The sequence below is a fragment of the Orbicella franksi genome, chromosome 5 (assembly GCF_964199315.1).
Source record: "Orbicella franksi chromosome 5, jaOrbFran1.1, whole genome shotgun sequence".
NCBI lineage: Eukaryota > Metazoa > Cnidaria > Anthozoa > Scleractinia > Merulinidae > Orbicella > Orbicella franksi.
In genome coordinates, this window is record NC_138149.1 from 3,928,520 (window position 1) to 4,072,698 (window position 144,179).

At 38.6% G+C, this 144,179-nt stretch overlaps 8 protein-coding genes and 1 long non-coding RNA gene across 18 annotated transcripts in view; 6 read left to right on the forward strand and 3 right to left on the reverse strand.

Annotated features, from left to right (window-relative positions):
* Positions 1-28,956: 28,956 nt before the first annotated feature.
* On the forward strand, positions 28,957-49,416 carry LOC145486925 (beta-lactamase-like protein 2). Its single transcript, XM_081465633.1, has 12 exons — positions 28,957-29,276; positions 34,597-34,998; positions 38,492-38,617; positions 39,599-39,742; positions 40,934-41,055; positions 41,360-41,512; positions 41,676-41,804; positions 42,751-42,865; positions 44,014-44,092; positions 45,042-45,179; positions 45,430-45,533; positions 46,543-49,416. The coding sequence occupies exons 1-12, from the start codon at positions 29,196-29,198 to the stop codon at positions 46,885-46,887; spliced, it is 1,938 nt and encodes a 645-aa protein (XP_081321759.1). The 5' UTR covers positions 28,957-29,195; the 3' UTR covers positions 46,888-49,416.
* A 3,312-nt stretch (positions 49,417-52,728) lies between these two features.
* LOC145487598 (beta-lactamase-like protein 4) lies at positions 52,729-68,986 on the forward strand. Its single transcript, XM_081466417.1, has 12 exons — positions 52,729-53,177; positions 56,882-57,234; positions 57,804-57,941; positions 58,389-58,532; positions 59,005-59,126; positions 59,591-59,743; positions 60,747-60,875; positions 62,104-62,206; positions 62,424-62,502; positions 63,112-63,252; positions 63,906-64,018; positions 65,264-68,986. The coding sequence occupies exons 1-12, from the start codon at positions 53,120-53,122 to the stop codon at positions 65,630-65,632; spliced, it is 1,902 nt and encodes a 633-aa protein (XP_081322543.1). The 5' UTR covers positions 52,729-53,119; the 3' UTR covers positions 65,633-68,986.
* A 4,584-nt stretch (positions 68,987-73,570) lies between these two features.
* LOC145487597 (zygotic DNA replication licensing factor mcm6-like) lies at positions 73,571-85,095 on the forward strand. Its single transcript, XM_081466416.1, has 22 exons — positions 73,571-74,811; positions 75,466-75,609; positions 76,256-76,366; positions 76,477-76,639; positions 76,834-76,973; positions 77,176-77,288; positions 77,555-77,618; positions 77,826-77,907; positions 78,018-78,168; positions 78,566-78,707; positions 79,130-79,271; positions 79,504-79,611; positions 79,812-79,892; positions 80,086-80,160; positions 80,888-80,968; positions 81,097-81,144; positions 81,329-81,392; positions 81,495-81,589; positions 81,929-82,040; positions 82,130-82,321; positions 83,408-83,541; positions 84,395-85,095. Exons 1-22 carry the CDS (start codon positions 74,720-74,722, stop codon positions 84,509-84,511), a joined length of 2,451 nt encoding a protein of 816 aa, XP_081322542.1. The 5' UTR covers positions 73,571-74,719; the 3' UTR covers positions 84,512-85,095.
* Positions 85,096-85,102: 7 nt separating this feature from the next.
* On the reverse strand, positions 85,103-88,081 carry LOC145487602 (uncharacterized). The gene is made up of 2 exons (XR_014049426.1): positions 87,863-88,081; positions 85,103-86,313 (listed from the first exon to the last, which is right to left on the reverse strand). It is a non-coding gene; the product is annotated as an uncharacterized LOC145487602 (long non-coding RNA).
* A 221-nt stretch (positions 88,082-88,302) lies between these two features.
* Positions 88,303-91,794, forward strand: LOC145487600 (uncharacterized). Its single transcript, XM_081466421.1, has 2 exons — positions 88,303-89,627; positions 90,336-91,794. Exons 1-2 carry the CDS (start codon positions 88,586-88,588, stop codon positions 90,971-90,973), a joined length of 1,680 nt encoding a protein of 559 aa, XP_081322547.1. The 5' UTR covers positions 88,303-88,585; the 3' UTR covers positions 90,974-91,794.
* Positions 91,795-93,355: 1,561 nt separating this feature from the next.
* LOC145487599 (transcription factor CP2-like) lies at positions 93,356-114,439 on the reverse strand. Of its 3 annotated transcripts, none has more exons than XM_081466420.1 (19): positions 108,000-108,934; positions 106,728-106,820; positions 105,298-105,423; positions 104,823-104,911; positions 104,575-104,645; positions 103,680-103,785; positions 102,857-102,963; positions 102,199-102,238; positions 101,594-101,703; positions 101,159-101,227; positions 100,731-100,772; positions 99,910-99,959; positions 99,205-99,382; positions 98,897-98,990; positions 98,397-98,487; positions 97,837-98,007; positions 96,840-96,879; positions 96,006-96,057; positions 93,356-94,813 (listed from the first exon to the last, which is right to left on the reverse strand). In XM_081466420.1, exons 1-19 carry the CDS (start codon positions 108,125-108,127, stop codon positions 94,779-94,781), a joined length of 1,692 nt encoding a protein of 563 aa, XP_081322546.1. In that variant the 5' UTR covers positions 108,128-108,934; the 3' UTR covers positions 93,356-94,778. The 3 variants fall into 3 exon arrangements, with proteins under 3 accessions (XP_081322546.1, XP_081322545.1, XP_081322544.1); XM_081466419.1 differs by lacking the exon at positions 93,356-94,813 and adding an exon at positions 113,655-114,439 and having other exon boundaries at positions 94,823-96,057; positions 108,000-108,234; XM_081466418.1 differs by lacking the exon at positions 93,356-94,813 and having other exon boundaries at positions 94,823-96,057; positions 108,000-108,935.
* LOC145487601 (uncharacterized) lies at positions 111,012-116,013 on the reverse strand. Its single transcript, XM_081466422.1, has 2 exons — positions 115,306-116,013; positions 111,012-112,624 (listed from the first exon to the last, which is right to left on the reverse strand). The coding sequence occupies exon 2, from the start codon at positions 112,343-112,345 to the stop codon at positions 111,284-111,286; it is 1,062 nt and encodes a 353-aa protein (XP_081322548.1). The 5' UTR covers positions 112,346-112,624; positions 115,306-116,013; the 3' UTR covers positions 111,012-111,283.
* A 9,509-nt stretch (positions 116,014-125,522) lies between these two features.
* The window catches only part of LOC145486656 (aspartyl aminopeptidase-like), a 108,725-nt gene continuing 90,068 nt past the window's right edge, over positions 125,523-144,179 (forward strand). For 2 of the 7 annotated variants that reach the window (XM_081465360.1, XM_081465358.1), the window contains exons 1-16: positions 125,523-125,742; positions 127,488-127,566; positions 128,072-128,160; positions 129,276-129,389; positions 130,164-130,289; positions 131,941-132,065; positions 132,695-132,797; positions 133,804-133,911; positions 134,248-134,325; positions 135,981-136,061; positions 137,134-137,203; positions 137,364-137,451; positions 139,371-139,410; positions 140,163-140,264; positions 140,724-140,805; positions 141,103-141,188. In XM_081465360.1, coding sequence (XP_081321486.1) covers positions 125,731-125,742; positions 127,488-127,566; positions 128,072-128,160; positions 129,276-129,389; positions 130,164-130,289; positions 131,941-132,065; positions 132,695-132,797; positions 133,804-133,911; positions 134,248-134,325; positions 135,981-136,061; positions 137,134-137,203; positions 137,364-137,451; positions 139,371-139,410; positions 140,163-140,264; positions 140,724-140,805; positions 141,103-141,188 — 1,383 coding nt within the window. In that variant the 5' untranslated portion in view covers positions 125,523-125,730. Of the gene's footprint in view, positions 125,743-127,487; positions 127,567-128,071; positions 128,161-129,275; positions 129,390-130,163; positions 130,290-131,940; positions 132,066-132,694; positions 132,798-133,803; positions 133,912-134,247; positions 134,326-135,980; positions 136,062-137,133; positions 137,204-137,363; positions 137,452-139,370; positions 139,411-140,162; positions 140,265-140,723; positions 140,806-141,102; positions 141,189-141,365; positions 142,295-144,179 lie in introns of those variants that run through there. The other 5 variants (XM_081465361.1, XM_081465363.1, XM_081465359.1 and 2 more) reach the window with 4 other exon arrangements.
* Positions 142,836-144,179, forward strand: part of LOC145486649 (uncharacterized) — a 22,471-nt gene continuing 21,127 nt past the window's right edge. For both annotated transcript variants that reach the window (XM_081465350.1, XM_081465351.1), the window contains exon 1: positions 142,836-143,318. The gene's annotated coding sequence lies outside the window, so the exon portion shown is untranslated. The remainder of the gene's footprint in view (positions 143,319-144,179) is intronic.

The following is a 144,179-nucleotide window of genomic DNA, read 5'->3' on the forward strand; positions in this document are numbered from 1 at the left end:
ATCAAGTATATTTTTAACAATACTGTTGTGGTAGGTGGTTAACAAGATTAAAGAAAATTAAGGGATACAGAGTTGATTCAATGCCAAATTCTTACTATCAAAATAAAATCTATCACAGAATAACTTGAGCTAGTAGTAAAAAAATTGTGAAGCTTTATCACTAGTAGAGAAAACTATATGTAAACAAAGGAGTTGATAAAAACCTTGACCGAGCTCACTATTTCTAAAGAAATTTACTTGTTCTTACTCAACTCTTTGACTCATAGATCTAAGAAACTACGCATTTTTGGGTTCAGGTAATTGCGCGTGTGTTTTGGCTCCACTTTAAAATTCTGCGGAAGTCTTGCACCGACGTTCAAGTACTGTTGTGATACAATTTCACTGCCTTTTCAACGTGAATAACGTTTGACTATGAATAATATAAAGTACGAAATACTAAAATGATTTTGAAAATCAAAGCGCTCAGTTACAAAGCCATAACAGGACAGGTTGGTTAGTCATAAGCAAAGGAAATTGTAAGACTGAATCACGGTCGGTTTTGAGGCTTGACGCTCGCACTGAACACTGATTCACCAGTCGAGTTTTATTACTTTATAGTTTTATTATTTGCTATTTTCACAATTTATCTCTACAAATTGCGCGCCGGTTATATAGCAGACTTTACGCCCACGTGGTCGGCCATTTTTCTGACTAAGGAGATACGGACACTCAATCCGGTTATCATATTATATACATGTGGAGTCTTCGGACGGCCTTTCAGCAACTAGCGTTATAACAGTGATGATAACTCACTGGTAGCTTTTTACAGGAAATATAAAATGCAATCCATCTATATTGCATCAGTGAGCTGTATAAGACTTATCCAAGGTTTAGCTAAATTTACCTAACAGACTCAAGCATAAGCATAAGTTTTTAACATGTGGAAGATTACTTAATTCAATGAACGACATCACATACTATTTTTCCTGCTTGACGAACAAGAAGGGGATGCAATTATAAAATAAAGTCAAAACAGCAGTCTTTTATAGTTTGTTAGCATTAAAACGGGGAGCACAAAAATTAAGACTCAGCCTGGGTACCCGTTACCAAAAATGAGGACTGATCTGATATGACTTGGCATATTTTAACGATTTTTTTAGCGGTTTTGAACGACGAGAAAGGCGAAAATACTTTAGTTAGAAATATATAAAAAAAGCATCATTATACGGCAAAAGTGTCAGCTAAATTTTGATAAAAGGAAGTTCGACAAATTAGGAAATACTGCTCTTACGTGCTTCCTGTTACAAATGCGACACATTTTCAGATTAATCTCTGATCGAAAGATATATATAACCTGACTCTGGAAAACAAACATTGTTTTCAATGTTTTAAGACCGGCGGCGCGCAATTAATTTGTCTAGCTATTTCGCATTCTTTTCCTCTGAGGAAGAATTATACTCGTTCAGTGCTAAAACCCTAAGCTCTCCGGTAACCGATTGATTAAAAAGCCATCGCTCCCAAATTATTTTCAATGCATTATATCACTGTAGAAGTAGCTAGAAGTTAATACGGCCATTTAGAATCATAAAGTCTGTAGGCGTCTCTTTTCTCTTGTAATCTTCCTGAAGAAATGGATAATGACAATAATTGAGGATGTTATACTGTATTCATAGCATTACGTTGAGTGGTTAAATCGTTGAACAATCCAATCTCACTTGATCATGATAGGGTCTTTAAGTGCACTTAACTGTACTCTTCTTCCGTTCACTAAGTAAACGAGACTTAACTTGTTAATTTATCTAAAGACAGATACGAAAAATCTCCATTTTTTTTTAATGTAAACTACTAACAGAAACGAAAACGTTGTCATCAAAGAATCTATCATCTTTTCCTCGAGCCATTTCAAGTTATCCTGAAGTTCCGTTCGAACATTTAAATTACCACTAAAAAAAGTTATCTTTCGCAATTTATTCGTAAAGTCTACAGCTGCCTCTTTAGCCAGCAAAAATATTGTTCTTCCTCTGGTTTTGTCCCCATCTGTTCCTCCTTGAACGTCACTCAAAAGCACGTGCCGTAACAATGGTTTCCGAACGGATGGACAAGGCGCGAAAGCGACAAAACATTGAGCGCAGCGAACTGACGAGACAAGGAAACTTCGGCTGGACAACATTCAGGAAGCTGATAGTATAGTACACGTCACTTCCAGGCAACACGTAGGCGGACTCGTTATAAAACTGCGCTGGCAGTTATCGACTCTAAAACAAACACATCAGGAGTGACCGAAGAAGGCCGACGCCAACTATTCGCTCGTAAATCAGCTGACATTCGTCTTAAAAACGCGAGGTAAATTTTCTTTTTGTCCTTCTTTAATTACTGAGATGACTTGCCGACTAGTCAAAGGTTTTACACCAACGACTATCGCCTAGAAAAACTCTTTAATTGTACCTAACTTATTGCATGATTAGAACACAACTCAAGCATTACAATATTTGAACTTGATCCCCGACTGTGCAGTAACAAAGAAATGTTTAATACGATATTTAAATTTGTCTTTGTAAAGCATAAAATTATTCACAGTATAGTACTTAATTCAATCGATTTCCAAACCAAAAGTAATTATCGCACCCATTTTAATTTACAGCCAAGTTTCGCTTGTTTCGCTTGGTACTGAAACAAATTGTGTTAGTTAATCTTGACTGACAAAACTGAATCGCTAGTGTGCTGGGCAGCAATTATATTTGAGGTAAGGATCTTCCATGACCAGAGAAACAAGACTCATTAATTACGAGGCTGCGTTGCAGTTGTTCTATATTGTGAAGTCCATTATATTGCTGTACAATCAAAATTAAAATTCTATATGTTCGTATTCTGCTAAACAACGACTAAACTGAATTTGGTTTTTTTAATTCTCTGTGTAACAGCCAGTATTTTTCGTGCAAAAAACTGATATAAAAGGAATTATTAACGTTTTGAGATAAATTGGCAGTTTTAACAAAAAAAAATTAATACTATTTCCTCCTTAAAAGGTTTAAAGCAAAGGCGCATCAGAGAAATATCTAGAACTTTTCTTAGTTTGTAGCTTCAGTTTTACCATCAATAGAAAAAAAGCATTTTCCATGGAAATAAATGATTTACAAAAAGTTCAGTTTTTGTCCAAAATTTATATTACTACCACGCAAACACATAAACGTGAAAAGTGACTATGGCTAGTTACTCTGATAAGCGCCTTGCGATCCTTGTCTAATTAAATGGCTTTAATATGTATCAATCAGAAAGTCTGAAAACTGTTCGAAAAATAGCCTATTTTTCTTCGCTAAAGATAATTTATTTGGCCAATAATCGTCTTAAAAAAGCTTTTGTCTGTTCGTGATATCGGAAGAACGCGATCAGAGTTAGTAGCGCTAGCATCTTCCGCATTTATTGAATAACACTTATCGAGAGACTAACTAGATCATAGTTCCTTGCACTTATTGATAGGATAACACAGTGTTCTCTGGCTTAATTTATGTAACAGCCTTTACTTTCGAGTCTGTAAAAAGATCGTTTTGTGTTGTAATTGTATTCTTTTTATTTTTTTTCTTAAAAAAAAAACTTTGTCTTCTTGCCCGTGTCAGGAGAAAAATTAGATCAGCCACAATATTCACAGACTGGGATGGAAAGGAAAGCACTTGCTGTATTTGGAATACTAATATTAATCACAGTCGCTGTACTTTTAACGGACGCTCAAAAACGTCGCTCGAAGAGACCGCCATGGTACGCAAGACGGTTTACCCGACGTAAGCCAACAAAAGCTATGCCCGGAGGGAGTAGTGGTGTACAAATCAATCCTGTCAGGCCGGCACAAAATGACAATCCAAACGAACAACAAGATTTTGATAGCCCGGAGGACGCTCAAGAATATTGGAGAGTTATTTATGAAAATGGTAGGTGAAATCAAACGTGGTGTCTTTAGATAACATCGTATCAACGAATCGCAAAGTTTGTCTTCTTTACTAATTGCTTGATGCAGAAAATTTCGTTCTCTCTCCACCGTGTATAAAATTGTCCATTACACACTATTTTGATAACGAAAAGTGAAATTTACGACTAACGGGACAGCAGCGTAAAAATTATGCATAGTGCTATTTTTAAACTGCGGCCCTTTGTGGTTGACGTCACGTCATGTGCTCTGAGTGAGTCACGTGCACCCTCTCGTGTTCAAGTTTTCCAGAGGTTGGAAAATGTATGTAAACGCAAATGTTTAACAATTACTGAGCTCGGTTGTCGCAAAATATCGTGATTTGTCAGTGGCTAGCAGATCAATTGTTTGCCGAAGCCGAAAGCTGAGGCAAATAATTGATCTGCGGGACACTGACAAATCACAATATTCTACGATAACCGAGTTAAATAATTGTTTTATCTTTCGATTACCAAGTTTGTTGTCATATTTAAATCACTCTTTAACAGCTCAGGGTTTTCCCACAAGAACGGGGTTACAATCACAGAATATTAAGAATATTATTTGAATATTATTTGCGACAAAACACGTTTAGACGGTGTTGCGCACGAGCAGACCATTATTTGCCGCGGCTTATTTGCAGGTCACGTGGTGGACTCGCGGCCAATGCAAAGGAAGAAAAAATGCATCGAATGATCCCAGAATGCGGCATGTTTCGCTTCATTCAAGTCTTCCCAGAACGGGCCAGATTTTTATTTAAGACGGGTTTCCATATAAACGCTTCGATCGCTGAAAAAAAAAAATATTCAGTGATTGTTGTGCTCATATGAAAATAACTTTTTAGCGATCGCAGCCACTGTTGAGAAAGAACTCAGTGCTGTCTCGAAGATCGCAGCGATCGTAGCTGTTTTTGCGATCATATAGAAACCACTCCCCAGAGGCGGAAGCGATCGTCACGGCTGATGAAAAATATACCAGAATACAATAAGTCGTTGTGTGATCCAGGAAATTGTTTTATTAATTCTGTACTTATCGTAACGGTCTTTTGGAAACTGGTAGTCATAAGAATCGCTCAACTTTTTCTGTAGCGATCGATCGCAACATCGTTAACCGTGACCGTAAACGTAGGGACACCCCCATGGAAATAATTGTCAAGTATTATATAACCGTCTTTAACTACTAAATGAAGTCTGCATTCGAGCCAAGTGACCCATCAGGCCGGCGCTTATCTCCGGTTTCTGTAGCATGAAGCGATTAGGGGTAATTCTTCTCCACCCTGGATGGGATGCTAGTCCATCGCAGGGTTACCCTCCACATTAAATTAGCCGGAACCGATTTGTACACGGCTTGGGTGGAGAGAGGACTGTGAGAGTAGTGTCTTGCTCAAGAACCCAACACAATGTCCCCGACCAGGACTCGAACCCGGACCGCTCGATCTGGAGTCGAGCGCACTAACCATGAGGCCACTGTGCCTCCCACTAAACAACTAAATACGACCCTGTAAATAATAAAATATAAACTTAAAATTGTACTTATAATACTTTAATTAGCTGTGTAAAGATGCATGCATGGTGTTTTTCGACGTTTTGCTTACAGTGGTTCTTCTATTTCGATTTTTAGGGGATATATCTCAACCTTCGGAGCCTGGATTTTGACGGGAACGGACAACTGTTAAATTATAAGTGGTTATAAATATATTATAGTTTTGTAAAAGTTGTAAATTTATTGCATTAAATTATAATAATAAAAAATTGACTGCTATTGAATTAATTTCTGTTACGTACTTGCCTTCCTTAACTACGGATATTTTTTTCCCAAATTCATTGCATGTAAGGTATTTGGATTCGTGGGCACTTAAGCTAAAATGATATTCAGATTCCTAACCACTCCTTACTGTCAACCGCGTTCAAGGTCCGTGCTGGAAGTTACGGAACTGAATTTTTTCCTTTTCGATTTAGGGCCCGTGCACTAAGCCCGTAGTATTTTGCATTAATGGTCAGTGACCTACAGTACGTACCGAGAACGTAGAGTACTGAAATATTTATTTTTTTCTCCATCTTTTGTATGTTTGACCGGTTTGAAAAACTACTTCAAGTCTTACAGATCGCTTTCAAATGTAAGGGGGCCGTACAGAAGCACACAATTAACGCGCTAAAATGATTTAACGTAAACTGCCCATTCCTTTTTGATTGTTATGTGTTGATTGTTGTTTATTGGTGTTTTCCTACGAGTTTCAGTGAAAGCAATCTTCTTCGGTAAAAAACTGATAACTTGCTTTAGATCGTGACCCCGCTCATTTTGTCTTATCTCTCCATGCCCTCATGCCAGCTTTTACAGTTTGAATTATGTCATTCCAAGTTTATCTTTTTTAGAACTCAGTAGGATTCGAGAAAGAGAGATACTTTTATCATGGGAGTTTCTGCTCTGATTTATAATCTTCCAGGCATCTCTTAAGACAAAGATTTTTCGACTCGGTCTTTCTGCTCTCATATTAGCCTAAACCCAAATTTTACATTCTTAGTAATAACTATGAGAGCATCTAACCGTCCTCCTGGCCGTTAGCCTAATTAAAATTATTGTTTTAAAAAGTATTGTAATGAGGGGGTCTAATATCGCCTCATGGTTCCTTCTGAGACAACCCCTTCGCCACCCTCTGTCACTTTTTTGCTCTTGTATAATTATATATGTAATTTAATTTTTTTCAATGTGTGGTGAATAAATAAAACAAAGAGACAAAACAAACAAACAGTCACGAGAAAACCAAACATTCAAACTATCAAGGAGTAAAAAATTATCGGAGAATCTGCGTTCAAGAATTTTCCAAGCCAGTACTCTTTCTACGATGAATAATCGAACACACGGTGTTTTCTGTTTACACGACGCCATGTTTGTTTCGTGCAACTTTCCCGTCTTGCAATCTTCCCAGAGAAGAAAACCTTAGCTTTTTATGAACTACGAAGTGAAATTAAACCTCTTTTTTCTACAGCAATGTTGCAACGAAGTTGTATGCATTATCTTTGGATATTTGTTTAAAAGCAACTGGCTTCGTACAACTCAGTTTTCTTGGGTAACTGCGCAAGAAATCAACTTACGAGGGGCAGGGTTTTTAAAGTCTTAAAACGTTATACTAGGGGTTAAGGGGTTTGCAAAACAAACTGCCGAGAGCATAAACTTCAAATAGACTAAGGGAGAGAGAACGGTTTAATTCCGAATCTTAAGCTATAGATTGATAGAAATAGTTGGCAAATAAAAACTTTCAACATCAATTTAACATAACCGGTTCTTAAAGCCAAAGTTACAAAGGGATCGAACAGAGAGAGAAAACAGCTCGAAAAACTGTCTTTGTATTGTTATAATCAGTTTCATTGCATTGAATGGCGACTGACTTTCAATACATTACTTGCAGCTTGATATGAATAAAAGTACGTAGAAACCTTCGTATTGTTTTCAAGCTAAATTTGTTTGCGTCTCCACTGAGTGAGCTCAGGTCGCAACCTATTCGACCAGGGGAGTCCCTGTGACTAACTCAATTATTGTATTGAATGCTCTGGTCGTTAGTTTACACTGGTAATATTGACAAACAAAAGAAAGACATCGAACACAAAACTCGGCACAAACGCAAGTGAATTAGAAATGTACCTAACTTCTTTAAGATATAGGTTATTTATTTTATTAGGATCTTAATTGAAAACATCAACTTTCCATTTACCTTTTGCAATTGCACTTTTCTATTCGCGTTATAAACAACTGTAGCTGCATGTAAACTGAACTAAAATCAGGACAAGGAAAGTTCTTGTTGAACTAAAATCTTATAAGAAGCTTTTATGAACCATGTAGGAGAAATGAAATGTACTAGAACCACTCCTGCACAGCCTAAACCCTTTAAAACTCTGCTTTAACACGTGAGAGTAAAACGGGATTTGATTTTAAGAAATATGGTAAATATTTGCCCTCCACTATCCCTCAGTTTATATTTTATACATGTTTCTATAAAAAGTAATATATTTTTTCAGTTCAACTTTATAATGCTTTTACGATCAGGCGCGACAAAGGTACCTTAAAATAGATTTTGGAAGTTTTAGCCGTTCTACGGCAGAAGTACAATCAAGTATGTATATAACTACGTTTTTCACAGCTGTAGAGAATGCCAACAGAGTTTCATATTTACCCCTGAGTTGTCCAACGTAAAATGAATTAGTTATTATGGAATAGATACTCAACATACCTGAAGGCCCGCCTGGTATAGTTCAGATTATCGACCAGTTTACAGCGATGTAAAGCTCAAACAGGTTGATAACCATATAATTTGGTTGATTTTCCGAAGAACTTGCTTATTTTCTGCTTCGGCTGACATAACGGGCTTTTGCCATCATAGAAACCAGCCGTAAACGTCCAATTAGACGATATTTACCCGAAAACATTTGACGCAAGTTATAAAATTTTCATACTGATGTCTTGCTCGGATAAACCCCCAGAGACCATTGTGATAACCTTGAGTTCCTAGCTTGAGATCAGTAGAGAACTATTTCAAAACGACTACTGCATTCTTCGAGATTTTTTTTTAAAGCATTCCTGGTGATTACTAAAAGTTCTTTCAAACGTTCCTGTCAGAAAATAGTTCACGTGAATTAAATTCTACTCACAATAAAACCGTTGATCACATGTTATTCTGTGTTATTTCTAGGGATTATGTTCAGCTATCTGGCGACAAAATAAAACTTTTCCTTTTCTTTTATTGTTAAAACTTATACAATAATATACTTATTATAAATATGCGGTACAACTATAAATCACCGATAAAAGAAAGTAATTTTTCCGGTATATTTGATAGAAAAACATTGTTTTCAGATAAGTTTTTTCTTGACGTTTAGCGATATCTTTGTAATCTTCACGTTATCAAGTAGTGGGTTGTCTTGTTCTAATAGCTCTTTAAAAGTAAACGTTATTTATGTTGCGAAAAAGTTCATTGCTATTTTCGACTCTAACTACACTTACCGCAATGAAAGGTTCAATTGAACTCTAGAACCACCAAGAATAACATGTCAACATTGCTTTCTTCCCATAATATCCAAATATTGCCAAGAAAGGGAATTATCAACTAAAGAAATGTCTTGGTGAATTATCAAATTTTCACAGCACATCTCAGTCGAAAGAAATGTACAACCTTGGACCGGTATTGAGAAATGCTACAATATGGGCCTGGGACCGAGTTACGAATTAAGAAAAATAGACCTCAATATTAAAACTTTACAACTAGTCATAAATGTGTTTGATTTAAATTTGACCGGCTAAAAGCACTTAACTTTTGGTAAAATAAGCCAAATTGTTTGCAAAATATTATTTGACACAGTTCTCTAAAGACATAGACGTAGAACTGAATACAAATCAACTATTTTTTATTAATATTCTTTTATTACATGTACAATTTTTTTTTCCTGAAAAAGAACTCAATTGATCTCTTTATTAATAGAGGCTCCGTGCAAAACATTTTCTCGATAATTTAGGAAATTTAGGATACGAAACTTATCTTTAACATGCTTGTGTCACAAATTGTAACAGATAATTCAAGATTAATGGATCAGTGTAGATTTCATCCTCCACTAACGGCACTCTCCCTGATATGGCCCCTTCTCTGACGTCACGATGCTGGCCACTGCATGCTTGTCGGATGTGCACAACTGAGATTATTTTCTTGTAACTTATTACGCTATTTAGAAGATATTCAAGAAGATATTTCTGACATGTTTGTTTGTTATTTGTTGCAGAAAACAAAACAACATAACATTATTTGCCCTCCGGTTGATGAGGCTGATTAGGCCTTTAGAAATTTACTTCACTAAGAATTTTCTAGAATTTTTATAAAATATAGTTCAAATTTACCTTGTCAGCACATGTAAAATTGTGATTTCTGTTCTGCCAATACGCAATTTGTATTCACAAATTTCTTTCATATATAGTATTTTTACACATGCACTTAAGTTTTTTTTTTTTTTTACTGTATCAGGCGCTGACAACTTGAAAGCTTTGCCGTTGCTTTAGCGGGTGTACGAATTTTTTATACCGTTATTTTTATAAGTATATTTATCTTAGTTTCTATTTTTTTTTTTTTTCTGTATTATCATCTAGTAATACAAATAACCATATGTGGAGTTATTGTATAGTAAGTAAAGAAAAGCCAGTAACGGCCACTAATGGTGAATAGGACTATTCCTGCTTCGTGGCTATGGCTGCAAAGAGAAAATTTTCTCGTGGATAGGATATTTGTGTTTTCTCTCTCTTTCTTATTTTTATGAAGCCATCAATTCACGTGTACACATCGTTGTGTAATAGTGATTGTTCTGTGACCACGATAGATTACAGGCGTTTATGATTGGTGAGATAGCGGTACATTGCAACCTCGTTCCCAGGTCTTTTCTCTTGGCGAATCTAAGGGAAAAGCCCTGGAAACGAGGTTGGGTACATTGCAAGCCGGAGCATTTTAATTCAATCATCTGAATATAAGTTCCATGGCAAACACACAGGATAGAGTTAAAGAAAAAAAAAGACAACCCACAACATCTTGACCAGCATCTAAATATAAACATGACGAAGGACTGTACAAAAAACATTCATACTTTCAGATTTCGTTAAAATCACTCTGGTGAATTAAGTGAATTACTTGAGATTACCTTAATCAGTTTGAAAATGCGGTTTTCACTAATTGACTATCCAATAATTACCATTTGAATGTATGAGTATGACCCACTTACTTAACAGAATGTTTGCATAACAAGCTATCGAGTAAAGCAAGTGCACCAAAGTGAATGGTGGTTCGATTTACCGCGAAGCTCAGTTCAAATGTGAAACTGTAAGATACAAAAGTGTCAATCAAGTTTCCAGTAGTTTAACTCAGTATCAAATTTTTCTTACCGTTTTTAAATAAACTCGTTATAATTCTCTTAATTCTAAATCAGAATGAACTTACACATCAGTCGCTTGTTGAACGAAACTAACATCAGTGTAGTGCACACAAAGGTTGTTTTATTTTTCCAATTAAATTCACTGCTCACAGCGGAGTCATAGATGGCCCAGCTTGTATTTTGGAATTTGCCGTCTCAATATTAACATAACATTTGAAATTTAGCTGGCAGCAGCACTCAAGAATTAAGCCGGTTTAACAGCGCCGGATGCATTTGCTTTATGTTTCTCAGCTGACTTTGTTTTCAGTGATTGTCTGATTTAACTTCCTTGCCGCTAACCTGCTAAAGACTGTAAAATTATCCATGTTTAAGTGAAGAATGTGTATAGGTTGACAATTCCGAATGCCAATTTTTAAATGTAATTGAACGATGACGAATATTTAATTCATTTCGAACAGATATCAGTCTCTGGGCTGGAGACATCGACAATTCTTAGGCCCAGTTCAGACGTCGTGCTTCTGCCGTGCCGAACTAAATTGCAATTAGGTTCGACTGTAGCACGGCAGGAAAACAACTCTGATTCAGACGTCGTGACAGAGTCGAACCAAATTCAGGATATAATGATGCCTCGTAACAATTCTCCTCCTAACTCCCCGTAGGATCGCAATTCCGCCAAAATACATTAATATAATTTATGAATTTTGTTTAGCGCGGCAGAAGCACGACGTTTGAATCGCTGCCGTGTCAGAGTCGTGTAGCACGGCAGAGCTTGTCGAACTTAATTGCTTGCCGAACTTAATTCAAAAGTTTGATTCAGACGCCGTGCTTCTGCCTTGCTTTTGTCGAACTTAATTCCTGAATTTAGTTCGGCACGGCAGAAGCACGACGTCTGAACTGGGCCTTAGAAATCAAAGAAAGGCGAAAACTGAACCGAAGTGTAGAGCAAAGGGCCTCTACTGCAAAAGAAATATCTTTTGAGCTTATTTTTCTCAAAGCATATCAAACCATACGGCTTCCTGATACTGATTAGTATCGTGTTTTAAGTGAATCAATTCGATTAGTTACTCCAAGTGTTATCATGTAGAACTTCTTTTTAAATGACATGCACATCAGAGAAGATTATCCCGTACGTCACCTACCAAATGCTCTTTTCTTCCTGAACAAAATATTTGGACGAAGATATATCAGTGCGATGATAAATGTATGTTATTTTTAATTAAGGAAATTTTACCGCTTGATGTAGTAGGTTTGCGTATTGCCCAGGCTAGGGATTCTCAAGGGCCGGGATATGAAATATGAACACCTAAAATTGAGACCTTGAAGATAATAACAAGTATTTATACAAATAGCCACTATATCTACAGGATTCTCCGAACATTTCAATTTGATCGACTTCGGTGGCTTTCCCCAATAAGTTATCTCTGACTATAGTCAAACATTATCGGATTATACAGACCTCTAACAAGTATTTTATGCTTAGATATACAAATATGTTGAAATGTATTATTTGGTACCTTACGAATATCGTGGATGGCTCCATCCCTTTGAGTAAATGTCGCGACACCATTTTCCTCTAAAGCCTGTCTCTGGTCATTGCTGTATACCTGTTCAATATCGAGTTTTCAGTTTAAGTGATTTTAATAGCGAGACTTCGGTCAATGACTCGCGTTTGCAAAATTTACATAAACGAGTAAGTGAACAAAATTATCTATTTCGAAGAAGACGAAAGTTAAGTTAAAAGCTTTACAGTCCAAAATCAGATTTTTCCAGTTAAAAAATATCATTTAATGTTAAAAGTACGAGTCTTAAACACTATGAAACTTTTTACGAGAGGCGTGGCAAGTCACTTTGACTTAAAATTCGAAAATTTTCTTTGTTTGCCGAAGAAAACACATTATTCCGACACTTTTGCCGCCATTTCAGCTGGTATTTTTCTTTCTGTTGTTTTGCTAGTTATCCTAGGGAGCTATAGCTCAAGAAATACAGTTGAATTTTATATACATATAAGTTTCAACCTGGCGTTTTCTCAGTTAATCAAACCTTAGCTTTCAAAGTTTTTTTTTTTTTCCGCTGACGAGAAGTGTTCCGCTTTGGTAATTCCTAAATTGAACAAAATGCGTCACAAGCCCGTCTTTAGAAATTAGATAACACAAACAATTTGTCGAATCTGCCTGTTCGTGGAGGAGTATTTTTGCAGGACATCACGCAAGATTGCCTTTACCAAATAATTTTATCACCTGAGGGGCTTACAATTCATTCAATTTTTGCACGATTCTGTAACGTAATCAAGTCACAATTTAAAATACAAGCTGAGAAAAAGCAAAAGTGCAGACAGGAACAGAACTGGAATTACCCGAATCTTCATTTGCTCAAGTTTGAGCCAAAGTTTTGCGAAAAACAAAAGCAGTAGCAGAAGCAGCTGTTCGTAGCCGTTGTTTTTATTATTTTTTGACTATTTTATTAATTCCTTGATGTTTTTGAAAGCTTGCGGCGTATTTTGGTAATAAATTGTACGTTAAATCTGAACGTCGTCTATAGCAGCTCATACGAAACTCTCCTCAAGCGACACGAGAGTTGATCAAGTTGAAGTTGTCATATTTTCTCCGCTTACTTCCTTTTCTAAGCTTAGATTCTACGGCTCGACAATGTTGTCTTTCAGATCCGCAAGACTGTTATTAGGTTTAGCTTTCAAGTATGCAATTAAACTTTTTTTTCTATCAAAAGTAGGATTAAAAGCAAAATGAAAAGCCCGAGAAACTGGCTTGAATTGAGCGGTTCTCTTTACCAAGTAAATGAACAAAGACAAGAAGCAACGATTAGTAGAATTCGATTCATTCTCTTACTTTACTTCATTATGAGCTAGAAGCATTCCTGATGTCGGCGTCTTTAAATGTTGGCAAGCTTGCAGTATATTGAATGGAAAATAACATAAACAAAAGTCGTACGAAAAGAGTCTGGTTTATGGACTTCAAATGAATGTATGCAAGAGAGACCAAATTTAAAAAGGGATCCTAAGAGATGTTTTTGATAATCATGAAAACGGTTTAACTTTTTCAAAAAGTTTAAAATATATTATATATGTACTTTTCAAAAATTTCGTGCCTGAAACCCCGCTGTGTTATGACTATTATCTATATTTATATATATATATTCGTCAGTGAAACCCGCCCAACTAAACACTCTCTAGACGGCAATATCTATAACTTAGAAGATTAGCCATCATAGAACCGGTTGTGCAGTTTATTTCCGCCACTGAGTTTCAGGCAAAATATTGAACAACGATGTCCAAAATTTTGGAGAGTTTCTAATTTGTTTAGCATAGGATTTCGGAGACGAAACATGGAATAGTAGAACCCAAAACATCCAATTAAGCTGATACCCTTGGCAATGCTTTTTGAAGTTTATGTATTAGTTTTGGTTCTGTAAAACTTTTGAGTCTGTCGACTTAAGGATCGCGTCCATTAAAAAGATGAAAGCTAGTAAACATTACTTTCATTTAATATTGTTTATACTACTAGTACAAACTGGTTCTAACTTTTAATGGAATGAAACCCTAATGTGTGATCATTCAATTGAAATGCGCTATTTTCAATGCAGTACTTTCATGTGGTACAGTATTGTTTATCATGCTGTCCAAGATGGCTTTAACTTTTAAGCCTCTATGTAAACTCCCAGTATGTAACTATTCAAATAAACCCTATTGAGCAGTACTTTCAAGTGGCAGTCTTTGCTATGCTATACAAGGTGCTTCTAACTTGTGAGTCAGGGGATGAAACCCTAGCGTGTGGCCATTCAAATGAAAGCTATTGAGCAGTTCTTTCATGACACTGTTTATTAAGTTGTGGAAGGTGGTTCCAATTTGTAAGTCTGAGTATGAACCCTAGTGTGTGACCATTCAAATGAGAAGTACTGAGCAGTACCTTTATGTGGTACTGCTAATCATAAACAGTGCTACATGAAAGTGCTGCTGCTTTAATCTTTGCACGAAACCCTAGCATGTGTCCATTCGTGGGAAATCGATTAATTTCAAGATCAATACATTCTCACTGTTCATAACGCTGACCAAGAACGTAAATAAATCAGATGTGAGCGATCATTCAAAAGAAAACTGATGAGAAATCCTTTCATGTCACCCACTCCTGTTTGTCTTTCGATTCGATTTTCACTTAAGCAAAATTCTAAAACACTTTGACCATGTTTTCTCATATTTGGCAGCGACAGGGCTAGATCTGACTCAAATATGTTCCTGGGTTGTGCGTGGAACCCTTTAACAAAGTCAGAATACACGCCGACCTCTTCGTGGTCATGTAACAGAATTGATATGTATTGGAAGACTAGAGACCTGTTTTTTTTTTTAAACATTGGGAAGAAAACATCGAACAAGTATCATATCGCCAACTGCTTTTCTTTCAGAAAGTAAGCCAATCAGTTTTTGACAGCTGTAAAAACTCAAGATAGTAGCCAAAAAGGTTTTGGGAAAAGCGTAAAATTAGTATTTCCCCTGAATGAAATAGTCTCTTTCAATCATTGAGTCAAATTTGCTGTGTTTTTATAGTTAATATATGGCTCAGTTGATAACGAGACGAAGTGCGTGGTGAAGAACAGTGGCCAAATAAGACGCAACTCGTTTTATTGAGTACGGAAAGAATTAATGTAACCCACATTCCCAAATAAATGTTTGTGGGATGCTAGCTGGGAAGAGAGGTGATTTAATCTCAGTTACAATATAACCAAGTTTGTCAGTCTCTATTTTGAATACTGTGAGTTTCTTCACGATTGAAAGTGCTAAGAATTCAAGACTGATTAATTGGCGTTTTTCGTTCTTCTCGTCGATGTTTGCTTTTATGCAGACAGTGTATTAATAACATCACAAGATATTAAACGTTTATTATTCATGGAAATATTATGGATAAACACCAGCCGTGAGGAATTAATCTTAACCTTTGCTTAAATAGGACGTCATGTCTATGGTTATGATGTGTCCGTATCGTATTAGATTAGAGCTGCAACTATCTAATCACCCGATAAACGGAACTAAATAAAATATTTATAACGCCTGAACAAAATATTTGATACACTTGCATAATTGGAGGAAAAATGTATTTTAAGCTTGTTACACATCCCTAACGTCTCGAGAATATAAACTGAAATTTGTTTAAAATCAACTGGATTTGGTCCCAATATTGGTTTTGGCTAACAAAGATTCATTAGTGACACGATGCATTAACCTGCTTATTTTTAGATCCAAAAAATACTTAAAATAGATATGTTTCCAAGAAATGCTAATGAACAGAATAGGCAATGCTGGTTTAAAATTCTAGATACAACAACCAGCAAAACGAAATACTTTGAGTTTAAAATGTATTTAATAGTCAGAAAATTAATCAAACAAGATGAGTAGTTTGTTAAGCTCGATTAGCTGATGAATAAAAAGGTCCATCTTTTCTTTGAACAGCTGTTCAAGTTGACAAAACAAATCCTACAGGGTCGAAATGGATCAAAAACATAATGGTTCCCCTTAAAACCTTTCTCATTAACCACGACAGAAGACAATTATGTTATTTATATATCTTAAAATATCCAGACCTTTTTTTCCGCGTGATCGCAAAAGGGCGGAAATAGCCAACAAATTGATGGTGAATTTTCAAATGATGTATTTTGATATATAGTGTGAATAACGTGGGGATTCATTATAAATAAAAGCTCTTCCTAATATTGACTATTAGGATATTCTGAAGAGCATAGCTTGCTGCAGTGTCGATAGTGCAGATTTGAAAGGTAAGTTGACAAGGAACATAATTTACCTTTTTGCTTGACAGTAAAACTGAAATGCCGATTAAATTATCTAAAACTTAATATATGAATCGAATTGAAAAGCCCTCAAAATATCACTGAATTAGAATCGTTATTAAAATGGGTCCAAATCACTGATTCCTTTGCCTCTAGAAGACATACCAGCTTCAACGAAACTTAATTCAACGCTAACGGTGGAGAGGACGCCATTCTGATTAAATAGGATATTCGAATTTTTGACAGGCGTGCCATTAAGCTCTGTCTAATTCAGAATTGCTAGAAACTGACGTTAACTACATTTGTGGTCATTTCATTTGTCTAGAAGTCCAGCCAAAAATGCTTTCGAGTTTTCCCATACTTCGATTCGTGTTACGTAGTTTTATACTGGATTTTTTGTAATATTTTGTATGATATTTCCTAATTCAGAGTTAATCATGGGCTAAACGAATGTTAAAGCTATTATTTTGATACGAGAGAAATTCAGTTCCTATTTGATCGAAATGCATTTTACCAGTACCGCTGACTCTATAGATTTTCTTTTTGAACTGGTAAATTTTTAGGGTTTTATGGTCAAACTACTGATGTCCACAATATTCGCTTTGAGTTTAAAAATAATTCCTATTTACAAGGCTATAAAAGTTAAAAATATGAAACACCGAACGTTTTCGTCACTAGGTCACCTTCAGGGTAAGTCACTTAACCTGGGTAGGCAACTTACCCTGAAGATGACCTGGTGTCGAAAACCTTCGGCCTTTAATTTTTTACTTTTCAACTTTTTTAGCCTTGTAGATAGAAATTATTTTCAAAAGAAAACTCAGTTTGTAATAGGAATCTAGCCATACCCTTTTACACCAAATCGGACTTTACTTCTATGTTTTGCTTAACTTGAATTTCAAAATAGTACATGTTCACGAATCTTCAGAACAAAAACAGAATAGCTTAAAAAGGGATGACAATTTTCGCGACGTACAATAAGTGCAAATCAACAAACTCCGGCAGAAACCATATTTTACTAAGACGGTGACGTTTAAAATCGCTGATCAGAATATTATTAAAACAATTTCGTTTCATCACCGAAAAGGGTCCTTACCAGACTTTTTTTTTTTTTCCATCTTGCTTGTTTTAACCAAAAATTTCGACAAAGGGTTTAATTGCAGTATACCTTCAAATTCACTTTCGGTACGTTACCACAATCAACATGCTCAAAAACTAACGCCGTTCAAGCTGGCCAGCTCTGTGATTGATCACTTAGTATGCGCGATAGGATTTTATTGCTTTGATTTTGTCAATTATTTCAACTATAAAAATAAAGTACTTTGCAAATCGTTAACGTTTTGAAGGTATCACCTCAACTTGTCACACGAAAAGGCAATACGTGCTAATTATATACCACTTAAAAGTCTTCTTCGTCGTCGTCTTCTTTTATCGTGACCTGTCACACAAAATTTCAAACAAACGGCTAATGGAATCACTTTCGTTTTTGCCAGTATTACAGCCGCTCTTTCCGAAATAAAAAAAAAAAAATCAGGGGAATTTTTTTTATATTTTCTCTACATATGCTGGTCTAAAAGGTCTTCCATTCAGAAATCTGATAAATTTAGCTTGGAATAATTAACTAGATCAGATCTATAGTTAACCAACGAAAGTTAAATTTCTTAATAAAAAAAATTGCGTTATGGTTTTTGAAGAAATGTTTTATTGTTGTGGAGGTCCTATAACACGAGCCGGCAGAAAAGATTCGAATATCATGGAGTCGCTCACAATTTTAACAGAAATACAACAACACAAACAACAACCAAACAACCATTTTATTTTGCACCTTCCCGATTAGGCTATTATAGGGAGTACCCCCGCCCCTCCCTGTACATAGGACAGTACCTCCGAGTTAGTGAGTTTTCCATTCTCCGCACGAATTTGCTCCAAATGAACGAGTTTATTATTGATTTAACTAATTAATTTAGTTTCACTTTTAATTTCTCGCTGGAATCGACTAGAAACAGCCCCAAATCGTCTGAAAAAAGTTACCCATCGCAGAGTCGAAGTAAGTCGTTTTCACTGAATTTTTTTTTTTTTTTTTTTTTTTTTTCATATTTCGACTGTTATATGCGATCGTTACATTCCCATACAAACGTTTATATTTACGCTGTGTTGCGCAAGGCTGAGTATAAATGTTCAGGGATCTCAAGGAGCCTGGGATACCTGTGGTTTATTAAGTGGTATTTCAGTTATATCGAATATCATCGTCATAAGTGCTAGCTGTGCTCCCTATAAACTAGAGGATATCCGTAGAAAGAGTATATCCGCAAAAATGATAACAACTTAGGAAATAATTGAAATGATTGAAACAATTAAATAATTGTTGTCCCTTGCTTGATCACGCCGGTACCTTGTGAGATAAGTTGATTACAAATGATCCTGATTGTGGTTTTTAGTTTCACGGCCCCGCCTGACCGCGTTGAATTACTCTCTGCCCAGCGTCAGCCGAGGGCTGTTAGAGGCCTACTTCGCTCGAAACTGCACGAAAGTATTTGCACTTTCAACACAATTAATCAGGCGTGCTAGCATAGCTTAATTAGAATGAAAAGAAATACAATTTGTCGTCATGTCGGCTTTGAGAATAGGTAGACATGATTTTATTTTAATATTTTCCCGGTCTCTCTATACTGGATTATGGTGTTTCAAAATTGAGATGATGATATACTCCGACATTTTTGTACCACAGTCTTTGCCAATCTCTCGAAGCACTCAAAGAACGGTAAAGCTTCACTGTCGGATTCCTTCCTAACAAACTGAGGACAATGAAAAGAAAAAAGGAAAGACGTTGAAAAAAGTTGTTCGTGGTGGTTGATATTCTCCGTAGCACACTTGAACATCAGTAATCGCTTTATACTTCAGAAATCCTCTTATCCTTCCACATTTCAAAACAACGCAAAACTTGAGTTTTTATTTCCTTCGCCTACCTCTTAAGAATCAAGCCGGCGTTTTCTGAAAGCGTTAAGTCAGACGAGCGACAAAAAAAACCGAAAGCTCCAAGGTAAGCCAGACATGACCAATACAAGTAGGGGTTTACAAATTATAGGGTTCTTGGATATCACATTGACCAATCAACATTTGATATCAGTAAGTACCAGTGATGTGCATGTTGAGACCACCAGTATGCTTCACAGGAAAAACGAGTACAAGCACATGCTTTCAACTGATTCTTTATTATGCTGACTATCACTGCCGGAATATTAAAAGAAATCAGACGATATATAGGCATTTCCTTTCTCGTACTCGTTTGATTTTGATCACAGTATAGTTAGTACACAGAGATCGTTTAGGAAGGAATCTGAGCAGGCCTGTAATTTATTGAAGATTTTTTGCACCTAAAAAGGACCAAAAATGCATGATAACAACATTAACTATATTATAACTGACTAACTTTAGACTAACTTTCGTAAGAGCATAGCAAATGCATGAACTTGAAATCTAGATCTACATGGGCGATAAACGAAGTTGTTACGGCCATATTTTGTTAAGGTCATTTGTTCCGAAATTCGATCAAAATTTTGCTGTGCAGTTTGTAGAAGATATCGCTTAATTATTTTTATTTCTTTTTACTTATGATAATCCACAACCACACATTTCTTCACCGACGAAACACCTTTGATTAGAATTTGCAACGTAAATTGTGTTTTAGGTTCTGAAATAAGCCGGAAACCGGGATATAAATTCTTTATATGGTTTAAACCACGAGGATTAAGAATTCTCTGTTCCGATTCTCCTGCAACGGGTATTAAGTGGATGAGAAGCACAAAGCTGCTGAGTTACTCAAATGCGAACAAATGAGTGAAAAATGTTCACTTAAAAACCGAAAAGAGAATTCCTAAGGGGTAACGTCCTTTTCAGAAAACGTACGTTAAAAAAGCAGCACTTCTATTTGACAATTCGAACACCGAATCAACTATTTAGGCTCATAAATGCATAATAATCTAATTGTTTCAGCAGAATTCTAACTTACATTTCCTTCAAACAACGATCACTGACGATTTCTCTACTGAGTATTAAACAAAATCGCGAATTTTCTTATCCATTTCGAGTTTTTGAAGCCGAGAATCGAGAAACAGCAAATTTTGTACTCAGGAATTTGATTGTTCGTAATAGACCTTTCCCGCATTCCAACTAACAATGGCGCTGAGTGGAGGTCAGGTGGACAAAAATACAGTAAATGATATATGAAAATGTGCACCCCAACCTCGTTCAGGAGCTACTGTTCGTACCCATTGAAGTGGAATGCGGGAAAGGTCTGTTGTCATAATATTTCCATATCGTCCTTCCCCCGAAACGGGGAAAAACAAAAAAGATTTCGCCGTTTATTTCAATTTGCCAACGGATTCCAGCCATTGCACACTAACGGCTGATTTAGTGTATAGCTCAGTCAATCAGATTGCAGCATTTGCATTAGTATACAGGTAAAATTCTACTAAAAATCAATGGTAAATACGAAAACGTTTTCGATTTTTTGGTCTTTTTAAAGTAATGAACAGCATAAAGTAGTTTGTTATCCTGAAATGCTCTCTTGTTGGGAGTAGTCAGTTTGTATACAGTCAAGTTCGATATATTTTGATTTCAGTTTTATGGAATCCAACCAGTCAACCACTTGGCGAACTCTTTATTACTGACTGATGATAAATTGCACGGCTATGACAAACTCTTATATAACTCACTTCTCTCTTGCACCAGTGATAACAAAATACTACAAATTCCCACACTCCATTTAACGTCTGTTAACATTAGGTCAAATATTCCATCATGGAGTGTGGCATATTTTACACAGCACTTCAAAATATTAAAAAATAGCGAGTGTAAAATTCCAGCCAATAATATTCGTAAATGGTAAGAGTCTCGTCAATAACTGAAAATACCAAACAAAATGCGTGCCACTGAATACTAAACAAGGGACTAAACGTATTTTCGTGTATGTCGCCAATCAACTCTCATAAAATACAAAATTTAACTGACCTCCGTTTACCACACGTGGTGGTTTTGATACGGAAAATACTAACTTGATGAGAATTATTTCACGGAGTGTAATTGGAGAGGAAATCTAGTTGTTTAAATTTTTGGTAAAATCTCAACTGTCAACACCTTTTCAAGAAACTTTGAATGACTCAGCTTCAGACGGAGTTCATGAATTTTTGCAAAGTTAAATCGTCTTCGTTCGAAAATCCACATAACACTGAATAGAACTGACCGAAATTTCTAGACTTCGTACTTGGATTGGTGTTCCCGTTTTGAAAGAAACAAAGAAATCGGTATTTAATACTCCCTTTGAGATAAGATCGCAGGGTCAATGCTTGAAAACTTCGTAAGTCCATAAGATGCTTATCTACCGGTCAATACCGTAATAAATCTGTCAGAGCGGAAGATCAGGGGATTTGAAGCCTTGCGGGCCAGACGACACTCAACGAATCTCGAGGAAGTCTTATAATGGGCGAATTTTGGGAGGCTTTTATGTAGCCGATGACTACTCAAGCCTGATGGATAAGTAAAATGCACGATTATATAAAATATAACCTTCGTTCGATGCTCTTCGGTCTCCTCTTCAACATGAAAAATCATTTACTGAGCACAATGAAACTTTTGTGCTATGTATAGATAGACTGTTACACAACATCGCCATGTAGATTGCTGGCGTTCATTTTTAAATCTACTATGTTTTCTTTTTGAAAAATTTCAAACGCTTGCCAAATCCTGACGTGATCATTGGCTTGTGGCTTTATTCGACCTTTGTAAGTAGCACGTCAATCATTGACACCCGTTGAAGTGGGTGATGACTTGAACGCATTTTCCAATTGATTTTTTTTTTTAAAGGAGCGCTGAAAACAGTCAACAGTTGACCCTGGCATTTTAGTTTTTTACTGAAGAATTCGACGTGATCGTGTTGCCAAACTTTTTTCACAACTCCGACAATGCCTTTTTTAAATACCCGCAACTTCCTGGAATTCATAGGTTAGGTAAAAATCCTAGTTTAAAAGGCTCTTAAAGTCTTATTTTTGCTTTGATGAAATTATCTCTTTTATCTCGTGAAAGTCCTTGAGGTAAAATGGGGTCGGATTTAAGCGTAAAGGAATTCAGAGCAGTCAGCGACTACAATTTACGGCGTTTTTCGCAATGAAGAGTTGAATTTTTGAAGAGATTAATGTGTCAAATACCCAGTTTGCATAACTTTTAAGTAAACTTCTATTGTATCACAAAGCGAAATTGCCGACAAATAGTCTGCGTTATAAAAGGTGCCGGAATAAGTATTATGTTTAATTGTTAACAAACTCGTCTCGAGGTTTGAACGCTAAGTCTCCGGCAAACATATACAAGTAAGTTGTCTTGTTTTCGCTATTCGTAAATGTCTGCCGTCTTATAACTAGCTGCTACAGTCTTCATAGACAAGTTAGATAATAATCAAATTATAAAATCAACCAAATAACAATGGGAAATTTAGGACAACTGAATTTTTCTCCACCGAAATTAGATAAAATTTATTGCCTTTTGTAAAAGTTGATTCGTCGACCGATTTCTAGAATTTGTACTGTTTTGATAATCCCAGCCGTCAGTGTCTGAAACTTTCTCTGTTACGGCAAGATAAGCAATGCGATTCGAAACAATTCAGAAGGGAGAAACTCGATGAATATATGAAAGTAAATTTTTAAGTAATTGTTTCAGTCTAGGACAGCCAGAACACTTAAAACGCGAGCACTTGTTAGTTTTTTGCACATTTTTTTAGTGACCATAGAATGCTGGCTTTTCTTTTTAACAAGAATATTTAGTATTTTTACACTTTAAGAACGCTAATATTATACATGATCTGAACAGCCTATTCTACAGTGATCAAAAAAATGTACAAAAAAATATCAAGTGTTCATGGTACTGTAACCGGCTTGTTCCTTTTTTGGGTTCAATTTTTCTAGCTAGTTAAAGCTGAAAGAACACATTGTTTCAATCGGCCTGTTGTAAAGGTGATTGTAACAAGACAGATCATATTCTTGTTGTAACACAGACTATGTTTTAAGAGCCCGTAGATCGGTGGATGGCATGCGTTATAATTCACCAATGAAGAGATAGTATTAAAACTATAGAGAGTTTCTGTCGAGGAACTATCGGTTGATAGTTGCCCCGCGGAAATTTGAAGTTCTTAACTGAACAAATATGCTAGTTTTAAGAGCATCAAGTTTCCAAGGGCAACTATCAGACCGTCAGTTCCGAGACATAAACACTCTATTGTCTTAATTGTTCACCCGCTAAATTTTCCTCCGCGCGCCAGTTGAAATGTCATATTGAATTATTTTCAACTTTTTTAGATGAAAGCCGTGACAGCAAAACGTAAAATTTGAAAAAGAAAACCGACGAAAACCTACTTAATACAATTTCAGTTGTTTATTTTCTATAATCTCGCTTGTTTACAGAAACACTTTCACAGACTAGTACAATCCATCCGGGTATTTTCCTCGGACAGGCACCATGGGAAGATAGTGTCTCTCCACGGAAGAACATTATCGCTTCACGTGATCAATTTAAACCAATAAGAATCGGGGAAAATTTAGTGGTGAACTATAACTGCCCACAGTGCCTGTCCGAGGAGAATATCCTGATGGACAGTATTCTCCGTGAAAATTTTTCTTTAGACAAGCGGGCTTTTAGCAAAAAAAAAATTTGAAAGATTAATTGATCTGCATTTACAGTGGGTTTTGTCTGTTTTCTTTCCAAATTTTACATTTGGCTATCACGCCTTTCATCTAAAAAAGTTAAAAATAATTCAATATGATTTTTGAACTGGCGCGCGGAAGAAAATTTATTGGTGAGCAAAAAAAGAAAATAGTGTGTTTCTGTCGAGGAACTATGATAATCGGTCTGATAGTTGCCCCTTGGAAATTTGATGTTCTTAAGACTAACGTGTTTGCCCTCGAAGCTTCGCTTCTCGTACAAATATTTGTTTTAAGGTGGCCGAACACAGTTTTCAAGAGCCTATGCTTAATTCACCATTACTTTTAAGCTATTTATGCTTTGGCGCTCGTTTTTTGCAAGAGTCAAGGTTAACCACAGAAAAGTTTATTCTCGCATTTTGGCTAAGGTGTGTGCTGTTGCCATGGCAACGGGGCTGATTAAAAACAAGGCTTAAAAAATGGTTTTTGTTTATTTAAAAAAAATCCAGTCGTTAGATTTTTTTCATCTTTTGCCCACTACGAATTGACATTAAATCCCTTCTGTCAACACTATTCTAATAAAATTTTGACATAGGCGATTTTCGTAATTCGCCGTAAATCGTTTTCACCGCATGTTCTGTATTATTAAAAATTCCCTATGTCAAAATTCAGATTTTTTGCGATAGATCATTCACGTGGTTTCTGAACTATTTTTTTTGCCAAATTTCTTGAAATTCTAACGACTGGATCGTCAGAAATCCGCAAGTTTCTGCAAAAGCAATCGGTCTCAATTTTTTGAGCAACTGCGCATGCGCTGCATTTAACTGGGTTCTTTCGGTAACAAAGAGAAAGCTGAGAATTGCTGGTTTCTTTCCGTCGTTACCTTTTCTAACATATCTTTGTAATAAGAGACTAAAGTCATCAATACACTGCGTTCAATAATAGAGAAAAAATAGCACAGATAGTGCGGGTGTTGAGTAAATGAAATGATCGCTCTTTGCAATCCTTGTGCGCGCGCTCAATTGCATCAGCAAAAGCGCGCGCGAAAACTGTGTTCGGCCACCTTAAGAAGATTAAATTTCCCCGAGGCAACTATATAAATAGAAAACTGACTGTTCTTTATGTCTTTGTCGTATATTTTTCTCAGATATAGACCTGTGGGAGTATCATTACTATGAAGACCAGTGCACCAATCTGCCTTCTGCTGTTAGTCCTGTTTCTCTGTTCTCTGTTTCTGAGCAACTCCGACGCCCTGGCTAGATTCACTCAACGTCGCTTTATTCGACAAGGAAAAAAAGGAAAAAGTCATGGTAGAAGATCTTCCAGCAACAACAGATCCTCCGGTAGAGATCCTAGATTCTTTCGCGAGATACACAGTAAGTATAAAGACACTCTTTAAGCGGTTTCATTCAACCCACAGGCTTTTTGCAACAGTTGGTCGCGTGACGCGCTTTTCACGAACACACTGAATTAGTAATCGGCAATGCACAATGCCATCGTAAATGGTAAGAATATTTACGATACAAAATGCAAAATTTCAGGTTTATATCCTTAAAGAAGACGCTTTGCCCTCCAGTCACACTCCAGTGGTTTTCCAGTCACGCGCTAGTGGTAATTTTGCAAGCTGGAGCCGGCAAAACTTCTTCGCTTTCAAACATAGCCTTCGAATTTTTGTAACATACAAATCATCATAAAATCTAAACCTTGAAAGACATTGATCTGAAAATTAGAGTTCGAACGTGTTCTTTCTTGTTCTGAAATTCATTTAGCTGTGGCTAAAAGTTTAGAAAGTATCGGAGGCGGACCAACTGTTGAAAAAGCCTGTTAAAAGAGAAGGTCACTCAGGAAAACCTATATTTTTTGTCAACGCTAATAAAAACCTTGCACCAAGTTTAGCCACTCACCGAAGTTTCAGCCTCTAAAGTGCAAGTTTTCCCTATGAAATTCATCTCCAAAGAAGCCCAAAATTCGAACATCGTTGTCGCCATTTTGAACAGTACTCAGCAGCGACGCCGCGTTTTCTTTACATCATTCCGTCCGAGAGATTTTGTCCAAATGGCTCCCGACAAGCCTTTTTAACTACCACTCTCTCTTGAACCATATTATTTTGAGCCAAACATGCCCCAAACTCCGAAATGATAGCATCGAAGTTAGTAAAGTGGATAATCGCTTGGAAAAAATAGAGTTTGCTGACCTTATGAAGGATGCTAAGTCAGTTGCAGGTTTTTCTTCTTCCCGCCAATTTTCGAGTCGGACGGAATGATGTCACATAAACACGGCCTGGCTGCCAAGACAGTTTCAAAATGGCAGCCTCCGAATTCATTTCCTTCAAGATGAATTTCTTAAGGATAGCGGGCACTTCAGAGGCTGAAACTTCGGTGAGTGGAAAAGCTGAATGTTTACTTCCTATGGGCAAAGACAAAAAAAGTAAGCTTTTTGGAGTGACCTTCTCCTTTAACCTTGTGCTAGAGCGCTTTTCACTCGAGTGTCGAAAATAACTCGCAATTACTTTGGTTTTGCATTACTACGCCTTGTGATTGGTTAAAAAGTCCGCGTCACTTTTCATGCATCCAATCAGAATTAAAACCAAAACCAATCTCTATCTACATACTCCGACACTTTTTTCCCGCCCTTCAATTAAGGTGCCGGCTTCAGGTATTTGGTTCAAGGTTTGATTGTCTCACTAAATTGTTCGTTCCCTTCAGTAATTGGCTCGGGAGGAGGTGACATCATGACCTCATCACGTCTCAACTGACACTAAAGAACATTTGTCACATGAATCACGAAAAGTTTTGGTTTTCCATCTGATTGGTTGAAAGACCAAATGTTTAAGTTGGTTAGACCGTGTTGTGCTAATAAAAATGATTTGCGTTCCACAGATGAGACACCGAGGAAAGAATCAAAGGTTTCTTGGTGGTGATGACGAGAAAACTCAGCCAAGACAAAGGACTATCTGATGGAATATAAAGACAGATTATTTATTTGCAATTCAACAAAAATGATCGAAACATTACAGTTTTAAAATGTTCTGATAAGAAGATTTCTTATATTTGATGATAAGTTCTGAAGACTGGGATTTTTAAATCCGTCTTGAGGTTTAAAACCACGGTGCATTAAAGCGACTTATCTGTGTAATCAACAAATTATGAGAAAAAAGTTCTGTTGGCCTGAAGTAAAATTTTCTGTCTAAAGTTTCAATATATTTTGAAACTATAAATTAACTATCAAATGCGTCATAGAACAATAAAGCGTACAAGTGGTCATGTTACGCCTCTAAAAGTATTTATTCAAAGAATTAAAATAAAGAGTCAAAGATGTGGCAATATACAAACTTTTCTTCTTGTCGATCTCTAGTAGAAATTTAACTTAACTTAACGATCACTGTACTGTCAAACACAACAAAATTTTGGTCATTTATAAGCCTTGGGTTTTACAGCCCTAAAATAATTTTTTTTTTCTGGGACATGAGCTTTTATCGATCCGTTGACAATTGGTAGAAAAAAGTTTCGGAAGGAGCTAAGATGAAATTAATTGTAAGACTGGCCTTAACTTATTGTTCAAGAGGCTCCCCATTAATCGGTCTTTAAGCCGCAGAACTTAGCAAGGAGTCTGCAACTTCAGTAAGTCAGGAGGCAAAAACAAATTTCAGGCAACGATATTAACAAAACTGGAGAAAGAAAATCAATTTGATCTGAATGCTTGCTCGTGCGCATATGTGCGCTTTTGTTTCGCATACTGTATAATCATTTCCTACGAACTTCAGTTGCCGTAAAATTCAGAAAGTAACGCCACCTCCCCCCCCCCCCCCCCCAAATAACGGTTCCCCGAAAGAAGCATTAATTTTATACTTTCCTATTGAACCTCGAAAGTTACGGTCCACCCGAAAGTAACAGCCCACCCGATAGTAGCGACCAGTTTGAAGAAGTCACTATAAGACAAAATCACTGATCTCAAGCGCAATGCGGAAGGATCAGCCTGACTTCAGGACTGAACAACTTGAAGAGTTATTTGTGATTTTATTTCGAACTTAAGTGAATCTTTCTTGTCTTTCTTGAAACTGATTTATAAGCTGTATACCGCCGTATATGCCCTCCGCTGCTCTTCCACGGGGGTGATGCCCACATAAGAAGGAAAGGGGTGCCCTTCGGAAATTTTGAAAAGAACCCCAGAGGTCCCAAGATTCTGTTTTGTGGACGTGTCTTGAAATGTTTTTCACCCCTAAGGGGTACCAATTCAAAAGCAACACATTATCTCCTGTCATATTTTTTCGGCTGGACTTTTTGTGGCTTAACACCCGAAGAAGTACCAAAACATACAGCGTTTTTAACCCCAAAAAGGTACGACCACCCCGGTCCTTTTTATATGGGATTTCAACCCCCTCCCCCCCCCCCCCGGTGCTCTACATCATGCTGGCTAATGAAAATTATCATTAATGAAAAACAATGAAGCTTGCCATTTGATTTTGAATGAAAAATAGTATTTGATTAGTAAATCTTATCAACAACACTTACCTGTCTCTATGTATGTACATACTTTGACGTGTATTCTTAAACGAGTGAAAATCAAATGCCAGCGTCCATACAAAGAGGCCATTAGGATATTTCTTGCTGTCGATCGATGACAGCCAAAAAAAGTGGAATCTCTATATATTACAGTCTGTCAACAGAGATGTCAATCAGTTCCAAATTCGCCCACGCTTGAATATTGGGGCACTGTGAATAAACAACTACTGCTGGCCGAACTGAAAGGAATTTTGCGGAGCGTTTAATACAGTTTTACGCAGTGCACGCTTCTGATATCGATTTCTACGTGAAGCGTGGTCGTGCAGACATCGCAAGATCTCGAAAGATACAGGAATATTCAGTAGGTAATTCTAAAGGGGTCTTGAGGCTTATCACAGGATGTGAAATGTCTGCAGTTGTTCTAGTTCGCGGTTTGAAAAGTCATTTTGTCTCGCAGCAGTTGGAGGAAAACGGCTACCATACAAAGGTTAGTTGTACACTGGGTGCTCGTATTAAGTCAGTTTTTACTTAGTCTGACAGCTTATTGCAACAGTAGAATAGACAAAAGAAACGTTTGTCAAATTGTGGTCGACCGCTTTTATTATAAGATTTGGTACAAATCAATTAAGATTACATACAGTACCAGTTCCGACTATTGCTCAATAGAATCAAAAGCTGCTATAGCGAACCTTTCTTTGAATACGTTTAAAGTTGATTTTCACAGCCGGCTGATCCATTCAGCTCGAAGTCTGGTATCCAGAGGGGCCCTGAAAAATACGTCAACTTCGGTTCGATGTACAAAATGACATAGACAAATGTTTAAGGATGTTTTTAATGTATTCCTGTCACGTCGGTGGACTGCACTAAACAAAACGTTTACCTTTTCTTTTTCTTTTTCTTTTTATATATATATATGTAACTGGGGCACACGCAGATCCTAGAATTTATCTACTGTATATTTGAGATTATAAGACTTATAAAACTCTGTATTATTGTTTTGTTAACTCATTTTCGTTTCTAAAGAAAACCGAAAGACATATAAAAAGTACCTAATTATTCAGTTTTCAAAGGTTTCATTAATATAAATTCATTTACATGTAACGACATCGTGTGATTTCTATATATATTTTTTTTTTTTTCAGGTTATTGCAAAAAGAATGTTTTGTTACTTAATCTTCAACCAGAATACATTCTTATGTAAACGATTCTTAAAAAAAAGAGCGCGATTGCCAGAAAATTGGAATTAAATCATTTTACACAACATACATTCGTCTGACAGCCTTAAAAGCATCAAAGCTAGAAGCTTGTCGCTGATTTATTCGTGCTCTACTGCTCTGACTGGTTTGGTAACGATTCACTTGCTGAGCTACCCGGCTTTTTTAACGTGCTTCAAAACACATGGTATTTGAGGAGACTAGAAAAACTACTCCCCTTGTAACAAATCTTTTATTTGGGTTCACGATAGGATTATATTTCGTCTGTAGAAAAGTTTTTTTTCTGTCTCTTTAAACATTTGGCATAACCCGGGAGACAACCAGCATACAAGCGACAGAAAGGCTTTTCTCGCCTCACTGAAAACGTACGAGTCTAGTAAGAAAAAAGACCACTTCACCTTGTGTCACGATGACATCACATGCCAACATTTCACGAAACAAGCACGTGAAAGAGGTGCCCTGAAACGCAGAAGAGGTACAATGTGCGAGTTTCAATCAACCAATCAATCAATCAATCAATCAATCATTCAACCCATAAGAGTTTGCGTTAGATTCAACTAGCGAGACCTCAGCTATGTGACAATCGGTTTTTAAATGACTTTTATTAAATTACATATTCACATCTAACTATCTTTCACCGTCTACAGATCGCCGAAGAATTTTGTTAACATCCATTACATTGCAAACGCTCTTTCAGTGTAAAATGTCTCCGTATATGTTTGAGGGGTGCTCACGAAGCAAATGTACATCAATATACATTAATTTCGTTAAAATCAAACTTTATACAACTGAGGGTTTCGTCTTGTCATTCTAACCTAATTAACATGATTATATTTTAGCGGATCACCATGTCAATGATTCGTTTGGCGGGAAAATATCAGCGACATCGCCTGTTGTTCGTCAGGTCCGTGAATTGCGGTCATTCTGGAATGCACAGTAAAAAGAAATGCGCCTTTTCTTCAAGGCTTACCTTCAACTTTCAACGTTATGAGAGTCGTTTTTATTTCTTCGATTTTTTTTTTTTAATTTGCTCTGTCAATTCGAATCGTGCACGATATGGAATGTAGATAGTGGGTTTTTGAACAATCTGGAATTTTGCTTTCTCTGTCAAGCCTCCCTCTTCTTTAAATCCCCAGTCAAATAAGTCAATCCCCACCCCCCCCCCCCCCACTCCCCCCGCAACCCCACGCCCTTTTTCTCGGCATAAAGCATAGTAAAAATGACATAATTAACCGGACTCAACTCGCTCAATACCACAGAAATTGAAGCTTTTTGTCTTGATTATATTGTCCTTCAAAATCAATCAGTATTCCATATAAATGTAAAGAATTTTAATTTGAATCGCCATCGTCAAGACCCTCACTCCCTCCACCCAATCACCACCGTGCATTAAGACTTAAAATTAGAAATCTCCAAGATTGTTCTTCGTACCTGTTTGGTTCCAATTCGACACAATAATTTTACTACCTCTCAACAATAAGGGATAGGAACACACCGTTCTGTGAACTCCTTCATTTTTTTTTGTTGTTTACCTAAGGTCTCGTCCACGGCTACGCCGGAGAAATTTAAAAACGCACAATCACCGGTCATCTTGGATTTGTGTTTGAGGAAACCTCAGGCATGGAAATCACATGACTAACGTGACTACATTATTTTCGAAATGCGCCTTTTTCAAAATGTTTTCCGTCCACACGAAAACGCAGAGCCGGCGTTTTCAAATTCCTCCGGTTTGAAAAGCGTTTTCGAAAAGCCCCGTTTTCGTGACGGATTAGAGTGGACGGAAGGCCGAACGGTAGAAATAAAGTTACGTTTTCAAACTCCTTTAACGTAGTGTGGACAAGGTCTGATAATTTTGACTAGAATTTCGTCAAACTGACGGCATTCAGATCATTCTCTTCGAGTTGTAAACACTCCCATGAAAATTCGAAAAACCTTGCCAAAACTCCCCGCCGACTACAGAGCTCACTAACCCACAAACAAACACGTGTTATTTTTCATTCACTTTAGCTAGCATTTCACAAAGCAAGCCGAAAGTAATTATGACCTCAAGCAAGGATGTAATTTTTCTTACATGACTTTAAATGTGTCAGACTTGGTAAGCATTTTGCACATTGTTATTGTAGCGTTTTGTACTGCGAGAGAGGTTCTTTCTATTTCGGCACATGAAATTTCGACAAAAATTGCAAAAATCCCACTGTTTTAATTTGATGTACTGAACAATTCCTGTGGTCTGCGACAAGTCCACATCGCAACAAACAAAGAAGACTAACTGGACAATCTTGTTTTTGCAAACAACTAAACCGGTTTTCATAATTAGTCCAATTAGTCTCGTCATTGTTTTTCAAAATGTTGACGCTTTTATTTGCGCTGACCAAAGTCCGTCATAACGTCGTATAGGACAGATGGAAAACGGTCACGTTAAAACGACTAAAAGCCTTGTAGACAAAAACCTTGAAATGGAAACGAGTCCGCAGCGTGTCTTCATTGAATTACTTGTAAGTAAAAGATTTTTGTTCCTTTTTCCATTGACTGACGGTGATTTGAAATGGTTACTTTAACTAAGACTTTCTTTATTTGTTCTCGCTACTTAAAGTGGCTTTAATCAATATTACTATCATTGGCATCCTGATTTAGATCTTTCATTGCTTACCATTGAACCAATTTTAAAAACATGTACGGAAGAAGAGCAACTATTTTTTGTTAATTCACGGTGACTCTTGCCGTTTTCCATGAATGCAATAATCTCAACTCAAAAACACATCTTCCTGGTGGTGAATGAAATGTTTGTCAAAGATCCAAGAATGACCGAGGATATATTTTTAAACGTGTAAGTATTTTGTCAGGTGTCTAACGTAGCAGAGAATTTACACAATGTCTGAATGGCACACTTGCAGATCGTGCTCATACGCAGGACAAATGTTTGCATCTACAGATATCAGAATAAGAAATTCAGTGTCTGTGGATGCGTGTCACACAGTCGGAATTGAACTAAATTGATTGTTTTAACAGAATATTACTAATGTGGGCGTTAAAATGTCATTATAATTATGCTATCTGATAGTCCTCAATGTATATTTGACCACATTTTTTCCCAACGAAATTTCTAGAAAACCGATTAAAAAACTGTATAATATGCAGGTTTGTTCGCGCTGAGGTAAGCTTTCAATAAATTGATACTTTCAATTATCTACTCAAATATCGGCATTTTCAAATGGAGTGTTTATTTCTGAACTTCACTCTTGTGGTATACCCCATTTAACGCTGACATATAATGTTGTGATAAATGCCGTGAATAGTCAATTGGTATCACTTGAGATAATATGGAAGCACTAATTTAAATTAATTTACGGCGCGGTACAGTAAGCCTGAGGGCTCAAGGTTGATAACCTCATTTGTTAACCTGTGAGCTGGCTCCCTAGGGGGTATTGGGTGAAAAACAAATCAAACCGACTGCCATACACTTTTTTTTAATAAGTATATATACTGTTCTTATAAGAATGTATGCTCTTTCAATGTATTTTAGTCAGAAAAAACGGAAAGAACCAGAAAATAAATTGCATTTGCACGCCATTCTTTTCAGCGGTGAATTATAGTTCATTTAAAAAACATTATGCGATTTTATTGTACGTATACGTAATTTATTTTCTTTCAACACTAAAAACAATATGTTCTTAATAAAATCTCAGCCTTTGGGTATATTCTTAATATTTTCTTAACATTTCGCCAATTTCAGCCGGAATATTCTTATAAAAAAGACTCTTAACTGAAGTCTCCCTTGTAATCTTGTTCGACACCGAGTCACCCGCATCCCATTCGTGGTGACTGTCAGTGTTGAAGTGTAATTCGTTCCCTGATGTTCGTCTTGACGTGTTTCCAGGCCTTCTCCTCTCTCGCTCCGGCAGGGAGGGCAGATAAGAGACCCTAGGAACGAGGTTGGGTTCCAGGTTTCTAGTTCTAGGTTGTCTGGCTACTAGGTAAAGGATCATAATGCTAGAGGAAGAGCTGTGTTTCTGTTCGCGCTCTTTCTCGTTTAAGCTCCACTACCTCTCCTCAGCTAGAAGCGCTTTTCTCACTTTGCATGTTAATTTCGTCACTCCTCGATCTGTCAGTCCGTCAACCTCGTTTCCAAGGTTTCTCATCTCTCCCTCCAGGGGAGCGGGGATATCAGAGACCCTGAGAACGAGGTTGTCAGTCCGTCTGCTCTTCCGCAGACAATGAAATCATCGATTGCTTAAAACTAGGATTACCTTTTTAGGCGTGGAATTTAACTGGTTCGTTCACTTATTTCGATCTTTATTTGTTAATTTATTAAAAATTTATGTTTATTTTATTTTATCCACTGATGGTTTGCAACCAATCCTTGGCGGCCATATTGGATGATACAAGCAAGTTAGTTAGAAATCTTTTGAAAAGGCCATCCAATATGGCGACGATTACGTCACGAAAACTAAAAATTTAACTTCACACTGTCGGATTCATTCCTTTATTCAGACTCAAAGTTTGAGACGTGGTAGTTACTTTTAGATTTAGGACTGTAACGTTTTTGTTGCATCAAATGCAATAATCGCTTTACTCGTATCCTTCTCTTTTAAGTCACCAGATGACAAAAAACCAACCCGACTACACTTGGAACCAGACCCCAACATGAACGCGACCAGCCAGGTGGCAAAATTCGAACCAGAATCACCCCAGTCCCCGGGCGCGGACTCGCAGATGTCGTTTAATGTTTACGAGGCAAGACTTTCCGGTAGTGGAGATTCTTGCCTGGGTGCGCTGCTTCCAAACAGTGCGAGCAAGATAGGCTTCCTTCCAGATCACCTCACCAAGGACGGCGGCAGGATGGTGCCAGGATATTCAAGACGAATCCGGCAACTGTCTGTGTGCTTGGTACTTTTCATTGCGGTGTCTTTGGTAATGGCTGGCTTGTTCGTGTGGAGAGTGATTTATTACGATTCTGAGGACAAAGCTGAAGCAACGACTTTTAATAACAAAGAGGTAGACTGAAATTATAAAACTTACATTTCATCATAAATTATCTTGGTGTAAGCTGGCCGCTTCGTAATTCTTTTTAAGGCGGCACCTTTCAGGGTAGAGAACATTCACTGTTAGGTACTTTCTGAAAAACGTGATATAGATATGAAATATATGATATGTTATAAATTTCATGCAAACAACAATGATAAGGGGTAATATATGCATTATCTTCTACTATTAGTGATTATAAGTACTTTTCACCTCGTATTAGCACAAACGTAATAACTTGAAGAGTTTTTACTCGACTGCGGGTTGATTATTCGCTTTCCTTGGTTGTACATTCGATCTAAATCAGTCTCACAACTTTTCCGTGAATCTCGCGCGATACATTTTTCGACGGTTTGCCATTTGAACGTTTCAACTGTCGTTATAAAACTGGTAATTTACCAAAAATTGAAACATTTGAGTGGGTGGATTTTGCTGTTAAAGTACGCTTTCGTCATTTAATTGGAGAAGACAGCTGGGAGAACATCAATTTATGATAGAACACTAGCAAAACTGTAAAATGAACATCGCTAGCTACAAGAATTGAGACCGAATTTGTATCTGGACACACCCTACGAAATCTACTGCTTTTGGGTTTTATATTCTATTTGCCAATTTTGCCGGCTTTTTTTCGTTATTGTTTCCTGAATAAAAGGCTAAAATGCTGCATTCTTAGTTTTATTATGAAAACATACTATTAACATATTATGGGTTTCCTTTCAAACAATTGCATTATAGAGACGATATGAAAATACACTCTGTATTTCAAGTTGTACCTCAGTACACATCTTCTGCAAATGTTCAGCCTAATACCAGCTGCTTTCTAATGAGAACATTGAGACCAAAAACAGACAGTACTGCGTTCATATAAGCTAAACGCTAGTAAGCCTTGGTCGTGAAAAACTACCTTGGCTAACTTTCCTGAATTTTGTGCGTAGTGTTAATGATCTTTTTAAGGTGTTAAAAGACTTCATGTTTGAATCGTTTTGAAAATTGCATGTAGTCACTAAATAATTGACATTAATTTTCAAAGAGAACTTTTTGCTGCTACCACTCAAAACAGTGGACAGGTTTCTTTTTACGGCAGCTGTCAATTTCCTCTACTTATACTTTGAAGGTTGATTTTCAAAACCATTTAGATCACAAATTTGAAATAAAAGTCCTCATTATTTACACAGGGTAGCCAGACTGCGAGCAAGTCTTTTCAAAAACAAATTGTGTGCGAGGAAGGAAGCGACAATTTTAAATAAAAATTAATTTAATGGACTCGCTTTTCGATAAAGTTTATTTTCCAATAGGTACGGCAAATAATCCATGCTTTTCAGTATATTATTTATTGGTGAAATAAAAAGTATGGTTTTCTATTGACCTTTGAGAATAACTGCACGTTTGAAACTTCATCTTGAAAGCGTTGAAGGTCAATGACAATTTCGTTATTATTTCTAGAACCTGATTAGGGGTTCAATTTCTGTTTGTTTAGAAATCAACATTGTCAAATCCATTGTGTTCTATTGAGATTAAATGTATTTTCTAAGCGGGTGATATTCAAACAATACTTAGGAACATAACTGCATTTATTGCAATACAGTCCGGAAGTAACAAGATCGTGACAAACGCCACCGAAATGAAGTTTGTTTTGTGAATCCCGCTAGGAAACCAATATAGTGCAAGTGGAAAAGCAACGGCAGCTGTCATACACCGAACCTTTTTCAAAACTGACACGAAAACATTTAGTCTAGAAATTTCTACTTGACTAAACTCCTAAGTAAAATCAAGGTGACATTCTCTTAATTATTATACATGTTTTTGGCCAAAAAAACTATTGTGTATTGAAAGCATCAGTTTTTCTTTTATCTTGATGCAATTATCTGCAATTAAATGAAATGTTAGTTTAAGAAACATATCAAACCAGAGCGACCTACACTTTAGAAGAGTTGCAACAAACCAGTTTCGGATATTTTTATGTCTGACAGATATACGAAATCTGTGTTTAAAAATGTGAATCAGACTGTCATTATTGTTAAAAAATATCTGGATAATGGAATAACGTTCATACTTCAATTGAGACATTTGCATATTTTAGAAGCCAAAAGAAATAACACCCTTTTGCCTGGGGCAACTTGAAACGGTAATAAGTGATCGTAAACCTTGTCATGGTAGCGCAGGCGCGCGTTGTTGGAAGCCGCTCACTCCATGACAGCCAAAGCAGCGATTCAGTCCGGGCAGCAGGTGTCCCTAAATAGGCGGAATTACATGTATGTTTCGACTCTGTGAAGAGACTGCAGAAACTAATGATATTATCGATAGCTTTTTTACGATAACTGCAGAAATTATCTCGCGCTCATTGGCTAATTTTCGTTGTCAATAAGCGGACAGACACGTGAATTTATAATTTATGCGATGCGTCAACGAGCGAGGACGGGTAATTTGACAATTTGTTATCGTGAAAAACAAATTGACGTCAGTTTTTAATGCGTCTATCCTGTTGTTGACAATGAATTTCGTCACAACATTGTCAAAGTAGTCTGCGGATCCACAGTTACTTTGACAATGTTATGAAGAAATTCATGGTCAAAAACGGAACAGACGCATGAAAAACTCACGTCAATTTGTTAAATCGACTTTATAAAACAAAACGGGAAAATCAAATGCTGGAGATGCTATGGTATGTCGGGTCATGATTGGTCCATGTAGTCAATGCAAGAAAGCTGTTCTCTGATGATTTCAGTATTTAACATCAGTTTTGAGATTTTAATGACGACTGCGTGCCGCCAGTCGATGTTTCTCTTTTCATTCGCTGGTTGTCGGCTTTTTTGAAAACAGCGCAATTACACCAGGTGCAAAAATGCGAAAACCTTAATTATGCAAATAATTCGATGAGAAGTATTAAATTTCCTTAAACTTAAAATGTCTCGCAAAAGATTGTACTGATTAGTGCCATTTATCTACCTACATCACTAAATGATTTAGCGATGTATGTCGATAAATGGCACTTTTAGCCGCTAGTGTGCAGTGTCGTTTTCTGCTGTGAATTTTTCGTTGTGGCCCCTTCAAACTTCCGACTTACAGCCTTCTTGCAATGAATATACCTTGATTGGTAACGGTTTCTTTCCAATTTTGAGTAACTTTTGTCGCCGACTGATTAATTACAATTAATGAGTCTCAGAGGAATCGTGCGTGCTAGACGTATTATACGTATAAGTAAACACGAAAATAATGTGCGTTAAACGTTAACTGAGTTTACCGAACTACCTTATGTAGAAAGCGCGCGGAGCATGGCTAATGGTTTCCTTTCTAGACTCTGGTTCACCTAGTTCAAACCTCAGGGATATAACCGTAGGGTATAAGGGGATTATTAGGACAACCTGACAAAATATTGGAGGTAACTTCCAGCCCGGGGGTATACCCATCTCATGCCGTATCACTAACCCCTCCTCATCTCATCGCATTGTATAAATTGTGTCCTTAGGATCCGAAAACCTACTGTCCTGTCCGAGCGAAAGCAGTTCCTTTGAACATTCTACCCAAAAGCATTCAAGATGCACTGACCGAAATTGAGGAGCGGCTGAAGAAGGCAAACACTAAGGATGATACGGTAGGACAAGAATGATATCAATCAGGGTTGTTCACTGGACTGCGATTTAAAAGTTCGAAAGTTTGGACAATTTATAGCATTGGCGTGAACAACAAGTTGATGGATGTGAAGCCTTGCCATATAAAAACGTCAGTACAAATCTCAGTGGTTTGAAATTGGCAACCTTCTGATTTCATTATGCTTTTTCTATTTCTCTTTGACAAGGTCACGTGAAAGGGACCTGCAAAAAGTCTATTGTTTTCCTATTTTGTTTATTTTTGTTTGTTTGTTTTAAAATTAACAAATTGACGTCAGTGTTTTATGCGTCTGTCCTCTTATTGATCATAAATTGCGTCATAACATTGTCAAAGTGGCTGTGGAACCACGAGCTGCAGGCAAGTGGTTCCGCAGTAAACTTTGACAATGTTATGACGAAATTTATCATCAATAAGAGGACAGACGCATAAAACACTGACGTCAATTTGTTTTCTACAATAACAAAACCTTAAAATGCTCAAATGCCGGGAATAAATGATGGGGAAGAGACGCCGTAAACTTACCGTAAACAAAGATAAGTGAATTTTATTCAAAATGACGCGAATATTGTCAATAGCGTTTCTCCCTTTTTGATTGGCTACTTAAAAAAGTCCGTAAAACCTCATTGATCAACAACAGATCAACAACAACAGTTTATTTTTTCTACTACTGTAAACAACTAAAAGAATTTACAAGAATTTATCGCAGTTTGACGGCTGAAAGGTGAACTTGAGAGCTTGCAGAAATTAAAATTTTACTCGTCTGTATTCTTAATGACTATAAAATGAGCCAAACAGCGCGCGAGAAATTAGACAGTTATTGTAAAACAACTGTTTGCTTTTGGGGGAGTTCGCTTGTTAGTTCGTCAGTTATGCTCTTACTTCGTAAACAACAGCTGTCGCTAACCAACCGTATACATGTATATGGCACAGGTTCCAGAAAGTGTTGTCTTGATTCACCCAATAGGTCTCCATCATGGCTAACGTTGTGTACATGGACAAAGTGATTTGGGAACGTTCATTTGGTAGAATGAACAACTCGAACCCCACAGCGCCAAAACTCTCCAGTAGTACAGTGTTCCCTATAGCAAGTGTTACCAAAGTTTTAACGGTAAGTTTAACAACCGTCAACAGAACTCTGATTATTTTCCTAGTTGCTTGTGCACTTGACTCATCTACGTCTGCCCTTAACTGTCGCTCATAAGCCCTCCCGCTTATAAGTCCCCCCCCCCTGTTTATAAGCCCCCTCTCGGGTTAAAATGAAAGAAATTCGATTTACTATGTTTTAGCACTAAATTAAACTTCCAGTACATGAAAAAACGTATTTCGATCAACACTGCTGTAGCTCATTGCCAAACAATTTCAGTTTCTTATTTCGCTAATAAGCTCCCCTGCGAATACACGCCCCTCCGTTTAAAAGCCCATCAAAAACCCCTTACGAAGTTGTAGAAACCCAGGGCTTGTGAGCGGCAGTCCTAGCTCGCGCCAGTCTCCTGTCGGCTCACTACTAGAGCTTCCTAATGATGTACGGAGGGTCAAAGATTCCACTCGTGTTTGGAGAACTCAATGACATTTTTATCAATTAGCATATGTCGCGCTGACTTGACCATCTCCATCAAGATCCATTTTAAGGTGGTTTTCAATACACTGTCGTAAAAGCAAGTGAACCAATCTGGCCAATTATAAAGAACACAAACAAGGCAGCGAACCAATCAAAACACGAAGCAAATACATTTAGGTGGCACAAAGCGCGAGAAAACCAGGGCATGCGAGGGAGTTGCGAGTGATTGGTTTTGGTCTTAACTTTGATAGGTGGAAAAAGTGGCGTGACCTTTTTTCAACCAAAAGCGTATTAATTTAAATCAAGAGAAGGTCAGGGTAACCTTTTACCTTGATCTTATCTAACTTTCGACACTCAATTCTCAAACTCATTAATAACCCATCAAGTTAATACAAAGAAAATCACAACCGTGAAGGAGTTTAATTAGCATAGATTTTGACGATTTTGCTTCCTCCATTTACTCCTTAGATTTTTTGTTTCGATCGAGAAGATATATCAAAACACTCGAGACAGTGTTTCATCGGCTATCCAAGGCTAGCAAATGTTTGGTGGGACACTGACCGTGTAGCAATCTCCTAGAGCGAGGACAGTACTGAATATCAGTCTATATAAAACATAAACGGCACACAGGCACACAGCAATAATTGTCAGTCTTTTTAAAACGAATTATTTATAACTGTTATTGGAAATGTGTCTGTTTTGGAGATGAATTGTAGTGTTGTTGTTGTTGTGTTTATTCAGGCGTTGATGCTCTACAAGCTTTATTACGAGAAGAAGGTTAAGTCGCTGGATGATCCATTCACGAAGTATATGCCAAAGTTCTCAATAAAAGATCCGTTCAATTCTTACGAGATCGTCCTGAGGTAGGTCAGTGTAGCAGTACCTAATACCATTACAGATTGTCTGTCTGTCGATCACCTGAAGCAATCGATAATATTGATTTATTGATCGATCAACTCTTTATAAGTTTACAAAAAAATGGCTAGGATTTCTTTGAACTTTCGGAATACTGTTAACTCTTGTTGCGAAAGAATTAACTTTACCTGTTTAATTAGAGCTTATACCACTGAAAAAAATCCAGTTCTTATTAAAGTTTTCAACTAATATCTGCAAACAGTGCTGCGGCAAAACAGAGATGTTGTTCTTCTCTATATTTTTGTTCCTTAGGCAAATGGTTACTCACATGTCTGGATTTCCAAGGGAGGCGCCATGTTTATCTCAGAAAGGACCGATGCTTTGTCCAGATAACAATACTGTCATGTTAGAGAGAATAAGGAATCTTACGCTTATTGCTCAACCAGGCGATAAAGTCAGTTACAGGTCTGACATTTGTTATATCTATGTTTCAATTAAGTTATTTTAACGTTTTCATATATATATGTAACTGGGTTACAAAATTTGAAACACTCAAAAATCGCTCTTATATTTTCCAGTTTATAATGGTAAATTAGATTGTTGACAACGGTTTTACGTTATCATGAAGCAATTTAGGTTTTGGACTTCTTGGTCAAGGACTGGCCTTCTCCCAAAACACTTCCTATGAAGACTGGACGCGGAAAAACATTTTTGATCCACTAGAGATGCATGATTCGGCATTCAAGTTAACTCCTGAGTAAGTACCATCTATTGCTAATAAATTAATGTGAAAAAAAATTCTTTATTACTGAACTTCAGCTAGTAGCTAAGGCCCCATCCACACTACATCGGAGGAGTTTGAAAACGGTGGTTTCACTCTGAAAACGCATCAAATGTTTTCCATCCACACTACGCCGTAGAAATCTCAAAACGAAAAAATCAGCGGCCATCTTGGATTTGTGAGAAAAACTCAGTCAGGGAAATCACATGATTGTCGTGACGTCATCGTTTTCGAAAAGTTCCGTTTTCAAAATGTTTTCTGTTCACACTAAAACGCAAAGCCGGCGTTTTCAAATTCCTCCGCTTTGAAGAGCGTCTTTGAAAAACTCCCTTTTTGTGACGGATTAGTGTGGACTGTAGGCCTAACGGTAGAAATAAAGCTGCGTCTTCAAATTTCTCCGACGTAGTGCAAACGCTGCCTTAGTTTTCTTACTGAACTTCAGCTAGTAAATAATACTTGGTCCGATTTCCGCGCGTCATGTTTTCAAAAGGAATTCAAAATTACATGACACTTTTTAGTGTACGAAACATGAACAAGGGTTGATGAGTGCAGGAACTAGATGGAGGATAGTTTCCAACTCAACTGAAGCAGTTGCAGGGTATTGATTTAAGAGTCAGGTCTTACACAGGGTATTGAATTTTTGGTCAGGTCTTAAATAGGGTTGGGAAAATCGCAGATTTTGGTCTTAAACAGGATAAGAGTTTACCTCCACCCGATTTTTTCTGAGAATAACCACGAGGAACTACGAACCAAGAATGCCAAATTGCCTACTAACGCTATTTTTGAAGCACTTCCTAGATAAGTTGTACAGATTGATTCAAATAGTGCTGTGTGTTGCCAGAACAAAACAGTTGTTAAAGATAGCACCTGCCACAAGACTTTCGGTCCATGCGTATGAATCCGCAAATCTTTATCTCTACAGGTTAAGACGGAGAATTCCCGTGGGGTATCTGAAAAAGAAACCCCAGGAGCCGGTTGAATGGGGCTGGGCAAACCCGGCGGGAGGAATGTTCACCTCCCTAGCAGACATCGCAAAGGTAACGTTGAAACTATCAGTAAATTGACCCTTTACTCGTTTGAACATTCTTTAAATAACGCAGTTGGTTGAGTGATAAGGGTGTCAAAGGTTGATAACCGGTATACAGTAAAAGACCGCTTGTAAGTGGTTTAGCCAAGCAAGATCAATCAGGTTCTTATATGTCGGTTTCAGTTAAATGACGAACTCTTGTTATAGAGGAAACACTACTTATAATTTATGTAATCAGTTTTGTTAGGCTGGGAATAACACAGTTTTGAATAAATACTTTATATTTAAGGACCAAACCCAAGTTTATTTATTTTCCTGGTAATCAACAACTATATCTCCTTTATTGAAATTAAGAACCTACTTAGCTAAAATGCCAATTGCTGGTTTTGAGTGTCACGCAATTCAAAATAGATTAAAATAAAAATCAAAACCGGTCAATAGATTAAGTCCAGAATCTAAGAATTGAAAGAAGGTAAATATGCAAAGACTCTCGCCAAAATTCTGGTCACAGGAATTTTCCTTATGCGAGATATGCGGAGAAATTTTTTACCCAAATTTATAGAGATTTGTATGGAGACGCCATACTGGTGCCCATCCGTATGGGCACCAACATGGCGGCCGGAAACCGACAGAAACATCTGTCACTGAGTTTTGCTACAAAAGCGTCCATTTATCCCTCGAGGAACTCTAAAACATTAAAATAATAGTTTTTCTAAGACATGAACTGTTCAGATAGCCAAGTTCCCCGAAATAAGTGACTTTTTTTAACCATCATGATAGCTCTCTAGGCCGTCATGTAAATGCCGCGTCACGCAAAAGCTTAGAAATTCAAGCGTAGTGTATCACAAAAGCAAAAACCCATTTGGAGCGAATATTTGTATGAATATTACTTTTCAGCTGCTCTTATACATCATTTAAGTAAAATTTCAGGAAGATCAATAGTTTTGTAGTTCGAATTTTAGTGACGTCATGTGAAAACCAGCAATAACTACCCCAAAATACAAAAACCTAATTTGCTAGACTTCACAAAATGATGGTTCTTATACGTGGGTTTTTATTGTATCTCGAATCAGTTCAAATGTTTCCAGCATCAAAATCACTTCTACGATCGATCAATAATCTCAAGACTTTGATACAAATTTTAATTGTTGTCTCCAGTTGGAAATAAAACTTTTCGATTCAATGGAAGAAGATGACTTTCTTTCGCCTGTTATGACGGAAGAATTTTTCTCTCCAGGTAAGTAATCGAATTTTATTTTGAGTTTGCTGATTTTGTCGAGCTGCGGCGTTGATTAACAGATCCCGAGTTGTGAAAAATGTTACAGCGACACATGAAATAAGAATTTATTATCCAACTGCAGCGAATACCGTCCAAATAACAGTACAAATATACAGTAGAAAACCTGTTTGCCGGACAGGTCGGCGCGCGCACGCAAAACTGTTACACTCTCCCTCTTTCACTGATAAATTTATTGACTACAGCAGTTGGATAATAAATCTCTTATTAAATGTTTTGGTATGTATTATCGCTTTATATTTTTACTCGTTCTGTCGTTGTTTGTATTTTGACTCGCCCTAATTAGGGCTCGTCAAAATACGGCACAACCCGTCAAAATACACGATTCTACGCACCAAAACATCTAATAAGAAACATATTTTTAGCTTGTAATCCAATTGCTTATTTTATTTTTAGTTTTCTGTATTTTGGGGGCGTTTCTAATAAAACAGTTATTCTACTCGCGCTTGTTGGATATTGGATCATTATCGCTGTATGCGACTCGTTGGCTATCTACCATCTCATATCCAACGCGCACTCGTGGAATAATTGTTAAGTATCCATTCGATCTGACCGCGTGAGCTCGTGATGCGACAGGTCTAAAGATCAACGGTGTTGGACAACTAAAACGTTATTAGACTCTTAAGCATATAGAAGCACTCTGAATTTTTCACTTTGTCGTTTTTATTTTGCCGGATTCACAAGACTCGTAAACTGACAGCACAGCGATACCACACCCATGTTGCATATATATAAGGAAAACTGCATTGAATAAATGTGATCGTCACCTAGGATATATATAGCATGTCTTGTTTTACCAACCATCTCGTAATTCTCAGAGCTGTAATCAATAGGCATGAAAGGTAACCACTAAGAATGATTAACATTTCAAATTTCTTTTCGACTTTAGCCTACATCCTGAATGGCAAACAGTTCATGGGATCTCCCTGGGAGATGTACCTTATGAACGGTTACCTTGCAAGAACAAAAACAGGTTACATGTACGGCTATGCATCAAACATCTGTTTGTTTCCTGAGCTGAAACTAGGTGAGTTCTAGCTTTCCGTGAGCAAAACATACACTGAACTCCGACGATGCCTCTCTCTACCCAGGTGAATAATTAGAAACTAACGAGAGACTGACCAAAGTTTGATAATAGATAGATCTGCAATGCGTGCAGATAAGAGTAACAATGATGGTATATACGTTAACAAAATCATTCCATGCGAGCTGCGTTTATATTCTGATTTAATTTCTGAGATAATTAAAATCAGGTTGATGAATATTCCTTTTTTCAGCTTTCAACATCTTCAACACAGGAAGTTTAAATGGTCTTTGTACGGATTTAGCGAGCAAGCTTTTAACGGCATTTCACGAGGAACTCATAGCGAGGGATAAGAAGGTGATCCGATTCATTTTAAACTTACAAATTGTAGCGTGACATTTATGATAAGCAATAAGCGACAGACTAATTCTTACAACAGGGAGAAGAAGGCACAAAACAGATAAAAAGGAGGGTAACTGATGACCTTCCCTTGCATTAAATTGAAATCGCAAATCACGCATCGCACCAAAATAAGCGGTCAACGGCATGCTCTTAAAAAATTACAGATGTGTTTTGCTCAAAGGCGGAGAGCGGAGAAGGAAACTTTCAGGTTAACGCCTTGAAACATACCCTACCCCAATCTCGCCAAAATTAACCACGGGCATAACCTTGCTCTTCCAGAGCACCTTCTTGGCTGGTGTGTCCCAACATGCCACCCTCTACTCCCTTCCAAATTTCATAAGCCTCTCCTGAATCGAATCTCGGCTCTGATCGAGTTGGAGTCTGGGGCCGGGTTACTGGAGTCCAACTGTTAACCCTTTACTTTCTTAGGAAAATGGAACGAAAACCATATATATGAAAGATAAGTACTATAAACTAGAGACAGCCGTCTTCTCCAAGGTCCAAAAAAGCCGAAACAGCTCCAATGAGACATTATTACGCCATTTTCTCCTGGCGAAGTCTTACCCTTCGATAATTCTATGTTAATACTATCACAATTTTTAGCCACATAAGACTGCTACGCCGGAGAAATTTGAAAGCGGGATTTTCACTCTGAAAACGCGTCAAATGCTGTCCGTCCACTACGCCGGAGATATTTGAAAACGCAACAACCACCGGTCATTTTGAGGAAAAATCGGACATGGAAATCACGTGATTTTCATGTCGTTATCGTTTTCGAAAAGCTCCGCTTTCAAAGTGTTTTCCTTCCGCGCTAAAACGCAAAGCCAGCGTTTTCAAATTTCTTCGGTCTGAAAAGCGTTTTCGAAAAGCGGCCTAAACGTAAAAATAAGGATACGTTTACAAATTTCCTTGAGCACAGTACAATCTTGCTGAGAATTAACGATTTCTATTGTTCAATTTACAGAAAGAGCATACAATCTCAGAAGAGGAAGCAGCGCCATATTTAGGAGAGTTTTATACGAAAGATGTGCCCACAATTCGCAGAGTGATCATAAAGCACCAAGAAGGACAAATGCTTTTTTTCGTGGATAAACTAGAGAAACTTCTTCTTAATCGTCTCAGTGGAACAACTTTTGAACTTCTTGACCGGAGAAAGGTCAAATGTATATTAATAGTAGTAATGGGAATCAATCACGAGAAAGTGCACTTTGACGCTCCTGGAAATTCCACCGGTTGGATTTCTCCCGGATTCACAGTGTTTGGATTTCATCCGCGAGGCAAAGCCTACTTCTACAGAGAACAGTTATGAGATCATTGTCTTGCTTTACCTGTCTCGCTGTGCGAATTGTTCTCAGCAGTTAACTTTTTTTTTCTCTACGTTGTTCAGTTTCCATGTTTGCACTGAACAAGGATAATAGTCATCGCTAACATGAACCTTAAACGAACTTCAAAGTTTTCAAAAACAAGCATTTCATTCCTTATCCTAGAGAAAACTTTCTGTAGAATCCTGACAAAAAAGAAATAGCTTTAAATGGAACTGGTAGCAATGAACAGGTCTCGAAGCCCATTATCTTCTGTCGCGGGTTAAACGCCCGACAAGAATTCAGTTTAAGCAGCTTTTAAGGCCCAGGTCAAACGTTGCACTTCACATGAGACGAACTAAATTGCAGTTTGAATCGATCCAAACGTGTAAAGCTCGACCGCTGGGTCAAACGTCGAACTTACATCGAATCTAGGTCTACATTCAGTCGGACGAACTCATTTGAGTCAAACGTCGAACTTATGATGAATTTGATGCTCTCAGTTTAGTTCGTCTCGTGTGAAGTTCGACGGTTGACCTGGGCCTAAGATTGGTGATGTATGTTTAGTGAGAAACATTTTTAGACGGGCACAGTGCGATGGTGGAGAAGTGAAGTCGAGTCGAGTCCATTTTCGTGACGTGTTCTTGACCGCGAAAAATGGCGCTTCACTCCACTCAGATGTAAAAATATATATCGATGCACCTCGTACTACTAGAGAAAATTCAAATAATATGTAAATATGTATCGAAAAAAGCTAATGTATTAGAAAATATTGTTCAATATGCTGAGGATAAGCTGCGATGGACTAGCAGTCCATCCACGAATGTAATAAACATTTCCTAAATATCGTTATCCAGACGGAGAGCCAATCCCCTAAAATTGTAGAATGGATGAAGATCAGTTCATCAAGAATTTCAATAATAATAATAATAATAATAGGTACTGTCAGACATACCCGCTTTGTAGGTATGGCTAACATTTACAATTACCCTTAAGAGGTACCACATTGGTTGCATCGAATGCCTCGTGCACAGGTATAAATATTCATATCATTTTATGCCTTTCTGTTTCCTTGTAAAGCTTCTACGCTTTTAGAATCTACCTCATTAAACCATGAAGTGTAATGGATGAAATGTGATAACTGATAAATGTGAATTAGCCTTTCGATGGAAATGTTGTCATATGCTAGAAAACGTCTAGTAAGGTAGACTCCTTCACCAAATCAACTAGGGGATGGACCATTGTTATTTGAGTGGGGGTGGGAGATGAGCAACTGTCTTAGGCAAGCCTTAGGTTGTGCATACTTGTTTGGGAGGGGGTGGGGGTAGGGTAGGCAATAGGTTGCGGAAGAATGCTGTTTTAAAACATCAAATTAATATAGGATCTGGTTAGTAGGAAGCACTTGCTGTACAAGAATTGTTTTTTGGAGAAAAAAACCCAAATGATAAATGTGACCCAAACCCCCCTCTCTCATCACCGCCCTCAAAAATATAATGGTCCGTCCCTAAGAACATTCTCATCAGTTTTATTGAGAGTAGCCCGTGGTGCAGCCGGACGTGTCGCAACTGAATCCTCGATATAGTGCGGTGGTGTAGCTTGTCTGTCACGCAGGGTATAATTTAAAGCAGTCCCTCCCAGAGCTTCATACTACAGAACCCAGAAGATAAGTAAGAGAAAATACCGTTTAAGGAGGCAATAAGCAACTTTGAGGGTACTTTCGAAAGTAATTGTAGGCATTGTTTTAGCGAATGTCATAAGAAAATCGGTTTTTGCGAATGTATTAAAATAGCGACATTCTCTCCACTATTGATTAGCTCAGTGTTGTGCATAAATGTACATACTAAATTACAGTGCAATATTGATGAACTAAAGGGGCAGTGGGAATGTTACTAGTATAATTGGCTTTCAAGATTGTGTGTCATTGCTCGCTAGTGTAAAGAGACTGTTGACGCATCAAACCCGGCTGTGCAAAATAAGTATTAGCTTACGATTTTGTCTTTTTTTTCTTCCTTTTTTTTTTTTCATTTGAGCCCAATAAACAACCAAAATCGGTTTGGAAGAACCGTTTACAGGAGTTTGAAGATAACGTGAAAGAGCCAGGGAAAGGCAAATGATTTCCACCTGCAAGCTTTCCGGCTGTCTTCAGATAAAACTCATTGTGGCTCGAATGTTTACGTGGCCAGACTGGAAACACAAGAGAAAAATTTCTATTTCATGTAACCTTTTGAAATAAAAAGGCCAAGGGAACTTACTCGTGTGGTTTCATTGGGCTGTTTCAAGCAGTTTGCATTGGACAGTGTTAACCGGAGCGACTTTTTTTCTGTTTCTCTCGGTGATCAGTTAGTTCACGGGCGGCGCAAAGAGAGATGAATAATCCTGTAGCCTTCTCGTCCATAGTGACTGATCTTTGAGCCAAAGGAAGAGGTTAATTTCTTTTATAAAATGGTTGTGGTTTTGGTAAGCCTCGGTTAACCTTTGGTTAACCGTTTAGTCAGGTTTTATGGCTGCCGTGACGCTAAATAAGCCTAAGTTTTGCCAAGAAAGCTTTTTTTACCAAAAGGAGAGATTTTTCGAGGTTTAGGCACAAAACTGGGCAATGTTTCAACTCTGGGCATGCGCATGAGCCAGGCATAGTGAACCATTTTACCACCGTTTTTGCACCAAAACTGATAACGTTGTTTTTCGACTTGCGACATCGGAATGTCGTCGATATCTAAACCTGATCATTGTAGGGAAAGGCCTAGCCTAGTACTACCATATGCTTATCAATAATATCTGGTGATATTCAAATTGATACGTCACAAGTGTTACAAAGAGCACGACCATGAAGTGGCCGCATAGGGCTACTTGGGCGTCAAAGGGTTAAAAATTAATTTATTTAAAACAATCTTCGCAGCGCAGCAACATTTGGACCATTATAGGATTTAAGTTTTTAATCTTATTGTAATTAATATACTCGTGTCTCTCATAATTTTAGGTTTTTAACTTTTATTATATTATTTATTTGTATTCATAGTTTTATTTTCTGAGAGCGACAAGTTTATTAGCCTTTGGCTATTAAGTGTTTAAAGGTAAAGGTAAACAAAATAAAGTCTTTATTATTATTAATGCGCGGAAAGTTAGTAATGCGAATTGACCAGTGGGAGTAAATTAAATTATAAACGTGTTGGAATCCTACGAACTATATGGCCCAACGAGGCTTTCTGCAGGTAAAGCATAAAAAACGCTTTCGAGCCAATCTCGTCCCTGGGATTAGCGATGACCGAACGCTCGACGCTCTAGACGAAATCAAAAAGCCAGAACCAAAAACTCTGGGTTTCCAGTTTGAGTGTGCGCACTCATTTAAGTTCAATAACAGTTTCTGAACATGCGTAAACAGAGTAACCGCTGTAAGTAATGCTGGCTCATACCCACTTTCCAATATTTCCCTGAGGTCTCAATTTCACGGTGCTAACCAAGGGATCACGGTCTCGGGGGGATGGGATTGCCCTTTCCCGTGAACCTTTGTTGTAAATAAATCCCTATATGGGATATGATTGTCCTCCTTGTATCGGGGGGGAAGTGTCATAACTAGCTCAGCCATGCATGACGACGGAGAAATATGTAATACAGCGATTATTGCGTTTTAATATAAGCGGACAAGTGTTATTGTTTTCGGTCAAAGCATTGTTCGGGAAAGCTAAGACAGTACATGCTAATTTTAGCAACTTAATTAAAGTGGGCATCGAGAAAGTGGATAACATGTGATAATGATTTTATCCTCCGTCAAGCAGACCGCAGTCAGCTTTGATGTACATCAATTAACGACAGCCCAAAGTGTATCCATAACGGTAATCTGGGTTAAGTGAGCACGAGTTACAATAAAAAGTCCATAAGGATGTCATCAGCTTCGTGAAATAAGGAAACCATGCTTAAAAATGAAACAAGAAAGTGCTTGAGGTGAAAGTAACAAGACTCCGCGGCCGATGTAAACTAGATCTCTGACCAGGACACTGCGGTGTTCCAAGCGGGAGAGCAGCACCCTGGATGACATCAACACATTTACTGCATATAATTTCACGGTGGTTTCACAAAGGCTTGTTTTGTAATTAATCTTTCCTTGCCCTGAAAGCAAATACGTACAACTTCATCACGCTTCGTGATTTTATCTGTTTCTCTCGGGGAACAGAAAACATTACCGCTTTTCTGCCAATCTTTAAGGTAACCAACTTAACTTGCGTGTAAGTAGTTCATGCGTACAATGGAAACTGTCAAGTTTCTGTTGATCATGGTGTTGTTTGTTAGTTTTACGCTACAAAACAACATCGGCTCAGCATTCAGTGCCTTTAAAAGCTCCGTAGCGTTGCTTGTTGTGTAAATAGGCGCCACGCTTTCTTGTTGTCAATCTCTCGAAATTAATTTTAGCCTCCAAAGATATTTTTCACGTGCTTCGCAGGCACTCGCAGGCTCTCGCAGGCTAATTGATTTAACACTTCAGACATCGCATGAGGTTAAGGGTTCCCGTGTGTAACAAGTCTCCGAGTAATGTAAATTAACCATTGCTAGACAAACATGCGAACATGATATAACAAACAGAAAATTAAACCATTGCAGCAATTTAAGTTATACAACTGCTTTTAACAATTGTTAACAGGAAGCCAATTTTGAATGGGTTGATCGACGAACCAGCTATGTTACATTAGTGCACAAATATTCTTGTGATAACATTGTTGTTAACCATTTGCCCCGGGCAATAAGTCATATTCAATAGTTGTTCTTTTGCAGCAGACATATTTTAACCACTCATAAGGCGAGTACAAATTCTCCGTACTCAATTCCAGACGTTAATCATGGTACTGCTTGGGAGAATCTCGCTTGTGGTCGGTTCCGTTATCAAATGTGTGACCCGCCTTTTTGCAAGGCGGAGAAAGATACGAAGACATGATCTGTTCATGTCTTTGCTGACCTTTTTGTTGATATTTCATAAGAGATTAGGATTCAATCGGCTCTAAACACTGAGTAGAAAAAGCTCATTTGAATTTCTCCGCTATATTCAGTATCCTAGGCCGCATGCATTTTTATCATTTCTGTGTCACTATTTTTAGCCCGTGTGCAGTATGCAGGTTAAGACATTTTGAGCTCGAAAAACAAACCTTGTGGTTCTATTTCGATCGAAACACGAGAAAAAAAAATTACATAAACAATCAAGGTATACAGAAATTATTTTTCCTTCCTTCAGTTGATGATATTTTTTTTTGTTTTGTTTTGTTTTGTTTTGTTGTTTTTTTCGTTTTGTCATTGGCAACTCTGTTCGTTGCCGAGACCACGTGCAACGCGATATTTTACATATTTGTGAAAAAATCTTCTGGCGACTAAAAAGCAAGAAACTCTCCTTCCGTGATAAAACTGAATGAACAATGTTTTTATTATTTCTGCCTTCCTTTAAACAAAAGACTGCTAGTGGTCGAATTTAACAAAACTATGGAACCCTGATGAAAGTAAAATCGACGAAAGCTAAATTGTTCTTCTGCACTCGATCTCTCAGGATAAAATTGATTAATTACCATGATTACTACTTATACTTTGTGCTCAATATCTATTGAATATCAAAATTATCGATTGCTAACGCCGGACTCATAGATCTGATAGCACTAGTAAGCAGTGCTGTGACTAATTCAATTAAAATTTGTTCGTGATCAAGTGACGACAAAGAAGTTTGAGTAAACCGAATCAAATCCACCAATAGGAACGGCTGAACCGGGAATCCCTCACAAATCTGTCTTCACGTCATTCAGGGCATTTATATCAGCAGCGCACAAAACGAATCTCTACTGGAAATTTATTTGTCGGCTCGTTGACGGCGTAACAGTTTCTGTGATTTATTTTTGTTCGAAATTAAAGAATTTGGTCCTAGATTGTGTGTGTCGAAACTCAGTAGTTCGAAATAAACAAACGGTTTCAATTTTTTTTCGGATTAAATCCCGATTGCTCCCGAAAAGACCCGAAAGCCTAATAGGGTTCCGTGAATTAATTATCTTCATAAAGCTACATTGTAACAACTCCCACCTGACCTTTTAATTTTTTATCTGACGCAGCACATTTTATCAATTGCGTTGTTGCGAGAAGAGCCTGGGGACGGGGTCGAGGTTACGACAATCTCTTGATTTAAGTCCACTAAGCGCGCTATCGTGGCTCTGACGTTCAAACGCTCATTAATCGATCTTTGTTTAAGTCACACACACCTTCAAGATCTCGGTCAAAATGGCTTTGGAAGGAATCTACTTCAGTTCCCCGCGGCTTCAGAAGCAGTATCAAGCAGGTACAAGTTGGTTGTGTGATGTGTTATGCTTTGATTCTAAGGAATGTGTCTTCAATTTTCCAATGTTTACACTTCACTGAGGGAGCTAGCACGAGATGTTTTTCACCTATCGCGGACAAATGGCAAGCCAAAAGCTTGTTTTGACACGGTGTCAGTTTGAACACGGCGTTACCAAGTTCTCTCTTACCGGCAGAGATTAAATAATTTGCACCCTTAAAATCTGTGGGTGGCCGTCCATGTTCTGTTTTTCGCGTGAGTAGTTCTGAGTATGCTAATATTGTAATCTTAGAACTCAGAGCAAATACTTCCAGCCACAGTTTGCTGTAACATTGTTCGTTAATACCTTTAAGCACTATTCAAGACGTTAAATCAGGGTATGCTAATTCAGTACCCTTGCAAGTTCGAGGGAAGAAGAAAAGCGGTGAAAACTTCGACAACATTGATTGCGTACTAAACTGAATATTTAACACGCACGCAACGCACTGGACTTGAAATTTATAATGAAACGAAATGTACAGAATTTTTGTGACATCAGATAAGACTTCTTAAAACGAAGCATTTAATTTCTGGAGAACTCTTGAGTCTACATAGCTTTTTAACCATCGATCATCACCTCTTGATCACTTAGCTTTCAGCCGACACAACCATCCGTTTTAACAGGTTAAGATCAAAGGCGAACTTTGTATATCCTGTTGAATTGTTCCTCCGTAATTAATTCACGTGTAAAGATATAGGCCCGAAAGATCTCCTATTTCTGGTTTCTAGGCGACTCAACTAGTCCCGTAACCATCTCAAAAGTGTTTGAACAAATTTTCGCTAGAAAATAAAAGTAGTGCATAGATAGGTGATAATTAACGACAGCGGATTTGTCATTTTGAAAAGTTTTAGGCTAAAGTTATACTAACTGTTTTGAAATCATTGATCTGGAACAGAAGTATAGTTTACGTCTGACGTGAAAACACTCGTGTTTTAGGCGAAAACAAAGCGCGTGGTGACATAACTGTCATTATTTTTCTTTGTGTTGGAGTATACAGTTAGATATGTGTAACTGAAAGGACATTGAGCGGAAATGTTACATACTATACTATAAAAACGGTTTCTGCGACAGGAATTAGAGAAAAGCACAACATTTATTCTATATTTATATAAGGCTGGTAATTCCTACTTAAAACTTTTTTTTTTCTTCACGTGTAATCCTGGTTTAGTCAGTCTATTTTGGGGATTAATATAAATGAGGCGTTGTTCCCACATACATGTATGTAAGTATATATCGTAGTGATGTGGTAATGCGGTAAAGACGAGGGCCTTTTTGTCTCCTAACTTTCCGTCTTGAATTAATATTGGCCTTTGGCCAGAAGCAAATTCATGAGTCAACCCGGTTGAGCAGTCCTAAAACGTACTTACCAGTCGAGGTTAAAGAGCGCGGAATGCAATCGAACAGTGAGCGCGAAAACTACGATGTCATGTGGGGATCGCGGCCGAGAACGAGGCCTTCGAGAAATTCTAAGCAAACTTTTTTTTCTTATATTTTAGTAGCTCTTAGTTCGTCGAGCATGAAATAGAGGAACGTGCTCACCAGCAATATCACGCAGTATGCAATCAGTGCAGTAATATGGCTTGGGTTTGGGGTATAATCACTTGTTGTAGAATAGTGATTTTTGAGTTTCTACGAAATTTCTGTTTTTCGAACGGAAAATCAAACATACAAGTCGTTATCTGCGATTTACGTTATTGAAAAAAACTTATAAACGGCACAAAAACAAGTAGAGTGATCTGTCGCTAAATATACCAAGGCAAAAAAAAAATTACAATTGTTTTTAACGCCACTATAGGCCACGGTAGCGCAAGATAATATTATTAAGGACCTTAAGATACGAGGACTGGAAGGCCAGGACGGCAACGGCAGTGGACGCGGGAAACTTTCGCGGGTCCCGTCATGTCGCCAAAAACAAAATGCTTAAGATGTGCATTTTCGCAAAGGACTGCGACGTCAATAATTCGAACCTCGTACAAGCTATTTACAGAAGCAATGACATCCATTAGACTATAAAAGAGATGATAGAAATCTTATCCTATTAGGCTTAAACGATAGTGAACAGCGATGCTGAATTTCTGTTTCTTTATAAGCGAAGCAAACATCTGTCAATATTTTAATAGAGAAACCATAACAACCGTATGAAAAAATTAAACGAACAATTTGATCGACCTGCTTCAGATGGCTTTTTACCACTAAAGCGTTTGGGAATTCTGTCGCCGAAGAATCCTGACTTTTGGTGAACGTCTCAATTTCCATCTGTAATTGTAACTAGCATTATAAAAATCAAACAAACGTTGCATCAAGTTCCGGGTAGTATAAAAAACCAACAACTAAACATCAGTTTGAAAATGTGTATTTTATTTGCTCGATAGATACTCCATGGTATTCATTCTTACAATTACTTATCGACTGTACTTACACTGATGTATTCTCAATGCATACATTTTGTATTGAGCTTGCACAATCGTGATAGCGTCTGCACAGTGGCTGCAGAAACACAAATGAACAGACGAGGAATATTTTTACTCACATTTTCGTATCTCAACGAAGATTGTACACCACAATCGCAAAAACTGTGAACCTTATAAACATTCCTATCAATATAACTGAAAATAAAGTCGATCGGAACAGTTATCGGGGCAAAACAAGAGCAAAATACTTACGTCTTCGATACGACGGCTAGTCGGGCGAAATGGCGTCCTCGACGAGATGACGGCAGAGAGATGAGTCGAGAGTTCTCGTGCGCATGCCCGGTTGAGTCACTTCACTTCCGGCAGCCGTCCTAGCTCGTCCCGTCCTGGTATCTTAAGGTGCCTATTTTTAGCAAAACGGAAAAACTGTTATACGAGTTAGCTCAACGGACCTTTGATTGCCTTCGCAGCAATCATGATCAGCTACAGCTACCCCTCTACTCGTTGGTTCTTTGTGTAAGCAGGTTCTGTCAATTTCAGGCTTTGCAGCTTTCTTTAAGTTTGAGGGCCGCTCCTACAAAACAACATAGGACGATAATGACTGACCAAATGTGAACGTGCGTGTGCGTGTGAGGCGCTTGCGTGTGTGCGCGCGTGAAGAGCGCGTGTGTTTTCAGCTACATATCTATCCAGAGATTAATTCTGAGACGAATTTTCGTGGATAATCCATCTTATTTGTAAAGAACCGGCGTGGCCGACAAAATGTTAACTATTAAGATAGACTGTCCGCCTTCAAGAGACTTCATTGCCAGACTATCGCATGCATAATGCGTCATTGATTTGTTCCTGAACTGTGTCAGCGTTAAAACCATTTACGCGAGAGATGTTTAAAGTTTTGTTGCGTTCGCCCAATTTCAGTGCAATTTTAGTACGATCTGCAACAATTGCCATGAAGTGTGATGAAATGAGTGGAGGTTTTGAATCGGAGGATTTACGCATATCTTATAAACAGAGATTGTGTTGTTTTCGTCGTAACTTCGAAATCTCCGGCGATATCACGCTGAAATTGCATTAAAATCATAGCTGATTTACACGAGCAATTTGGAATTGTAAACTCAGGCGCAACAAAAGTTTCTGTAGAAATCGCGACAAAAACTGCACAAGCAGAAATGGCCTGCGTAAATGGCCTTTTAATGTCACTTCAAGAAAGACCAAATTAGTGCTGAGGATGACACATTACTGAATTTCCCTTCCAGCTACGGCAAAACATCCCAGGGGGATCATGAACACCGCATACGACAATTCAGAACGCCCACACACCCCCTCGTACATAGGAAATTACGAGTCCTTCCCTGAAAATGGACCGGGAGCCTCGTACGTGTACCGGGAGGAGCCACCGGTGAAAAAGGCTCCCTTGCCTTCAAGTTCAAGTACAGTTGGGTTTCTACCTCCGGAGAAGAAGGCGCAACATGGCCGAGATCGACGTGGCAAGGACTTTATTGTGGTTGCTTTGCTCATATTTTTCATGGCTGTGGCTATTGTCATGATGGCACTGTATTTCTCGAGAGATTCTCAAGATGAAAAGGTTACCGAAAATGGTGAACAAACGGTAAATATCATACTCCTGATTTCTGTTGTTCTCAAAGAGCGTTTAGAAACCCGGGAGGGAGAGTCTGGGCACAGCCGAGCGGAGTTTGTCTTTTGCCACTCCACTACCTTTCCGGCATCAAGACCTAGAAACGCAAATATATAAGTTAATCCAGGTTTAGCGTGTTCCAGTCCTATACCGAGAATACAAAAATGATCAATTCTACACAATAAGGTTAGGGACGATCCTTTTTCTTTTCTTGACGGGGGAGGGGGGTGCAGTTAGGTAATTTCCCAAAAATCTCCCGCACAGCAAAAACTACTGAAAAACAATCGTGCAAGGGTGGGGGGGGGGGGTGGGGGGACAAGGCGAATAAAATCGAGCAAGTGCTTTCTATTAACCAGGTCCTGTGATTTACTTAAGGTGAGAAAAAATTTCACGCCCCAGAAAATTGCCCAAACCGCCAAAACCCATCATCCCCCCCCCCCCCACGTCAAAAAAAATAATGGCCCGCCCCTTGATCGATCAACCAAGGGCAAAGTTACATAGGAGGAATACTGATCGCGATATTTGTGATGCGCTCTTAACAGGGAAATACTCCGACTCCACCGCCCCTGTGCCGCACGCTCCCGAAACCAGTTGCTTTCAACACGCTGCCTAAACGTATCCAGGATGAACTGAGCTCTATGGAGTCTCTCTTTGAAGAACAAATCAAACTTGGAGGACCGGTTAGTGTTTTTGATTTGGTTATTGTTGTTTCCAGTGTAGTTGTATTTGTACTGAGCCTGTTACTAGCTGAGCATTATCAGCCCAGTCAGCCAATCAGGATTCAGCTTTAAAAATGTGCAACCGGTGAAAAGCGCGGGAAAAATCCCATAGGCCAATTCACGTGGGGCTTAAGGCTTGCGCCTGATTGGCTGAGAAGAAAGAACTCGGCTACTCGTGCAAAAGCGATACAACTGCTAAGGAAAAATCATTTGGGCCGGCAATTGAGTTCTGTTTACCTTCTGTTAAGAATGCATCACGTTTTTAAAAGTTGCCAACTTTTCAAGAATAGAACACTCAGCAGCTTACTTAATCATCCATTCGAAACAGTAGAAAACTGTGAAATATTACACACTAAAATAGTTAGTGAGATAATGTACTGAGAGTCGCTATTATCTTATTATTTGTAGAGTGCCGTAACAGCTAACATCGTGTACATGGACAGGGTCATTTGGCGAGGAGAGTATGGCGTGCTGAACAATTCCCAAATACCTAAGCGTAAACCTACAGATGAAACTATATTCCCCATAGCCAGTGTTTCGAAGGTTTTAACGGTGAGAAAAATAACTGAAGCAGCTATAATACAGTTGTGTGTTGAATTTAATTTCTTACATATCACACGTGAACTGTAGGGCTGGACTGGCTCGGGGTTCAGGGAAAGTCTCGCCGCGGCCGCGCCTAGCACACGCCAACAACGCATTCAAAGCACGCGATTCAGAACAGAGCACTACACAATTCAGTCATTTGTCACAGCTTGTAACTAAGCCAAGTTTAGCAAAGCTGGCATGATAAAATGCCTATTGACTGAGTTAGGTCGGACCGGACTGGAAAATATTTGGCTCTGGTCAGATATACGTAAGGACCTCGCCATGCTCCGCCAGCCGGTCCGATTTTTTCTTTGTCAGTTAATTGTCAGGCGTTACGTTACTTACCGTTACGTAAGTTGCGTTACGTTGCGTTAATTATGCTGCCAGACCAGTATATTCCTAGAAACAAATTAATTGCCTTACCCACATATTATTCCAGGCTCTGATGCTCTATAAGCTGTACGATGATGGCTTTGTAAACTCACTTGACGACTCCGTGACTGATTATCAAACCAACTTTTTGGTCAAAAATCCGTATGGCAGTGCCCCAATCACTCTAAGGTGAGGCTTCAACTTTACTATGGAATTTCGTGCGCTTTTGATCAGTGGCAAATCCAATTCAAATGCATCGATATTAGGGGCGGACTATTATTTATTTGGGTGAGGTGGGGGAGGTTGGGCAATATCCCAAATAACAAAAAATCCTGCAAAGCAAAAACTGCTGAAAAAAAATCGAGCAAGTGCTCTCCACTATCCAGGTCCTGTTTTTGATGCTAAAAGAATTCTTGCACAAGCTATCACCCACCAAAAAAAATCATGCGCGACCTAAGGGTGAAAACAAATTCAGGCCTCAGAAAATTGGCCACTCCCTTGCCTCCCCACCCTCAAAAGAATAATGGTTTGTCCATTATTACGGGTCTTGTCCGCGTGAGGGTTTCTTCAAAAAGTCTCGAAGGACGCGGGAAGCTCTTAGTGAAATACGTGATCACTTTGTCTCGTTCTTTTGCTATTATCTTATTTCACAGGGAGCTTGCATCTCATCGTTCTGGTCTTCCAAGGGAGGCGCCGTGTTATCCTGACACGAAAACAAATTTCTGCCCATACACCAATGATCAGATGATTCAGCGAATGAGAAACGTGACCCTCTTGCATGAACCTGGGAAAGAGCCATATTACAGGTTGGAAAATTTACCCTCTAATAGGCCATTTCCGGGTTACCTTGTGCCTCTGTTTCAAAACGAGTCTTCGTGTAACACCTTTCATAAGAAAATGAGTTTGATTTTCGTGAAAATGAACATGTAGGCTGGTACATTTCTATATGAATGGTTTTGTACTTAGACTCGTTTTGACACAGAGGCTAATGGCACTCAGAAATGGCCCTCAGAAATGGCCATTACTATAACGCAATACGACACATTTTCTGAAAGGGTCTATCTCATTTTATCATGTGAATAACCAGAGCTCCTATCCACAAGTGTAAGAGTGGTGGGGAATTTGGCCGGAAGTCGTCAAGGTGTTAGAAATTAAGAGTAAAAAAGGCAGAAATCGTTTTCTAGGCGTGGTCTAAGTTCATTTCTACTCCATAAAGGTATCAATACCGGCTTTTTTATTGCTCTAGGCCGGGTGTCATGTCAGAGACAAACGTTTGACAGCTAGCACCTGTTCAATGACGGGTGTGTCAGCAAAAATTGTGTTTATGCTCCCGTTCCCATCTGTCTTTTGCTCTGACCCCCTATCCCATAATAAATAGGAACTGTAAAACTCTGAAATGAACTAATCCTGTGTGATGTTACGCGATATCAGGCAAGAGGGGACTAGACACTAGCCTTTTTTCGTACTTCGTAGTTCACCTTTTTCTCATTCCTATTAAATACCTAACAACCTGGTTTATACCTTGCCTAGTCCCAAGCTCTCACTATTCCAGTATCCCGGTTAATCCCATTTGGGTCAGGCGCTCGTCTCCAGATACGTCACCGAATGAGGTCACTGTGAAGTCCTGGGAAAAAGTCACCCAGGAATTCAAACCAGGCCAAGTAGTAGCAAGGCGTTCAGTCACCCACCAAAATTACCTCTCAAAATTACGTACGACTTGTATTCTCTGCTAGGGTATTGCATTCTACCAGGACGTTAGAAAACGCTTAACATTTTCTGCATGTCTTTTTTTCCTTTCTTTCTGCTTAGTAACCTCGGATTTGCACTGCTCGGTCAGGTACTGGGTCAGAGATTCGGAAACGGATACGAAGGATGGATGAGGAACAATATCTTATCAAGATTTGATATGTCAAACACATTTTTCAATCTGGATGACAGGTACACCAGGATAATAGAAGAGAAAACAGAAAACAAAGACATTGAAAATAAAAACAATCGATTTATACACTCTGGGCCACATTTGATATGTCAAACACATTTTTCGCTCTGGATGACAGGTACATCAGGATAATAGAAGAGAAAAAGGAAACAAAGACATTGAAAATAAATACAATTGTTTATACCCTCTGGGCCAGGTCTGGGGTAATTTATTTCCTTGTCGTTTGAAGAGATTAAAAAAAAACCATACGTAATAATTAGGAACTACAGTAGAAGCCCGGTAACTCGAACTCAGATAACTCGAACTCCCCAAATAACTCGAACCAAGTCCCATTTCCCTCGGATTTGACCCCACTTTTCAGTCATTTTAACTCAGTTAACTCGAACTCGGATAACTCGAATTCCCCGTAAACTCGAGCTAAATTTCGTTTCCCTTGATAAAAATTTACTCCGATAACTCGAATTAATTCTGGATCATGTAACTCACCAGGGATGTCATCCCATAAGCTTTTCTTGTGGTGTAATCGGTAAAAACACTCAAAACTAACACTACAGGAATTTGATTTTAATTAGTGCAACCGACCGTTCACATATTTGACAGTCATTGCCCGATGTTTTGAGTCATATTGGATGCTTTCCCTTTATTATCATGGCAAGTTGGATATTCGATCGACCCCGAGAACTCGAACCCCCGCTAACTCGAACTGTTTTTCGTTTCCCTTCAGAGTTCGAGTTACCAGGGTTCTACTGTACCATAATAACCTCTGGCACTAACCTAGACGAAAGTAACAGATGAGGCAGTAGCTCCGCGGGCGAGCAAGATGAACCGAATCCTGAGCTGTGATTGGCTACCCGAGCGGGCAAGATGGCACTATCTTGCTTACTACCCGCTGTGTCCAGCAAGAAAATAGTATTCTTTTTCCATATACTATATCCGTTACTGAAAAAGTTTGTTTGGTCAAGATGGCTGGATATTAGCCTCGTTTCTGTGTTTTTTTTTTTTGTGCGTGTTTATGGATCTCGACTCCTTCTCGGTCCATAAATACGGGAAAAAAAAAGAACTTGGCCAATATCCAGCCATCTTGACCTCACGCTTGGTCAATAACCTACATATCCGGCATATGTATATCAATGAATATTCGCGCTCTTTGTTTGGGCTTTACTGAGGGGTTAAAACTCTATGATACTCCGTTATGGCTTAATGTTGCTTTGTTTTCTTTGCGTTCAGCATAAGGCAGCGTATTCCCGAAAACGAATTCTCAGATCCTACAGAATGGGGCTGGCTGAATCCAACTGGAGGATGTTTTTCAACTGTGGCAGATTTTGCAAAGGTAGCAGCTAAACTTAGGGCTGTCACGCAAATTCCTTACTAAGTCTACTAACGGTTAAGCGTTGCGTTACTACCTCCCGAGTGTTTCCCTGTATAGCCCACTCTCCATTTTATCTCTTTCCAGATAGCTAACCCATTCTGTATTAACCCTTGAATTAACCCTACAGCACTAAGATAAACTAATCTTCTAATGTTTGTCTCTTGTTCCTCACTGCCAGCTGGAAGTTGGTCTCTTCACAACCGACTCGAACAATAGATATATTTCGAAAACCCTCACAGAAGCCTTTTTTTCACCAGGTAAATCTAGTGCTATTGTTTTTAACACCTGTAAACAGATTATTATTTTATACTCTTGGTTTTTTTGTTTTTTTGTTTTTGTTTTTTGTTTTTTTCTTGTTTGTTTGTTTGTTTTTGTTTGTTTTTGACGGAGGTCTGCGAAGCAGTCTACATTTGTTCGCTCACTCGAAAGGGAGCGACTTCTAGGGAGGGAGGTATAAGAAGGGGGTGTAATGGGGTAATAGGCACTCCCATGTGAAAGTGGTAGGGTTTTCGTCTTCTTGTCTACAAGTATCAACTGCGGATTTCGGTTTCGTTTCATTTCTGGACAGAATAATATCAACCCCATCACGCGTGCATAGAACATTTTTTCCTAGATTATGCTTGCTGGCAGGCTGGACGTAGCTGAAGAATCCGTGGCGAGTGTCAAAGGAGAGACTGCCGACCCGACCCGCCTGAGTTATAAATCTTTGGCGGAGCCCCTCCATTTTTTGAGCATCAACAGGACTCCTTTGTCCTCTTTCTCATCTTCCCCGACTCATCCCTTGGACTAAGCAACTGTAAATAATTACTCGCCATGTTATTTGGACTGAAATGTCTCAGCTAACACCATTTTGTTTTGGTTTTAAGAGTATATTCTCGGAGACGGAAAAAATGTCATTGGAACACCCTGGGAGATGACAATTTCCGGTGATATGTTGATCAGAAAAAAGCAAGGCGACGCTTACGGATTCAACTCGTTAATTATACTTTTACCAGAAATGAAGCTTGGTAAGTAATTAAAAAATACTCGCAAGTGTCTCAATAAAAATCGCTGCTTGCCCTGCCGTATGTTTATTCCACATGTTTCTCAAACACTCTCATAGTTAATAACATTAACATCACAGACTATTGAGAAAACTGAGTGGCAGTAAATGTCTCTTCGTTATCTTGGTACTGGAAGGAGTAGCTAGGAGTGTTTAGCCAATTGCTAACGGCGAAAGACGTGCCCCTAAATTCACCCAGCCACCTGCTTATCGATCTATCTTGTATTATCTCACTTACTTACCTACTTATCTATTATTACCTACCTCCTACCTACATACCAACCTAGCTATATACCTACGTCCCTCTTACCTATACATACCCACCAAATTGCCTTCCTTCCTTCCTTCCTGCCTACCTACCTCCCTACCTATGTACCTACCTAAGCACCTATTTTACCTACCTTCCTTCCTTCCTATTTACCTACCTATATACGCCGACCCGCCTACCTATCTAGGAACAGATGGATTGCAAACAGACTTTTATTTATCTTTACTCGTGAAGTTTAAGCTTTAGAACATTCACATTCCCTTTGTCATTCTTATCAGTTGGTTACTGCCGTACATTTATTAACGTCAATCCACAGAAATCACTGTTCTCTTTTTTTTTAAACTATTCAGCCTTAAACATTTTTTGTACAAACTGCGGAGCTCTGCGGAGCAAAGTTGACAAGAAATTCAGCAACACTTTCCTGCCCGCTTTTAAAGAAGTCTTAAGAACAGAAGGAGAACAGGTGAACTGTGTTAATAATAAAGGCATAATTTAGGTTCTACATTCATCATCTTAAAGATATCATTGACAGATCGGTGGACCCTGCTCCGAACAGGACAGAGGCCATGACAGTGTCATGAGGCTCTACCGCTAGCTAATGATATAGCCGGGGTTAGGGCTGTCCCTAAGAATCTTCAAATTTCTTAAAAAGTTGCTCAAAAGTTGCTCCAAAATCTTCACGTTGCTTTTCAAATTTTCTACAAGTTGTTTATTACCCTACCAAAGAACCTTTTTTCACTGTTCCTTGACTCCTGAGCATTTAATGGCGGCTAAAACGAGTCGTAACCTATTTTTATTTCTTCTGTTCATTATTTAACCCAGCAATCAATATTACGAATTTTTAATTTTTATGCTGGGCTGCTATATCAAGTTGCGGTCACTTGAGCATAAGGGGTCGTACTCCGCCATTTTGAATTCATCAACCCACCGCTGACCACTTGAAACGCCTTTTCAATCAGTATCATCATCATCATCATCATCGCGCAGGACACCGCCTTTTCAAACCACGGGCAAACCAATGCGAACGCACGATGAGTAAAACTTAGAAACGTCTAGAAAACTATACCGTATGTGACGGTCGTGACCAAGAAAGTAAAAAGAAAAGCTGCTTGATGAGTGCTTCATATGCCAGTTTGGTCTGTTATAATTTTGCAGTAGTGTCTTAGACTGCATAAGAAGTTGCCCCAAATTGGAAAAAGTGCCCAAAAGTTGCCGAACATCTTAGAGACAGCCCTAGCCTCAGACATTGCGTTGTGGTCTTATATTAGGCGAGACACTTTACTCTCACTGTGCCTCTCTCCAAGCAACCCAGGTGTGTAACTGGGTGCTGATTAACATGTTGAAAATCTGTCATTTAGATATTTAAAAGGGATATTAACTAAAATATTTCGAACAGATGCACCTTATGGCTGTATCGTAGAATTCATCAACTTCATTTCAAGGGTTTAGAAAAGGAGATGCAATGTAAGTAAGTATGTGAAAGGGCTACCTTTTTTCAATGAAAGGTATACATACGAAAGCGGTACCTTCTCTGCCAAAATGGTATACAAAAGGGCAAGAAGGTGGACTTCGGGGCGGAGTCTCCCCCGTATAAAACAATGTAGAGTACCCCTCGGGTCAGAGCCTGAAGTTCGTTTTGTGAAAACCCTTTCGCTGGCTCTAAACTCTTTCTTAACACATGATGCTTTCTTTCTTTTGATTCATTAAGGAAATAAGAGTTCCGCCTGATACCAAGCAGTACATTGGAGTTTACAAAGTGGAAGGTCTTGAGCCTAGTTTGAGTTTTTTGCAGGTCAAAATGAATGACGCTGGCAAGTTAGTTATGTCCATTAATGGCGGATTCGAGGCGTTTATCTTAAACTACACGGAGCCGTTAATATTCAGAGTTGTCGTAACGCCGGAGTTACCCTGCTTTAGCATCTTCACGCTTGGATCAGACAATGAGCCCGTAGTATTCGACAGTCCCTCTAAAGAAGACGGTCTCTGTGATAAATTTACGATGTGGACAGCGTCGGCCAGTGGTAGAGCATACTTTTACAGGGATCGGAGTTTAGACACAGCTGATAACACATCGTAGTGGAGGCTTGATTATCGACAACGGCTGGAATCCAGAGAACCTAATTACTACGACTATCAGTTGATTAACAAGGTGCGATGGAGCTTTGGTGACTAAGTTCTGGACTTGAAATTACGGTGTTGCCACGAGCAACTTTCCTCGTCTCCAGTGGTAACAATATCGTCGTCTGCAAATGCAATTTCGCGCGCTTTGCTGCCAATGACGTCAAAGGCCGACAAGTTGCCACTGGAAAAAGAGCCAGTTATCCGTAACAACAACAACACAGTCAAACGTTAAAACCTGGTCACCAAACTTTCGTCACGCCTTACTCAACATATAATCGTAGTAATCTTGGCGTTGTCCTCACAGAAGAACAAAAACAGTTGTCTCATCTTATGTAAAGAGGACGGGCAGCCTTATAGTGTGGATCACATCCAGACATCAATCCACTCCCGAGAAAGAAAAGTGAGGCCAAGTAATACGGGCAATATATTTATTCAACTTGTCGCGTAATATTGTTGCATTGCAACCTTTATTGCATGCTTTACCACCTTTGTTGCAATGCCCCGGTGGGGGGACTCCCGAGTGAAAAGGTCGTGGATGCTCGTCTCGCTTGGTGTAAATGAGTTGTAGCGATACACGAGCCACCTGCGAGTCCAAGTCAACCATGAGTCAACCACGAGTCAACCATGAGTCAACCATGAGTCAACCATGAGTCAACCATGAGTCAACCATGAGTCAACCATGTGTCAACCATGAGTCAACCATGAGTCAACCATGTGTCAACCATGTGTCAACCATGAGTCAACCATGAATCAACCACGAGTCAAGCCAATTTTTGTTTCTTTTTTTTTTCATTTTGTCCCGAAAAAAATATGGATTGTAAGAAATAAAAGTTATGAATAAAGGTTGTCTTACCAGTTAACAACAGGTCATAAAATAACAGGTTGACCTCGATCGCTTCGCGCGCTATCTTCACGGTAGCATAACGCAGCATATTACCCAGTCCCTCAGACTTTGACAAACATGCATTGTGGCAAGTCACGTTATTTGTAGTGTCAAAGTACCCGAGGGCATTTGGCGGGGTCGAAATTGCACCAAAAACAAGTATAGCTTGTGTGGCACATACAGACGAAGCTCTCTTAGCGGTTACTTTGTAAGAAATAAATAAAAATGTTAGCCAATAAATTAATCCATCTGGAACATAGCTGCGTTATTTTGGAAAGAGGGGATAAAACAGATAATAGGACGTAAATAGATTCAATGTTTCAGCGCGACTTACCATCCCATAACGACACCATGTCTTTGTGGGACTAAGCATGAAAATCCAACGATCCCAGGTTCCTCTGGGTAATATGTTGCGTAAGACTACAAGATGGCGCGAGCCGCGATCGAGTTGAGCCTTTTATTAAGTGTCCTGTTGTTAACGGCTAACACAATCTTTCTGTTCATATATTTTATTTCCTGGAATCTTTCTTTTTTTCCGAGACAAAAAGAAAAAAAAAAAGCTGGCTTGACTCGTGGTTGACTCGATGTTGACTCGCGACTCGAGGTTGAGTTGGGCTCGCGGTTGGTTCATGTAACGATACGACTCGGTGTAAGCCATGGATTTTGTTGTTACTCGAGGGCGTTCAGGACGAAATTCCGCTATTTTTAGCTGTCAAGGTATCTTTCAGGATTGCACTCGAAGAAATAATAATGATAATAAAAACTCTGTCCGTGCATTTTAAAGAAGAATTTTTTAGGAGTCAAATAAAGCTCGTGTCACACCCAGATTGGTTTTCCTGGGGTTTAATCCAAATTTCCCGACGGGCATCCCCGACCTTTTCGCACAGGACTCCCGCCGGTGTAACGCAACAATGTGGCACGGTATGTTGAAAGGATATGTTGCCCGTACTATATTACTTCGCGTTAGTAAACAGTACACTTGCACAAAACTTAACATAGTAATGCTCTTTGATGCTCCTCTGTGTTTTGCACTCACGTAGTAATCTCTGTAATTAAATTTGCTTAAAAAGCTCAGTTAAGACATTCAAGAAAGCCAACTGTTCAATAACATAGGGCTCTTGACTATGACCTCTATTTCAAAAGTATAGCGCTAGAAAATATATTATCTCTGTTTTAACCAATCACATTAAAAGCAATGGACCTTTTTTACCGATGTCACGCAAGAGATTATGATCTCTTGTGTCACGCCTTTCTGATTTTTTCAGTCAAACAAAACATAAGCCTTATACCGTTAGGTTTGTCACGCTGAATTAAGTAGATATGCGAAGTTTCATAAGAATCCGTTGCAAAATCATGGAAATATAGGACCCCAAAGTTGCCAATGTTTACAAAGAAAATAAATATATAGAGCAGACTTCCTCTTATGAAACTTCGTGTATATACTAAATTCGGCATGGTAAATTAATCTATACGGGTAGTTTTATGTTCATATAAAAAATGTGAAGAATTTTTGATATTGCGTGGCATTGATAAAAAGACCCATTACTTGAATAGATGCACTGCGCTTAGACGTTCTCTGCCGTCTAAAAGGGCAGTTTTTTCGGCCAGTGGCAACAGACAAGCATGGAGTTGTATAGATCAATTAAAATGTAATAGTTTAGTTTAAGTGATCTTAAATCAGATGCTTTTAGGCCTGCTTACCGAGGCTTATAAGGACGATGCCCATCCATTAGGAAGGATTTCTTTTAATTTTCGTTATTTTTAAGGTGTAATAAAGACGTATTGCTCTCTAAATGGTTAGCCGAGTCATACTTTGGAAAATTGAGCCACGTGCGCGCGGGAGCTAATGACGGGTGTTCGAGGAATAAAATATATCTTCCCCATTCTTCCCCGTCACAACAGGAAAGCAGAAGAAATAAACTGCTCTGCAAACAGGTTTAGGGAATAAATAACGTAATAAAACAGATTAGTTTAAGTCAGGGTATTAAAACCTCCACTTTCCGTACCCTGCCTTCAAATAACATTTTGGGTTCATGTCTTTTCACTGTTCCTTTTGCATTTCTCTCTCACTTACCGCCCTCTCATAACTCCCGCGACGTCTCCTGCTTCCCGCCTTTTTCCCTTCCGCCGCCCGTACCCCTCCCCTATTCTCCCGGTCTCCCGCCCCCTCTGTTCGTCCCCGTTAGCCTCTCCCCCTCCCTCACAGACTAATAAAAAGAAAAGAAACATGGCAGAAAATCAACCTGTCACTTGGGTTAACTTGTGATAAGTATTTTGAAGCGGATAAATAATCAGTTACCATGAACTTAATTCAGGGAACTTGCATGAACGATTTACTGGATTTCAACTTCAGTTTCCAAATTGCGGCTTTTCCGCTGCTGAGGACAACATCTAACTGCAAAAACTAATTATCGCAGTAAAAAGGACTTATCAATGACTTCAATGGCCATTTCAACGACAGAACACGGGTCATTAACTATTGTTGAACTTAATATAAATAGATTGAACTTAAAAAAACAGTACTTGTCGGTATTACAAAGATTCTTTGACGGCTCAGCAAACTTCGGGCACAATATTTTGTTTATTTCTCGCCTTCTCTTAGTAACCATCAATTCTGACGGCATTTGCCTTTCATCTATTTATATGATTTGTCGTATTTAATGGCCCATAAATATTGCTAGCTGACAAATTAAAATTAGCTTTCGAAATAAATCGATGTATTCTCATGAATCTAATATCGACAGTCTTTTCATGATCACTAAAACAAAAGCTCGCCGCGCAAAAAAGTTACCGATTAATCAGCATTGATATTTTTTTAAGGCCTGAGCAAACTTCTCAATTCGGCTTCATCGCAAATGTCAGACTTTCAAAGGATATAACACCATTGTGTTTGTCCAAGGGCTTACTAGCAAAATGATTTGGCTTAGCAGACGCAAATTAGATAATGCCGGTTATTCATTTGTGAAAAGAAACACACTGAGATCTGTGCGTAGACTTTTGTAGTTTCATCCCTTACTCTGATCACGTAGAGAGCTGCGCGACTTGGCATAAAAGGAGTTTGACTCTCTGTCGAGAAAAACAAAAATATCATTACCGGTACAATGGATTGAACTTTGAGGGGCTTTACATGTCCATTTCATTCACTCAATGAAGATTCAACGCAATACGTGCAAAGCGTAACTGGTATGATTTGCAACCAAGACTGAAAGAAACCTTTTTACGATTATTCCCTTTCGAGGCCAAATGGAAAAAGTAAGATCAAAGAGCCTGCAAGAGGTTTCCGAGCAAGCAGAGAATAAATCTGAAACAATTAATCCGCGGCGATTTCAAATACGAGACGTGACTGCAAAACGTGGCAAAAGACATTTAATTCAATATGCAGCCCCAGAAACAAACATCACTAATAACAGCTCGCAATCGAGATTTTTAGGCGCGGCCGATCGCAGCTACCAGGGGAAAAAACAGTCTCTGCTGAAACGCTTATCAGAGTGCAGTCTTTCGCCATGTTCAGAGGAGTACAAATGTGTGATACAGGGTTTCAAAGAGACAGGAAGGGAATCAAATTCAACTGTACATGTCGCGACCTCTAAGCGGACGAGAAGTCGTAGAATTTCGTTTAACAATCTCAGCCAAGGATCAAAGTATTCCTCTGTGCGACTGCCATCCGAGTTAGAAAGTGCTTTTACATTTCGTCCGCGACCCAGGGGCAACACTATGCCAGCTCGAATCAGCGACATCAGAATCGCTGAAGAGACGAAGCCGAGTGTAAAGACCAAGGCAGCTGTCCAGAGACACGTGTCAGTCCATGTTAAGGTAGCTTGGCAAAGCTTGAACGAAGATCTTAATTTGCCAGTTAAAAAGGAGAGAAGGAGGCATGTATCTTTATCAGACCAACCACAAAAACAACTTTCTGAAGATAGACACGAAATAAAATCGGAGAGAAAATCGTCGGAGACTTTCCGAAGCGATCGCGAGGCTCTATCTGGTAGAGTAGATAGATCTGGTCAGAAAACACCACAACGGAAAAAGGCGGAGGTAGAGCTTCCTAAGATTGCGGAAAGAATTTTTATTGATCATGATCATTTACAGATAAAGCTTAAAGAGGCTAAGATTTCTTATGAAAATCGACGGAAAAGTTTCACAGCTGAGCAAATGCATGACGAGAAAAGATTAATGGAGGGTGAGAAATTTTTAGAAACTCATCCACAGAGAGAACGGAGACATTCCGGTGGAAATTTAACTGCGGGCAAGGACGCCCCAAGAGTTAAGGGAAAACTTACTTACACAAGCTCATGGGAATCTCGTCCCCCAACGGAAAATAACTTAACTCGCCGCAGTATTGGCGCAGAGTCGAGAACCTTAGAGTCACATTTAATACAAGCTCCCTCAAGACGTCGAACCAGCCAGTTCGCTATAACACGCGCGAATATCAGCCGCGTTGGAAAGGCAGCCCTGGTCGCCACGAGACTTTTGAAAATTCATTATCGAGCAAATGGAGCTAAGAAAGTGATCACGAAAGAAGAAAAGGAACTCGACAAGTTATTCGAGGAAATGAAAGATTGCCGCTACTTGAGGAAGAGTATTTCTGAGATGAAAATATAAAGATCGACTGCGTGGACCAATTATCATTTCTTATTGTTACGATGATCTTATGCGCTAGTTACGCTGAACCAGTTAACAACTATTGCCGGAAATCCGTAGAAGTTTTTGTGTCATTGTGGGTATAAGAAAAACACTCAGGAAATGAAAAGCTTGAATGTAAATTAATTTTATTGCATATCTAATCAAACCGTTCATTCATAGAATCCAAAAATTATACATTCAACAAGGACGAATAAAAAATGTCTAAAGGAACAATAAAATAGAGAGTTGTAAGTGTCCCATCATGATTACAGTATAGTTTTGAGATTTTCATAAAGGTACTTTATGGAAAGCGGTGTGTCCAATATATCGATCTGAAAATTGCATTTTCCTTTTTTTTAGCGGAATAAAGCGCATACAACGTTCGTGCACTTCACTTATTCAATTTTTGGCACGGTACCATTGACCGCCCTCAAAGCATACAAAAGTAAATTTACACTTCAGTTCAATGAACGGACAAAAAGATATTAAAAAATCTTCTTATATACACAAAGCGTGAAAGGTTTTAAAAGCTGGCTGTCGCAAGATGTCAAAACTTCAAATGATTTATGCTTTACATAACTTCATGGACGGCAAACTTCGTGCATAGCTATAAATTTATATAGGTTTACTTTAATTCAAATCGACCTTTGAGGGGTATCGCAAGGATGCCACGAGCGATTACGCAGTGCGTTCGCCTGGTTCTCCTTCGGTTGCTACCACATCTTGTAAGCGACCACCTCTCCTCAGCGACCAGCTTTTCAAAATACCAAAAGTTTCCCAGTCAAATCACTGTATTTGGAACCTCTTGTAAGCGACCACCTCTCGTAAGCTACCGCGACCACTTTTAGCCCTAAAAGTTTGAAATTCTCTTCTTTTTTTTTAACCTTACCTAAGCGACCACTTGACAGATAATAGAGCGGAAATTGGATAATAAGGTGTTGTTACATAATCGTATTCGTGGGTAGTACAATAGATGGAAATTTCCCAGTGAGAAGTACAGGATTTTTTCTCGAAATCGACTTTCCACATGAATAAAACATATGCTAACAGATAGATAGATAATCTTTATTTATCCACGGTACAAAATTCGTCAGCTTTAAAAATACCTAATACTAATATAATGAGAAATATTAAATGAAAAGGATGCTTTCCACGGATACCGTGCCTTACAGTTCTTCTTTGAGAAGTCGTTTGAATTGCCCAAGGGACTCTGCTTCCCTTAAGTTACAAGGAAGACTGTTCCAGAGAATGGCGCCACTATAGCTAAAGCTATTTTTGTAATAGTCTGTGCGTGGTAATGGAACATTGAGTTTATTCTCAGTCCCTTAGGTCATATGCGATTTCTCGCCTTTCAAATTTAGAACTGAGATAGTTTGGAGCCAACTCGTGCAGAGACCTGTAAACCATCGTAGCTCTTTGAATTTGCTGCTGGCAAGCTAGATTTTTTCACCTTAGAAGTTTGAACAGTTGACCAGCGTCTACGTCATAGCTTGAGTAGGTCAAAACACGGGCTACTCTATTTTGTAGCTTTTGTACCTTACTCCGTAAAGTAAAAGTAAAAGTAAAGTAAAAGCCGTTTGCACCTTATTCCGCAAAGTTCCGTAATGAGGCAAAATTTTGACTCAATATGCTCTAAGCTCTCGTAAGGGACCATGGGGGGTTCGACTGTAGTATGCTAATGCAATGCTGCAATCTGATTGGCTGAGCTACTCGTACAATATATCAGCCATTGGAGTGCAGTGGCCCTCGGTCATCTACGAAATCCCGACGATTTTTCGTTTTCCCGAAGTTTTAGAGGAACATTTAGATCCAAACGGGTAATTAAATTCCTAAGAAGACTAAAAGAAGGACATTAACGGTTTCTTGACATTAAAAACTTGAAATTATTGAAAAAACAGGTGCGTGCGCATAGACAACTGCAAATTTGCAATGACAATTCAGTGCGTGCGAATTTGTTACAGCACGAAGCTTAATAATACGTGAGAAAAACAATTGGAAACCTTTATTGGCGTTAATTTCATTTAGAATTCTACTAAAACAATTAGATTATGAGCTCGAGATTTCAATGAGGTGACATTTTATTCGGCCTTTGATCTCATCAACTATCACCTCATATAAATCTCGAGTCCATAATCTAATTGTTTATTATTAAGTCTTTTCCGTCATGCAGAGCGTTCCTTCAATCAGCCTTATCCAGGATCCCAAGTTAAGCGCTGCAAGAAATATTGCAAATACCTCGCAGGTTCCAGCATAATGTGCGGTTTTCTAACAGCGTCCCAACCGGTATATCAAAAAGATAGGTTCTAAAGTAAACGTTATTCTGAGTCACCGCGCAAGTGAAACATTTCGTGAGTGCTTCAACAAAGGACTCACGCTCAATTCGCCAGCTTTTCTACATTTGCTGTGGCAGTAATTAATTTCGCTTTATGAACTTCAAGTTGATAATCAACTTAGGCGTCCCGTAAATGGTATCTATTTACACCCCCAGGTAGAGAGAGGCATTGTTAAACCCGTGAAAGGGTTACCGTCACCAAAAGAAACGGAGGCTCTGGGGACGAGAATAGGGAGTTTACGAAACCACGACGGCAACAGCAACGGGAACGTCACTGAACAATTATTGAGCAGTACAATGGCTGTGCACGTGTGTTATAATTCTTGGTACATTTCTTTGCTGTTCTCTGCAAAACAGCAACGTGAAATGACCAAATTTTGCGTTGTCTGGAGAACGTGAACCACGACGGCTAATTTTTTAAATTTATTATTTCAAATTTATCGCTGTGTTCCGGATTTAGTTTTGCGATAGTTCTGACAGTGATAAACAAAGTAAATGAGTTAAGAGTATGGCGAGATTCGTAGGTGATATAAAAATTCATTTTTTAATCGACTTGGTTTCGCAAGCTTCCTAATGCCTCCATACGCAGTCGCTAGACGCTCTTTGGGTTCGTCACGCAATCTTCCTCCCGCACGTGACGAGCCCAAAGAGCGTCTGGTGAATATTCAGAGTGATTAACCGATGAATCCAGAGAGGATTCATCGGTTCCTTTGATGCACCATGAACCGCGTGATCTTGGATCACTGATCCTGATCCAGGTCAACCTAAAGGAACGCACCCTAAGAGACCAGGGGTGGAACCTGAACTGCTGGCAACCGCTTCATTCACAGGCATCAGAGTACAGTGAACTAAAGTGCGTCTGCCAGACGTACCACCATGACTTCTTCATTTGACTACATGGCTCCTTATTACCACCGATAAACATGTTTTCATTGTGCATGAAGGTTCTTTGACACTAAAAAGAACATTTCGGGAATGTCCCCTACTAGTCTCCTTCGCAGCCGTTGTTAGGGTCGTCACGCGACCCTAATAACGGCTGTAAAGGAGACTAGTCCCCTACCAGCCCCTCTCCCAATCAGGAGGATGAGCCTAGCCTCCCCTCCCTGACTCCCATCGTTGCTCTTCATCCGGGAACGTGTTGCTACGAACTTTTCGCGCCAAATTTCTTCACGTGAGACAACTGATCGCCGCGAACCTCGAAGAAAATGGATGTCGCTGATCGCACTACTGGAACTTCCCACGTTCGCGATGACCTCGCGGAGCGATGCCAAAAGTTATTTCAAGACTTTCTCGAAGAGTAAGTGCAATTTTGATTCACTGGTTCGAGAGATGTATGCATTCTTCAGCAAATGTGCCGAATCTTGTACACTTCATTCAACATGAATAATTTGTCCGATCGAGCCGCACATGGTTTGAAACCTGCAAATTTTTTATTAAGTTTTGCCTGTTTCTAGGAAATCGAACGTTCTTAGCTTTCCTTGTGGGTATAAATACGCTTGAATATGTTCTTTCTTTCGTCAATTTGAAATAAGGATGCCCCCAGCTTTCCAAGCTCCATGATTCACTTCTCTCTATTCAAAATAGGAAGATGAACTTCTAAATTTCTTTAACGGGAAAATACAAATTATCTAGACTACTGGGGTAGAAGGTGTTAAATGAATCAAGCTTGCCTCTAGATTGGAAGATAAAAGAAAGGTTCTCTATTTTCGAGTGCAATGGGAGAGTTTAATGGAATAAGTAGTACAATAATGAAGTTTATGTTTGTTCGTCGCTCTAAAACATGTCTGCTTGAATATTTCAGTCAGCTCTAGGCTTGTATTGGCTGGTGATGGTGCAAAAAGGTTTACTTCATTGCGATACAAACGTTTGGGCGTCCCTTGTCCTTAAATGTCATTACTATTATCTCCAACAAATAACATTATTAATGCATGTATATTAATATCTTTTGCAGATTTCAAGTTGATGGAGAAGAGAAATACCTTCCTGAAGTTCAAGAACTTATCAGACCTGAGCGCAACACATTAACTGTCAGTTATCAAGATGTGGAGTCCTACAATGCTCAGTTATCAACAATTATACAGGAGGAATATTACAGGTGAGAACACTGATGGTCACAGGACAACCACGTAACAAATTTATTTTGGGACTTTGCAGACCAGGAATACAATCATAATGGTTTTAAACCGACCGATGTGGAGTCCATAGTCATAAGATGAGGTAAAATATCAAATAAGTCATTGACAAAATCCTCCAGCCTGTTCATCCTAGTACATGAAAACGTGCTTGGCACATAGTGCAATACTTGGGATGACTGTGTAGGGGGTGGGGGGGGGGGAGGTAGGGGAGGTGTGCATCGTGCCTGTACTGCAGGGAAAACATAGTTACCATCGTAATGTTCAGAACCCAGTAGAGCATGCGATGAACCTATTGCCTTCCAGAATTTTGTTATACTGTGAGAAATGATCAAATTAAAGTGAAAATGGACTCCAAAGTGTTTTTATCCACTATCAAATGCAACTTGGAAAGTAATAGAAAAAGCTCTTATGGTAAAGTGTGAAGTGCATTGGAAAAGAAATATATATATGCAGGAGATATCATTTCACAACAAATTAAAGCAGGTTTTTTGATTCTTGAAAATAGTTATGAAATAAATATGATCTCAATTAACGAAGCTGCATTTGACTGCATGGGTCTGCATGGATTTTGCTACAAATTATCTAATCAAATGAGCTGTCTTTCAGAGTGTTTCCATATCTGTGCCGAGCTGTAAGAAACTTTGCAAGAGACAGAGGCCAAGTACCACCAACAAAAGAGTTTTATGTCAGCTTTACTGATCTTCCAACAAGACACAAGTGAGATAATTATGATGTAATATTTGTGCAGTAAAAGTGCAGTAAAAATGTTTCCCTGACTGATTTGTATGAAACTTGTTTTACTTTATATTCCTTTGATTGTAATCTAGGATTCGAGAGCTAACCAGTCAGAAGATCGGTACTTTACTCAGAATAAGTGGACAAGTTGTGCGGACACACCCTGTACATCCTGAGCTAGTGACTGGAACATTTATCTGTCTTGACTGTCAGACAGTCATCAAAGATGTAGAACAACAATTTAAATATACTCAGGTATGCATGAATGCTGTTAATCTTTTTCATATGTTCAAGAACTGAGTACACTGTACAACGTAGACTCTATATTTTACCTACCATGATTCGTTTTGGTTTACAGTAAGTTGAGTTTTATCATATTGATCATGAGTTTTGAGTTCTAGTTGAAATCCATCACAATCCAAATCTGTCATTTTTGTTATGTTTGATAGCCCACAGTGTGCGGCAACCCAGTCTGTCAAAACAGGGCAAGATTTATGCTTGACATCAACAACTCACGCTATGTGGATTTTCAAAAAGTTCGTATACAAGAAACACAAGCAGAGTTACCCAGAGGAAGCATTCCCAGAAGGTTTGTTGATATGTATATTTTATTTCTTAGTAATATGATGGTGGAATCAACAATGCAGTTGTTCCTGATTAGCGTCAATAACATTTTGTGGTTTTATACCTAATTATACCGCTTTGGTATGCCTTGTTGTAATTTGCTATTAAATTGGAAGGAAACAAGATGAACTTGCCAAGTTTATTATTAATAATCTTTTTTTTTTTAGCGTGGAAATAATCCTAAGAGCCGAAGCAGTCGAACAAGCGCAAGCTGGAGACAAGTGTGACTTCACTGGGACGTTGATAGTTGTTCCAGATGTGGCACAGCTTTCTACACCAGGTAGGTACAAAAAAATGTTGCTGAAATGTTCCACTGTGCGCTGAGATACACATGGAGTTGAGATAATGATAGAGTTTACCTCTGCATTGAGATAGATTAAGTCAAATTTTCAGTAACAACACCTCTTTGTCCCATATTCATGTCATGTTGATCAATTCACCTTTCGCATTTCATTACCAAGCTTAAAATCTTTATTCACTTATCAATACCTTGAGTAGATGGTGAAAGGTTGCTCATTATTTTGTCTGGTGATCATGCATGTTTAGGTGCAAGGGCTGAATCTTCTGGAAGACAGACGTCTGGTGAAGGCTATGAAGCAGAGGGTGTAAGGTAATTTATTTATTTATTTATTTATTTATTTTTGTTTGTGGTTTCACTATACCTAGTAATTTTAAGAGTTCTATTAGGAATCCGAAAATCTCTAAATAAGATTTTAATAATTAGGAAAAATTGCTTGAAAACAACTGTCTTTAACTTGATCAGCAATTTTACATTAATTTGTGAAGTTCTACTAAATCACAGTTAATTTATTTATAGGGGTCTAAAGGCTCTCGGAGTACGAGATTTGACCTACAGACTTGCCTTCCTAGCGTGCAGTGTCCAAGCAACAAATCCAAGGGTAAAGGTTATTTTATTGAATAATTTAGCTTTCCGACAAGAAGAGTTTATGCAGTTCTTGATAGAGTTGCACTGGACTGAAAGTGGATTTAATCTTTTTTTTTTTTCCAGTTTGGTGGTAAAGATCTTGATAGTGATGATGTCACAGCAGAGACAATCAAAAAACAGATGACAGACCAGGAGTGGCAAAAGATCTATCAAATGAGCAAAGACAAGAATCTTTATCAAAACTTGATCAACAGCATATTCCCTACAATTCATGGTAAGCTGATAGATAGTTTTGACTCGACAAATTTAACTTTTACAGTCTTAACGAGGATCTCACATTGATTCTATTGTATTATCACTAAAATATGAATCGAGAAACTTCTTGAAATATTTTATTGAAATCAATCAAGTCAGTAATAATTTATTAGCAGTTTTAACAGGCTAGGTTGGTGGTGGCCAAAAAAGTTGGAATAGTGATTTTAAAATATAAATGCTTATAAATCAACAGTGTGTATTTAGAGATGAACACCAACAACTTTTCTAATTCAGCAATGTTAATGATTTTACATATAGCATATCATTTGTCCTCTTGCATTTGCACGGTCATTGCACCTTCAGTTTAAGTCTTCATTCTTTCTTACATCAAGCTGATAAAGCTTCACTGTTTTCAGGAAATGATGAGGTCAAACGCGGTGTGCTTCTTATGTTGTTTGGTGGAGTTCCGAAAGTCACGACAGAAAAAACTAACCTTAGAGGGGACATCAATGTCTGTATTGTTGGAGATCCCAGCACAGCTAAGAGTCAAATACTCAAGTAAGATACATTCATGACTTCTGCTTTCTCTTTGGTGCACACTCGCACCCCTCAAAGTAAGGTAAAGGTAAAGTCTGCATACAAGCCAAGTAGCCCATCAGACCAAAGCCTATCCCAGTTTCTGTTGCATGATGCAACTAGGAATATTTCTACTCCCCCCTGAATGGTATGCTAGTCCATCGCAGGCCCATCCCCAGCATTATATTTGTCGTTACCCATTTGTACACCTGGTTGGAGAGATGGGTTATGAGAGTAAAGGGTCTTGCCCAAGAACACAGCACAATGTCCCAGGCCAACTTGGCTCCAACCTGGACTGCTCGATCCGGAATAGAGGGCTCTAACCATGAGGCCACCACACCCATACACCCATCCCCTCAAAGTTGCGTACTTGAATTTTTCTCTTTGTGTAATTTTGTTGATAGGCACATAGAAGAGTTCAGTGTCAGGGCAGTGTATACTTCTGGGAAAGCTTCTAGTGCCGCAGGTCTCACAGCTGCTGTTGTCAAGGACGAAGAGTCGTCAGAGTTCGTAATTGAAGCTGGAGCACTGATGTTGGCTGATAATGTGAGTTTTTTAAAATAAGACATATTAGGAATCTCAAGATTAAATCAAAGATGTTTGTGTGGTCATTTAAAAGTAAACTTGAGAAGAAAGGGAAAGAAAATAATGATGTAAAAAATATTTGCAAAAAAAAAAAAAAAATTGCGATGAAAATGAAGTCTTATTAGTGGAACCCATGGAGAGGCCCTAAGTTGGTTTCTGCAAAAGAGAATCATAACATTTTTCTTTATCATAGGGTGTATGTTGCATTGATGAATTTGACAAGATGGATCCAAAGGATCAGGTTGCCATTCATGAAGCTATGGAGCAGCAAACTATTTCAATAACAAAGGCTGGAGTGAAGGTATTTACAAAAAGTTCATTTTATTTGACATGCGAGCATGCTGCAAGCCTTGGATGCAAGATAGTGACATTACTAAACAAAACTTCTTCTCAAGCATTAAGGTTTTTTCTTGGAATGCAGTACATAAATTAAGAATAATTAATTAAATATTGAAGTCGAGTACATGCAATGTTGATTGGAAGATGGTTTTCTTTCCCTAGGCTTCACTGAATGCTAGGACGTCCATTCTAGCTGCAGCAAACCCAATTGGTGGTCGATATGACAGAACAAAATCACTTAAGGTAAGTTAAGGTCACAGTAAATACATGTATAAATGGTATACATGTGTGACATTATCTTTTACCTTGACCAAGTGAATATGATTACTCTTGGTAAACTTCAAAATTCTCCTAATTTAAATGATGCAAAAACTATGAAAAGCAGTTGGGAGATTATGGATGCATTTAATGTTTACTATTTTTCTCATGTTTGCAGCACAATCTCAACATGTCAGCTCCCATCATGTCCAGATTTGATCTTTTCTTCATCCTTGTAGATGATTGCAACGAGGTATAGTGGCTGTTACATGTGTTAGTTTACAGTCAATTGAAAGAACACCCCAAACTCCCAACAGTGCTCAAAACTTATATATCACCAAGCAAACAGCGGTCAAAAATGGAGAAACCATCAACTAAGAAACAAAGAGATGTTCATTCTCATCCTCAGAGGCCACGCTCCTTTTGGTCAGCACCAAGAGTCGTGACCTTGGTCTGGACCCGATTTTCTGAGCATGCGCAGTGTTTTTATTTTGTATTCCCAGCCAATCAGATTTTCAGATTTGATGGAGAGTCTGTGAATCACGGACCTCCAGTGTTGGGCCAGCTCAGAGGTTACAATTCTTGGTGCTGACAAAAAGGAGCATGGCCTCTGGGGATGAGAATGAGAGATGCCAATCTAAAAAAAAAAAAAAAACACAAAAATGTACAGATCAGCAATTTTGCATGACGGTGTGTACTTCTTGTTGCCAAAATGGGAGTTTAAAAAACCTGTCCAAAAGACTGGAAGATTTGTTCTGTATCTGTGGGACTCCACAATGATTTACATGAGAACATTGTCTTGATGTATAGCCAGATTATCAAAACTAAAATTGAGAGTCAGAATATTTTGGAATTTGGGAGAATTGATATTTCAAGATTGAGACTTATTAAACAGTTTCATAGAAACTGAGGAAGACAGTGTTTTAAAAATTAAATGGTTTTGTATTGATTTGTTGTGGTTTCTTCTCACCTCCTTGCAGGTAACAGACTATGCCATTGCACGGAGAATAGTTGATCTACACAGCAGGCTTGGAGAAGCTGTGGAAAGGATTTACAGTGTGGTGGGTTTGTGTTCTTTTGTAAAAAGTGATATGCCGTAGGTCATACATTAAATGTATATCATGCTAGTGTTGTACCCATGAGTTTTGATACCTATTAAGTGCTGGTTATTATTGATATTTTTCCACAGGATGAGGTGCAAAGGTACATAACGTTTGCCAGGCAGTTCAAGCCCACAGTAAGTTTACAATTTTGTTTACTTAGAGTTTTTGCTATTGAAGGTAGATGCATCTGTAGTAATTTGATACTTAAAAACAATTGACACTGTCTAAGCTAAGCTAGGTGGCACCATCCAAACTTAGTTATAAATATAAGTCGGTTATTTATGTGTAGCAATTGATTCAGGAACTGTTTTCTCTTAGATAAGCAAAGATGCCCAGGATTTCATTGTTGAGCAGTACAAACATCTGAGGGAAAGGGACACAAGTGAGTAGAACATTTTAAAGACGTTTAAAACAAACTTGCTGTAAGAGGTTTCTTTTACCTTCAAGTTAGTCTGCTTTCTGACTTCCATGTTCCCGCTGACAGGTGTGGCGAGGTCTGCTTGGCGCATCACAGTGCGACAGTTGGAGAGTATGATCCGTCTTTCGGAGGGTATGGCCAGACTCTACTGCCAGGATGAGGTTAGTGAAGTGTAGACTTTACTGAAAATGCTCATACCCTCTTCTTGGAAGTCATTCGAAATTCCGAGGGGTGGGGTGTCTCAAATTCCAAACTATTCAACAGAAAGTTTTAAGTTAAACTGGAATTTCCAGATTTGATTGGGTAGGGGGAAGAGAAATTTAAATAAACCTTCCTTGGGGGTGAGGATATGGAAAAATATAATGATAATTATTCAAGTTAGATACATTGTGGTATATTGTTTTTATTAAACAAATCATGCATTATCAACTGCAATTTTCTTGATATAATTTTCTTGATATAATTATCTTTGGTGACTGTAATCTCATATTATACTACAGGTGCAACCAAAACATGTCAAAGAAGCATTTCGTCTTTTGAACAAGTCTATTATCAGGGTGGAAACTCCAGATGTACAGTTTGACGATGATGACGAGGAAGAGCCACAAGAAGGTAGCAACTTGAAAGGAAGAAAAAAATATTAAAATGTCTCATTGATATACTCAGTGGTGTTATAACATTTTGTCCTTATTTGTTTGAAGATATGGATGTGGATGCAGAAAGCGACACCCACCCAAGTGGCATGGTGAATGGTCACACAGACACAGACACTACCAAGACAGACAGTGATCAGAAGAGTAAATCCAAACTGCGCTTGTCGTTTGAAGAGTACAGGTCCATGGCAAGAACTATTGCGGGGCATCTAAGGGCTGAGGAGTACAGAGCTGGTGATGGTAAGTCATTGACTAAAGTTTATAAGTGATCAGCATTTTATTTCTCCTTAGCATATGCATATTAAAAGCATATGCAGGTTCTGAGAAGAAAGGATTTGATCACCAAGGGATGGTCTGACCCTCTCGGTCACAAGCTCAAAATACAAATTTTATTGCAGTGGTGGTTTAAAAAATTGGCATTTCATGAATATATACCAGGACAGGAAAAAACCCATGTCCGATTGCCCAGGGCAAGCAGATTTTGCTCTTGGGCAAATAGAAGTCCAGTGGCCTGATGGGCAAGTGAAATTAGCCTCAGTAGTCTTGTGAGTCTGAAAAAATGTTAGCTTGATAAATGATAATTTCGTCAGAAGCTATTTGAAAACTTTTTAATGCAAGATTAGTTAACCACTGAGTTGAAAGCATGGATTAGTTGGGAATCCAAGCATACTTTGTTCACATATGTCCTCTGATTGCCATACTGGCTGCCACGTCAGCAAGTAATATTTAAGTGGGGGCAAGTGGAAACTGAAATTGATCTGCCCACTGGACATTGGGATTTCAATTTTTTTTCCTGCCCTGTATACACCTTATTTGATGGTTCAACATAATGTTCAGTTCCAGAAAATATCCATACTCCCCCCACAGAAGGTATTGGAATTTCCTGGGGGGTGGGGGGTTCTGTAAGACCAAAAAATTTAAAGAAATGTATGAAGCTCAATCAGAATTTCCAGAGAGGTGGGGGGGACTTAGAAAAATTTCCTTCCGTGGGGGAGGTATGGATATTTTCTGAAACTACACAATGCACAGATATCTTGCGCGTTGCATACCAATGAGCAAAATGGACTGCATCAATAAAAAGCATGCTATCTTCTACAATATGTAAATTTGAGCTATACCAATAAACTAGGTACATTTTGAGAGGTGTTAAAAAAAAGAAACAAGTTATCCACTGGCCCATCCTGTGATAAACAGAATTTGTACACAGTAACAAATGTAGGGATCACTATCTAAACTGTGCATTTCATGAAACCCAGGCCAATTATGATTATTATTGTAATAAGCACAAAGGGCATTATTGTGATGCTGCATTATTCTAATTCACAGATGATGCTGGTTTACGAAGAAGTGACATTGTGAATTGGTATCTCACAACAATTTTGAAAGACATTGAAACGGAGGAAGAGTTAGCCGAGAAGAAAATTATTGTGGATAAAGTACTGGACAGACTGATCACCCATGTAAGTTGGAATTGCACCTTCATTAAATTCATATTTAGCATTCATGCATCGACTTTTGAATTGTCCTTGTGAGGCTTAATTAGCAGTACATGTTTACACCACTTGGGAAGGTACTGCTCAATAGCTTTCATTTGAATGGTCGCACACTGCAGTATGTTTTCCTCTACAGAGTTGACTTAGGCCCCAGCTATATGGTCTCAGGTACCTGAGACAAGCCTCCCCCCGAGGCAACTTTATCAAGTGTTTATATGTGAAAATGTAGTCCCTGTAGGCCGAGTCAAAGTTGACCCTGCATGATTATTCATAGTCCTTATTGAATAATCAAATGTGCAAATATCCCTCTTTCTTTGAGATTTCCTTAGTAATTTGATCAAAGTGGGTTTTGCGGAGTTAATTTTCACTTCTTTTATATGAATTTCTGCTTTAAGTCCTAAATCTAGACATTTTGTGACACTCACCATGCTTAGAATTGTCTCGGTTAGGCGAGCCAAAGTGTTTATATGAAGCAAAGTTGACCCCCTGCCAGGGTTACCCTACCTGCCAAGGCAAGACAACTCGCCCACCCAAGTTGTGGCCCTTCCCATCCTCCCCCTGAGACAGGTTCGCAATCGTCTTGTAAATGGTTGGTTGAATTTTGCTGCAAAGAAATAATTAAAAAGTTACCTCGGCTAGGGTAACTTGGTGGGAGGGTTGTCTTGGGTAACTGCGACCATATAAATGGGGCCTAAGAACTATCTTTGGTACACTTGACAAGGGCTTCATCCACAGATGCAATAGTTAAAACAACATCGCATAACTGTGACTGACTCCATGAGGGAAATGGTTCATCAAAGGTATTTTTTTATTGTTCCAGGATAATGTTATTCTGGCATTGAAGGAATGGGGTGTGACAGAGGAAGATTATGTGCCGTCAGATGAGGACGACCCTTTCCTTGTTGTCCATCCAAATGTTGTGGTTGATGATTTGTAAAAAAAAGAGAGAGAGAGAATTCAGTAACCAACACTCACTTGCTGATACTGTACATAAAATAAAAGTTGGCTTTCTTATACTGAGTTCAAATTGAACTCAAACTTCAAGATTAATGAGGAACCTTTTTGTGTGTTTAGGGAATTGCTCTTGTATAAGACCAAAATAGAGCAAACCAAGTGAATTAAAAAGTGTGGTTTCCTCAGTTCAGTGTTGTGAAAATGTTAGCATAACACAACTCTAAAGCTGTCAACTAATAAAAAGAGCAGGTGGTTGGTTGTGAAACCAGGTACAATTCTAAAATGCACTTGATGTATACTCCACTTGTTATGCTTTTTATGAGGTTAAAAGTGTGGAACATGGCGATTTGCATACTTAGTGCTCAATAAAAATATTACCTCTCACCTTTGTTGTTATATTTTTTGTAAAGTTAGTTTGATAAAATTTGTTTCTGTTGACCAGTGATAACAAGGCTGTAGACATTGGAATACCAATTTTTCAAACCTCTTAGGGAAACCAAAATTGGATTGAAAATCCAGTAGTTTGAGAAGTCAGGGGTAAAATTACAGTGTTTCACTGTGCGGGGGGGGGGGGGGGGGAGCAGGGAATGGACTTTTGGTCTGAGTTATTGCAAGGTTAAAAAATCAGGGGTTCAAGAAATTTGGATTACACTGCATAAGGCCCATTGTATTTTAGATTGCTGTAAATCACAAAATAATGAAGATTATTGCTTGTTTCACTTTTTAAGAGGAAATAAAATTACTGACTCATGATTTCTGGTAGAATTTATTGACTCAACTATGATTTTATGAAAATTTTGTGTCAAAAATTAAGTCAAACAGTACTTCAACACTTCACTGCAACACACTTTTGCATCAATAGGTGATTTCCATGATATCATTTGACTACAATGACCAGAATCCTTTTTTTCTCATGCTAATTGGTGCAATCGTCATTTAAACCCTACCATGGTCTAAAAATTTAAATAATAAACGAGGACTGAATATCATTCTGGTAGTCAGTAGGAATGAACAAAAAACTCATTCCTATTACTCTGGTAGTTTAAGTAAAATGACGACAGTGCAATGTGACTCTTTGAAAAGCTGGATGCAGTTACTGCTCTATAAAGCTATTGGTGAAGGGTAGGCAAGTAAAAAGATAAAAATACATGATTGTGCAAGATTTGTTTCAGCTTTATAAATATACATGAAAATCTTGCATAAAAGCAGGCTCAAAATTGGACTTTACGCAGTTTATTGAGCTGTTTCCATTTCCAACACTTTTCCACTATCATCCTCCAAGTTTTTTTTTTTTTTTTGAGATCATCTTACTGTTTACAAATTAAAAGGCTCACTTGAAAATCCATCTTAGTCCTTTATGCCAAGAAGTCAAGATAAATTCTCTTTACTGGTATCTACACTCTTTCTTTAAATCTGGTAAGAAGAATTTTGGACTCAATCAAGATTATTCCCTGGTGACCCACTTTAAGAGAACACAGTGCTGATCAGGCTGGAACAGAAAAGTGGCAGTATTTTTATTTCTTTATTTTCAATTTTTTTTTTTTTCTCACGCAGTAAACATGCTCGTCCATCAGCTGCAGCCATATGAACATTTTTCTCGTAATCCTCCTTTCATCTTTCTTTGCAAGTGTCCTCAGTTTTTTGGCAAGTTTAAGTCACTCATAACATCTTGTGTTGTCATGTCTCCTTGCTAAAAGGAATTGGCATGATGATGTTAAAACACTTGTGATGGTTATTCATCAAAGTCTAACTTTTCTTGTCTTGTTGCAACTAGTGTATATCCATCTAACAAGAGTTAAGGAATATACCGGTAAACAAATCTTATAACTTCACTTTACAACATAACAAGAGACCTTTTCACAATTTCCTGATGCCATCTTGATTGAGGGGCAAGCACAGCAAACATTACAGTAAATGTATAGGAAAAGTTAAAAGTTTGATGCCCAATAATTTGAGAGTGATTGGTTTTCTGATTTTCCGAGTTACAAGGAATAGAAACCCAGCAGAAGGTTTTTTGATCAAATTTTAAGAATGTAGATTTGCTAGCAGAAGATGAATTGAACTTTTTATTTCTCATACAAATGTCTCTAAATTTTCCTGTGCACTACAACTCGGTTTTACAGACAAATGTATTGAAACATGAAGACTTTAATTCTGGCTAAAGTTTCTAGCAAGGCCATTTCCCTCAATTAAGTTAATTGGCGAATTCTGTTAGTTTTTAGTTCATATATTTCAGAACGTGAATTTTCCATGAGTTGCTAAACATTGGATTCTCCACTTTTCCCATCCATTTACTGTAATTTTTGCCGTGTTCTGTCCCCTTAGGCAACATTGCATCAGATACTGTGAAAAGGCCATTAAAACTACAGTTCTGAACTTATTTAGAATAACAGTCTAGCAGTGGGGTCTAATACTAGTTACTGGTATTAGACCATACAAACAAGTCTAAAGAAGGACTTAAATCACTTTTCTGCTCTCCAAACAAAACCAATATATTATTCCTGAACGTTGTTCCGGGTAAATGAATACTGGGCTTTACATGACAAGTTTATCTCATATCAGTGAATGGACTGATATCCGCTCATCCAATTCAAGTGTGCCGTAAATCTGAAGATTAAGGGAAAAGCATGCTACACCATCTACGTGCATACTTGCCACACTTCAAAAAAATACACAAAACTTATTGTTAAGAACAAAGGGGAAGTACTTTTACACTGATTGCATGCCCATATACATTAATTCTCACCATGAAACACTAGGAATAATTTGAGTACTTCTAGCACTCACACGAAAGGTTTAATTGACATGTTCCATGAAGTGTAGATCCACATTTATTTCAGGGACGACTTTCAAGTGGCGGCATCATTTTTGTACGTAACAGGAAAGGGAAATACACATCAATGCATGCCCAGACACCAATATTATTCACTTCACCGAATGTTATGCAATGTCTAAGTCTACAAGCATGCGCACTAAAGTAGTTACTTATTTAGCATCAGCAGGTCTTTGAGAATTCAATATAATTAAGTTACAAGTACATGTTAAAAGCCCTCTCCAAACTTGAGGCCTGAAAGACGTGTGATTCCGCCATGAAGTAAGCCTGGAGACACATGATATTTTAGTAATAAAACAGCACCTAATCAGACAGGAGATTTCATTTAAGCTTTCCCAACGCCATAAACTCAACTGGCTCGGCCTGGCTGGTATAAAGGATAGAAACTTTGCGTAGAAAGCAACACGTTATTTCAGCTTTTCCGCGTTGAGCGTCTGGATCTGCATGCGCGATCGCAGACCACCGCGATCCTTTCGGCTTGTTTTGAACAAAGAAGGATACAAATTCCCCCAACTGAGGCTAAGAGACAAGCAAATGCAGCTAGGTTTCTTCTTTTGATCTTTGCCATGTACTTTTGACGCAGGGTAAACCGTTCGTTAAGCATCTCCATTTGCTTTTTCTCGGCTTTAGTGAACTGTTCTCCTTTGTCCGCCATCTTGAAAATTAATCGCACGCGTCTCATGCGTTTTCACGCTGACCAACCTCGTGGAGTACGTTGGCCCATAAAATGACGTCATTTTATACCCCAAATAGCAATATCAAAACGAGGCTTCGCGTGACTTTGCCCCTCAGACTAATTTGCATTGACGTCAATTGGCTTTAAACCAATGAAATATTAGTTTATATCAACAGTTCCGGAAATTTCGCGATTGTTCATTGGTCTATTTTCTTATTATATTGTGACATCATCCACACAAAAATAGTTTGTTCCGCTATAAAACCCGAGTGACTCAGCGATTTCTTCTATCGGGTCACGAGGAAAAGATAGCTTGTGATTGTACTTCTCTGGCATCTCCTTTGAAACAAAACGTGTTTCATTCTGCTACATTCACTCCAGCTGGAAGACTGTATAAATAAGTCATCCCTCAAGACGCTACAGTTTTCTACAATTTCCACGAACGCGAGCAAAAGAATCGAAGAGAAAGGATTGGATAACGGACCTTGACAGAAATTTGTTTTAAGATTACATACAAGAACTTCTACTAAAAGCAACAATTAACAGACATGGCAGTGGGAAAGAAATATTTCGACTCTGCCGCCCTGCTCCAAATTACAGTGGCTCTGTCTATGATGAGACCAGAGCTTCAAGGATTTGTCGGACAAAATACAACGCCTCCGATGCCGGTGAATCTGGGCTATCCACAAAACTACACTGGAGTGGCTTTCGCTCCAAGCAGCACCAGCAACATGCCGAACTTCCACCTCGCCGCGAAGGAAGCCGCTGCAAACTACAACAATCCTCTGAGCGAGTTTTTAGACTGGCAGACAACGGGCCAAAATCAGTTCGACTCGGATGCCATAGCCATGCTCTTCAATGGAGAAAGCCATGCTCCAAGGGAGGCACGGACTTCGTTCAGCACCGAATTGGAAAGTGGTTACAGTTCGGATGGAGGTCGTTCACCGTCTGCTCTGTCGTCTGTGGGAGGTTCCCCTCAACACGAAGCAAACTTTGGAGATGTGCAAACCCCTGAAGCCGATTTCTTCGGTGCTACTGGTTTTACCCCAACGGAAGACGATCTGTTGAAATCATTAGATTTTGAACTGGAAGATTACATTGATCTAGACTCTATCTACGAAGGGCCGCCACAGAAGAAAGCGTTTTTACCTGAAGAACTCCCTTACCCAAATATCAAGACTGAGCCATTACCAAGCCCCGATGACACATATGGCAGAAAGTTTCCCAACTCTCCGCAAGATCTTCATGTTCTGAATGATCCCAACCGCAAGAACCCCTTTGAAGAACCCTTCAACCTCGAAGGCTTCGAAGAGCAATTCTATAACCCGTTCTCGATCGATTTCGCTCCAGCGAACGAGGAATTACAACAACCAGGAACTGAGACGGACACAGTGTTCGATTTTGACTCGTTCGCAGATAATATCGACTATAATGCCGATCTACCCCTCGACTTGTTTGACCCAAGACCGCAGGGGCAAACACAAGCAGTGGAAAGCAAACATGACAATCTGCTTCCCCTTGGCCAGGAGCCCTTGCCAATTTTTTCAGAAGCCACTGCAACGAGAAACGACAGCGGATTTCCTTCTACCGGTACGTATTTTCCTGCTTTAGATATTATCTTGCGAAAGAAAATCCTTAGTACACGTACATGTTAGTTACATAATAGCACGTTTAGTCGCATTCTTGCCTGCGAACAATGTTCCGCTTTCGTGACTTTGTTTTCGTGATCGATTTTGTTTCGAAAATTTTTTTTTGTCTCTTTGCGATTAGCTATCGTTACTCGTTCCGTAAGTTTAAGCTGTGGAACCTTTGTTAGCTTTGATGGTTTTCCTTAGAAACGGTTTCTATTTGTTTGACAAATACTCTCTTTCGATTATTTTCGTGACTTGCAGCTGGTTAATTAAAGCAGTTTATTGTTGTACCAACGAACCAATATTGCACTTTCGATGCGGTTGTTGTTCTTACTGTACCAATTAACCTCTTCGTTCGTCATAGGTGAACATGTCAATAGATATTGTCAGATCGCGTGATCTACTTTCAAGCAATAAAGGAAATGGGAGTTTGCCAAATGTGAGATTAGCGCAGCGCAGGAGCTATGCTAGCTGGGTGGGGCATTATTTGCAGGAGGGCAGATTACATATGCAGTAGATTCCGCTCTGTCAAAATTAAATGTCAAGCAAACAGATTTGGTTTCTGCCGCTAAACTTGTTTTGTTTGTTTTTTTTTTCTTTTTGTGTAAAACGTCTTTAAAATTTAATTTGTGTCATGCTAACAGGCTATTTTGTATCTTGTACTTAGATACATCCTTAACTACTGCCGTGAATGGAGAATGGCAGAGAGCTACTCTTCCTCTGTTGACAAGTGCAACAATAAAGCAAGAAAAACCAGAGAGTGGAAGCCTATCAAGGCCATCGACAAGTACACCCACTCGGTTCACACCCACAAAAGCTCCTAAGGATTTCACTGGTTCAAAGCCAGCATTTGTTGCTTCTGGAGCATCACGGTTCCCAGCATCAGAAGATGAAATAGTTGACATGAGCATCAGTGAATTCAGCAGCTTTTTGGAAACACTGTCAGATGCTGAAGCACAAAAGGCCAGGGACATACGCAGAAGAGGAAAGAATAAAGTTGCTGCTCGATTGTGTCGCAAAAGAAAGATCGAGCTCGTCAGTGACATCGAGGCTGACATTGACACTCTGCGAAAGAAGAAGGAGGACATTGTCAAGGAAAGAAAGAAACTCCAGGCTGAAAATGCCTACTATAGGAATAAAATAAGTGAACTAGAGGATCACCTCTTTCAAAGTTTGCGAGATGAGAGTGGCCGACCACTTTCATCAAAAGAGTACTCTCTTTTCCAAGGTGCTAATGGTAGTATATATGTAGGAAAAAACATAGATAGTGAATCAAGAGGCAAGAAACCTAGTAATAAGAAGTAATACAGATGTAGTAAGAATGGTGGTGTAAAATGATCAGACTTGAATGTTGTTTGAGCACAGATTTTCAGGTCGTTACACTCAAAGGATTTTGAAGACTCCTACTTCAGAATTTGAGTGGGGGTGCCAAGCACTTCATAGTTTACAGATGTCATAGAACACTGAATTGTTTGTATTCGTGGAGAAATACCCTGAGCCAGAATTTGTTACTTCTCAGTGGCCAAAAGTTGAGTAATACATCGCACATTTACCACTTGTAAAAAGGAACTCTGTATTTATTTAGCTGATGGAGGTATTTTCGGAACTGATTTTTCAAAGGAAAGTTCAAGTAGCCATCGTTGAAAAGTTATGTTGAGAATTTTGTCTCATTGTTGTATATGTCACTTTAATTTCAAGTTTCAACCAGAACTTCAAGTTCATCCAAATCATGATGTTCAATTTAATCACATCTTTCAAATACACTAGAAAATATAAACTTAGCTAGTGGACTTGTTGCTAGGGGTACATTTCCTGGATGGTAAGGTTTTCATGTTAAAGATCTGTCTTACGTTAAGAAAAGGCAGTAGCCAATATTGTATTGGTACAAGTGTTTGTTTACGTTAGTAAAAGAAAAACACACTTTTACATTTCTACAAAATACTAACTGTAAATTTTGTAAATAATTATTCATAGGTTAAATATTTGTTTAAAACTGTTTTTATAACTTAAGTATAGGATAAATCATCCAAAGAGAGTAGAGTCTGTAGTAGTTTCAGAACTTCCATTTTACGAGGAAAAAAAGAGTAAAACAAAGAAAAAAATTCATTAAATGAAACTTTTAAAGGAAGGTGTATTTGTGGAGTTTTTAATATTAATTACTGCAATAATATATAAGATGACAGATATCACCTTAAGTATTGCAGGGAATATGTGAAGAAGTGCCAGTAGTTATTTATTTGAATAACAAGGCCTTGAGCAAATTTAACTGTTGTAGAATTACCAGTGGCAGAATTTTCATTGATATTTACATTGGACTCCCACTTTTTTGAGTCTGTAGTGTTAGACTGAGCGGAGGGAGACGACTTTTGGTTCAAGTTATGGGAAGGTTTGAGAAACCAAGGGTTTGGCAAATGAGCAATCAGGATTCCTCTCAAGTCTATACATATGGGTTATTGACCAGGCACAAGGTCAAGATGGCTGGATATTTGCCAACTTCCTTTTTCGTGTAGTTGTTAACCGAGACAGAGGCAAGGTCCATATACGTGCAATAAAGAACAAGACCAATATCCAGCCACCTTGACCAAACAAAGTTGGTCAATAAGGATTTATCAACTGGATATTATAAAAAACAAATTTCTCTTGCGGGACACAGTACATTATCAGGCAAGATATATGGGTTATTGACAAGTGGGAGGTCAAGATGGCTGGATATTGGCCAAGTTCTTTTTTTGAGTATTTAGCGTCAAGGTCTATAAACATGCAAAAAAAGAATGAGGCCAATATCCAACCATTCTGATGGAACAAGCTTAGTCAATAAAGGATTCATTATATGGAAAAAGAACACCATTTTCTTGCGGCACTATATTCCCTGTTTGGTTCATCTTGCCTGTTCACAAAGCATAAGCCAAATATTAAACAGGGATAAAACCTCTTCGCATGTACATCTTGAATCACTTCAACAAATCGATTCTTCGTGTTTCCTAATTCACATTAAGATTGCAGAAAAGCCTAAATGCACAAGTGGAACAAGAGGTGAATTTGGGAAATTGCAGTCACACCAGGCAATCTAGGAGCTAAAATGCCACATGATTTGTTCAAAATGCATAACATGCTGTTGTATTATATGTTGATTGGTTGAATCAACATGTAGATTTTGAGACAGTCAGAGAACTGGGTAAAAAGAAAATCCATTCAAAGGAGGCAACACGTTTTTAATGAAAAATATCTTAAAATTCGATGTCTTAGAATAGTATTAATTTTATTGATTACGTTTTGTAGTTTCACGTTTTGTAGTAGCCCTCACAGGGTAAACAGGTCACTTGCTTGTCTTCGTACTTTACTGGAAGAGAAGTGAGACCTCAATCTCTTCTCTTGTTGAGGTTCAAAGGGAAAAATCAGGGAGTAGTGAGCACTGTCTGATGGCTTAACCAAGTCAAGGCTATAAAAGAAAACGATGCATCTGGAGTGTACCAATGACTTTTAATTAATAGCCTCTTATAATTATTAGTTTTTTTTAAGTAAATATAATAATAAAAAAGTTGACAAAAAGTACTTGCTATTTTTCAATATGCATAATTTTCAGGAAATTATCACCACAGACTGTTTTTATAAGTAATCCTCAGTTAATGAGTTTTACCCTTGTTTGTTAAATTTAAAAGTACTTTTTCATTAGCTATTAAGTTTGACAACATCCTGGGAAAAAAATGATCCCAGATTGTATTAAATCAATAGACTACTTAAACTGATATAAAAACATTAAAATTCAACTTGATAGTGAGGCCGACAGACACAAGCAGCAGAAATGAATGTAATTGAACATTCAGTTTCCTTTGTTAGTGTCCTCTAGGCCTTACTATGAAGATCAATTTAAATAATAATTATAATGAAAACAGTCTTTTACATTGTATCGTTTGCTTGAACTTAATTTCCTAAAAACTCTGATCTTCCTACCTACATATAACACATGTACACAAGGAGCATAATAATTATTATGAAGTCATTTTTCCTTCTGCTGTAAAATCTGTTGTGTAATGTACCCTGCGAGCAGAGTCTCCTTTGATCTTCCAAGAAAAATCTGGAATAGGAGGATTGAATTAGGAGACTCTGCTCCCAGGGTATTCAGTAACAAGGACCTCCACCCCAAATTTCTGGGTACAACACTAGATGAATTGACAAGCAATGTGACCTTAAATTGTAACACTGGTTTTCCAAGTGAATGGAAGCCAGAATTGGTGAGCCATATATTAATGAATGTAAGTGCAGAATTGGTAAGCCATATATTAATAATGAATTTTCCTCGAATTTCACAAGAGGTAGGACTTGAAATGAATTTTTTCTCTGAATTTCGTCCATTAATTACAAGTCTTGACTATACGTATGTTTATCCAATCCAGTAAGTATCAGTATGACTGTTTCATTAACTGCGTTGACTTGGCCACTACTAACATCACCTTGGCTACATTATAAATACCTTTGCACCATTTTCCAATTAAAAAGTGAGAATTCCTAGAGCTAAATGATTCTGTTTAAAATCATTGTCATTTTCAAGAATATGGATTGATAAATTTTACACTGCCTTTAAGGCCCTTGAATCTCTGTCATGACGGAACAACACAACTTGGCAAGCTTTGAGCTCACTGAATAATGGAAGTTCTTCTGAATAATTTAACACAGTCATAATCCTTTCTGCTCTTTCTGCTCCATATTGTCACAGTTTAAATTTTGCCAGGGAAACCTCTTGATCTCATTTTGTTGTGTACATAAGTTTCTGGCTATCTCACAATGTTCACCTCAGTATAGCCAAAACTGACGAGCAATACACAGCTTTAATGGTCTCCCCTAATAATTCTGCTGCATGCCATCAAGTAGCTTCGCAGCAACAGATGTTCAACAATCCTTCAGCTATAACATAGGCGCCGATAGATGTGAAGATATTGAAAGTATCCATCTTGGAAGGAATATCTTAATTTAATTATATAAGATTTGGGTGGAACAAAATGCACCAGCCATCTAGAGCTGAAACCATGACAGCCACTGTCTTCTGCATTGCGCATTTGCATTGCTAGTATGCGTCACCTTCCTTCATACAAGAATACGGTTAAGCCACCTTTTACTTTAAAATGAGTTGATAAGTGTTGTCTTCTTCTGAAAAAAAAAAGGGAAATACAAACTCAGTTTGTTACACTTAAGCTTATGATACACAAATACCAAGTTTTCAATGTCTGCTTAATATACTTCAGGGCAAAACATGGCGAAATATTTTCTTCTACACCTTGAAGGTTATCCTAAAAGGGATGTGGGTTAACATTACAAGAGCATAAAATTGCAGTTAGTTAATTTCTGACATGATTCACCAATAGATACTTGTGGAATCTTAAACTTTTTGTCTTCATGGCATATACATTGAAACCACAGAGCTCATCTCGAACTCAGCCTGAAAGATATGCTGACTAAAATTTAAATTTTTCCTAGAGACAGTTCTTAAAAAACATTTTTTACTGATAATGGGGCATTAGTTCACGTTTTGATCCGTGGTACAGTACCAGGCCCACCCTTTATTAATCAAGAGTGGTTGCCAGATTTGCAAAGCAATTTTGTAAGATGCTTTGCTCAGATATTCAGCTAATGATGCAACTTGGACCCTAAGAGGTATGAAGGACACAGCTTCAGGATTGGTGCTGCTACTTATGCAGCCAAACCTAAAACTTAGGCAACTGGGTAGATGGAAATCTGATGCTTTCAAAAAATATATCAGGATAACTTCTCTGGAATCTATTTCTTATACATGGGGCTCTGATGGTATTGCCTGCAGGGGTGGTACAACTTTGGGATCCCATTATTTGATATCTTGCACCTTGTGAGGTTTATCTAGATAAGATCAAATTCTCCATTATTTATTGTAATATACTTCATTAAAGCATTACTTTTACATTACTTACGATACTTCATTTGTCAGAATGAAATTTGTGCAGGGGTGGAGCATGCCCCTGCTTTGCAAGGTCTTTGGCTTTCTCGTCTGAACATATCAGTGGACATTGTTCAGTTCCAGAAAATTTCCATACTTCCCTCTAAGAAAGGATTGGAATTTCCTGGGAGATAGCAGGGGTTCTCTAAGACTAAAACATTTAATAAAGAAATGTATCAAGCTTAATTGGAATTTCCAGGGGGGGTGGGGGTCTTGGTAAAAATGCCCCAAATGGAGGAGGTACAGATATTTTCTGGAACTATGCATTATGAATGTCAGAGCCCTTGTTGTTACAGTTCTTGACTTGCCATCTACTGGCACCTTTTGAAAAGACTGATTTAGTGTACGATCTGAGTAAAGGACTGCACTTACCCCTGAGAAGCTGTACAATAAAATGACCTTCGTCTACAAAATTTCTCACCATCTAAAACAATTTCAAAGTGAGCATATAAAGTTAACTATAAATTTCTAACCAGTTACAGATGGGAAATTTTAAAAAGTACTGGGAAATGTTACACAATTTTCAACCCTACCACTGAATTAGCCCGGAACCTTCAATATATCTTTAGTTTGTTATTGTTCAGTTATTAAATATTGTTGCAAGTGCTGTAATCCTTATAACCTAATTGATCAATATTATCTTAATGTCTGATAGAAAGAAGCTGACTGGGTGAATAGTTCTGTCAAGTCAAACAGTCAGCTACAGTGGAACCCCATCTTAGGACCACCCCATTAATACGGCCACCTCGTTATCATGGACACTTTATTCTAGCCTAAACAACAGCTCAGTCAGTCATTTTCTTATTAAAAGAACCCCTTTAATACAGCCACCCATTAATACACACAGATTTAATTTTGTAGCCTGGTGGTGACCGAATTAACAGGGGTTCCATTGTGCATCTATTTTTCTTTAAATACCGGTATGGGAGCTGGGACAGACCTAGGGAGATTCAGTGGGGTTTGGTTGAACTCCTTAATTGAAAACAAATTGAGACATTATAACACACTGACTTAGCCTTAGAATGTCGGAAATGCCATTTACAAGGACCTCAATTTTAAAAATTTTACGGGGCGGGGTGCACCCAGACGTCACTTCAGGGAATCGCTTTTGGCGGACTGTAACATGAGCCCACTTCACTAAAATCCTGTATCTGCTTCAGGGGAGTATTTAAAAACAAAGATTAATTGCTACATGTGCCTTCTCACCTCGTCATCAACTAGTACATATATTCCTGTTGGCCCTTGTCTAAAAGAGAACAAATGTATATAAAATTAAACATATTAAATAAATTCAATCATACAAAGACATGACATGTACTAATAATATCTAGATCATTTAATATATACGTGTAATTATTCTAAAAGCTCTTAATTATCTTAAGAAAACTTAAGGTAAATAAATATTAAATATTAAATAAATAAATACAATATAAAACTAAATAAAATAATTAATGCAAATTGTCCACTGAGATCATCCCCAACCCTCATTATTTTTGTCTATCACATCATGATTATTTAAAGAGCTACACATGTACACATCCTCATTTATTAATTCTAGACTTTCTCATCATGTTTGATCTGTAGCTGCTTTTAGGATACATTTCCTCATAATGTGGCAAGGAAGATGCTTTTTTTGCTACATCGAATTCAAACAACAGAGTGCTTTTACAGTATTTTTTGTTTCTCTTCAATGTTTCAACTTTTTTAGCTAAATTCTAATGAATCAATTGAAAATGTTTTATAAGTAATAAATATTAATTTTTGTTCCATGAAGGCAACCTTTCTTTTCTGCAAAGTATTTATTTATGCCCTTTTGAATGAGATTTAGTAAACTGCACTGCTTTAAATAGTGAGCAAGATATGAAATAAAGAATACAATGAGGTTAATTTTGCCTTTTTCTGTGTATGACAGAAAGGAGAGAATATTATTATAATATTATCTCTATAAAATAATTCCATAAAATCAATTGAGCTTACTAAAAAACAGTAATTTAATTTACAATATTTATAATTCTCATCCAAACCCACCAAATCATATCCCTTAACCCATTTTTTCATGGGTGAAAGAGCACACGTTACTGCTCTAAGAACACAATGACCCACATGGGACAAGTGACTTCTAAATGCAGATAACTGCACAGTCTTTTGGCATGCAAACCACAATTTGGCTACCATATCATGCATGAAAACCAGTTAGACTCACCTATATATTGCTACAATCTGCTCGACACGGAGGCTACATTTCAGAGCAAGTTTTTTTCTAAGTTCACCAAGATTTAAGGCTTCAAGGAACATGGCATAGTATTCTTTCATACCAGAGTTCTGCTGCGCAGACTCCAGGCAAACGTACATTGTTAAAAGTGGACGAGCAGCCCTTAAAAATTAATGAACAAAAACAGAGATGGTAAGCTTAAGGAAAATAAAGACATGACACAGTATTGTACTGTTACTTTCAAACAATTTAAAGCTTACATGATTAAAGAGATTTTAATTACAAGTGAGGATTCAATCCCATCCATCTTGCCCCACCTGTTTCCTGGCTGATAATAACTGAACTTACTACGAAAATATTATTAAAAACTTGCTTTCAATAAAATTTTGTAATGTTCAGGCTAACATCGACTTAGATAAAATTCCTTCCATGGGGGAGGTATGGGTATTTTCTGGAATTACATGACTGTACAAAATTACAATTACAAGAAAGTTAGGTTACTAACTAAAAAAAGGTTTTTAAGATAAGGAAAGATAGCACATGTCCATTACCTGGCTTGTAATGAGTTATGTAAGCGTATACCATCTGCTGGACCCATGATCTGAATCATGTCTTGCTTAGTCAATCTTAGAAGATCCGCTCCTAATTAACACATAGTTACACAAAGTTCACTAAGTTGTTCATGTGATGATTTAAAATTGACATATCATTTTGTTAAAATGTTGTTCAAATGTGTTTTTTGTTTGTTTGTTTGTTTGTTTTTTGATGGTGGTCAATGCACTTAACTACACCTAGCTAGTTCACAGGCATGCCACTTAAACTGGAAGAAACAAATATATCAACTTCACATAATTATAGGATCAAACTCACAACTGGCAGGAGGAAGACCAGTTGGCTATTTACAAGTATGACCGAGGAGTTGAACTAGGGTCTACTGAGAAAACACTCCAGCTTAGTGGTCAGAGCTGGATTTAATTTGGCAATGCATTGAAATAGGAGAAGCAGGCAAGTAAATTATGTCCCAATACACAGAATGGAACTGTTTACCAACCTGTGTAATTGGCAAACATGTTGAGATAGTTTTGAAATCTGTTATTCTGCAACCAGAGTCTTGTTTCATCAACAGAGGATTCTGAAGTTAATCCCTGAAAGAATGATTACCAGAAATTATGGTATTCAACAGAATGGGGTTTATACAATTATCTACAAAAGCATGAGAGCAATCTTGACATTTTGTCAAGTTTCTTTATTGGTGTCTAATCACAACATCAATCACTAACAAGTCTTCCCAAGACTACTCTCGTTGAATGATAATACTCAAAATTTAAAACAACTCAGTCTAGACTAGCTTTCACTTACAGTGCAGTGCGTTATGCCAGTTGAAGATGGGCTGGATAATACACTACTGGATGGCGACATCGCCTGAACCGTTGACGGAGGAGTCGACATCACTTGACAAGCTGACACAGGTGATGACAAGGATCCAGACATGACTTGGCAAGTTGAAGAAGGTGAAGACATTGAGCCAGCAACTGACCTGAACATTGTAATGCATGTCAGATATGATGCAAGCCATGAAATGTCACCACCTGTATTTCAACTTTATATAAACTTAACATAATTTTGGGATGGAATTACCACATAAAGCTGATGTCTCGTTGGAAGAAAATATATTCACATATTGGGCAGAGTGGTGTGAATGAAGTATTCTCCCTGACCATGAAAAGCAAGTATGAGATGCTGTTCTCTGTTGTGAGTGAATTTTAATGTGCTGCTTTGCGTGAAATATAAATCCTGATAAATTTTTGCTTCATGGCTATCATGAGCTGATGAGATTGTAATGCCATCAATCAACTTTGAAACCGGTAACCTCCACTGCATGTTATATTTTGAACTCTCTTGCTCAGTATTTAGAAATGTGGTCAAACATGGTCTTTCATGTTTGATAAATTACACACTAAGTTACTTACCATAACACAGCACTAACTTAACTACAACAAAAGCAACCAGTTTGTTTGCAAAGTTATACAGTAACTGGATATCAATTTACTAAGAGCAAATTACCCTGGAGACATCCAACAAGAACTGCTGTCATCCTCTAAATTCAGTGGCAGCTGAAAGGAAAAGTTGCAGAGAAAATTGTCCCTAGGTTTCCGCTCAAAAAGAGGGAAGGCAGTTACGACAAGGAGGAACTGGAAACAGTGATATTCTGAGTGCAGGGATGCAGCTAAATACACCAGTTGAAATGGAGATTATTGCCAGCTGAAATCTCACCCCAAAAATAAAAGACTACGGGTACTTTTAAAAGTATAGAGGCCAGAAAAGACAGCTGAGCCTGCTAATTAGCCTGCTTAGTCATTCCTGAGTTACACTATTCCCCTTGTATGAAACAGATCTCTGAAGCAGCGTGAAAATAAAGTCAAGTCCAATAGTCCAGATCTAGTAGAAGCTGCAAGTAGGGCTAGTGGAATCAAATCCTTTCCTTGCCTCACAAGCAAGTGAAGGTTTTGGTCGAAGGAAATTTATTACAGAAGTATGGCTGGTAAGAGATTTAAATTATTGTTAAATATTAATTATTAAATCATGGTAATAAGAATTTTTTAAGGGGGGAGGACTAGTGACAATGACTTTTGACCTAGTGCATCATAATAAGAATTGCCGAACAGCAAGCTCCAAAATTGCTTTTTATTTGCACCCTGAGAAGATGACAGCACACAACTGAAAACACATTGTTCTCAAATGTTATAACTCCTTGTAACCAGTCTTAAATATAGTTATATCTAATTCCAAATGTTCCCAATATACACTACAAACTGCTTGTCATGTTTCATTAACTCTCAAAACAATAGTACCCTATGTCAACAATGTTTTAAAGGTCAGCTTACTTCAGTGAGTTCTGTGTATGCCAGAGTGGGTCTCAACTGGTCCTACAAGGAATCAAGGAACTCATTTATGTTAGCCCCTTATTACTGAAAGTTAATTGCTAACTAAAGACAATCTACCATTAGCTATCACTATCTTTACCTAGTGGTAGTGATGGTAATAGGAGGGGGGGAGGAAGGGGGGAGGGGCAAGCACAAATTAAATGGAGTTGAGGAGGGAGTATCTTGGGGAGATTTAGTTGGGTTTTACATCCTTATGAAAGTTCAGAGAGCTCTCAGTAATACTAATATCTGACTACTCTTGCAATAACTATCATTTTCTCTGTTTTTTGTTGTTGCTGTTTTTTGTTACTGGTCAACTTTCCTGAATCCTAAACCTGGAAAAGTAAAAGCTACTTATTAAGGACATTAAAATATAATTGTTATCTCACCAACTCTTCTTTTGTTTTGTGTTCAAGTTTCTGCATCTCAACCTTAAGCTTCCTGTCTGCACCTTTTGACTGAAAAGAAGACAAAAAAATGCTGTCATTACAAGGAAACACAGCTTGAAGACGTAGAACAAATCAAGACAGAGCAGTGATAGGAATGGCTGATGTCATTGTCATTGTTGTGGGTGTTGCTGTAGGTCATCATTGGCATTAGTGATATTGTCTTGCCAGTGTAGATGTCAACGTCATTGTCATCAGCACATGACCACAATACACGGAAAGCTTCAGCAACAGGAAAGAAAATCTACAAATTAAAAATGATTGATGCTCTAGCTGTCATTGCCATTATCATGATGGTTGCCATTGTCATTGGTGTCAGCATCATTGCCCCTGTTGTCCTAAAGTGTATGACCACAACGCCCTGAATCATCTACTCACTTTAAACACCTTGACTTGACAGCCTGCACTGTGGATTGGAAGAGCATCTGTTGATGAATTGGGGGAGAAAGAATCCACTTGCAGCCTGAATGGTACACCACTCTCACCCCCTGCAATTCAAAGTATTACTTACTACTTATTAACCAAGATTGAGGTCTTTACAGGAAATCTTGAACCGAGACCTTGCCGTATTGAACAATTGATAGCGAGGTCAATATGGCAAAGCCGAGGTTTGAGATTTTCCCATAAAGACCAAACGTTCAAGGTAAATAAGCTGTTTATTATAAGGCTTTCTACTTTGGTTTTGGAGGCCCATAATCGACCCGTGGGCACCACGGCAGAATAATGCCCTAGCATTAGCCAATCAGAACGTACATTATATTGGCTACATACACAAGCCATATAATAATAACAATTAATGAAGACTCATACCAACTTCTGACAGAGGCAAATGTCAACAAATTCAAAAACAACAACAACAACAACAAAACAGTTCATACTAAGGAGTGACCAAATGAGGAATGACTAATAACAACTTAAACATAAGTGTTTATTGTGTCCATAATACATTTGTTACAGAATATAATTATTTTAAGTTTTCTCACCACTCTTTCCTTTAGTAAATTCTGAACTGACACAGTTGATCTGTAGAGAAAGTGAGTAAAATTAAGAATATACCATTAACATTAGGTGCCCAAAGTAGATCTAGATAGATACCTAAGGTTTTCTTAACCAGGGTCTCTCATTCAGTGTATACAAAGTTTAAAACTAATATCAATGCAGGTGCTAACAATTAGGAATAGTGATTGGACTGAGTGGAGGATAATTCAGGAAGTAATCATGCAAGAATTGGACGAGCACAAAGCACGAGGCCCACTCGAAATTTCGAGGATGATTACTCCCTTAATTGTACAACACAAGGTCCAGTTACTAACAATAATAATAATCGTGTCTATAACAAATTTCAAAATTGGCAAAGTCTTTGAGAATTTTGTTTGAGTGAAAAAGCTCTGAAAACTGTAGGAAAAATTGAGAGAGAAGCCATTAGAGCACAGTAATGTGTACGACACGTGAATCACCTCGGTATCCAACTACAAAAAAAGTTGACATTGGATACCTGTAATTGGACATGCATGTGATCGCGTACCAATTATGTGTTAACTAAGCGCACAGAGAACCAATCACAATCAAAAATTTTGTTATAGATACGATTAAACAAATAAACAATAGTAAAAATATAGAGTCTAAGCTTCTGTCACTTACAATGATGTAAACCTCTGATCCCTTGCTTGGATCCCACTCAAATTCATAACAATTAAGTAAGTTTCCCTTACTTCTGATGCTTGACACTCCACTTGACATGGGAACATCTAAAAGGGAATAAATCCAGAATAATTAAATATAAAAAGACCTGGCATGTCTTTGTCAAAAGTCCCAGTATTTTTACAGACCCAAAGCCATATTTAAGATCTAATTAAACCTAAGGAATACTAGTGCACGTTCAAAAACCAGACCATTTTGTTTCATTTCCTAATATTTTTATTGGCTGAATTTCAAAACTATTAATATCTTGAATGCAAACATGGCAAACAAATAGACAGCTTTTCAGGACCGGTAACTACCAGGACTTTCGAGAAAGGGCCCCCAGGGCTTGTAAATTTACAACACAGTACTACCAACCAATTAATAAAAATATTAGCCGACAAATTGAAGTCTGAGTATATCTATATGCAGATCACCCCTTGATGTGAAAACCTTTAATTTATAGTCTACTCTGGTCGTACAAAGCTCTGTGTGGTTAACTATTACTTCTGAACTTGAAATAGGCCATAAGGCTTTGAGCCTTTAGACGAGTGTGTGTACCAAGACAATACACTCTGGTTTTGGAAATTGTAAGGGGGAGGGAGGGGGGGTCTCAAATTGAGAATTTGAAAAGAAAAGAATGATACAAAATGAATTTTTAGAGGGATTGGGCGGGATTTAACCAAAATGGTTACCATGAGTAATTCCTGGGACAACACAAATTTACAGATTGGACACTGCAAAATTAATTTACCCACAGAAAGTTACATATTTAAAAGAGTACCTATTTCAAGAATTCTGTCAGCTGGTCGGTTGTTTTTCCATTCCTCATATTTTTCAGATTCTTGAACTTGAAGCTTTCTCTCATAAAAGCAGAGCTTTACAACACTCTGTGAAGTCAAGGAAGACATTGTATAAAGTAAATGCACTGTAGTAATGTATGTTAAGTATAGCTGACTGTAGGTTTGCACAATGAAGTCTTTTCAGGACCCAGAAACTAAAACTAAGCTGTGTTGAGCTTCAGTTTCTATATCATGAAGTGACAGCAGTCTGTAATATATGCTAGCCTGGAAAATTTTACATTCAATGTAAGGAATGCTGCCACCTATTCTGTAACACACTCAGGCTACTGGTCCCTGAAATAATCTTGGTTTGAACTGCCCTTTGCTAACAATAATCTGAAAGAAATTTCTCAATCTGGGAGCTCAAGACACTTGATGATACATATACCTAATACTTATTTCAACCCAATTGTATGCTTTAGTAAACTTTGACAACGTATCACGCATATTTGGCCGAGCGCTAGCCATGGTTCATATTTTGGGAAGATGTACTTGTTGTACCAAAATACCCAAGGCGAGTCCAAACAAGCCTGGTATAACGCAGAAGTGTACCAAAAAAGCTGTAATTAGGTATTTATTGTACCCATGTGACATTTGCAACTAGTGACCATGGTATCATAGCCATATAATCAGGTCAGTGACTTGCTATTGAACGGTACCAGGAAAGCAGGTCTGCACAACTTCTGACTGATTTGGCTAATAGTGAATTTGGGTAATGTTTATGTCCAAAATACCAGTAGATTTTAAAATGCACATGAAAGATAGTACATGTAATCTGATATTTCTCATTCATTCAAAAATTAATGTCTGGCCAATATATCATTGTGATATCTTTACCTTCATATATTGACCCTCAAACTTTGCTCCTTCCACTGGAAGATACAGCATCTCCAGCAAATAAGGCTGCCCTGAAGATACAATATTAGTTAATTGTAAGGTAAATGCAATTCAAAGTTGTTGGCCTTCAACTGATCAAAGCTTAATTATTATTATTAGCTCTGTTTTTAGTAGCTAAAAGTGCACATTGTGCAGCTGGGTTAGCTCAGTCTATTGGGTGCCTGCCTTCAAAGAGGCCACAACAATACCTTGGTTGAGATATGTCAGTGAGTCTTCTTCGAGCTTCTTTGTTGGGGAGGTCGGAGCTTTCAAAATATGAATAAATCCATAACTCAAGCTGCAAAAGATGGCAAAAACTAAATTGTAGGCAAGGTATTTTTGTTGCTCTAGACACCAACTTTTCTACCAGTTAATTTAATTAATAATTAATATTGATTAAATATTAATTATTATGACATTCCATTACTTTTGGTGTAGACTTTCTAAAAGTCCTTTCCAAATAATCTTGCAACTTCATTGCTCAAAGATCTGCCTTTTGCTTCGCTTGAGAGCGATGATTATGTGAAGGTCAACTTGAAGTCTAGCTGCAAGATATATGGTATACTATATGTATAATTATGTACACAGCTGATTCATGATCATGGCTTTTTCTTTGTTATTGCTGATGTGAAACTGTACTCGACACAAGTTTGACTGCAGTTGTTGTAATTTAACACCGCCTACCTCGTCCCATCTACACTCTCGGAAGATGACATTTGTGATGGTTGAGATGGCAACATCCCACAAGCCATTAACGTCTCCTGTTTTGTTTGCAAAGAAGAATCCAAAGAAGTCACCTCCGTAGATACTCTAAGATGAAGCAACAAAATATATAAGATCACTGCACACATTAATAGCTGTAATTAAAAAATAATGCATGTGAAATTCCCCTTCCAAGCAAAGGGTCAGGATCATTTTGAATGACAATACCTTCCAGTTAAAACTGCTCAAGCATTCCTGGCAATAGCTAGGTGTAGAGTCATATCAGACAGCGGTGCAATATTGTGTAATACTGCAGCACTGTGTAATACACAGTGTAATACTGCAAATAAACTCCCCTTGAAGTGGCCGTATCTATTCAGTGGCCACAGGTGGCATTACCAATTGGCTTTCCTCTATTAGTTTACCCATATTAAAAGCAACCAACAAAAATTCATTCCCAGTCATGTAGTCTGGTCTGGTTCTGAGAAGCATGTGATTAATAAGAGGGCTGAAATAGAAGGCAACAACTGATAAAGACTTTTAACAACTGCCTCACAAAGTGGAGGTTGGATGCCTGAGACATCCAGGAGCTTGCACTATTGGCAGCCAGCTCCTAGATGTAGACTGCTCCCATGGCTGGCACATCCTGGCAAACAAGCCATGAACCCCACCCAGAAGGGAGAAAAGCAGTCACCCTTGGGGTCTAAGAACATGTGGAATCCTGGCACATGCGCAGATCTAAATGTCGCTGAAGGCAAGACTAATGTTCCTTGTTGTTAACTCTGTTAAGTTGGATTTAAATGCATTTAAACAAACTTTCATTATCAATAATTTTCTTTAATATGTGATTCTTTTGTTCCCAGTACTCTGCAGTACCAGGGCTGTCATTAAGTTTTGATTCACATGTAGCCTTAACGTTCACAACCATAATAAACTTGTTACTCTGTGGGAATTGCGTCAATGACGAGGCAGTCCTCATATATGACCAAGGGTCTGGACATCAAACATGCTCAGCCACAACAGGTGCTACAGGTTTTGGCAGAACTCTGAGTACAGTCCTTGTGTATAGGATAAGATACATTTATTGGCCTGTTGTTACTTGCTTGGGGAGGCATGGTGGTCTCATGGTTAGTGCACTTGTCTCCAGATCAAGCAGACCAGGTTCGAGCCCTGGCCGGGGACACAGTGTTCTGTTCTTAGACAAGACACTTAACTCTCACAGTACCTCTCTCCACCCAGGTGTATAAATGGGTACCGGCAAACTTAATGCTGGGGGTAACCCTGCGATGGACTAGCACCCATCCAGGGGGGAGAAGAAATACTCTTAGTCACTTCAAGTTACAGAAACTGGGGTAAGCTGGCCTGATGGGCCACTTGGCTCGTATGCAAACGTTACCTTTTTAGGTACTTACTCTCTAACAGATGATGGATCAGGACCAATTGTATCCATATTCTGGTGAACACCTGGTGGCTCCTCCTTGAAGAGTGACAAGTTAAGCACATTGCTTTGATCGAGAAAGAGAAAATGTCAACCACCAATAAATATTGGCTTTTATTTACCACTCATAACTATTGTATAGTTCAAGTTCTTTGTGTTAATTTAACTAGTGAACCTCTATTTGTTGTTACCATACCCTTATTTGCAATTGATCAATCAGAAGCTCTGTCTATATTCCTGATATATAAACAATAGCCTCCATTTAGCACAAAAATTTGTCTGGATATTATACAAGTCTTTGGACATGATCTGTTCTGAGAGAAAAAGAGTTTTCCGAGAGCATAGCTCAATTATGCAACAGATAATGTCCAATTGCAGGACGAATATCCAAGCATATTTTTGCACCAAATGGAGGCTATTGTGTTTATCATCCTTCAAATATTATATTATAGTACCAATCAACATGGCAGTAGCAGGAGAGGGCTCGGAGAGGAAAGTAGTATCCTGTACAGTGCATTTGGCATATAACATTGACAATTTATACATTTAAGTGAAACAAATACTGTTGATAATCTGGCAGATTACAAAATTCGATGATGGTGAATAGTATATTTTTATTTTTTTTAATCTTTACTATAATTTGCTAAATGATAGACTTCTTTACATTATTCATTTAATCTTATTTTAAATTTATTTATAATTTAATTTGATTTAAAATAGAAGAGTGCGAATGTTGGGAAATGGATTGGGTAAACAAATAACATACTATGTGATAATATAAAAGCTAAAAGATTTGAATGTCCTAAATTTTGTGACCTTATAACAGCAACGATATCAGTGATGTCAGTTACTGTTATTGACGTGCCAACCAGAAATCTATTGGCTAGTCAAACATGAGGTTTTTTCGTTTTAATTAGCTTCTTGGACATTAACTTAATAACAACAACACAATGTTTGTAAACAGATATCTTCCCTATAAAATAAACAAATTTCAAAATTAGTTATGCCTTTTATGCAGATGCTTCCAAGCGTAATCCAATAAGAGGCTTTTATTTTCGAATGCAAAAATTTCTCCGCATTCCTTAACTGAAAAGATTAACAGCGCTAAACAAAATTTAGCTGAAGCTTGCAATTGCAGAAAATGATCAACACGAACTTGCATTTTCACAGTGCAACCGTACCTTTCACAGTTCCAAGAAAACAAGAATCCTTCTGTATCATTAATTGACAAAGTTTTTGTACGAACCTCATGTTATATGCACCGTCTGCTCCATATTCATTGCCTAAGCCAGACAGATTCAACAACTCTGAGGCTAGACCGCCATCAAGTCCACCATCCATGTCGTCGATTCTCCAACTTGTATTACTCGACATCACGGCGGTTTTTTTACACCATTTGCTCTGTAAAACACGTCAATTTGAAATCATTGATACCACATGGGCCTGAATGACCCATACACAATCAAGATGACGAGATATCTCTGCGAGAAATCACACAATAACACTTAAAACTCAGCAGAATGACAGGTCAACCCGCTTCAAAGCAACTTGCACATGTTCCACTAGTTCGGTGGAGACTGGGCCGAGACTTTGTCAGACACACGAAAAATATAGGCAGGCATAGCGTGCTAACGTTATTGAAGAAAACCTCGAGTTAGTAAAAGAAAGACATTGGAGTGCCCATGAAGTAAAAATAATTGCTACTTATTTGAAAGGCTTTTCAAAATAAAAAAGAAAGTCGTTTTCCTTTTTGGAATATCTTCTTTTGTTTAGATATATTTACGTTTTTGTATTATGCAAATGAGGAAATTGATGATGTCATAAATTGTTCCACTAAAACGTTAACAGTAAAATACTAGCTAACACTGAATCAGGAATATCTCTAGAAATATTAGAGCGGTGTTCTTCAAACTTGGCACCAGAAATTTACATCATAAAAGAAACAAAATGACACCTGTTATGCCGTTTTCATAACAACAAATCACTTTCAAATCACATTCCGAGTATTTACAAGTCACTCGCGTGATTTGTTATGTCAGGGCGGAAAAAGGCCATATACGAGCCCTGGTTATGTCGCGCAGCATTCGCTCGTTACTCTTAGTTGGCGTAGCACGCTCAGAACTGTGAACGATGTTAGGTAACCAGTAATTCCAGTTGGCTTTTTAAACCGAGGATGACCGAAGTTGTTCGGTCGAAACGTCTTTGTATAATCAGTGTCAAACACAACTTGGAATGTATTTCACCAAATAAGGATGAAGTATTTGGCCATTGACCAAGACTTAATGAATGGCTCGTGCTATCAACTGTCCTCGATTTGTAAACGCAAAAACTGTAAAAGCGTTTCGAGGCAAGAAAGAAAAAAAAGAGGAATCAAAGAAGTGGGCACGTTCTCAGGCCCGGGATTCTTTAGCTTTTTTTCAAGCCTTGGGAATCTTCCGTCAATCAGTTGCTTGAATGTCGTGATAGGAAGGGAGGATTGCAAGGTTGGAAATTTTATTTCACTCCCTTGGAAAATAAATCTACTGTTACTTACAACTTCGTAAAGCGAGAGTCTACTGCATAATTGCTTTTAAGACTGGGGGCGGGGGTGGTATTCCCATATGAAAAGGTCGGGGACGCTCGCCGGAGGACTTGAATTAAACCCCTAGCCCCTAAAGGTGACCAAACCTGGGCGCTGGACGTGGCTTTAGCGTTGTTATACCAAACGGAAATGACAGCCTTAATAATTACTATTTCTTCGAGTGTACCCTAGCTCAAATGATATTTACTGCGCTTTTCAATAACATGCAATAACACGTTTTTCGCTACCGTCTATCAAATGTTCGGCGGCTCCTCCCAGCCTCCGGCTACTGCCGAGCGCGCGGTAATCAAATTGTTGAGCACAGTTCAGACAACGACACAGTGCTCGGCAGTAGTCGGAAGCTTGGAGGAGCCGCCGAACATTTGATTGACGGTAGCGAAAAATGCATTGTCGGTTGAGCTTTGAATTTTAGAGTCCGCATGTCATTGAAAGGCGTAGTAAATGGCAGAAAATAACACTGTTTCCCGCTGAATACCCTAAGTGAGACCAAAAACTCATGTCACATAAAGTAAGCTAAAGTACAACAGAAAATATCCCCAGGAGGGGCCACTACAAAATATAAAAGAAACTCGGCTGAAAAAACGTGTATTTGATTATTGTTTTCTGAGAGATTTTTCGAGATTTTAACAACAACCCGTTTGTAACAAGGGAATTAAGTCTGAAAAGGAGGTCCCGGAACTGAGCAGTTAATTTTAATTAAAATGCAAATCGTGAGCGGAGCCCCGGGCGGAGCTTACATCTGCTTATAGATCGTTTCCACGCCACCAAAGTTTTTATCCTCATCAGGCATAAGAGGGGCTAAAGTTGTATCTGTTTACAATTTTACGGCTCAATAGTGTGCTTCGTTTGGCAACCAGCATATTTTGAATTTCAGAGTTATGGCGGTGCGTGACACAAAGCTACGATCGCATTTGTCGAAAAATATATGCCTATCTCATGTTTTTCAGCTTTTTTAGAAGTTGGAGCATTAGAAACAGTGCTTATGTAAATAATTGTTTCTTCAGAACAGATAATCAGTCGCCTAGATAACCAAAGTAAGTTCCAGATGTTTACACTATTTTCTGGCCGCCATATTGGTTCACCACACAGGTGCACGAACATGGCGTTTCCATACTGAGTATACTGGGCTCTGTAAATTTCAGCGAAACATTTCCACAAATATCTGCAGTTTGGGAAAACGCACAGACCTAAAACTTGGAGAAGTGCCTTCGTTATTTATTTCCTATAAGATCACATTTTCTTGACTTTATCCACTGAATGGTTTTCGATTTATTTTTTCTTGCGTGACAGTGAAGACTATCTTTATAAAAGAAAGTATGTGAAGTTTATATGAAATAATTCATATATGAACTGCGGTTGTAGATGAAAGTGAAGAATGATCATCGCAGTGAATGATCATCGATGATCATTCTTCACTTTCATCTACAACCGCAGTTCATATATGAATTATTTCATATAAACTTCACATCATTTCACTCCTCACGGGAAGATATTGACTCAATTAACTGACCTCGCTCCCAATGTGTGGCTTCCTAGCTCAGTTGGTAGAGCATCGCACCGATATCGCGGAGGCCACGGGTTCGAATCCCGTTGAAGCCCTGATTTTTTTCAGGCTTCTTCTTTCCAATTGCTTATATTGGAAAATTACGGCGATGATCATTCTTCACTTTCAAAAGAAAGTATGCATGCAAATGTAAACAACAACATCGATATTGAATATAAGAAGATTTATTCGGGCATGCAAGATAAGAACATCATATCATAAGGATAAATTATAGCTAGGTTAGTTTACGTGGAAGGACGGATAAAAAGAAGCCAGCTGAGTGTCGTCCTGGGTGAAAAATCTCGCAGCTCCCCGCGCCGATAACTTTTTTCGCCGCAGAACCCTCGGGAGGTCTCGGGATAGAATGCTAAAAAGCTGAGGGTGAACTCAATGTGTGATAGAGAAATCAAACTTTCCTTAGCAAATGTTTGTATGGAATGATAGGCTGGTGTCGAGATACATTCAAGCAAAACGTGCGTAAAGGTTGATTAAGGTATCCATAGAGGCGAACTGCATTTTTATGTAATTCTTCGAACACAACATGTTTTCGTAGCTTCGGTGGGGCTTCTTGTATGATCTCTTCGACATAATCACGCCATATATTTGATACATTTGTTTGGTTTTTCTTATGAGGGCGGTGAATAGGATTACCAGCTGTAACTGGAGCAAACAAAAGTGCTTGGCCGGGAAATTTGACTTGGACTCTGGTTACGGTGTGTGGATTAATGCAATACCAGTTGTGGGGCTCGTATCGCGTCGGATACGGGAGGATATGTTCAACAGCTTTGTGATGAAAAGCGTTGAAGATTGCATCAAAAAACACAGTAGGTAGAACTAGAGATGTCTTCTTTATACCACACTTTTTTCTCCTTTTGCGAAGCACGACACTTGCTCCATTGTGACGCTTATAATCTAACACTCCCACAGCCGGCTCGTAATCCAACAGCCACTTTTCCACAGCTCGAAACGGCGATATCTCTCGCATGTTGACAGGAGTAAAGTGATTGTACTTAAGAACCGTGTCGTCGTTAAGGAATATGTAGTAATGGTAGCCTGGTGTTCTATTCAGTGCGGCAAAAAAGAGCACATTTCTTGCCGATGCCCAGCCGGTCTTCGGATCAAACAAATAGCTGATGTGTGATTGATTGCCTTGTGCAGTCAGACATTTGACGCGGAAACTCAGCACCATTACATCACAAGCGCAAGTCTTGGGATCACCGATTTGAGAAGAAGTTGCCAAGTTGACGGGGAGGCATTGCTCGGTTCCTGTGAGATAAATGAATGGCTTCTTAAATGTGCGCCTTCGTGCTGCGTCATAAAAATCCAAGCTGTTGTTAACTTTCACCTGCTGAATAAACTTGTTCTGGTTGTTGAAGTGTTCCGAGGCATAAAAAGCCTTGAGGATGATGATAATGTAAGCAAGGGCTAACAGGAATGAAAAACAAAGACTTAACCTTATAAACTTCATGTCGGAACACTGTGGAAGACTTTTGCGTGCCGTGAAAATCGTCTCCTTGTAACAGATGATCTGGAGTATTCTGGTCACGCTGAGCAATTTCTACGAGCTACTTACTTTCAATGCTGACTTATTAAAACAAAACAAAATCACCCTTGGGACGGCAAGAAGCCGACCGCGGCCGCCTAATAGAGGTGGCCGTTGAATAGAGGTTTTTATTACAGCTTACAGTGTATAGCTGGCAATTTTTTCCGGGATTTTGGCCGCTGGCAGCCAAATATAAGTTGGCCGCTAAAGGCTGCCGCCCACTAGCCGATGTTTTGTCGTAGAACTGCGGATTTTTATTCGGGGTCAAATCGGGTAAAAATTTGTCGGGCCGTCAGCTTGCCGCACACTAGCCGATTTTTTGTCGCGACTAACCGCGTTCAGGCTTGGGGCCGAGTCACCCAAAATCAAGATGGCGCCTATTCCACTCACGTGACTCTCATGACATTTCCTAATTGGTTGAGGCGCGAGCGAGCCCCGACAAATTATCTTGGTCCACCACACACTAGTCGACCCGACAAGACTTTTTGAGATCTAGCACTGTCAGATATCGCCCGACAAGCCCGATCTTGTCGCAGACTTGTCTGAATTAAGTGAAGATTTTTTGTCGGCCGACCAAAATTCGGCTAATGTGCGGCGGCCTTAATACGGGCCCGCTTAATAGAGGTTCGGCTGTATTTTGATTCATGCTAAAATCTCATTTTTACTTTTACTGGCAATTTTTAACCATAAAGGCTAATTTTTAAGAGGCCCAGCGCCTAAGAAACGAACGATGATTTCCGGCTAAAAAATAAAATCGGCCGATTTTTATCTCCCAAGTAGAGGTTACCGAATACTATTTAAAAATGAATTTCTTTTGTTTCAGTTTCGCTTTAAACCAAAAATATCGAGCCGCAAACTTTTTCCGTCTGATAGCAGCAAAATCAGGCCGAAAATAAGGCCCCGCAAAAAACTGTTCGGAAATTACTATCGCGACGCAAAATAATGAGAAAACTACACAGTATTGAAGAACAAAGCCTTTTGATGCAATATCATTGGATAAACATCAAAAAACTGCCGAAGCGATTAAAAAATAAAGTTTCAAATGTTGCATACTAAATTAGATGGAGCGTTGGAGCTGATTTTAAAATAATTATTTCTCAAAAGTTCAACGCTTTTGAAAGCAATCACAGTGATGAATCAGACATTGGAGGGATACACATCACGTTTCTGGAAAAACATTTTTCGGCCAAAGTATATTGACCTTATAAAAAGCGTTCAAAGTTACCGTGTTTACCGTTATCCTGCTACTTCGGCGAAACACTTCTCTTTTGCCAATACGGCCGTGGATAGCGTGGTAAACGCCACTTTAAACCTTGCTAGGCATTCGAAGACCATCCTGAGTAGAAGGACGTAGAATTAAAAGAGAAAGGAAGATGAAAAATACGCAGAAAAAGAAAATAATTCGAAATCACCATCTGCTAACAAAAGTTGAATCTGGAAAATGCCGTCACGTGACAGCGACCATTGACGTCATTTGTCACGTCAAGTCACAAGAGCGTGGGAAAACGAGTCTGCAATGTCCTTCAGGCGGTCAGCGGCTAGGGATCCAGTCGTGACCCCACAACTCAGATCACGCTGCGGCCAAAACGGTGTGGCGGTTGGGGAAGTTTTTCTTTCTGAGTGACCATCATTTTTGAAAAATAACATAACATTGTTCCACTAAACGTTTTCTGGCCGGGAAAAATTGTTTACCTGTTTGTGCATTCGTTTGGATTCCGCCGCTGTTTATACAAATGACGTCAATGGCCGCTGTCACGCGACGACATTTTCCAGATTCAACTTTCGTTAGCAGATGGTAATTTCGAGTTATTTTCTTTTTCTGCGTATTTTTCATCTTCCTTTCTCTTTTAATTCTACGTCCTTCTACTTAAGATGGTCTTTGAATGCCTAGCAAGGTTTAAAGTGGCGTTTAACACGCTATCCACGGCCGTATTAGCAAAAGAGAAGTGTTTCGCCGAAGTAGCAGGATAACGGTAAACACGGTAACTTTGAATGCTTTGTGCAAGGTCAATATACTTTGGCCGAAAAATGTTTTTTTCAGAAATGTGATGTATATCCCTCCATATCTGATTCATCACTGTGATTGCTTTCAAAAACGTTGAACTTTTTAGAAATAATTATTTTAAAATCAGCTCCAACGCTCCATCTAATTTAGTATGCAACATTTGAAACTTTATTTTTTAATCGCTTCGGCAGTTTTTTGATGTTTATCCAATGATATTGCATTAAAAGGCCTTTTTCGTCAACACTGTGTAGTTTTCTCATTATCTTGCGTTGCAATAGTAATTTCCAAACAGTTTTTGCGGGGCCTTATTTTCGGCCTGATTTTGCTGCTATCAGACGGAAAAAGTTTGCAGCTCGATATTTTTGGTTTAAAGCGAAACTGAAATAAAAGAAATTCATTTTTAAATAGTATTCGGTAACCTCTACTTGGGAGATAAAAATCGGCCGATTTTATTTTTTAGCCGGAAATCATCGTTCGTTTCTTAGGCGCTGGGCCTCTTAAAAGTACACTGGTGTTACATCTAGTATTCTAAGCTGGAAGCACAAAGATCTGCTACCATTTGCACTCACGTGCCGGTTTATCCGTGGTTTATCGCAAACGAACTCTGCGCAATAGGCGACTTGCATGATGGTGTCAATTGACTACAACTACCAGAATGCTTCACTTTTCTTGTTTCTTATGCTAATTAGGACAATTGTTTTTTAAACCCGACGGGAAATTCAAAATTTAAATAATAAAGAAAAAACGAAAGGAATTCTGGTAGTTGTAGTCAAATGACGACAACGTGCAAATCTGCTAATATTGGCAACTGATTCGAATATTTCCGATGATGAATAGAAATAGTCAGCATTTACATTGCTGTTCCTTAGTTCTGGCTTACTCTTATAGATCTTGGCTTCAGAGTACTCTTCCATCAATTCAATTTTGAGCTTCGTTGAATACTGAACTATTTTCACTGTATTTTTAGCCACTAAGTAATTAAAGTCAACAAAATTTGTTTAACGTACTCAAAATATAGACAATGAAATATAGCTGTTCCCACGGTTAACATCCCAAAGCCAAGGCGATTCAAAGTCGTGGTCTTGAACAGAATAAATAATTGTTGTCCCAGTTATGTAATGAAAGCACGTCATGTCGCATCCTGACAAAAGAGGCCACTCACGGTCCAGAATCAAAACAACAAACAAGCGATCGCGAACGATCTAAAAAGCAAATCATCTTGTTTACACGTGCTTTGCGATGATGTAATTTGTTTTCGCCCGACCAAAAACACTCTAGTCTGCATTGGGACTGCATTCCCTATTTTGTCGAATGCAATCAGAGTGAAAAACCAGTTCAAGGAAGACTCCAAAACGTCGAAAACAACAAAAGAACCCACAAAAGAGAACAAGAATGACGTAGCAGATGGACACGAAATGTACGCACAAGCACATGGTTTGGCGATGATGTCATTCGTTTTTGCCCCTGCTGCGGGGCGGCCAAATCGGTGTCGCAAGATCCAAGGTGAACAAAGGTGAACCGTCCCATGAAACTTGACTCAAGTCGCGGCATTAGGACTGCGTTCTACGAACGCAATTAGGCACTCAAAGGGGTGTCTGGGGCTACACTTTTAGGTGCGTTCTTATCGAGTGCAGTTAAAGTTACACATGCGATATTAGAATCGAAGGGCATATTGTAAGAAAAAAAAAAAAATTGGGCTTACAGTATGAGTATAAATAAGTCTGATCGAGATGATCACGCCTAAGTGCACTTGAGGTGCTGGGATTTGATAACGTTTCATACATTTGAAGAGACGACGCTTGAGGTTCGATCTTCTTAGAGTAATTTCATACTGTGGCTTCATGGGTGGCCTGAAGGTTTTGTCAGTAAGGTCTGATAATAGCTCGAATTCTATTCTTACAAAGTAATCTTTAGAGTGGTTCGGTGACGGGTGATACTAAACTGAGGATTGCAGACCGCGGAACCTGCGAGACCTATATTTTTTTTGTCCAAAAAAACGTATCCGAAGAAGACGTGATTAACTATAATTTAAAAAGACTGCGATAAAATACTTTCTACAGACATTGAGAAACTGTTTCAATTAAAACCGACGACGTTTCGACGTTGAACTCACGTCATTATCAAGTCAAAAATCATAGTGAAGGTAAAATGTGTAATACTAATTTAAACAATGGTTCAGTTACAAAGGGAATGAAGCGATAACAATGTCCTTTAAACAAAGAGTTTCGCATGAATGTAGTTAGTCTGCGTGTTGAAGCTGGGATTTCGTTCTTTTATGGAAAGTATCTCGTAGATGAGGCAATCAAATTAAAAAAAAAAAAGTAAAATAAAAAATAGAAGAAAAATAAAAACCTCAACATTGTTCGAAATTTTGTTTTCGGGTACAAAGAAAAGAGAAATGTTTTTATCGTCATTGACGTCCAAGTAGACATACTTCCACCCCAGGATATATGCGATAGTCACATGGTATCAAGTCACATGGTGCCGTTCTCTTCTAAAACAAACATGGCGAAATGACGCAGAAAGCGCATGAAAGCGACAAGAAATTATATATGCCAAAACTATTAAGTCATTCTTTATTGATTGCAATGTTTGCGAGGCATGCAGAGGAGGAAGAATGTCTTCCCATAATGCATTGCGACTGAACCTTATATATCAAAATGTTCCGTGACGTCATCATCTGGCGACGGGACTCTCGTATCATGGCGTCCCTTTCGTGTCTGGGAATGGTTAGCTCTTTGATAGGGCGCAATTCCTGTATTTAGTGGCATGTGTGTCGGTGAAAGGTCAATGCACAAATGCTTTGTGTAATTTGCCCTTATTGTACGTCCATTGCGTTTCGAAACGGAAGACTTAATTGTTCGACCCCTTGGTTTAGGATTATTGACTTAGCTTCGTTTGTCGTCTAGAGCACGTAAGTTTTGTGGACAAAGTAACTGAAAGAAGAGTTTCGCTGGTTCCACGTGTCTACGTACACGTACGTAGAAGATTTCTCTCGTATTTTCCCCTAATTTTATTTTTTTTATATGCCGTCTAATTTGGAAATAATTTGATGAGGAAAATTGTGAGGCCAGGAACTACAAGGCCTAGTAAGACCGAGTCTAATTTTCGCAACCAGAGATTTGTTTAATCCAATTATTTTTAATATGGACAATCACGTTGCCCTGTTACGTTTTAAATATACTGTTCATACTAGCAAAAAGTCTAAAAAAAATGTTATCATAAGGTCAATGTAGCCAGAACTCGACTGCTTTATGGTATAAACATTCATACAAGGAGGTCTCAGCAAATTTAATGATGCTGATATTCGATATTACAGAAATAAGATGAAAATAAAAATGTTTGTCGAGCGACTTAAACGAAATACTCCTATCAACTGCTATTTTGCAAACCACTGCTTTTCAAAACTGCTGCGCCGACACAGGAATTGGTAATTGGTAATTTGGACAGCAGTGCGATGGTTCTTTTGATGGGATTTTAGGCTAACAAGTTAATCACTTATTCTTGTAGCAGCATTCAAGAAGAACGGTTGCCAGCTGAAAGAGAACACCCTCCACTGTACAGAGAAAATCCGGCCACGCCTTTGTACCAAAGAGGTAGCATTCCAGATATGACAGTCGAAGACTGCATAGATATCCTGACTTAAGACCACAATGAGGAGTATATGTGCCATCGACAACCCAAACATGTCCAGCGAAACGCTGTCTTCCTTATCAGTACAGTCTCTGTCAAGCTTCACGATCTTCCTGCTGATGACAACGGTACTTACCGGAACAATGGAACACGTGTTTGGACGTACGGGGTCGCCAGAAAGCCAAATGGAAGTGTGAAGAAAAAGCTCGACACCAAAGGTAAATTACCATCAACCGAAAGAATCCCTGGAAAGCAGTACCTGGAAGTAAAAAGAACATACCGAAAGAACAATTCTTGCCAGGACTTTCACCAAGTGGTAACGTTCGCTGAATAATCTGGTAATGTTGCCAACAACAACCTGGCGGTGTTACAATATATTTTTGTAAGAGGAAAAGAGTGACAGTTCCAGATTACAGCACATTGGAATAAGAAAGACAAAAGTGGTCCTTTTCTTCAAGTCAGTAGTGCAACCCAAAAACGCATCAGAATGAGTGTGAAAAACCAGAAACCTGCAGAGGCTACGCGAGACCTGCCTCGACGTTCAACCATGATGACAGCTGAACGTTCTGCCGATGCACCAAGAGATCTGAAACAGATTTGGAATGTACGAGCTTCGCTGAAGAATCAAGAAAACCAGGAGAGAGGAATCCCTGTAGAGAACTCCAAAGATAAGCTCCATAGTGTCATGATAATGGCAGTACAGGAGCAGGGAACCGACGGCGAAGGAGAATTCCTTCACAGCATTACAGCATGACCAGAGCCAGTGTGTATCCTAGGTTACCAATACCAGTTCCACGATATTTCACGATTTTGTTCTAATTCTAGTCAAGTTACCACCCGTTAGGAATCGGCACCACTTTAAACTTGGACGAATTTTATGTCATCCCTATTGCTTACAGAAGTCTGATTCTCGAAAATAGCAGGGACGGGAACTCGCCAACCTTTATTGGATCTACTCTCGTTCATATGAGCGGTTCCTACAGTGCATACTGCCACTTGGCTAAATCTAAGCTTCCAGAGGTGGACAGTGGTATGGTAGATCTCAGAGGTATTGTTACAGATGGCGAGGCAGGGCTGATGAAAGCGATGAAAGTGTTCTATCCACAAACATGACAGCTTCGCTGCAGCCGTCACTTCAGAGAAAACTGCCAAGACATATAGAAATCTCTCGGCATTAAGGGTAACGATCAGAAATACTTCATAGACATCATTAATTTGGCACCGCTGTTGATGGCATTTTTCACGAGGGCCTTTTAGACTCTCAAGAAACCGAAATGTTCGATGCTCTTTTACCATCTCTGAAGAAGAATTGAATAGAAGAGAACTGGATCTATGGCCACCAGGAAGCGAACCGCTGTTTTTTTCTTGGCTTGGAAAACATGACTCCATGATGAAAACAACGCTGACCGCAGAGGCTCTACGAATGCTGGTTTGAAAATTAAATCAAAGAAGAGGCTGACAACAAATCCCTCTGAAAGTGTGAATAATGTATTAAAGGAAGCTGCAGAGTAAGAGGAGATGTCCGTCCCAGAGTTCATCGCGCTTGCCAAAGTCGTAGCACGTATGAAAGGGCGCATATAGTTCATGAAGAGTATGTCACGGATTGCTTGTCGAGCTACTAATAAAAAGAAGTCTGCAAGCCGAGGTCAAAAGACAAAGGGTGTGGCAAAGGTGGGGTACCAATCACGCATCACGCTGAATTTTTCTATTAAATCACTCATCACGGAGAATTCTTTACACCGGTCACGCGTCACCTAAAAAGAAGTAAGTACATCGCCAACTTTACTTTCTCGACCCAAAAGGCGTTGTTAAAAGAAGAACTCTGCCGATTCAATCACAAAGATATATCGCCAAATATGTGGCCTTACGGTATCTGTTCAAACGGCTGAACGCACGGCAAGTGAACTAGCCTGAGAACAGACTCCCAGCGAGGGCAGAAAAAAATCCGGCGGAGGGGAGAGCAAGCAAGTGAAGCAAGCCGTTAAGCGTGTCAAAAAAATTCCGCGAATTACCCTCCCCCTCTTCACCCCGCCCCTCGTCCGCCCACCACCCTTCGGTCTCCCCGCTCGCCCTAGACCACAGTTGGTTAGTTTGCACTAAACCCATCAACCCAACCGGGAGCCTGTTCCCAGGCTACAAGTGAACAGATAATTTGAATAGTGATAGTCAATTTACTTGTTGCTTTGTAATAACGTTGTATACGATGAAAGCTGTGTGGGGGATATGTGAGGGATAAATGAGATGTAGGCTGTGTAGGTATATGTAGGGGATTAATGAGATGTAGGCTGCGTAGGTATATGTGGGGGATTAATGAGATGTATTGCTGTGTAGGTATATGAGGGGGGTTAATGAAATGTATTGCTGTGTAGGTATATGTGGGGGATTAATGAGATGTATGCTGTTTAGGTATATGTGGGGGATTAATGAGATGTATTGCTGCGTAGGTATATGTGGGGGATTAATGAGATGTAGGCTGCGTAGGTATATGTGAGGGATTAATGAGATGTATTGCTGTGTAGGTATATGAGGGGGGTTAATGAAATGTATTGCTGTGTAGGTATATGTGGGGGATTAATGAGATGTATGCTGTTTAGGTATATGTGGGGGATTAATGAGATGTATTGCTGCGTAGGTATATGTGGGGGATTAATGAGATGTAGGCTGTGTAGGTATATGTGAGGGATTAATGAGATGTAGGCTGTGTGGGTATATGTGGGGGATTAATGAGATGTAGGCTGTGTAGGTATATGTGAGGGATTAATGAGATATAGGCTGTGTGGGTATATGTGGGGGATTAATGAGATGTAGGCTTTGTAGGTATATGTGGGGGATTAATGAAATGTATTGCTGTGTAGGTATATGTTGGGAATTAATACGATGAAAGCTGTGTAGGTATATGTGGGGGATTAATGAGATGTAGGATGTGTAGGTATTTGTAGGGGATTAATGAGATGTAGGCTTTGTAGGTATATGTGGGGGATTAATGAAATGTATTGCTGTGTAGGTATATGTTGGGAATTAATACGATGAAAGCTGTGTAGGTATATGTGGGGGATTAATGAGATGTAGGCTATGTGGGTATATGTGGGGGATTAATGAGATGTATTGCTGTGTAGGTATATGTTGGGAATTGATACGATGAAAGCTGTGTAGGTATATGTGGGGGATTAATGAGATGTAGGATGTGTAGGTATTTGTAGGGGATCAATAAAGTGTAGGTATATGTGGGGGATTAATGAGAAGTGGGCTTTGTAGGTATATGTAGGGATTAATGAAATGTAGGCTGTGTAGTTATGTAGGTATATGTAGGCGATTAATGAAATGCAGGCTGTGAGGGGATAATGGGGGGATATTTAGGGGGGTGGTATATCCAGGAGGTATTGTTTTAAGAGAGATTAAGAGAGATTAAGAGAGATTAAGAGAGATTAAGAGAGATTAAGAGAGATTAAGAGAGATTAAGAGAGATTAAGAGAGATTAAGAGAGATTAAGAGAGATTAAGAGAGATGTATATTGCGGTGGAGTTAACTAGCCGCCCAACCATCCGGGTGGTGTCGCACTTATAAAGCGAAAGAACAAAAGGCTTGGTTGTGAGCCAATGAGAAAGCATTGACGTCATAGCCAAACTGGACAAACGAGTTTCTGACACCGGCTGGATTTGATTATTCAAAATGGCGGACATACCTTAATTTAAGGTTATAATATGCTAATTTGCCAAACATTCTTTATATGCACGCTTATGTTCTGTAACGGCTTTGTAACTTATGCTATACATACAGTTATATATTAAAATACGCGTTCACCTTGTGTATCTTGGGTTACAGTAGCCAGGTTAAACTTTGATTGATGAGGTTCGTTTAAGGTTCTCTCGGCCATCTAATATTACATGTTGCAGCGAAAGGGTAGTTCAAATTCGTCGAGAACGTTTACCGCCTACGAATGCTACGAGTGAAAACAACCTCACCTCGCCGCCAAAAGCATCACAATTTTCAATGTTATTTCACAAGATATCATTGTCCCCACAACATTTAGATTTGAGGTCAATTAAGTAGCGAAATCCCCGAGAACTGGAAGCTATGGAAAGAGAAATACTGTAATAATTACTTGGTTTGGAGCGGGAAAGCCCCGGGTATCAACTCGCCATGTTCAAGGACGTTATAGATGACGATGGCCTTTAAGTGCTCAAAGCTATAGTGAAGAAGAAGATGCAAACGATTGCCATGAAGATGAAAAGGTGTTGCATCGGCGAAGTAACGTAAACGAGATTGTTTTAGCAGGAGGGAAAAACTTCCTACCGAAACGCTCGACAACTTAATCGCTGAATTAAAAAGAACCTTGGCAAACTATTGCAACTTAAGTGATTTTTTACGGTTTTTACACGATACTCGCATCTGCATTCGACTGGTCTTGGGATAAAACATGACCAAAGCACACTGAAAGCAGCCACTAAAGATGACAGACCCCTCGTTAAACAAGTGTATCGACCTCCAGCATCCGAGATGCAAATTTAGGGATCTTGACAACGACGACGGCGACGCCGAGGACAACGCCATGTAAAATTGAATTTGTCCAGGATGCCTATGGCTCTAAAACCTCCTTCAGGCTAAATATGTAATGACAGCCTTCAATTCTAAATGGAAACACGAAAAATTAGCAGTTCGACTCATCGTTCGCTTTCACGAAGGTTTACTGAACACACTTGTACAGCCTTTGTTTTGCTCATTAAACCTTTTGTTTGGTGGTGCTCATTGACGTCGTGGTTTGCTCCAGACTCCCTCCACACTACGCCGGAGGAATTTAAAAACACATACAGCTTTATTTCTACGGTTAGGCCTACGGTCCAGAGTAATCCGTCAGACTGTAGAGCGGCGAAGAGCATAGCGATCCGGCGGGAAGGAGGCGCCACTTTCTCGTATGCCGCCCGCGCTTGCCTGTGCTCCAACGTGAGCTTGCTCGCAAGCTAGGCAGACAAGCGAAATCGAAACTGGTTATAGATGGCTCGGCGCACTTGAAAAACACGCCGACTAATTCCTCTGAGGAATTGTTTCCACGCCAGGTTTATTCAAGATGTTGGTAATGGTCGAAAGGGGTTAACCATTTTTTCCAAGGTAGGGATAACATGATGTGACTTTATATTCATATTTGAACTGCGGTTGTAGATGAAAGTGAAGAATGATCATCGCAGTAAATAAAGTCACATCATTTCACTCCTCACGGGAAGATATGAACTCAATTAATTGACCTCCCTCCCAATGTGTGGCTTCATAGCTCAGTTGGTAGAGCATCGCACCGGTATCGCGGAGGTCACGGGTTCGAATCCCGTTGAAGCCCTGATTGCTTTTTCTTTTCAGGCTTCTTCTTTCCAATTGCTTAAATTGAAAAATTTACTGCGATGATCATTCTTCACTTTCGTAGGGATAACATGTTTAAATTTCGCCTCAGTTGTACTTGAGAGGTTGCTCGCCCGATTTAAGAGGGTGGAAGCTGTGCCGCCGTTTTGTGCTTCTTCTCGTGGTGGGCTCCATTTTGTGATCGCAGTCAGTCCTATCTAAAAGAGGGGGAAAATCTCCCTTCTCCCCACTTTTTGAGCCAATTTTCTCCTTCTCCCTACTTTAAATATTCCACGAAATCATTTCCCCATTCAAGTCCATCCAGTTTTCAGCTTACGAAGCTGGCGGTTTAGTTGGTCGGGGTATAGGACCGTATAATGCGTGATTCACGAGAACGAAGCCGCGATTCCTCGCGGCATCGCCGCTCTCGCCGCTTGCTCGCGCTCTCTACGCAGGCTATCCAGTTCTCCCCACTCCACTCCCAGCATTTCCTTTTCTCCTTTTCCCCCTATGGTGTAACACTCGAAATTTCACCGACACGGGTAATCAATTAGACAACCCATAAGTGAAATCTGGCATGTACTAAAACCCGAAACAACGAAACGAAACGACCGAAACCACCGAAACCACCGAAACGAAACCACCGAAACGAGTAAAATAGTAAGTAAATAAATGAGAAAGTTAAAAAAAAAAAAAAAAACAGTCTTGATATCTGGCACGTTACTATGGCAGCCGGATCTCGTACCCAGATCCACATGTGTGACATCGTTACATCTCAAACCTGAAAGATGGATGAGCGCAAGGGTGTCGACGACGACCACGAAGACATCGAGAAAAAGGTGAGTATTTTTCAAATTTTGAATGGCATTCTAGCTAAAACAAGAGATGTAATTCAAAGAAAGGTTTCCTGGTCGTATCGTGGATTCTTAGGTGGTGGCGAATCCACAGCGCCGAGCCCAGGATGTACGGAAACACAATCTCAAGAATATCCGTGAAGAGCTGAGCGCCTAATAAGAAATTACTTTGAGAACTGCAGGAGTCACGAAGGCCTGACGTTAATATGATTAAAGCCTGTCAAGTCGCCCTCGTTTTTCTTTAGAGATATATATTAAAGAAAGTCCTGGTTCGCACGAAGAATGCTGCAAAGTCATTCTCGAAAAGACCATTCGATTCGCCACCGTCTACGAATTTACGATACGACCAGAAAACCTTTCTTTGAAATTAGATTTCTTGTTTTAGCTAGAATACCATTTAGAATGTGAAAATACCCACCTTTTTCGCGATGTCTTCCTGCTTGACACGCTTGCGCTCATCCACCTTTCAGGTTTGTGACGTCACGATGTCACACATGTGGCTTAAGAGCAGGATCTGGGTACGAGATCCGGCTGCCATAGTAACGTGCTAAAGATCAAGGTTTTTTTTAAAAAATTTTTTATTCATTTACTTACTGTTTTACTCGTTTCGGTCGTTTCGCTTGTTTCGGGGGTTTCGTTTCGGTCGTTTCGTTGCGGTCGTTTCGGTCATCTCGGTGGTTTCGTTTCGTTGTTTCGGGTTTTAGTACATGCCGTGAAATCTGAGGATGTTCACAAGAATATTTTCAGCTTAAAATAGGCAGATAAATGGGAATATTTAGCCTCGGCCGGAAAAACGACATTATTATTTACAAAAGATTGTTGCAACCTCAATCTCGCATATAATATCCTTGGTCTTCGATGGAGTAAGTGCAAACAACGGACCGGTTTCTCGAGAATGAAGCGTTTAGCAGAAGTGATCATGAGTGCTCTTCTTGATAAATTGACAATCCAGTTATCTTTGTTGATGGTCTGAGCTAGCATCAAATTTATCATAAACCGTTGCAAACTTCCTTGAATGTCTTTCTTCAATGGTGGCACGAACTTAGTTTGTATTGTGATCGTCAGTAGTAGAATCGGGAATCTTAGAAGTTCCGGAATTTTCGGTTAATGATTCGTTTTTCGGAAATTCAATAATTCAGTCCGGATTTGTTGGAACCTTTCCCAGGAAATTTCCGTACCGTTTGTCCCCGTTTCGAAATTTCCAATTTTTGGTTGAATGGAAAGCGCCCCCGACACGAGCTTCCCTTTTCATCTAAGAGTCCCCCACCCCACCCCCGCGGGTCATTGATTCCGCCGATAAATGAGTGTTACAACGAGAAGAACCACCTTCAACTTTCGAAAATTGGAATCAACTTTTGCCAGTGAAGTACCGCATACTTTCGTTTGAATTAATTATTCGTAAGGTTGAATTATACGCCTTGATCATCACTTTCGTGTCAAACCGGTCAGGGGCGGCTGTAAGGAGATTGAACACTAGTCAGAAAACAAAAATGGCTGTTCAGGTGAGGTTGTGTTAGTGACTTGTCGTTTCAGCTGTTCCCTGGATTGAATCTGTTAAATGAATTGTTAACACCACCCGGAAATTTCTTGTAAATTAATTTTGATCTGGCAGAATGAGAGCTTAAGTCGATGTTTATTTTAATAAGATAAAGGAAAGAGAGAAACTATGACAAAATCACTTTCGTTTTGAAGTCTAGCACCTCGATAAAAATATTTAACGTGATGCTGTACAGCATTATAATCAGGCTTAAATTGTAAACTTATTACATGTAATGACCTCATTATGTGTTTGTGGACCTTGGCTATTTCACGTATGCCCTCTAACAGTGCGTAGATAGGTTATGTATTTATTTTGATATGTGTAGTAAGTGTGAGCTGGCGTGAGATTGAAATTTTCAATCCGAAACTCATGCATAAGGCGTGAGAATTGGCAGGTATACTTCCCTAGCTTAGCCTACCCTAACCTATTCCAGCTTATCCTACTCTACCCTACCCTACCGCACCCTAGCCTACCCTACCCTACCCTACACTATGCTACCCTACCCTACCCTACCCTACACTACACTACCCTACCCTACCCTACGCTACGCTATCCTACCCCACCCTACCCCACCTTACCCTACCCTACCCTACCCTACCCTACCCTATACTTCCCTACCCTACCCCACCTACGCTTCCCTACCCTACCCTACCCTACTCTACCCTACTCTACCCTACCCTACCTTACCCTACCCTACCCTATGCTACCCTATCCTATTCTATTATTTGACCAGCTCTCTGTGTTGGTGGGCGTAATATCTCTGAGGGTACAGTGGGCTCTAAACTTGCCCTTCCCGTGCTTTTTACCCCAGGTTCCTGTCCCTTAATGGTTCCCACTTCTTGATATTTTTTGCAGCTGCAAACATATTTTTATTACAATTTAATGACTACTACAAAGAATAAAAAATGTAAGCCATACACTGTATACATGTATGGACGATCTGTAAAGGGGTCAAAATTAAAAACAGACCACCAAAAGGGAAGAAAAATGAGAAAATAAATAAATTAATAACAACAACAATAATAATAATAGTAATAATGATAATAATAATAAATAAAATAAAATCCTCTCACCCTTCACATTAAATCATGACAAAAATAATTTTCTAGCTTTTGCCTTGAAAGCTCTCAGATTGGATTCACAGGAAGTGTCCAATGGCAGTTCATTCCATTTATCTATAATTCTATGAAAAATGAGAATTTTAGCACATCGATTCTAGCATATTTCATGCAAATGTTGCAAAATGTTTCTCTTGGCGGTTTCCACTGACCAACATAACAAAAATCCAGAAATTTTGGCTACAAATTTACATTCAGGAAGAATGTCTGATTCCATTTGCATTTTTACCAAACGAGACATTTCTGCAATTTTTGAATAAGTGGAACTCTTCCCTGCCTCTGATAAAATTTCTGCTACTTTACTCACCCTCCTGGGCCACAAGGCAGTGGATCTATTTACCCATAGCTCAGGGGTCTCTCTGTAGTTCAGCCTAAGTCCAAAGGGCTCATGTCAAATGTGCTTTTTTATAGGCATCCTTTAGACCATGCTGAGATCTTTGTTTTAAGGAATGTATTTTTTTAAATGAGGCGTTGAACTCGTGCATTCTAACTGCATGAAATTGTCTATTGATTGAAAGCTAAGCCAAAGTTTAATGTTAATACCATTCATCAAATAAAATCCTTATTTCTCTTTTATATCATTCTACAGGTTTCTTCTCTTGAAGTGGTGAAGTCAGCTGCAAAGAAGTTTGTTGATTTTGTCAACAATGGTCCTTCTCCATATCATGGTACAGTATCTGCAGTCTTCAGTTCTTGTCATAAAGTAGACAAAAATAATGATAACAGGTATTAAATAAATTACAACATTTAGAAATGGTATACTATTAAATTGATATACTGTAGTTGACACAATTCTTACAAAAATATATTTTCTCTCTGGTGGGAATGAAAGGGTAAAAAAATAACACTATCTTCAAACACAATATACAGCTCCAGAAAATTTCCAAACCCCCGAAACAACCAGGTGTATGCTATTTTAAAGTGGAATTTTTGGTGGGGAGTTCAAGCCAGGAAGATGTTTCATAAGAGCATTGTGGTATGGATATTTTCTGCCAGGACAATGCAATTTTTATAAGTGACATGTAAACTATAATTATATTAAATAACATAATTTTTGCACTTAAATGTAGTTTTTCTCCATGAGGAGAAATCCTAAGTATTACCTGTTAATTTTTTGTCAGTAATAACCGTGTTTATTATTCAGTCAATATTGCCAGCGTTTTTTTATTTCAGTTGTGAATGAGTGCAGAAAGGTGCTGACTTTAGCAGGTTTTAAAGAGCTCAAGGAAAGAGATCACTGGGATGTTAAACCTTCTGATAAGGTGAAATACTCCTTAGGCTTATGTCGAGATCACGCTGTCAGCTAGAATGTACATTCATAAATTTACTTACTTATACACAATAATTAATCCCATAACAGTATGGTCAACATTATGATAGCTTAAATTCAATAAATTGCATTTGTTTAATAATTAGTTTAAAAAAAAGACTCTGAGAATTTCTCATTTTCCCATGCGTGTGGTATGATGAACATGGCATCTTCTATGAAGCTTAAATGAACCATCACTCTTCATTTATCACCAAACAGTACACTCACAACATTGAAAATCCTAGCTTTATCCAGCATATGTGTCAATAATGGTGTTCTGATAAAAATGTCAAAATTTTTAACTGAAACAGAAAGTGAAAAAATTATTTGACAAAGTTACAACATTGACTTACAACATTGACTTACAATATTGACTTAGTATTCTATGGTTTTGACCTGTTGTTTGTGAAGAACAACCTTTTTTGAGAAAAAAGTTTTACTAAATATTTTTTGACGATTTTGTCCCTACTGGAACACCTCCATTATGATAGTCTTGCTCATTAAGGGACTCTCCTTAGCTCAGCAGATAGATCACCCACCTGGTACAATTGGGAGGCCATGGGTTAAAATCATAATAGGGATTTTTTTTTCTCCCCACCAGTAGGCAGGGGCGTACCAAGGGGGAGATCCTGGGGTGCCTGTGACCCCTTCTTTTGTAAGCCCTTTTTTGAGCAAACAACCTACAACAGGTGGCCAAAATGACATGACAATCTGGTGAGTGCCCTCACTTTGACACAGTGTGACCCCCCACTTTGAAAAATCCTGGCCATGCCCCTGGTAGGTTTTGCTTAAATTGTGTTTAACTTACTCTTATGATGTGATGGACATCAAGCATGACATGTACGTCCTTTTCATGACTCTGATTCTCCTGACTCTCCTCATAACTATTAAATGACATTCCGTTGCAGTCAATGAAACGTTTTTTTGACCACTGGAGTCAATCACATCTTGCAATCCAAATATCCTCCTCCTGTTTATTCTGAGTTGCTTTTGCTGATTTGCATTTCGACATAGCCACAGCTCAGAATTTTTTATTCTTACATGTTTTGTTTTTCATTTCTGAATCAGTATTTTGTGACAAGAAATCAATCAACAATCATTGCATTTGCCGTGGGTGGAAAGTACACTCCTGGTAATGGTTTTAGTATTGTTGGTGCGCACACAGATAGTCCATGCCTCAAGGTATGAGTTAAGATCTATCCATGTTTAACCTATGAATAATAGTTAATTTGAAATTAATAGCGGGTAATTTTACACATATTTATAAATCGTACACTGCTCATGTACCAGTATACTGCCTTCATTGATTATTTTGGCCGCGCGTTTCAAGACATTTATTTATTTATTTTGTTATAGTCAGAGTTAGTTTTTTTAATGAATGTTATATTATTATTTGCATGAAAGTCATTGAACTTATGGTTGTACATAAAAAAGATGTTCAGTCATCTTTCATTTTGAAAATGTTCTTTAACCAGGGTTTAAACCATGATCTTAATACTATTGGCAACTCTAAACATGATTTAATGCTGTTTTTTAGAAGAAGGTGCAAGTTTATGCTAGAAATTTCAAGAAGTTGCTGGAAATGAGGAGACTCTACTAGTTAATGCTGAAAACAAAATTCAGTTAATTAATTGATTTCGTTCAAGTTTTGTCCACAAAAGGACAGTAGAAAAAGCTTAAACTTTTGCACAACATATTTTGGATGACCTTCTTTAATCTGTTAATGAGCAGTCAAGAGTATTTGTAACAATTACATGTAGAGTTTTATAACCCCTATGAACCAAACTGTTATTTTTAAGTTACACAATATAATATTATATATTAACTACTGGGTCCTAAAAGTTTTTTCTGTGAACACTGTACTTTATAATGAATAACCTTTAGGCTGATTTGTTACTAATAAATATGGTATGTACTCAGCTGTTTATTCTAAGTCTGCTGTTTTATTTATAACAGGTGAAGCCCAATTCCAAGAAGAACAGCAATGGCTACCAACAGGTGGGCGTGGAGTGTTATGGAGGAGGAATCTGGGCAACATGGTTTGACAGGGATTTAAAACTCGCAGGCAGAGTCATGATCAAGGTATTGTACATAATACAAGGTCAGGGTAAAAGTGAAGAATGATCATTGCAGTAAATTTTCCAATTTAAGCAATTGGAAAGAAGAAGCCTGAAAAAACTCATCAGGGCTTCAACGGGATTTGAACCCGTGACCTCCGCAAGACCGGTGTGATGCTCTACCAACTGAGCTATGAAGCCACACATTGGGAGCGGGGTTAATTAATGTGTGGCTTCATAGCTCTGTTGGTAGAGCATCGCAGCGGTATTGAGGAAGTCATGGGTTCAAATCCTGTTGAAACCCTGATTTTTTCAGGCTTCTTCTTTCCAATTGCTTAAATTGGAAAATTTACTGCAATGACCAATCTTCACTTTCATCTACAACTGTAGTTCAAATATGAATTATTTCATATATACTTCACATCACAGGGTGGGTGTGTTTAAAACACGAAATGGCAACATGGCATTACGGTTAGCCTACATGTAAATATCACTTACTCAACAAGTAAGGGTTACCCTAGTTTACAGACATCCGTATCCCACATGTACTGACTCCTACTCGAAGTGCCATTTCATCATTTTGCCATTTCTTGTTTTAAACAGGCACATACAGAGGTCTTGTTTTTTACAGTCACTCAGAAGGGGTCAAATGGTATAAAACATACTTCTGATCACTATTTTAAAGGGGGTACATGTATTGGTTAATGACTATATGAATTTAAAACAGGTTCATGAAATCTAGGCTCTTAACTTCAAATTGGCATCAGAGCAACAGTAATGGCAAAATCATTGCTACATAACAAGACTTAAATGACTTCTCTAAGCCTTATAAGTAACACTTTCATAAGCTTGAAAAAGTCAGGACGATGGTTTTTAAGTTTCATCAATATATTTATTGTAGTTCTGACATAATTAATCTTCTCCAGTGTTGCCCATCCATACAACTATTTGGCTTTTTTTTTTGTTTTTTTCTTTTGTATAAAGCCATCTGAATTATTTCAGTAATTGATTGATTGCATGGCCAGTTGGGAGGTGCTGAAATTGCTTACAATATTGTGTGATGTATTTAAGTATGATTTGAATCAGTGTGTTTCGTGAGTGTCTTTGGTATGTACAGCTGTTGACCCTCTCCACAAAGACCTCCCTAGGCTAGAATTAACCAGCCATTGTCGAGAGTTAGTTGTTTGAGAGAATAGAGTATATGGATCTGCAGGTGGAACTTGGGATGAAAAATCTTGGCCATTATGGAGAGTTGGCCAGACATTGAAGAGACTTAATATCAACTTGATATAGGGGTCTGCAGTTGGTATTATTGTGGACTATAAATTGCAGTTTTTTCACATTAATTTTTGTCAGGGCTCGAAAAAAATTTGAATTCCAACTTGCCCTTCGGACAAGTATCTCTTAAAGTTTGCTTGCCCATGGCAAGTCTTAGTTTGCCCTTTTAATGATTTAGTTGGCGGATGACTTGCTTGGTCTCTTGCCCATTGGGCAAGTGAGAGTGTAAAGTTACTTGCCCAGAAGGAAAATCTACTTGTCCAGGGCAATGGGACGGCACTTTTTTCGAGCCCTGTTTGTAACTTAATAAATTATATAAAAATTATATAAAGAAGTTATTGTACGCATTAATTTGTGTTTAGACTGGATATCTCTCATCTTTTGGTTTAAATTCACAGAGAGGTGATAAACTGGAACACCATCTTGTTCACGTCAACCGACCAATCATGAGAGTCCCACACCTGGCCATCCATCTACAGCGTGATATCAATGACAAATTCTCACCAAATAAAGAAACACACATGTGAGTACCAGAGTACCAAGTACATGTATGCAGCACTGTACAAACCTGTTGGAAGATCAAGGAAGCAGCATGTTAAATTAATCTAGGTTACTTTATACCTACTTGTAGTGCAAATACAGAAGGAATTTCACCAGGAATAACTTGTAACACTCATCTTGCAATAAAATTACGATTTCAAATTTTCCAGACAAGGAGAAATTGTAAAACCTATGTTGTGGCAAGAATTTTGTATCTGAAAAGCAATCATAATGGTGAGAGATGCAGCAGCGTAGCAGGTTGGATTCCAGCTTGAGCAGTCCAGGTTCAACCAATGCCAGGTCATGACCTTGTGTTCTTAGACAAGACATGTAACTCCCACAGCGCCTCTCTCCACCGAGGTTTAAAATGGGTACCGGCAAATATACTGGCATGGGGAGAACCCTGCAAAGGAGTAAAAATCCTCCATGCTAAGGTCTTCCAAGTCACTTCATGCCATGAAAACTGGGATAAGCTCTCTGGCAGTATGGACCATTTGGCTCAACACAGACTTTACCTTGTAGTGATATAAGATAATTTTATGATAACTAGTAAAAGTTTGAATTTTTGTCAGAATGGAGATGATTATCCTTTGTTCATTATTTGCTTGTCAGTGCTCCCATCTTGTCAACATGTGTGTATGAAGGGTTAGTAAATAAATCAACCACAGATGAGAACGGTAGCAGTGACACAGCATCAGAGGAAACCACATGCAGGGTGAGTCCTGACCTTAATTGTTCTAATTTGAAAAAAATTCAACCCAGAAATATGGTTATTGAACAAGCATGAGGTTAAGACGGCTGCACGGGATATTGTCATTAGTTCTTTTTTGTGTGTTTGTGAGCCACTGGATGCAGGTGAGGGCCTTCAGTACACAAAGGAAAGAATGAGACCAGTATCCAGACAGCTTGACCAAACAAGCTCAGTCAGCCTTGAAAGATTAAGCCCCATCTTTCCTACATGTTCTGATTCATCTTGGCCGCTCACAGATCAAGCTAGTCCTGCAATAAACTCTTTACTTTACTTTACTTTGCTTTAATCATTTTCTCAACAGAAATACATACATATTCATATATATAAAGCTGAGGGGGAAAGCCAAACACAGGAACAAGTTCCCTTAAAATGGCCACCCAAACCACAAAAAAAAAAAAAAATTAAATATAAATATAATAGTAAAAGCAATAAAACCGGAAATAATAATAATAATAATAATAATAATAATAATAATAATAATAATAATGATAATAATGATAATAGAAGAAGTCGAGTCATTATTCATTTATAAACTTAAGCAAACAGTTTCTCTGGTTTTGCAGGGCCTGGCAGTAACATGATTATAATTTGGATGTAACTTGGATATTAATAAGGGGTTAATACAGTCACATAACATGGGCAGATCCACGATTTTTCAAGTGGGTGTGGGGTGGCTGGTATCTCGGTGTTTGAGAATTATTAAGGGACATGCTCCCAAAATGTTTCAATTTGATAAATTGGAACCTAATTGAAAACCATTACACTAGAAATACTAGCAAAGCCTCAAAGTATAAATTATGATGAGATACCTGTCCAGAGAGTTTGCCTTTGTTTCTGCCATAATGGATACAATTTTTAAAATTTTTTTTTCTTTTAATTTTTTGCTCTTCCAATGAGGGAGTGGCTAGCCACCCAATTTCCCACCCCTTCCTAAATCTGCCTCTGTATAATTATTTCTTTGTTTCTTCAGAGTGACAGTCACCAGTCCTTGTTGATCAAACTTCTAACAGAGGAGATTAGTTGTGAGAAACAGAACATCTTGGACTTTGACCTGCACCTGGCCGACACCCAACCCGCTGTAAGTACAACTGTGTAGTACATAGATATCTCTCTAACTTGTGTTGAGATGCTCATTAAAAGTCAAATAACCTTTATTAATAATTCTTGAAATGATGAAGACCATTGATAGAGTTTGATGTCTTAACTTCTTTTATAGTTCTCACTGAATGGTTTGTCAAGTTTCTGTAGCTTGAAGCGCCCTATTCTCTCAGGCTCCACTCCAGGAGGGGAAGTGTGTACATCATAGTTATGCTACCCTCCTCTCCCCCTCAGTCTTTTTGTCCAGTTTGCTCAACACTTGAAAATTGAAAACATTTATAGTTGTTTTCCTTGATGTACGTTGCTGTTTTTATAGACCTTGGGAGGTGCATTAGAAGAGTTTATTTTCTCACCAAGACTGGACAATCAAGTCAGCTGTTTCTGTGCTCTTCAGGTACAACCTACATGGATATTGCACTTGAAATCTATGCTGCACCAAGCAAAATATTAATATTTTATGGCTTTATGTCACATTGTTCTGCACTAGATTGTGACAGTGTATCTTATCTAAAGCACGAATTTGCTGCGAGTGTTACTTGCTGCTGTAGGACGACAAGCTGCATGGCGACTCCATCACAGTTTACTCCAGTAACAGTTTGTACAAATGTAAGACCCCAAGAATCCACATGTTAATGAAAACTTGCCTTGAGCCAAATCAGTCCTTCAAGCTAAGGCAGGTTCATATTGTACATTTTTTGGGTGTTAATTTCCAAACTCAACTTTCTATAAAAGCAGCTGGCTGCTTTTGAATAGTATGATTCCATCCCTGAAGGTCACCAGCCTTCATCTTGATCAGATATAACTTCATTCCAGTTGGCTAATGATCCATGATTTATCTGTATTTAGAAAACATCCCTATGATGATATGCGTGCTGATTGGTTTAAAATTGTGTTTCTATAACTTGATAGAAACACAGAACTGGCACAAGCTGGTGACATAATGATGGCGCAAGCAAAGAGGATTTACATTTTGATGATCAAAGTAAACAAGCTGTTTTCTTTTTTTCGCATGGTGTTTTGTAAAAGAAATAGAAACATGTTTTCTGTGTTTCTATTGAGTTTTTAAGTAGGGTTCTACTAGTGTACTAATGTAAATGCTGCAATCTTATTGGCTGAGCTACTTGTATACTATCAGCCATTAGAGTGCAGTGGCTGGAGGTCATCTACGAAATGGTGATGTTTTTTTCTTTTTAACAACGTTTTGGAGGAATATTTTCATGCAAATGGATAATTAAATTCCTGAGAAGACTAAAAGAAAAACATAAATGGCTTTTTGGCTTTAAAAATTGTGAAATTATTGAAAAAAAAAGTAATGCGCACGCACAACTTCAATTTCAAATGACGATTCAATCTGTGCAATCTTTCTAAGGCACAAACTTTAATAATACATCGATAAGTAATTGGAAACCATTATCTGAAGTAAATTTCAGTTAGAATTCTACTAATTAAAAATAATTAGATTATTCGCTCTCAATTTCTATGAGGTGATAGTTGATTTGGTTTTTGGCCTCATCAACTATTACCACTCAGGGAAGTTCGGGAGAACTCTAGAATAGTGTGGAAACACTTGCCTGTCAGCTCATGTTCCTACAGCTGCATTTCCTGTTCTCCCAAACTTCGACTCATGTTTCTATTTATCAATTAGATTATGACCTCACAAAGAAGAAGCTTCCAGTTATCTAACAAGCGCTCTCTGCTACAATGCTCACTACAGTGAGTAGCGTAGCCAATCAGAGAACACCTTTCGTGATAGAACACTAATAGATTTATACTAAATCTTGATAGGAACACGGAGAACATGTTTTCTATTTCTTAAAAAAGATATCCCAAATGAAACACTTGCTATGAATATGCAATCCAAATCTCTAAGTCTTATATGCTATGACTAACAAGCTTAACTTTAGCCAAGCATTGAACATGTCGTATTATGCCAGTGGAAGTTCTTCCAGTCTAAATGTAGAGTAAATATTTAAAAGTAATAATTATGCAATTCAGGGCAATTTTGTGATTTATTGATGATTGGTATTGTGGAATTGTTTTAAATTACAGGGCCTTGTTCAGTCCCTAGAAGGCTCATCTCTGGCTACAGATCCTAACATTCGTGTTATAGCTTTGTATGACAATGAGGAGGTAAGCTGATAGAGTGCTTTTCGATTGACTAAAGCCAAAACCAAAGTAATTACTCTCACTAATCAATCACAAAGAACACAGACAATCCACTGAACCAATCAAAACTCAAGGTAATTAGTATTACATGTAGCAGACCCAAGGCACAGAAAACATGTGCAAGTGAGTCACGATTGGTTTTGGTTTTACTTCTGTTTGGTTTTAATAGTGGCATAAGTTATTTAAGCCAGTCGTGTAGCGTAGTGAGCCAGTGATGCAAAACCGTTTACTTTTTGACACTCAAATGGAAAGTGCTCAATGCAAGTATACAATAAATTATTGTTAACCAGTGTTATAGTATGGGTTTTTGTCGGCAACAAGTAAGTTTTTCGAGAAATATAAATGGCAAATATTTCTGTTGTTACAATAATCACCATCCAACTTGCCATTAAATTAAATGAAGTTTCTGAGACAATTCCTAATTCCCTCTATGAGATGCACATACCGGGAATCATGGTGCATGAAGTAGTATTCATCATCTTGGATTGGATATTTGTTTTGATGAATACAACTACCATGATGCCCTGCAGATGAGTCTCGTAGAGGGAATAGGCCATTACAGCTGACCATGTTGAGCAGCACATGCAGCTTGGTTTTCTGTAGCAATAGGTTGGCCATCAAGAGGAAAGAACCCATTTTGCAGTTCCATGCGAAGTGATCACGCCTTTGAGCAAAAGCAAGGCTTGAGTTGACTTTGTTATGATACAAATTAACGTTGATACTTTTTGAATGAAAATTATCCTATCACCATACTAACTAGTGCCTGATGGTCAACCCTAACCTCACTTTCATACAGAGGCCAGGGTACATTTCACTAAACCGTAAAATGGTCTAGACGTTTCTGGTATGGTTAGAATAGGAGCAACTACGTTAGATTTTTACAAGAACAGCTCAGGTGGCTGGTAAATAGATTTTGAAATATTCCTAATACCTAAACTAATGTGCCGAAACTTTGCAGTTCTGGTTCTTCAATCTTTATATGCAGTGCACTATTTACTGTTTCGTTGGTCAATCATGTACAATGTCTTCGCTATAGGTTGGTTCACAGAGTGCTCAAGGTGCAGGCTCCATGCTAACAGAGCATATTTTGCGTCGTCTGTCAGTAGGTATGTGTTTGAAACATTCATCATTTATTATTTCATCGTAATTCATTTCTCCAATCATATATGTGTACCATTTTGACGGAGGAATTAATATTGGGATCACACAAAGGAAGTATAAGCTTTGGATGTTGAATAACTCATGACTGTGTTCTCAATAATGCAGGTGGAAACTCAACCAGTTTTGAGGAAGCAATTCCCAAGTCATTTCTTCTCAGTGCGGACCAGGCCCATGCAGTTCATCCAAACTATTCGTATGTACACTGTATAATCCAGTAGCTTGCTCCTAGTAAATTGATTCGTCATAATTAATATTTACTTCTTATTTAATGAACATGCAGCAGACAATCCTCATGGTGTACTGCATTCAGTCGAAGCTCTCGTAAGCGGACACCCCTCGGGACGCGAAAAAAGTGTCCGTAACTGGAGCTGGCCGCTTACGAGAATGGTTCTCGTAAGCGGCCACTAGAGGTGTAGGGGATAGATGGCTGCTTACGGGAGCTTATACAGCTAACAATAAATACAGTACCGTATTGGAAATACAAAAAAATATGGATGACGACTAAACAGACACTGAAATATGGTACTGTAATTACTGTAAAATCATTGTGACGAACGGCGATGTGAAGTTGATTGATAAAAACAAGATACAGAGATTGTTAATAGGATTTTCTTTGAGGTGTCCGCTTACGGAAGCTTAAAAACAGGGAAAAGTCCAGCTCGTAATCTCTGAAAGTGTCCGCGGCCGCTTACGGGAATGTCCGCTTACGAGAATGTAAAAATACAGAGTTTGTATGGGAGTTAAAACGGGGTTTCAAACAAGGTGGCCGTAAGTAGAGCTGTCCGCTTACGAGAGTGTCCGTTAAGAGAGCTTCGACTGTATCCGCGATTTGATTGGTTCTCTCATCAATTAGTTATGAGGCGCGGTGGCCTCATGGTTAGTGCGCTCGTCTCCGGATCAAGCGGTCCGGGTTCGAGCTCTGGTCGGGGACATTGCGTTGTGTTCTTGGGCAAGACACTTTACTCTCACGTTTTCTCTCTTCACCTAGGTGTATGTATGGGTCCCGGTGAATTCAGTGCTGGGGGTAATCCTGCGATGGGCTAGCATCCCATCCAGGGGGGAGTAGAAACACTCCTAGTCGCTTCATACTACAGAAACCAGGATAAGCTCCGGCCTAATGAGCCACTTGGCTCGTATGCATAAACCACGATATTTGTACATGCATTGCCATGGGAACAAGATTCCATCAACTCAACCTGTAAGCAACAGGTTGAGTGGAAATTGCCAAACTGGGAATTGTGCTAAAATTTGATCCACAAGTTGCAGCTTACTTTTCAAATTTCACGAATAGTTTCCAGTATGGTGATTCGAAGTTTGTCATAGTCTGTTGATAAAAAGTTGACTGCAGAAACTATTCCTTTCTCCCTCTCTCCCTCAGACAATGAAGTGGTATTAGGGTATTTCATTTGCCACGATAAATATGAAAACCGGAACTTGTTAAACTACAACAGAACTTGGCAACTTGTTAGAGCTAAAGCAAATTTGAACGAAAAGTTGCCAGTTCCTTAATACAACTGTCAATCTATCAAAACATATTGTGGTGTTCTTCAAATGATCCTTCGTTGTGACTCTTGAATGTTTTTTTTTTTTTTCGTTCCTGTATTATGTTGTATATTTTCAATCTTGGAAAACGTTCAGTATTAGCTCGTAGATTGTTCTTGGAAGCGTGACATTCCATTCGCGAACCGAACTCAATTAATGACCACGTGCATATTCCAGACATTTACAAAATGCTAAATTAATCCCTAGCGAGTTCCTCACATTCTTATAAACATCTCATTTACATTTAGACGCCGTTAACATTCATTTCGTCACTGAAGAAGGTTATAGTATTTTAGTCGAAACGTCTATTTTTAAGATTTTTAAGTCAGTGACAACAATTTTTAAGATTTTATAGCTCGCTGGTCGTTATTCAATAGTAAAGGTACACTGCCAGTCTTGAATTTGATCACCAATAATTGCACAGTTTGGTTCCATCATTTGTGAAGACCTCTCTAAAATTAATGAAAAGTAAATTAATGAACAAATAAGGCTATGCGAAGACTTATCCAGTATGTCATGTTTTGGCAAGACATATTCTAATGTGTTTATGTATCATGATTTCTTTTTCAGAGATAAACATGAAGAAAATCATAAACCTGCTCTCCACAAGGTGAGAAATACAAATATTTGAATGACTGAACTTTTCTTCAGGTTCAACTGGACAGTTGTAAGATGGAGTTTCAACTTTAATGATATATGATTAGGATACACTCCAGGAATTATTACAGTAACTTTACAAAAACTTGTACAGCTCAAGGCTCTGATAATCAATTGTCCTACACCTTTCTGCATTGCCAGCGGGTGGGTGCCTAGAGAACGTGAATAACAAATAGCAGATAGTTAGTTAATATGGGATATTAACGAATCAGATTGAATGAGACTATGGTTAGCCTGCGTAGCACGCACTTGCATTGAGTCATTAATTATCAATTATTACTATTGAGAGCTATAAGCACTCTCGATTCAGTGCTTCTTCGGCTTGCTAATGGAGTGCTGTTTAACAATTATTCCACGAGTACCCCTTGGATGTGAGATGGTAGATAGCCAACGAGGCGCGTATAGCACTGAGATGGCTATAATCAGTCATCTCATATCCAACAAGCGCGAATGGAATAATCGTTTTATTTAAAACGCCCCCAAAATATAGAAAACTAGACTAAAATAAGAAACGGGATGTAAGACTGCCAGAGAGTTTTAATAAACTACTTATTATTTGCTCTTTGCCAGTTCTAGACAGCTGTGGTGTGTAGGTGTTTAGCAGGGAATGAAAAACTTCTGTTTTTGTCGATGCCCTGGCACAGTGAATGCTAGCAAACTTATTGACTTGTTTAGTGTAACTGATTTATTTTCAATTCCAACAAGGGTCCAGTGATAAAGATTAACAGCAATCAGCGATATGCAACAACAGCTGTGTCGTCAAGTGTTGTAAGGCTGATCGCAGAGAAGAGCAGTGTGCCAATACAGGTAGAGAACTTACTTGTTTTGAAGGCAATGAATTTGGAAGAGACCACCAACTTAACGTGAGGATACATGTGAAGACGCATGCAGCTTAAGAGAGATTAGTGTTTGGCACGCGTGCGAAATGTAAGACAAACACGCGAGTGGATTAGGAAAAACTCGAGTTTCTGGCCACTTTGTTTGTGCTCAGCAGCAAACATTATTGATTGATTAATTGTTTGAACTCAAGACGGATAGAGGCACGATTGATCACTTGTTAGATTGGTTGACTGATTGATAGATTGTTTGATTGGTTGATTGATTGATCGATTTATAGATTGATTGATTGATTGACTGACTGATTGATTGATTGATTGATTGATTGATTGATTGATTGATAGATTGGTTGATTGGTTGGTTGGTTAGTTGGTTGATTAATTGATTGATTCTTAAGTGTTTTTTTTTTCTTGCGTCCTTGTATCACAGGAAGTTTGTGTACGAAATGATTCTCCTTGTGGATCCACTATTGGACCAATACTCTCCGCCAAGCTTGGTCTTTTGACTTTAGGTTTGTGATTTAGATACTTACGCGTTCTGCGCTGAAAATAAAGAGAATGATCGCCAAGCAAGGAGAGTTTCCTTCAGAGAGTAGTAAGTTACTCCCCTGAGGAACTACTTTTTTGTTTTTGTTTTTTCAGGCTTTTCCTACTTGCCTCTTAGTACTTACGTGAACTTAAGCTCGTTTCACCTGGAATACAACTCACGATCAAGTCGTGATTTCTCTATAATGCCATTTCTAGAACTGATAGAAACTAGCTAAGATAATTGATATGTTCATATTCTTCTTTGTTTAATCTGCTTCTAGATATCGGAGGCCCGCAGCTCGCTATGCACTCCATCCGTGAGATGTGCTGCTCATCCATTATTCACCAAGAGACTCAACTTTTCAAGGTGACCACTTCGAATTCTGTCAAAAACTGTTCTTTTCTGCTGTTCTGAGTTGTCACGCAACGTAGTGCTGTGTTGGGGAGAAGTTTTACGTGACAAGCCAATGAACTGGATTCTTTTTAAACGGTTTTGAGGGAATTAACAAATTCCATTTTTTTAATTGTTCTATTTTCTCTACAGAATTACTTCGAGACACTTCAATCAGTGCTAGAGTCCGTTGCAGGAGCTGACTAAAATCAAACGAGTGTCACTGCTTGAGTTTAGTCACGGTTACTTAGCGGTGTTGCAACTCTCCCAGCAATCTTGATCTCTCTTTCTTTCTATGTTTGTGTTTTTTTTCATCGATAGAAAGTTTAACAGTAAGAAGAGACAGGTTTTTTTGTGTCAAATTACCTTTCTCACGGTCTAGTAATTTATCCTTAAACAAACGAGAAAGACCATGTTTGACCACATTTCCAAACACCGAGGAAAGAGTTGAAAATAAGACGCGCAGCGGGGTATTTTTGACGAACTTCGAGGTGTTCGGAAATGTGGTCAAGCATGTCTTGAGAGTTTGATATATGTTCTCAATCGAAACTAAAACTAGGGAGTAAATGGAGAAATAAAGTCGTAAAATCTACGCTAATTAAGATCAGATATCCAAACACCGTCACGGTCATGATTTCTTTTGGCTAAACTTGATGAATTATTAATGAGTTTGAGAACATAGTTTACTTGGACGTCACGCATTAAGTGTAGCCACTATGTTAAAACAGAACAGCATTGCGTGACAACCCAGCTAGGACAACTAGCAGCAAGCTGAGCCGAGAGGTGTTTTCTTATCTTGTTGTACTCAGGGCACGAAGCCAAAACACGGAATAAAACAACTTGTGAAATAATAGAGTGTGATGATAATAAATATAAAGCTAGTTGTGTTGGAATACATTCTGTGTTGCTGTTTACGGTCAAAGACAGTTCTACCCGGGGTTCGAGGTTACTCCCTCTCAGCACTCCCTCCTCTCCCCGAGTAAAAGCGAGCGGGGTTCTTCTTCTTCCAAACCCGTTCGCAGGCTCTCTCTCCTCTGCCTCCCTATGTTGGAACCGAGGGATGCTGAGTAGAGAGAGCCTGGGAACGAGGTTGTTCTTCTCCATGTTGTCTTAAAGGAGAATTCGTTGAAACTATTAGAGCATGACGACAAGACAATTTCGCACTAGACACAAAAAAAGACTATAGAAAACCCCATGATAGGGTTTATAGGGCTTTATTTGCAGTATTTCACTTACTAAGAGGTTTGACTATAAAATGTTAACTCGATAAACACCTTGCATCTGTGAATCCCTTTTCTGGTCAGCATTCGGCGGAGGTGAAGGAAAAACAGGTTGCTAATAATCTTGATGTTTGCCTTGTCACAGTTCCAGACAGTAATTCTATCTTTGTTTATAGAACGACGGCTGCGCACGTCGCTTTCAAAAGAGCTTTTGTGTGTCCTTGGTAAATTGGGCCTGTATATTACAATCCTTTGTTGATCGGCCGCGTATAAATTCTTTGTGATTTAAGACCAACCTGGCGTTAATAGCTGTTAATCACTTTAGATTCTTGGCTAAAAGGTCAGTTGAAAAATTCAGTAATAACAATCTGATCCTTCACGCAATCGGCAAGCATGTAAAGAATGTTTTGGCCGCAATTTTATACTCACACTTACAAAACACTGAATAACTTTGAAACGCCATCTTCACTTAACGTCATGCGTGTGATTCGCGTGACGTATGGTTTCATTTCCTTACCCACGCAAACTAAATCACGCATAAAATCAAGAATTACTCGACTTTGTGACATTTAATCGGCTGTGGCCTCGTTCGTTCCGTTTAGCTATGTATCCCGTGAGGCCTTGTAAGTCACGCAAACCTCTGCATCACAATGAAATGTCCAGGTACTACTAAAGCAAACAGCTACATAGTGTGCCAAGCTAAACGGGTCAACGCACAATGATGATTTCAAAGTAGACACGATGTCATGTGATTATCACGAGCTGTGTGGGAGTGGTTTACCCTGGGTTCAGCTTTCACTTTCGAGTTCCTGATTTTCTTGTTGATTACAGACTGGTCTTAATCGTGTTGCTACTTTGCTGAATTCCCCCTGAATCTTTTCAAACGGTGAGTATACTATAGTTTACATTGCTATTCTGTGTTGCATGCCTTGTCAGATAAACTAAATTAATCGGAATTTGCATGCAGAACACAATCAAAATCCTTTATTGAACATGTTTTTGAACCAGACGCGCCCGGGAATAATTTACTTGATCTAAGAGCTCCTGATCGCGACTTATCATGAACATTGAATTTAAAGCACAGTTCACTTATAGCGAACAAAAGATTCCAAGTAGATCCCATCGGTAACTCGTGTGTAGCGCTTGCTGCGACCGAAAAGACTTCGAGAGAGGGACGAGACTGATCATGAGTGAAGGTATGTGATCGGAAATCGAATCCAGTGATCTCCGGTAGAGCGTTTTTCATTCTGTTTTTGTGATTTTAACACAAGCAAATTGATTCGCGAAGCAGTTAGAGGAAAAAATTAAGCCTTTAGTGCCTGTGAGTCTTCTCTTGTCGCAAGCTCGAGTTTACTTGAGTTCCAGTTTGTTAGCGACAGCATTCCTTAAACGTCTGGAGCCAGACTATATCAAAAGAGGATGGGAAGTATCGAAGAATTGGGGAAGTTCAGAGTAGTTTTGAATTGTAATGAAAGGTTTTTCCTTCTAGTTGCATTTTGCAAAAAGATTACCCTATGAGACAAAGATCCCCTTCTCATTCTTCTCGACGAGATGCACGCTATTAACGCTAAATCAAGTGGTTACGGGTAGAGGTTCCCTGTCGTTTCTCACACGCAGAGAGAGAAGAGAATCTCTGTCTCGCTGAGTACAAGGAGAGAGAAACGTACACTTGGTCTAGAATGTTCTAGAATTCGAAATTCAACACGGTCAGGGGCACCCAACGACCTTTTTCTCTCAAGTGCTTTTA

Coding starts and splice junctions, on each gene's coding strand:
- LOC145487598 (XM_081466417.1), top strand. CDS start 53,120: ATGGCTTTGGAAGGAATCTACTTCAGTTCCCCGCGGCTTCAGAAGCAG. Junction 58,533..59,004: donor GTGTTTCGAAGGTTTTAACG/GTGAGAAAAATA, acceptor ATATTATTCCAG/GCTCTGATGCTCTATAAGCT. Junction 60,876..62,103: donor TTTTTCAATCTGGATGACAG/GTACACCAGGAT, acceptor CTTTGCGTTCAG/CATAAGGCAGCGTATTCCCG.
- LOC145486925 (XM_081465633.1), top strand. CDS start 29,196: ATGTCTGCAGTTGTTCTAGTTCGCGGTTTGAAAAGTCATTTTGTCTCG. Junction 29,277..34,596: donor AAAACGGCTACCATACAAAG/GTTAGTTGTACA, acceptor TTCTCTTTTAAG/TCACCAGATGACAAAAAACC. Junction 41,805..42,750: donor GCATTCAAGTTAACTCCTGA/GTAAGTACCATC, acceptor TTATCTCTACAG/GTTAAGACGGAGAATTCCCG.
- LOC145487597 (XM_081466416.1), top strand. CDS start 74,720: ATGGATGTCGCTGATCGCACTACTGGAACTTCCCACGTTCGCGATGAC. Junction 76,640..76,833: donor AACAATTTAAATATACTCAG/GTATGCATGAAT, acceptor TATGTTTGATAG/CCCACAGTGTGCGGCAACCC. Junction 78,708..79,129: donor GCTAAGAGTCAAATACTCAA/GTAAGATACATT, acceptor TTTTGTTGATAG/GCACATAGAAGAGTTCAGTG.
- LOC145487600 (XM_081466421.1), top strand. CDS start 88,586: ATGGCAGTGGGAAAGAAATATTTCGACTCTGCCGCCCTGCTCCAAATT. Junction 89,628..90,335: donor CAGCGGATTTCCTTCTACCG/GTACGTATTTTC, acceptor TCTTGTACTTAG/ATACATCCTTAACTACTGCC.
- LOC145487599 (XM_081466419.1), bottom strand. CDS start 108,127: ATGTCGAGTAATACAAGTTGGAGAATCGACGACATGGATGGTGGACTT. Junction 104,646..104,822: donor ACTGACATATCTCAACCAAG/GTATTGTTGTGG, acceptor TTGTATCTTCAG/GGCAGCCTTATTTGCTGGAG. Junction 96,880..97,836: donor CAGATTGTAGCAATATATAG/GTGAGTCTAACT, acceptor GTTCTCTTTTAG/ACAAGGGCCAACAGGAATAT.
- LOC145487601 (XM_081466422.1), bottom strand. CDS start 112,345: ATGAAGTTTATAAGGTTAAGTCTTTGTTTTTCATTCCTGTTAGCCCTT.